At 29.4% G+C, this 144,179-nt stretch overlaps 3 protein-coding genes and 1 long non-coding RNA gene across 5 annotated transcripts; all 4 read left to right on the top strand.

Annotated features, from left to right (window-relative positions):
• Positions 1–21,387: 21,387 nt before the first annotated feature.
• LOC130944862 (naringenin 8-dimethylallyltransferase 2, chloroplastic-like) lies at positions 21,388–29,232 on the top strand. Its single transcript, XM_057873434.1, has 13 exons — positions 21,388–21,549; positions 22,063–22,113; positions 22,594–22,865; positions 22,970–23,053; positions 24,133–24,207; positions 24,374–24,457; positions 25,660–25,749; positions 26,524–26,625; positions 26,815–26,907; positions 27,027–27,098; positions 27,385–27,480; positions 28,563–28,667; positions 28,908–29,232. The coding sequence occupies exons 1-13, from the start codon at positions 21,501–21,503 to the stop codon at positions 28,947–28,949; spliced, it is 1,215 nt and encodes a 404-aa protein (XP_057729417.1). The 5' UTR covers positions 21,388–21,500; the 3' UTR covers positions 28,950–29,232.
• Positions 29,233–34,215: 4,983 nt separating this feature from the next.
• On the top strand, positions 34,216–46,700 carry LOC130944863 (naringenin 8-dimethylallyltransferase 2, chloroplastic-like). Its single transcript, XM_057873435.1, has 12 exons — positions 34,216–34,264; positions 37,124–37,383; positions 37,497–37,580; positions 38,234–38,308; positions 38,546–38,629; positions 40,651–40,740; positions 44,757–44,858; positions 45,045–45,137; positions 45,253–45,324; positions 45,903–45,998; positions 46,167–46,271; positions 46,659–46,700. The coding sequence occupies exons 1-12, from the start codon at positions 34,216–34,218 to the stop codon at positions 46,698–46,700; spliced, it is 1,152 nt and encodes a 383-aa protein (XP_057729418.1).
• A 28,020-nt stretch (positions 46,701–74,720) lies between these two features.
• Positions 74,721–112,007, top strand: LOC130944398 (uncharacterized). Its single transcript, XR_009072039.1, has 4 exons — positions 74,721–74,875; positions 86,464–86,531; positions 93,356–93,474; positions 111,573–112,007. It is a non-coding gene; the product is annotated as an uncharacterized LOC130944398 (long non-coding RNA).
• A 12,116-nt stretch (positions 112,008–124,123) lies between these two features.
• LOC130944605 (naringenin 8-dimethylallyltransferase 2, chloroplastic-like) lies at positions 124,124–135,885 on the top strand. 2 transcript variants are annotated; one of them, XM_057872994.1, is made up of 13 exons: positions 124,124–124,275; positions 128,560–128,604; positions 130,607–130,893; positions 131,270–131,356; positions 132,855–132,929; positions 133,167–133,250; positions 133,429–133,518; positions 134,419–134,520; positions 134,705–134,800; positions 134,905–134,976; positions 135,062–135,157; positions 135,385–135,492; positions 135,651–135,885. In XM_057872994.1, exons 1-13 carry the CDS (start codon positions 124,215–124,217, stop codon positions 135,690–135,692), a joined length of 1,245 nt encoding a protein of 414 aa, XP_057728977.1. In that variant the 5' UTR covers positions 124,124–124,214; the 3' UTR covers positions 135,693–135,885. The 2 variants fall into 2 exon arrangements, with proteins under 2 accessions (XP_057728977.1, XP_057728978.1); XM_057872995.1 differs by lacking the exon at positions 128,560–128,604.
• The last annotated feature ends 8,294 nt before the right edge of the window (positions 135,886–144,179 follow it).

Genomic DNA, 144,179 nt, shown 5'->3' with positions numbered 1-144,179 from the left:
TTATTTGACATTCATAATTTTATATTTATAATTATTTATTTATTATATTTTTTTAGATTATTCATTACAACTTGATTCAACAAAATAAAGATATACTCGATGACACTATTAATCCATTTTCTTTGAAATTGCTATCAAAATAGATTCATAATCATGAACTATAATAAGATTAAAACACAAAACTCATGATTAACAACCACAACTCTTTTTATATGTTTAACTCATAATACATGCCACTAACATGCTACTAAAATATAAAGCACTACACAATTTTTCTTAGTAATCTAATTGCTCTATATGCCTATTGTATTCGTTTGCTCACCTTGATTAATATACTACAACAAAAAAAAGTATTTTAGCGACGGTTAAAAAAAGCACCACAAATTTGAGCGTCATCAACTACATAGTGACAGTTTTGGACCACTGTTGATAAAGAGTGTCTCTAAATTGTTTGTGACGATTTTTTAAGTATAAAACCATCACCAATTTGTAACACTTGTCAATGTATTTTTTGTGCTATATTTCCCAATGTTTTCAAACTGTCATTAAATTACTAAATCCTAGTAATAATTTCTTTTTATATTTCGTGACTATTTTAAACCGTTACGAATTTTTTAGCAACGATTTGAAACCGTAACTAAGTTACTAATTTTTATGACAATTTCAAATATATTTAATGACTGTTTAAACTATTACAATATTTTTAGTAACAATTTTTCAATTTGAAACCGTCACCAAATTATTAATTTCTGTAACAGTTTTTCTACTGTATTTAGTGACTTTTTAAACTATCATAATCTCTCCAACGTCAAAACGTTCTTTTATTATAAATAATAATGTATGTGTCTACGAATAAAATAATAATTTATTTCTATTATCAAAAGTTGAATTTTCCAGAAATAGCATTGTATTTCAACAAATCCAAATTCAATTCCACAAGTTTTACAAAAATAGCAACAATGTATTCCAAAAGTTGAAATCTACAAGTTTTACATAATCATAATCCATAACATGTAAATTCAAAAAATCTCAACTTAATCCAAACATGTAAAGCTAACAATGCAATCGTAAAACTCCTTTAAATGTTAGATGATCTATATTGTTAAGGTTCATGACTCGTAGAAGATGGTCTTATCTTACCTCATTAAGAAAATCGGATGGCAATTAACCTCTTAATGATTCACAAGAAAATTTACTTAACTCCTCATATCTGCAAGTTTTATAATGAAATAAAAAAGAATTCTATGAAAAAACACAGGAAGACTTCTGGATTTTAAGATGACAAGTGAATTATTATTATTAACATTAAAAAAAAATAATACCAACCATGAAACTGTTACATTCTTCCTTGTGTAACTTCTCTTTGTTTTTGTCCATACTATGTCTTTAACTCTAGGCATGAATTCTTGTATCAATCCAACCTCTTCCCAATAGCTTTCTTGATTTCATCTTTCCGTGAAATTCTAGCCTCCCCTCTCAATGTTTTTAATAATTCTATCATAATCTAAAGAATGATTCAAAATGCGTAAATTAGGAATAACATATATTAATCAGAAACAAATTTCAAAGTACAAGTATAAACCAACTAAGAAATAACGGACAAAAGAATGTTTAATTATCACAATACCATTTGAGTACGAAGAGACTATGTCATTTAAGTTATAACTCGTTGGCTAATAAATACTATACTATGGAAAGTACAATGCAACAAAAATATAGAAAAACTACATAGTAAAAATAAATATGAAGGAAAAAACTAATTTAATGTGGGGATGTATTGTTTGAATCTTCTCCTGCTTTCACAAAAGATATTACAAAAAACACAAATTACTTCTCATATTATATATTATATGTACATATTACTAATCTGCAGCTTTGGGGTGTTCAGCAAGGTTGAAATTAAAGATATTATATATCTCTTGATGAGTAAGCTTCTTGAATATGATTCTTTTAAGAATTATAATTACCAAAGCCAATTAATCATATCAGATTTTAATTCTAGATGTGGCTTCATTTTGCAGGGTATTAGGAAGAGTTAATTATCTTAAAATAGGCTCACTCTATTGTAATGAATCGCTGAACCATTTGAAGCATAAACAGTGTTTGAAAAGTTAATGATAAATGAATACCCTGTGATCAAATCCAACTCCACAAGACATGCATATTTGAAAAGATAAAGTCATAGTGCTCTAACATTCCAACATAAGAAAGACTCTACATGGACTAACATAAAATTTTTGTTCAGCTTGTAAAAGGGGAAAACTTCACATTGACAATGTCCCATGAATTTCAGTCTAACCTAAAAATTACACTCCTAAGTGGTGGAACCTTTCAATTTTTCACACAAATTACACTTACAATGCCAATGAACTCTATGCCACAAGGCAGCAACATCCTTCTTGGGCCAAGGTAAACCCTTTCTCACACAAAAAAACTAGGATAAATGAATTTTTCTACAACTCAACCTAACATTGCAGACTATAAAATCAGGAACAAGGTATTAAGACATGTCTGCTAAAAACAAGACACACCAATAATGCATAAAATGTACTATGGAGCGAGTATACTAGTAAGAAATTGGGTAATATGCATAAAATGTTAGCATGATTATGTAACCAATACCACAATATGATTATGCATAAAATTGTTAAAGGAAGAAGAAAGAGAAAAGGGAGAATCAGAGAACCCAGTAGTAACCCCATCCCTCCCCTGCCTTAGTGCCTTTAATCAAAGCTGCAAGAAATGGTGGTAATGCCATTCATTTCATTGCATATGTAAGATTTGATTTGATATCATTTTTACCACGTCTTTTTCTTTCTCATAAATATGTATTTATATGCCATATATACCAAATTAAAGAGTTTTACTACTTACATACATATTACTGTATGAATGAATCTTATCTAAAATCTCGTCTATTAAAAGAGTAGCCAAAAGAAAAACAAAAAGAATAATGTACTATTCAACTTTTTTCACCCTTCCTTTGTAAAATGTACTAACCCCTCTGCTCCATATTCATCACTATTTTTTATTTTTTTTTATTTTATGTTTTTCTTTTCACTCCAACCAGAGGCTTCAACACACTCCCTTAATATATACATAACTATGAACTAACACAACACAGGACCTTTATTGGAAATAAATACACATATTATATTATATTCTCATACAAAAACAAGTTAAGATGATCTTTCAGTGTTCAAGGGCTAAAGTTAAAGCATTCAACAAACATGGAAAAAGAAGCCTCAGAAAACATGAACCTAGGCTCGTTAACATGATGGAAACTACTACTACTTCACCTACTACTACTATAATTGAAAGACCAGTAAAATAATTAGTAAAAGTGAAAATAGTTAATCATTCGGATAAATAATTGACTCATAGATGACAACTGATCTCGTAACTCTACAAAAAAAGGGCTTAATGATAAAGGATTAATCATAAAAGTCAGTGAAGCATTTGGTTGAAGCATTTCATCGAACATGTTGAGCGCTTGTGAAATTAAACTTTAATTCAGTCTCTCAAAAAAAAAAAAAATCCAAACCACTAACAAATCAGATAGCTACTTATTCAGAAGTTGCAGAGTTTGAAGCAGAGCATTATGTGGTGGCGGTTCTGAGAAACTCACATCGGCAACGAAGAGGGCAGTTCCGCCGCAGAGTTTGAAGCAGAGCAAAGTGGCTTCTACACGAACGCGAATGGGAACGCGAACGCAAACGGCGAAGGAAGGTGAACGGCGAAGAACGCGAATGGCGAAGGAAGGTGAACGCTGTTGTTACCTTCTCATCTTTTCTCTTCTCATCTAAATGGCATAATGGGTTATCAGATATGAATGACGGACACTTCTCTTAGGTATTATACATATTTTAGACACAATACTTATCGAATATTTATATTTGCTGTGTCTGCATAAAAAATAAAAAAATTATTTTTGGGCATATTTAGACACACCTAAAATATTATTATGTATTAACGTGTTTAATTTTATTCTTAACATATATTCTTAAAATAAAGTTAGATATAATATATATTATTATTATTTATTAAAACAAAAATATATTTTAAATACTTGATATATTTAAAATAAGATATTAAAAATAATTAAAAAATAAATTTATATTTTAATATCAATAAAATATTAAAATATCATTACTTATCTAATAATATATTTAATATTTTATATGTATGCATGTCTTCGTGTCTTATAAAATTTTAAAATTTATGTGTCGGAGTGTCCCGTATCATGTCGTATCGTGTTCCATGTCCGTGTGTGTCCGTGCATCATAAATTTTGAGAAATTGAAATTAAGAAAAACATCGATAAGAATAGATTTGAGTGTATATTATTACTTAAAAATTTAAATATTTAGTGACTATCAAAAAATTATATAAATAAGTGTCATTATTTTATTTAATAATGACTCTTTAAATAAAAATCATAAAATAAATATAGTTATTCATTAAATTTGATATAGTGATACTTTTTGTTTTCATTATCTTTTTAATTAGACTCATTTTTAACTCTACTAATACAGTGTTCTGTGCCTTGTACGAACAAAATATGTCAGTATTCAACGTGTCAGTAGTTGAATAGATTACACCTTACTTATTGAATTCATAATTCATGGATGAAAAATTGTAAAATACATTATCATTATTTCAGCCTAAGTTACGAAAGACTTCCTTGTATATAACATTAATCGTTGTATTGGATAGTACAAATGAATGGTTTTGAATCAAAATTCTCTGGTGATAAAGCTATCCATGGGTGAAAACTGACTTAGGTAGGTACAATCTAACTGTGCCTAACGTTTGTCTTTGTGTAGCGACCGAAACGATAATTGAAAACAGTTTCCGTTGAAATCTGAACGGTAGAGTCTGGTTGTTAAGTATCATGTTCATGTGCGGAATTAGTACCACCTGCCCAGTTTTATCCCCGGTCAACGTCATATATTCAATTACATGAGTGCCTAGCTTTCTTACCTTTAGCTTTGTTTCGTTACATAACTCACTTGATTGATTAATGTTATGCAAAAGCATAATAGCCACGCCTTCTTTCAATGTTAGTTGGTGTGGAGGCAGTCCAGTAGCATTTAGGACATCTAAGGTTAGCGTTTTTAACTCAGATTCCATGTTTCCTTCCTCAATGCACAACGTATCAGAGCTAAGATAAGTTTTTTCTTCACCACTTAATTGTTGCATTATATATGCATTGACCTCGTTGACCACTTCCAACATGGGAGCAAGAATTGATCTTTCCTTGAAGTATCCCATGTCATTAACGTTGCTCAACAATTTTGAATAGACAAATGTCACTAAGTTTCATTCAAGTACCGTGTGGTGTGATGAGAATTCCTAGGTTAGATGTCCTTAGGATTAGGTTTGGAATGTGTATTTGGATAGATTTGATATGTGTAGATGATATGTTGTAGTAATTAATGATTAGAATGTGGATTGTGTGATTTTGTATAGTTGGTGTATTGTGAAAAGTGATGATTTGGATGATGTTTAAATGTTTAGGAATTATATATTGAATTGGTGAATTTGGGCCGGAGGCTAGAAAAATGTAAGAAAGGTAAGTGATGGTTGAATTGAGTGATAATGCTTGAGATTGAATGCAATTTGATAATGATTGTGTGGAAAGTTGGAATGAATGATAGGATATTAGCGAATTGAGGTTTGAGATGTGAAACGGATAAAATTTAAGTTGAAATAAGTAAATGAAGTAGGTTTGAATTAGTTGAATGTGAGTATGTGATTTGAGTTAGTTTGAGGTCATTTTGATGTGTTAAAACTGAGTTGGCTTAGGAATAATTGGAAGATTTGGTAAATGTGTATTTTTGCTAAAATTGATTTTTGACCAACTTCGGCGGGGTGTAACTCGATCCTCGGAGTTGGAAACTTTCAAAATTGGAGTTTTATGAAAATTCATTTATTAATCATTCCAACGGTCCAAGAATGGTTAAAAAACAAATTTTGTGAAAAAAGATATGAAAGTTTGAAAATTGGATTAAAAACTTATTTCTGCACATATCAGCTTTTTACAATTCTGGTGTGTCATGCGTATGCAGAGGTGCCACGCGACGCGGAAGTTGGGCTGGAGGGAGGCATGCATACGCGGATATGGCACAATTGCAAAGCTCGCGTACGTGGACATGCTACGCGACGCGAGCATAAGCTGTTGTTTTCAACTCTCGCGTACCCGGATGGGGTGCTGCATACGCGACATGCCAAATTTTCACTTCATGCATACGTAGACCATGCATGCGTACGCACAACCCCCATAATTTAAAAAAGTGTGTTTTTAAGTCTTTAACCATTCTTTTAACTTTTTAAACCTTTATAAACCCCGATAAGAGTATAGAGCCGGTGTATTTAAAGATGGAAGAGTTAGAGACCAAATTTAAAGGGATGAGTTAGTGAAATTGAGGAAATTGGATAAAATGTGAAGTGATGCGTGATGAGGATGAATGTGATGAATAATAATGATTTATTATGATGATGATGAATGAGTTTAATTAAAGTTGAATATGAATTGAGATGAGATTGTACTGAGATTGGTGATGGTAAATGATGATGACTTGATAATGAAATTAATGTTGGATATGATTATAATTGAGATGGGATGAGAATGGGTGTGGTATTGAGATATATTGAGGAGGATTATGATATAGAGACATAGTGATAATTGATTGAGATTGAAATGTACCTGCTCGGATAGATGCAGTGGAGTGATTCCACTTGCTCCGGGATGTGGTGAGATGTACCTGCTTGTGTAGATGCAGTGAAGTGATTTCGCTTGCTCCGGGTTATGGTTTGAGATTCTAGGGTAGATATAGTGGAGTGATTCCACTTGCTCCCAGTTATTTTTTTATCTTCTGGGGTAGATGCAGAGCACGGATAGCGGGTACCCAATTATCTGTCCGAACCCGAACCGAACCAATTAAATTGGTTCTAGAACTAACGGGTAATCGGGTCCAACCCCAACCAAATCGATAGCCTTTGTTAGTGATTGGTTCGGGTATCGGTTCTGGATGCAGAACCTGAACCAACCCGTGAACCCAATCATATATTACTTAAATAAAAAGTTAAAAAATATATATGACTTTCAGTGAGTTTTCCAACTCGTAACCTTAACACTGTGTCACTAGCGGCGCACTCTTAGACTCTCAGTCTCTCACCCCACGGAGTAAACAAACCCAGAAACCATAGCAGAGGTAGAGCTTCCTCCCACATCACCGTTACTCACGCAACCAGCTTCTCCATCGTCTTCTTCATCACGCGTCAGGCGCATCATCTTCTCCACCTTATCCGCTGACCTGTCAGGCGCATTGTCTTCCTGGTAGCGGCAACGACGCAGCAACAACTTCCTTTCTATCATCGGCATCTCCATCAGCGTCGTCGTCTGCGGTTCTCTCTTCAGCAGCCAGCTTCCTCCAAGCTCCAGCGTCGTCTTCTCTGGTCACTCAGTCAAGTTAGTCTATAATTTTTGGAAAATGTTATATGTTAAAGTGTTAGTTATTTTATTTTCTGTTCAATTTTTGAAATTATACATTCTTAGTTCTTGTTGAATAAACCTCTTGATCACTCTGAAGCAATCCTCTTTGAGACATAAATTGGAGTTAAATATACATTCTTAGTCCTCTGTTGTTCAATCCTCTTGTTCACTCTGAAGCAATCCTCTTGTTCAATTTTTGAAATTATACATTCTTAGTCCTCTATTGTTCAATATAGTTGGAATTAAACATTCAAATTGGTTAGGCTATCACCACTTCCATTTTAGGGACATATTGCTTGCAATGTTTGTAAATAATCTAGGTTTAATGTTGGATCAGGATTGCCTGTGTTGTTGTAATTGTATAATCGATTAAGTGATTAACAAATACTCTGCAGTAAGGTCTTCCAATTGTACTAATTGGTTAGTAACTTATTATAATACTCGTACTAATTAATGAATGTCAAGATCTGATAAAATACATGACTTCTCTTATTTAATGAAATAATTATTTTAATGAGTTTAGTTTTAAATGTATTTGGTGTTCAACATGTTTAGATTATTTATATTGATGTTACATGTTTATTGTACAAGTTAAATTTTTAAGATAAAAATTTAGTTTTTTTTATGAATTTCAAAATCATCGGGTACATGCACAAAAAAAACGCAAATCCGTACCAAACCAAACCAATTACATTTTGATCGGTTCGATTCTAATTTGATTATTCAGGTTGTTATGTAACAAGAGCTTCATTGCCTAATAAGAATCTCAAATTCTCAAAAAGAATATAATTGGAAGCACAATTCCAGAAGCATATTTGAAAGAGGATCTACAATTACAACATGTGATGAAAAGAAGTACCTTATGAATGTGACACAATCAAATGATGAAGCTGAACCACATTCAAAAACCATCTTGAAGTCCATCATTGATGCTTTAGATGCTTTCCGCAAGTTTAGCAGACTTTACTCATTCATTGCCATGGTTAATTTCATTCTTTTCTTCACTGAAGAAATTAACTTTTTGAACAAAATAATAATCAATTACTATATATTCTACATCTTCTAAAATATTTTGTTTATTTATTTATTTATTGACAGGTAGTGGGTTCACTTTCCACATCGCTTCTTGCAGTGGACAATTTAACGGAATTGTATCCAGCATTTTTCAATGGCTTTTTGCAAGTGAGTTAACACTAATAATATAATCTATATTAGAAAGACAAAATAAGTTTAAAACCTAAAAATAATTTGTCTAGAATTACTCAGACACATAAACATAACATTTATTCACGAGAAACTATATATATGTTCCAATAGGAGGTAGTACACGACTTTTATATAGACATAAATTGCAATTAGATTATTATTTTGTTAATGACCAAATATTGGAATTAGCGGTGCACCAAATGAAGTTCGTAGAAGCAGTAACTTAATAAAAAATATTAGAATTAATAAAATATTTTGTTAAATTATAGAGAATATTCAACCAAATATAAAATATATTTACTTTCTTTAGTTGTGTTTTATTTGTGTATAGGCAGAGACATATATAAACACAAAATATTAGTATCTATGTATACATTTAGCAAACCAGTTTACAAAACCAAGGTAGATATGTAGTAAAAGTTGAAGTTTTAGGGCAATTTAGAACCATATAATGCAAAAAAAAAAAAAAAAAAAAAGAGAAAATGTATAGTGAATTATAAGATTCTACTAAAATATATAATTATATTAATTCAAATTATATACATGACATAACATATATAACTAAGCAATTTAACCAAAAATATCAATTTAAATTTGCCAAAATTTTCATCAAACATAGTTATCAAATAAAGTAAAAAGTAACATTCTAATAGTAATATATTGATTGATAATAGAATCTAATTGAACAAGTTAACTACAATGAAAAGACGTATCATTAACATTAAGAAATAATAAGATCTATATTACTTCCACAGCATAAAATACAAGGTAAAAGAAAAAACAAAAGAAAGCCATAAGCACAACTCATAGAAGAAAGAAAGAAAAGCTTTCTACCTCAAAAAGCTTGAAACAGAGATTAGAGGAGTAAGAAACAGAGCAAGAAGCTATCAACCATATAAATCCCTTTCTCTTGTATATATATTACAGGAAGCAACATTCCCTTTGTAACAAAATTAGAAAAGCATCAATATTTAATAAGAGTAATAATATAAAATCAATTCTAACAAATTTTTTAGTCGAAAAAGCCTCAACAATATTCCCATTCATCAAAGATCTCTTTATTATTATTATGACACTTCTAACATATCTTTATGTGAATGGGCAGATAGATGATTTAGTTAAATATATTAAATTATTTAATTATTTAATTTTTTATAATATTATTTTTATATAATAATATAATTATATATATTACAAATTATAATATTAATCAATTATTTTAATAATAATTAAAAATATAAAATAAAATAACTTTGTCCTGTTTTAAATTTTTATATCGTCTCCTAAACACTTTTGATTACTTATATAGAATTAGAGAGTACACCCACCTCCCTTAAACCATTTTAGTGGCTTACTGTTTATGAGAGCAAACTATTTATTTATTTATTTCATGAAAGTCATGAAACGTAAGGGTATCAATTTTAGAAAATCATAATACTTTTACAAGTAAATAAAATCCAAACAAAATTGACCAACTATAAAGAAAGGTTATTGTTGATGGTTTATTTTAGAAAAGTTACTTTCATCAATTTGTTTTAACATGATATATACTCAAAAACATACATGAATTAGTTTTATGCTTTACTTAAGGTTTGTCTTTTTTTTTAATTGCAGATTAACAAGCCATATCTTCCTTTGGCATCAGGAAACTATTCCTTCAGAACTGCAGTTATAACTGTGACGTCATTTTTACTTACGGTACTATAGTTGTGTGTGTGCGTTTTCAAGTGTTTATTTTCATAGAGGAGTACTACACATACAAGTCTTTTAGACTTACAAGTCTTACAAGTTACTAGGCCTTTTAATGCGTTATTCAACGTTTCCTATTTTCAAAGCGCTACACTCAGAACGGTTCTTCCTCTTCGTCTTCCTTTTCCTCTTCTTCCTCTTCCTCTTCCTCTTCCTCTTCTTCTTCTTCTTCTTCTTCTTCTTCCTCTTCCTCTTCTTCCTCTTCCTCATCCTCTTCCTCTTTCTCTTTCTCTTCTTCTTCTTCTTCTTTGTTTTTTTTTTCGATTTTCATGGTTTCTGAAATCAAGCTTTGAAATCGTTTTGAAGAAGAAGAAGCAACAGAAGATGAGAAGATGAGGAGAAAGAGAAAGAGTTCTGAATTATGCAACGAATTTTGGGTGTATTTATTAAATATTTTGGGTGTATTTTTCGTAATTCTTTGGGTGTATTTCTGTAATCCTTTTAATTTGAAGATAATGGAATTTCAGAAATACACCAAAACGATTACAGAAGTACACCCAAAATAATTACAGAAATACACCCAAAGGATTACAGAAATACACCAAAACGGTTACAGAAATTCACCCAAACGATTATAGAAAATACACCCAAAGGATTACAGAAAATACACCCAAAGGATTTAAAGAAATACACCCAAAATTCGTTAAAATACATCTTATGCATAATTCAGAACTCTTTCTCTTTCTCCTCCTCATCTTCTACTGCTTCTTCTTCTTCAAAAATGATTTTACCAAATCGAAAAAAAAAAGATAAAACAGAGAGAAAAGAACGTAAATGAAGAAGAAGAGGAAGACGATGAAGAAGAACGTGCAGAAACGAAAGAAAAGGAGAAGAAGAAGAGTAAGAGGAAGAAGAACGTGCAGCAAGAAGAAGAAGAAAGAGAAAGAGAAGACAAGAAACGAAAGAAAAGAAGAAGAGGAAGAAGAATGGTTGGAAGCGTGTTTTGAGCGTTAGTTTTAATTGAACTTGTAAGGCTTACAAGCCTTAATCACTTGTATGCGAAGAATTACTCATTTTCATATTGTGTTTTTGAAGATCAATATTAATATATAATAACGAGGTTAGAAGCTCTTTTTTTTTTAACTCTTTTTTTTTTGGGACGGATAAATCAGAGGTTGAAACCAGATATTCAAGTTTTTGAGAATTAGTTTGGATTCATATTAGGTAGATCCATAAAAAAAAGCTAAGCTAATTTGTTTGGGAAACTTGGGCCTTTGGGTTAATAATTATGATTGGAGGGAATGGGCTCCAATGATGTTTCCTTTTTCCTCAAGAATACTTAGATAAGTCTTAGCATAGAAGATTATAATTCTATTGGCAAAACTATTTACGATCTAGAAATCAAAGAGGCCATTTTTAATATGGGGGTTATAAAGGCCCGGGTAGAAATGGGCTTTATATAAAATATTTGTATATTTATTGGATGATTTTATGTTTTTATTACTTTGATTTTTCTAATATCTATAATTTTATAACTTTTTGCAACATATTTAATAATACACAAATTTTTTCTTTAGTTTAGTCTCTTATTTCTATTAAACCTCAAGCTATTTTCTTCTAGAGCCCGTGAAAAAATATGGTGGCCCATTTATGTTTCCTAATGCATCAAATTTTTCATCCCTTAAAAAGTTTGAAGAAATTAATAAAATTCTCATCATTCTCGTTATCTCATTCCAAAGACTGATTGAATTGTTAGACTTAAGCAAATACACTTTATAAATTTTTGTAATGTATCTTATAAGATTGTTATTAAAATTTTTGTCAACTGTTTAAGGAAGCTTGTGGAGAAGATTATTGATCTTACTCAATATAACTTTGTTACTAAAAAACACAACATAGATAGTAATATTATTATTGTCTAAAAAATTATTTATTTTATGAAAAATAAAAAAAAATATCAGGGGATGGATAATTATTAAAATTGGCCTTGAAAAAGATTTTGACAAGTTAAAATAGAGCTTTATCAAGAATAAATTTTTGGACATTGATTTTTTTTTTCTCATATTATCAACCTTATCATTTTATGCATCTCCATATTTAAGATAGAGGGAGTCTTGTGAAATAGAAAAGAGTTTAAAAAATTTATTCCTACTAGAAGTATTCATCAAGGGAATCTCATCTCTCCTTATATCTTTACTTTTTGCATTGAGCGTCATTCTTAACTTATCAATGCGGCTATTGAGCATGAATGTTGGAAGCCTATCTGTCTCAAAAGAAATAGTTCAGAGATTTTTTATTTTTATTTTGAGAAGAAGTCATAAGCAAACTACTAGACACACTGTTTGTAATTTCATAAAAAATTTTCAAGAATTCCATAAAATGTTTTGTATTGTCCCAATCAAGATTCTTTATAATACCACATTGTATTAGAGCATATTCTGTATCTCTCTCCTCTAACCTTTTGAACGCCTTTTGAAATTTCAAACCACTTTCAAGCATGATGTATGTAGAGTTCTATCTAGTGGGAACATCGAATTGAATAGTACACTTGTCTTACATCCTAGCATCTTTAATACAATTTTTGAACCTATTCATGCGACTAAGGGAAGCACGCACATATCTAATAGCATTTCTTATCTTGCTAATAGATTCATGCATCTCTTTCAATCCATCATTAACAACAAGATTAAGAATATGTGCACAACACCTAACATGCAAATGCTCTCCTTTCAAAGAATGTAAATTCCAATCCTTCATTCTAGTTCTTAGATAAGATATTGCAGTATTATTAGAACTAGCATTATCAACAGTAATTGTGAACACTCTAGATATCCTCCACCCCAAAAAATATCTCTCAAATTTTCTACTAATTGTTTCTTCTTTGTGATTTTTAATAAGACAAAAATTGATAATCCTCTTTTGCAATTTTCAATCATGATCAATGCAAGGAGCAGTGAGACACATATAATTCAGAATTTGCACAGAAGTCTAACAATCAATAGTTAAACAAACAGATTGATTTAGTTGTTTGAACACAGTTTTTAACCTATTCTTCTCACTAATATTAAGATTCCAACAATCCTTAACAACAGTAATCCTTTCCGGAAGTGGAAATTTAGGTTGCACAATACTCATATAGAATCTGAATTTCTCTCCCTCAACAAACTTGAACGGTAGCTCATCAACAATTATCATCCTAGTAAAGGCTTTTCTACACATTTCAGCATCAAAAGTAACTGCAGTAAATACTCCTTCATCCTCTTTTTTTTGTTGGAAGGTAAGGATTGTTTGACTAGGGTCACTCGAGTTCCTAGAAAGTTTTTTACATTGATTCAACAAATGATAACACATATTAGTTGTACCATTTCTATGAGAGTCACATGCATATGATGCACCACACCAATTACATTTAATCCTATGATGTGATGGCTTGGACTTAGGATCCTTTGTAAAGTGTTCCCAAGTCCAAGATCTAGGTCTAGAAGGTTTTCTGTTACTTGCATTGGGATCATTCTTGCCAACCTCTTCATTAGTTTCCACAGTGCTTGGAGCTGGATTTGTAGGAGTTGCTCACGGCGTTGCACCCACATTAATTGAATCAACCTTCCTCTTCTTTGATCTAAGATGGGGCGGAGGTTTGATAAACACGCCGCTGTCCGTTGAAAAACGTACCACAGACTCAACATTTTCACCCCCAATTTCAGGTGTCGGTTCATTGAGCTGTTCATTACTTGTTGGCTGCATATATATAAACATAACAATAAAAAAATTAGCATTTTAACTTATCGACAGCACTAAAAGCATTGTTTCCAGCAACAAATTTAACATTTAAACTTGTGAGAAAATGTTGGAAAGCTACAACAACAAATTGTGAAACATATTAATTATTAAATAACAAATTATGAAACAAGATAACAAATTAAAAGCACACATATATATGCACAAAAAATACAAGAAAAGCACACATATATAAGTCACGTGAAAAAAAAAAAAGCAGACATATATATGCAGCTATATAAAATCATATAAAATAAAGGCACACATATAAAATCGCATGATCCTTGTGAAAACAAAGAAAATGCACTCATATTTACTGTATCTTCATAATGGATATAATTTCAAAGAAAAATACAATTACTTCTTGAGTTTAAGTTAGCATAATCTGAAAAAAATTTATTTTCTGTATTTTACTAGAAGCAAATAGATATTTTCTTTTGATTCAGATTTTATGGTTTGTCTTGGATATATTTTTTCTTTTCTTTTTAAAGTTTCAAAAGTTTATTCTAACACTATAAATAAACCACACACTCCAATCTTACAACATAAATATAAAGCATGAGGTAAGATCAATTCTAAAATCATGTCTCATAATATAGTTTTATATGAAGAATAGTAGCAACAAATATGAACTCCTATAACCACTTAGACACCATGTCAGCAAACAAATTAACCAAATAATTAAAGATGTTTAGTAGAAACTAATAAAAATTGTTAACTTTTTATTGGATAAAATAGAGACCAGAGTTTGGTAAACAAGATAAAAAGAATAGATAATAATCCACTTTTTATCATCACTCACTGAGTACAGATTTCAGTAAAAGCAACAACAATAAAAATTCTGTAGAAAAATTTCAATCAAACTCATCTTTTTAATTAGGCACAAATTAGCAACAACAATCAGAGACAATAATTTTAATCAAACTTATCTTTCTAATTAAGCACAAACCAATAACAACCTTCAGAGACTAAAATTAGAAATCAAACTAATCTTCTTAATTAAGAAGAGACCAACAACAACAATCAGGACAAATTAAATTTGATATACTATGGTAATATAATGATTTGTGAATTTAACTAATTTAACTAATCAATTAAAAAAATTAAAAATCAAATTCTAACCTCCGAAGAAGACATTGTTCAGGTGCTTTTTGCAGGAGAGGGCTCGACGACCAGAGTGTTACTCGACGACTGAGTGCTGCTCCGCTTAGGGTTTCTTGCCACAACTTAGGATTTGTTGCGACGACTTATGACTAGATGACGGCGTGGACTAAGGACTGTATGAGGACGCAAATTGGACGATGCTGCTGGCTACACGACGGCGCTGCTCTTTGCTACGCCTGCGAGCCTGCGACGGAGATGAAAGGATGACTTGCAACGGTTTCGAGCGACGATGGAGGAGTTCCTTAATAGTGGACGACGCTTTCTGGTTCTCTGGCTCTCTTAGGCTCTCATTCTTTCAGGCATGGCCGCATGGAAGAGGAAGAATGGAAGATGAAAGTGAGCTATGGCCTATTGATGAATGGGTGTCTGTGTGAGGAGTGAGGACTGAGGGTGAGTGGGTGACTGCGCGAGTGAAAGGAAAAGAGAGTGAGGATATTCAGATTTAGGGTTTTATACCTAGGTTAAATCAGTAAGGGTAAATCAGTAAAAGGAACCACTATGCAACATCTTTTTCGGTTCGGTTTCTACCAAATCAACCAAAAACTGAACCAAACCGATTGGTTTAATTAAAAAAAAAAACAAAAAATCGATTTTTTTCGATTTTTCATTCAATTATTGTAATTTTCGGTTCGGTTTTGCGGTATTTTTTGGTCTAGTTCGGTAACTTACACCCCTAAATAAGACTGGACGCGCTGAGACGTGATGATATTTAGGTGTGTCAAAATGTGTCCGGTGAATAATTTTTTATGTTTTATTAAGACACGGTTTGGACATAACAGACACGCGTATCAGATGAGTGTCAGTGAGTGTCGTATGCAAAATGTATCCGACACACGAACCCGACAACTCAACAAAGTATCCGTACTTCATAGATGATAAGTATGGTCAAAACCCATATCAAAATACTACCCTATAACCCCCTAATACCAGACTTGGTCACTTCATAGCTACAAATACTTCAGTACGTACACCACCGCCCAATCACCACACATTTTTTAGTCAAAATATATTATCACGGTCCCTGTCTCACTTAACACTCTTGTTTCCAATTTCCAAATTTATACTTTTCAGAGTAAAATTGTGGTAGTTTGACAATAAGCCACTCAATATATACTAGTCGTCGAATTCATTGAGGAAAACTCGATCTCGAATCTCATCTTCAAACTCAGATACAAGACTATTATTTGATGCTTTTATGGACTAATACGTAAAATGAAAAATTCGTCAATAACTAGTTAGATCCACCTGTATAATTTATTTGCCTAAAGCATTAAAGTTACATTAAAGACACTATAAGTATGTTCATTCAATTCTTAAACTACAACATCATAATCATCATTTGTACCAAATCTCGTACATAATTAAACATTAATAACTTTTGTTCCGATTAAAACCATTAATAACCTACAATAAACGATAGCTCTTAGTCATATACGTTTAATTTGAAAATTTTACATCACGTTATCGTGTGTTTTTAACTACAACTAAAATTTTATACCCATAATTTCAATGTAATCCCTCCTTTTTTTAATTAATAGTTCATTTTTTAATAAATATTGTATTTTTTCCACAAATAATTGTTTAGTTAATAACTTCATGTATTATTAATCACCATTTTTAAATTTATGCATCTTATTAACATACTCTAAGTGAAAGAGAGAATAAGTGGATAACTAATTATTTTTCTTTTAAAATAACAAATGTACACATAAAAAATTATGTAGAGGACAAAATTAGCCACCAATGATTTATTGAGTCAAATACATACTTAAAATATATCTTCTACTTTTTATTAAGAGAAATTAACACGTGTTACATTTTCTTTCGTCTTGACACCATACAATGAAAGATGTGGCTATTTAGAAAACTAGGTGAAAATTAAATGAATATATTTAGTGTCAATTTAAATTAGTTTTTGAAAAAAATATTTTTTTTATTTTAAAAAAAATACTTTTTTAATAGACAAAAATTATTTTATATTTAAATATATTTTTTAAAGAGCTTTTAAGTATTAAAACGGTCTTTTGCTTATGTTTTTTTTAAAAGACATATCCAAATAAATTTTAAAATGAATAAAAATACTTTTTTATTCCAAAAAAATCAATTCAAACTAGTACTTAATTTAAAATTAAAATGAAAAAAAAATATTTGTCCTTCGTCTTCTTTTGCAAAACCTGAAATTGGAAACTTAACAAACTCTAATAGAAAAAATAATTACAGTTCAACGAAAAAATTACAATAATGACAAATGTTTGCATAACTTTAATGCAGTGGTGATCGAGTCTGACATGGATCGAAATAGAATCTAATTTTTGAAGATTGATTCTTCAATGTCCTTTATGAAAGGTACACTATTGTTCTGCTTTGCTTTGTCATTCTAATATGAGTTTTGTATTGTGACTTTTTTTTTTTTGGCTACTTCTCTAAATTGCTTAGAAGATTTACTTTAGGTGTGAGTATCTTATATAGGCGGATGAAATTGGAGATGGTGAAAAGAATCAGAGGGTTCAAGAAAGAAGTGAAAAAAGTCCATAAAAAGATTCATGTCAAAACGAGGTAGATAATTTAATAAAAAAAAAAAGAACTACTTGCTAAGTGTTCATAACACACAATGAAAATACTAAAAATTTTTATAATAATATATTTTTGGTTATAAATTTTAGTGATATTCTAGTTATCAGCATAATTTTTTTTCCAATCGTGGAAATTAAGGGCACACAACGTGTATTTATATTGAGACTAAGTCTTATTGACAATTATTTGACAACAAAATTTTAAAAGGAGAAAATTTTTTGCAATTCCTTGGACCAAAAATTTTTATATAAAAGTCACGTTCTTTACAATTATTCTCTACATACAAGTCATTTATATATACAAGTCCATACAAGTTATTTACATTCACGTATTTTGCATATTTTTTTCGTTATTTTTCTTTTTTATTATTATTGTCTCCAACACTACCACCACTTCCCCTCCTCTCCTCCTTGTTAGACTTCTTTTTTCTTTTTTCTTTTCTTCCTTCTCTTCTATTATCATCATGATCATCATCATTATAGCATCGTCGTCTTCTTATACGTATCGTCGTTATCGTTATTGTTATTATTTATTGTAGAAATTTTGCTATATTAATGACGTTGCCTGATCTAAAATTTTTGTCATAGAATTTTCTCAATTTGTGTAGTTGCAGCAAATTTTGAAATAAAACTAAAACATTTATGTGTATTTTTTAAGAATTTTCAATAAATTTGTATTGATAAATTCTGTATATATAGTTCAAAACTTTTTCTTTTTTTTTCCCTCATTTTTTGCTGCTTCTTTTTCTTTTTTTATCATCATCACCATCTTCTTCTTCTTTTTCCTTATTCATCTTTTCTTTCTTATTTTATCTTCTCAAATTTCTTCTTTTTTACTCTTTCTTAACAAAAATAAAAACAAAAAAATCAAACAAAAAAGAAGAAGAAACACATAATACTGCAAAATTACTTGGAAGATGATGAACTTACATTCATTCAACTAAAAGAAAGAAAGAAATAAGAAAAGAAGAAGAAGAAGAAAAATGTAGCATTAGAAAAAATATTTTTGTGTAGTTGCAGCAAATTTTGGAATAAAACTAAGATATTTAGGTGTATTGTTTAAAAATTTTCGGTGGATTTGTACTGATAATTTTCATGCATAATTATTAGATTGGTTTTAAATTTTTTGAAAATTTAGCCATCAATGGTATATTTGATATAAATCGAAAACTTTTGGAATAAAATTCAAACAAAATAAAACTTAGATGTATTTTTTAAACTTTTACCAAATTTTAGTGACAAAAAGTTTACTTTACCTAAAATATAAAATAGTCAAAAGTCTAAAATTAAATTTAAAATAGATACCTTAATTAATATTTTAAAAACAATTAAATTTCAACAAATTATAATCTACAAGATATAATTCAGTTATTATTAAATAAATATATAAAATTTTAGCATTTTTTCACATAAATATTCTCTAGTTTTGTTTTCATACTAAAATAACTATTTTTTATTTCTTATTATATTATTTTTAAAAAATAATATTTAACAAAAATCATATAATCATAAAAAGAATAATAATATTATAATTAATAAAAATATTTGATATTTTTATTTATACCTGTGTAATAATATTTATATTAATAATTATGAATAATAAAAAATATAATTAATTTTAATATAAATAAATATAAAATTAAAATAATATTAATAAAATTATTGTATATTTTTACTATATAATTAATAATTAATATATAAAATAATAAAAAATAATATAATTTAATAGTAAAAAGAACGTGTAATAATAAAAAATATCAAATTTTAAGTCACATATTCAACAGTTTTAGATTTTTTTCTAAAACGGTTCAATCAATTTTTTTTTTTATCAATTTTCATTAATTTTAATCGATTTTTATCGATTTTAAATAATTCTCATGGATTCTAATCTTTAAACAATCATATTACTAGATTAAATTAATTAAAAATTAAATTTATCACTTTTATTTTTATCGAACCAATCAATTTAATCCGATTTTTATCATATTAGTTATTTGTCACATGATGGAGGTAAAATTTTTTTTTATTTTTGGTGGGCCAAAAAATCGACCAATTATTTAGGTTGTTTAAATTTTTCTTTTCACACTTAGTGGAGCCGTTTTCTAAGTCAACTTGTTTGACGATATATAACGTGTTTTATTCTAGGCGTGGAATAATTTATCGACGAAAACTCAATCTCTAATATCATCTCATCTTCAAAGTCAAACACAGCACGTTTATGCGACGCTCTTACGAAACTAATTAATACATTAAAAAAAGAAAGATGAGATAATACGGTATCGTTGCAACTTGCATCCACCAGCATATATATCATATATTATTTTAAAGCGAAGTTACGTAGTCAATGCCGCTATAAGCATGTTCATTCATTTATATTAAATTACACTGTCACAATCATCATTTATACCAAATCTTGTACAAAATTGACCATGTACATTTATTTTGAAATATTTATATCAGATAAATACTAGATAATTAATAAAATTTATTATTTTTTATTGGTATTTAATTATTAGTGTTTGAAAATATGTTATTAAATTAAAAACAATAAATTATGATATGTCAGGTGTTTATAAAACAGTGGAAATACTAAAATAATTCTAATGAATAATTCTAATGATATGTTTTGTGTTGTACATTTTATTTAAATAATATAGTACTTGTACTGCTGGTGTCTTTCGGACAGAATAATATTATTATAAAATTAAAGTGAACTAATTTTCTAAACTTTGAATAATCATACCTTGATATATTATTGTTACTTTTACATGTTAACACGACTTGTGCGCAATAGCCGTAATCATTGTTATGACTACATACTACTATTAAATATCTTGGCTCCATTAGGATCATATAAATTTTTTCTTTATATAAAGTATATAGAAGTTAAATATATTGCCTTCATTATATTACTTATTATTATATTTGAAATTTCGAAGCCATATAAAAGTGACCTTCATCAATTTGTTTTAGCATGAGATATACGCAGAAATATATGACTTGTTCTATAAGGGAAAAATAAAATATTCTACTTCTTTTTATTTACAGATGTTTGAAACTTTGAGTTGTCAGTAAAATTAAATAATTAAATTTTATAATTAATATTATCAGTGTCCAAATCGTCGATATAATTATTCTAATTTCAAATTTTACAGTTTAACAATGATTAGGTATTTAGAATCAAAGCATAATAAACACTTGTTCATTAAGATGCTAATCACTAGTACAAAAAATTTTCTTCTAATATTAATTATGTTCATGTAAGAATAATCTATGAACAAATATACAATAATAATAACTATTAGAAATTCTCTGACTCAATTCAACATATATTCTTATATGTATCATTTATACATTCATTTAATGAAAGATCACTTTATGTAATTCATACAGTAATTTCAGATGTTTGACTATCTCAATTTTCTTTTTTATTTATAATTTTCTTTTTGATTTGTAAGTGCCGTTGTGCTCTTTAAATAGTGTGAGCATGTCTGGCTTAGGCTCAGATTACACAAAGAGATTTATTCTTCTTTTTTCCTTTTGTCTTGCATTGTGAGAATTTTCCTTTTGTCTTCTTTTTTCATTTTAGGCTCAATGGCTTTTAGGCTTCTAGGATCATCGTTTCCTTCTCACATCACCACCGGTATCTTTTCTTTTATCATCATCATCATTACTTATTTATAGTTTCACTATATTTATAATTAATTAAGTTTTTATATTTTTATTTAACTGAATTTGTACACTACTTTTAATTTTATAATTAAATTATTTTCATATCAAAAATATTAAAATTAATAAATATAAAAAAATGTGGGCATTTAATAGCAAAACCTGGTGAACACCGTTATAAGTACACCTCTTTAAACCTAATAATTATATCTTCGAACCCACAATATCATAATATATATATATATATATATATATATATAGGCTTTGTCATCTTTTTTTTATATCTTGAATTCTTGATTTTGTGAATAACTTTTTTCTTTTGGTTAAGTCTAATTAAGTTTATCTAATAATTTATTGGTATGAAAAAACCACCCACATAAAATAATACAACACACTGTTATATTTTAAAATTTTCTTTTCTTCTAGTTTTATTTTATTATTCTTTTAGTTGTGTTTGTTTCCTGATAACAATTTGTGGCAATACTAGGTAGAAGCTGCTGGGAGAGTAAAAAATACACCCACAATTACTATAGCTCTGGTAAATTTATATTGATATATTCTATGGTAGCTATGATATATTGATATATTAGTATTTATAAATTTATAAGTGTATTTGAATTTGATATTCAAAAGACTAAAATAATACTCTTTTGGAATTAATGTTAGAAAGATTAAATATACGATGGAAAAGTCTAGGGGCCAGCAATTTGATTGAATTTTGGCCAGCATGTAACCAGCAGAGAAATGTGAGTCTTTGGATGAAATCTCACACCAATCTCACACCATCAGATTATCATTGATGGCTATTTGATGGCTACTAATAACAGAAGTTGCTGGCCCCTAGTATTACTCATATACGATTATCCATATAACATAAGATGGTTGAATAAATAAGTTTTTCTTAAAAAATTGCCACGCAGCAACGTACATCCTAAACTAAAATCTCAATAAATAAATAATGATGATATTTGAATTTTTAATGTATGCCCCTTACTAAGATATTAATTTGATTATTCAGGTTCATTGGTAACAAAAGCTTTGTTGAATAAGAATGAGAAATTGTCAAAAGAATATAATTTGAAGACATCACTGAAGCATAAATCCAGAGACATATTTGAAAGAGGATCTACAATTACAACATGTGAAAAACATGATGAAAAGAAGTACCTCATGAATGTGACACAATCATCACATGAAGCTGAACCACATTCAAAAACCATCTTCAACTCCATCATTCATGCTTTAGATGCTTTCCGCAAATTTAGCAGATTCTACTCATTCATGGCCCTGGTTAATTTCATTCTTTTCTTCACTAAAGAAATTTCTTTGAACAAAATAACAATTACTATATGCTGTTGCATCTTTTAAAATTATTGTTTATTTTTTCTTTTCAGATAGTGGGTTCATTTTCATCATCGCTTCTTGCTGTGAACAATTTATCAGAATTATCTCCAACATTTTTCAATGGCTATTTGCAGGTGACTAGACACTGATAATTTGTATACAAATAGAAAAGCAATTTAGTAATGAGAAAGTACAGGGAGCCAATGACTTAAGCATACAATGTGTACAATGAAAGTTTAGAAAGTATTAGAAATATGATTATTAGTGTTACATTGTCCTATCAGGTTATGTTTTTGGGATGAGTGGTTTCAGGACATAGTATTAGAGTTCTAAATCCGGAAGGTCAAGAGTTCGAACCTTGGTGAACCCAAAATTAGCTTTTTATAACATGAGATGTTTATTATCCCATAATATTTTTTTGGTCATTGGCTTTCATTTATTAATTACTCCATAATATTTTTTGGTTAAATCATTCTTAACCCATCAATTATTTTGTGTACCAAAAAAAGATCGCGATCTTCCTAATATCATTATTGTATATACTGAAATTGACTAGCTAAAAGCCACTTTTGAGATTTTTTTTTTCTTATCTTTTGAATTTATACATAGCGTATACATTTTTATTTTCTCATAAATAGTCTATATCCATATAGAAGGAAATGGATCATCTCCAGTTTTTTTAACACTTGACAAAATACAGTGCAATTTCTCACCTTTGATTTTAATAGTGGGACCAGAAATAAATAAGAGAGAGAGTGTGGTGAATGGTTAGATTAAACACTGCACACCATCCAGTTTTTTATTCACTGGAGAGGATCCACTCCCCATATAGAACAGATGTCCTGGCCTATTTGTAATTTTTAATGTTTCTAAATATTTATCCACTCTATATATTTTTTATTTGGTATATATATAATATTCAAATTTTTATTTTCATAAATATTATTTATTTTATATTAAAATGTTTATAATAATATCAATTAATAAAAGCAGCTGTTCAATTAATTGAAGAAATTAAAGAATCATTGCTATTAGCTTATTATTTATTTATTTTCAATTTTTTCAGTATTGTATAATGGTATTCAGTTTGTAACAACAGTTCCTAATACTTTATTTGTTTCCTTGCCCATGTTTCTTTAAAATGTGTAGTTATATCTTTTAAAGTGTTTTACTAATATTGTGATTTTTTATTCTTCTTTTTTTTTTTTTAAAGTATATAGTAGCTCACTTCTTCATGCATATGTACATTGTTGGAGTAAATCAATTAGCGGATCTTGAAATAGACAAGGTATGAGCTTCTAATTACCAGTATTAAATATCTTGGCCCCATTACGATCATATAAATTTTTTTTATAAAAAGTATATAAATTGAAGTATACATTGGCTTCATTGTATTATGTATTATATTTGTGATATTTTTTAATTACTTATACTACATTTCTTTTTTATTGTAGATTAACAAGCCATATCTTCCTTTAGCATCAGGGGATTTTTCCTTCAGAAATGGAGTTATAATTGTGACGTCATTTTTACTTACAGTACGGTATCATTTGCTCATATATATATATTCAGGTCTTTATTTTCAAAAATAGTATCTGTTTTATATTAAAAAGTTTATGCTATTAATTAATTTTTAAAACTATCTGTCACGAAATCAATTTTTTTAAATTTAAATTAATAAAAAATATATAAATAATTATTTCACTAATAGTATCTGTTTTAGTTTTTTTTTTAAAAGAAAAAATTATGTAAATTTCCGTATTAGGGAGCGGAAATTTCCATCAGTTTTTAATCTATTATCATTTTCCATGATCCATAATTTATTTATTGGTTATATTTCAAGGTTAATTTGAAGAAATATATTTATAAGAAATGTTAATTAAAAAAAAATATAGTTGGATTACATAAGCTTTTTGAATATTAAATGTAACCCGATCTGTGTGATAGATGCTTTCTTATGATATAATATTTTTTAATTTTATTTTAATAAAAAATAGATCATTTAAAACTTGAGAAGAAATTTTCAGTTGATCACTTTTTAACAAGTCGGACATACTTTGAATTGAGAGCTTTTTATTTTTAATATGGAGGAAGGGTTGGGGTGTAACAGCATTATGGAGAATAGGGGTGTTTTTCCTGCATGTGGTGTCAGGAGGCTGAAATCGGACCGAGCGATTTAGAGTAAGGAACTCAGACGGTCCGATTAGAGGAGATCCACAGAAAAATAATTTTTTTATAAAACTCGGACGGTCCGTTTTGATTTTAAAAAAAAAAAAAAAAAAAAACCTGAAAACGGAGGGTCCGTTTTGTTTTAAAGGAAAAATGAAAAAAAATACAAATGGAAAACGGAGGGTTCGTTTTCAGTTTTAAAAAAAAAAAAAACTGTAAACGGAGGGTCCGATTTCATGTTAAATAAATAAATAAAAAACAAAAACTAATCGGACGGTCCGATTTGTGATTAACGAATTTTTTAACAAAGAACTCGGACGGTCCGATTTCTCCTTGTCCCACACTTGTGTCTAACACCTGTATACACCATAACCAAGCATAACTCACACACTCTTCCAATATAAAAAAAAATTAGCCAATTGAATTGAAAGGAATAGTTTTTTATATCTTAATTAAAATATGATTTTATGACATAATAAATAAAAGAAGAAAAGAATAGTTGTCAAAAAGAGTTGTTGATGGTTGATTTGTTAGGTATACTTTCTTCAACGATAATATATTTTTTGTGCAGAGCTTTGGAGTTGGATGGATGATGGGATCAAAGCCATTGCTTTGGGCTCTTTTCGGCAGTTTCTTTTTTATGTCGGCTTATTCAGTTGATGTGAGTTCTATTCAATTAACTTTTAGATTTATTTATATATATTTTTAAAGAAATAATGCAACTTAGTACCTTTTTTGCAGTTTTTTCCCCTAATTACTGCTTATTCTGTGGATGTGACCTACTTTACATTTTCCTTTTAAATTTATTTTTTTAGAAATACATGCATTTTGATTTAAAAAAAAAACAGTTTAGATAAAAAAAAAATTGATTGGTAAAGAATCGATCAAAGTACGTAAAAATTTAGTCAAAGACTCAGTTAACATGTCAAATCGATTCTTTTTAGTGGTTAATTAATTTAAAATAATAAAATATAAAAAATTATTTTTTTAAAAAAATTATATTTTATGTATGAATATATTATTTTGTTATATTTGGTTTAATTTCAGTTAAATCTTTAAAATTTTAATTTTACCGCTTCAATGATGAACTTGTTTTTTAGAACATTGCTTAAAATATTATCTTGAAAGATTTTTAATTTAAATAATTTTTTTTTTAAAGTATTGACGTTATATCAATTCTTCTACAAATTATTCAACTTTTTTTTAAAGAAACAAAGTATTCAACTTGAAATAGCTAGGTTTTTTTTTTTTGGGTTATAAGTAGGTGTGTAACAATTATTTTTTTTTGGTTTAATAATTTTTTTTTTTTTTTTACTTTCAGAATTTTGTAAGAGAAAAAAGTAAATAGACATTAACTCTTTTTATATTCTTGTTATATAGTATAGATATATATTAACTCTTTTTCTATAATTAATTATTTTTTTTCACTTCGCAGTTGCCTTTATTGAGATGGAAGAAATCTACAATACTTTCAGTCATGGCTAATATATTTTCTATGCTGATATCATTTAATTTTGGTCCCTTTTTTCACATGAAGGTATTATCATACTAAACATTTATTATTTAGAAATATATAATATTGTAGATGTTTATGCTTTAAATTTTATGTAAATAATAGCAACTTTTGTAAATTTTACTCGAATACATATATAAATGATAAACTGTTTTGATTCTTACTAAACTTTCATGGAAGTCTAATGTATACCAAGCTCCATGCATGATATAGACTGTGCTCAACAAGGCAGCTATCTTTCCAAGATCACTAGTTTTTGCCACTGCAGTCATGGGCATTTTCTATGGAATTATAATGTTGGCAAAGGTAAAATTTTTTAGGTTCTCAAAATAAACATTTAATTTATACACAAGCATTTGATATTGCAAGGTATTTAATTTAGTCACCTTATGTAATAACATTATTTTGTGGAATTAATTAAATAGGATATACCTGACATCGAAGGAGATAAAAAGGCAGGCCTCCAAACTTTGCCAGTACGTTTGGGTCCTAAGAAGGTATTTTATACTCTCATGTCATATATTATTATTAAGTGCCAAAATGACATATAACTCAAATATCAGTCTTTTTTTCGAACGAGGAGTTTAATTTTAAATTTAAGTTTCTCCTAATGTAAACTAAAAAAAAAAATTATATCATTATTAAGTACTAATAAGTTATAGTTTAAATGATATTGTCTCTCTATTCGAATAAAAAGTCTAAAGTTCAAACCTTTCCTAATATAATTTGACTAAAAAGATTTTGTTATCTTATGAATGCTTACATTCTTTATTCGTTTGTTAGGTATTCTGGTTGTGTGTTTGCCTTCTAGAAATGGCTTATGGAGTTGCTATTATGATTGGAGCATCCTCTCCTTTTCTTTGGAGCAAAATTTTTGTGGTAATATTATGCTTAATTTTGTTCTCTTTAATTTAAAATTCGAAAAGGATTATTTTAATTTTTGGTTGAATTAGTAGATCAATAAATTTATATATATATATATATATATATATATATATATTATTTTAATTTTTGGTTGAATTAGTAGATCAATAAATTTATATATATATATATATATATATATATATATATATATATATAGCTGAAAACGATGATATGTGTTATTGATTATTGAATACTTCAATATATATAGAGTAGCTTAGTCTAGATTCCATTAACAGAATCAGTTGGACAGTTATAACAGAAAATAAGTAAAAGTTTTCATTAATGAGGTAAAGTACCTGGCAAATTCTTATTTATTAACAACTTTATCTATTTTTTCTACATTAGGGTTCTTACTCTCTTTAAGACTAACAAAATTTGAAGTGAAAATGTGAAGTGACTCACAAAATTAGCTAGCATATTTTTCCAATAATTGAATAAAAGATATATGATCTACCATAATTTATTGAAATTGTTAGTGAAGTGTTGAAGAAAATTACATTATCTTTTACTGATTTCTACTAATTGCATATTAAACTTTGTAATTTTTTTAGGTAAGGGCCTTTTAATGCCTCAATTACTAGATACTACATACTAGGAAAATTATAGTAGTTGTTGTACATTAAATATCATGAAATTACTCTTTCAAAAAATTTAAGCTCAAGCAATAATTTTTTTTGGGTTTACTTTATTATTTGTATAAGCTTTCTCTTATCTTTTTATTTATCCTTATGCTATTTTTTTATTTTTGAGTTCACCAAAAATTAAATTTTAGACTTTTTAGATATAAATTTCTAATACCATTTTATGAAACAATTCTTCTAAAAAATTTAAGTTAATAATAGAAAACAACATTAATGATTATATCTCTAATATTAAACACATATTTTATAATATTTATCTTCAATTATTAACCTTCAGAAGCCAAGTCTACGTACTATTGATCATAATAATACTTCTAATTTATGCTCCATGATATTAACATAGTTTATTATATATCAATAACAAACTTACTCAAGTAATAATTGAATTCGTTATAGGTTCTTTCTCATGCTATCATGGGTTTGTTCGTCTGGTATCGCGCTTCTCTTGTAGATTTATCAAGCACAGATTCATTGCAAGCCTTTTATATGGTTATCTTTAAGGTAATAAACCACTCTACACAAATGAAATTATATCAGGAATTGGTTTTCAAGGTGAATAAATTTGTTTTGCCATGAATTTTATACAGATAGTTCATATTTAAATAAATAAAATAGAAAATTCGTGTGACTTTAATAATTTCTTCTAAGCATACTTATAGTTTTTGTTAATTGAGTTATGTGGGTACAAGTTATTAATTAGTGGTTTATCTTGTTGCTAATTGATATTTTTTGTTTATGCAGCTTGTTTATGCGGAAAATATTCTGATGCTTTTTGTTAGATGAAGATGTAATAAGGAATTGTTGCTTAATAGATGGTGCAACCTTTTTGTGGGAATTTTCGATGGTTGATGATATTGTTGCACTATATTTTGGTAGTGATGTATAACTTGTCATAATTTGACGGGTTGTTTTAAAATTTACTTGTAATTTATTTTGTTTTATTTTTCACATCTTTATTTGCGGTAACATTTTGTATTTAGACTTTCTCCCACTTTTGTGATCGAGAGTGTTAAACTATTTATCGAAAAAAATTCTACTAATAAATTCAATTACCCTTTTTCTCATATATCCATATTATATGTCAAATTCATAAGAAAGTTAGTTAGTCTATTAGAATAAGAATAGAATCCATTTTCTCCCCTCTCTTGTTTTTCTTCTTTTTATTTATTTGTTAATATTAATTTTTAAAAACGATCATATGGTATCACGAGCCACGCAGATCCATGGAAGATATATAATTTTGGCTCAATGGAAAATAGCGATCCTCAAAAAACCGTCGTTAATGCTGCTCTTGCAATGAATGCTGCTTCTTTCACCAAACTGTTCAATGTATTTCTCTAACTGAAATATTTGCAGCAATATAATTTACAATTTTAAATGTTCTAACATAATATGAGTATTTTATTCACTTTCTATCACTCTCCTTTAGACTTTTAAAGTTGCCGTTTCTATCATTTTTGTTTCAAATGATATCCTCAACAATAACAATAAACTCAAACTTGTTTCGAATAAAAAAGACAATAGTTAACAAAGTCCTTCCCTTTCAACTCATAGACCAATCTCCATCCAGATCTTAACAATGTTGTTCACGCCAATCTTAATCTATTTTGCCATAAGCTTAAACTATATATTCTGTTCATGACAAACTTAAATCACTACAAAAAACAATATCCATTCAGCCATACTTTTTTTAAATTACATTTAAAAAGCGTAGCTTATTCGTAGAATAGATTACACTTTTCTCTGTGTTACCATTTTATAGGAGAATAAGAAACACAATTGTGGCTTAAATATTATAAAGATCACTTATAAAACGTAGTCTTATCTTAATATCTATGGGTACATTTTTTTCACCCAAAAAAGTGTTTTTAAAGAATAACATATTTATTATGTTTGGAGTGCGCTTTAAAAGTGTTGCCTAATGTATCTAGGGTTAATACACTAACACTTTGTAAATTTTTTTTCCTTTTCACGAAATACACTAACGTAACCTTCACTAAATCACCCTCACGCCGTAACCTTCACCAAATCCCTTATCTAGTCTGTTCGCACCACTCACCCTCACCAATTCACGCCATCACGTTCACCAAAACACCTTCACGCTGTCACCATTACATCGCCGTCACCATTTCTTTCTCTTTCTGTCGTACGAGCTTCTTCCACTACTGTCGTCGTCACTCGCGTCGCGTCTCCTCATTGCTAAATACTGATGAAAAATCGCACACACTCTCTTTCTTTCTTTAGTTTCTTTCTTCACATTGTTTCATTAAAAAATTGGAAGAAAAAAGAAAAGAAAAACCTAATTTACCAACACTCGACACTCTACCTAGCCTTCCTAGTTCCTACACAATAAACCGAGAGATCAGACAAGAGAGAACCAGATCGTCACTAGTGCTTCACCTGTTGCGTCTGCATCTCTTCTGTTTCTGCCGCAGCTGGCTGTTTGGTGTGGTATTTTATAACCCACAAACTAACCGGCAAGTGCACTGGGTCGTACCAAGTAATACCTTACGTGAGTAAGGGTCGATCCCACAAGAATTGATGGATCAAGCAACAATAATTGATTGATTGGCTTAGTTAGGCAAGCAGAAAAGGGTTTTGAGATATTCAAAAAGTTTAAGTTCAAACTCAGATTATCAAAAGGATAGACAAATAAATAAGTTGGGAATAAATTATGGAGAAAGCATTTAAGGCTTCAGAGTTATCTATTTTTCCGGATTAACTTTTCTTACTAACTATTTTAATCATGTAGGATTTAATTTATGGCAAACTATATGTGACTAGATCCTAATTCCTTAGACCTTTCTAGCCTCCTCTAAAATTCATTAACTGTCAATTCCTTGGTCAATTAATTCTAATTTGAAGGTGAAGTTCAAATTCCAGTTTATATGCCATAAAAGTTCTAATTACCCAAAAATAAGAGGATTATATGTCACATATCCTGTTAAATCCAAATAATTAAAATTTAGGAGAAATTGTTTTCAAGCTTTTATTCAAGTAAAGAGCTTTTTCAAGTTTTACAAGAACTCAAATAGAAAAGAGTGTCATACTTCCCTTCCACCCAGACTGATAAAATAAAGAGCAAAAATAATTCTTAAATTATAAATCCATATATGAATTAAAATAGAAAAAGCAATAAAATCAATCCATACAAATAGACAGAGCTCCTAACCTTAACAATGGAGGATTAGTTGCTCATGGAATGCGGAATGTAAATTTGTATAGAATTCCCTAATGGAATCCACCTTTTGGAACCTCCTACCTCCTCAATAGAAGAGAAGTCTCCCCTTTTTATAACTAATCCTAATTAATTTAAAATCTAATATCTAAAATTAAGATAATATCTTTTCCTATTTTAAAATCAAATTTGAATTTAAATCAGAATTAACTAACTACTCCGCGTTTTGTAACGTCGGCACCACTTGGCTTCATTGGATCCACGCCTAACTTGGGTGCTAAAATGGAGCCCAGAAATCACCCCCAGTGTTTTCTGCGTGTTCTGCATGTGGCGCATGTCACGCGTACGCGTCAGTCACGCGTACGCGTCGATGGTCTTTTTCTCACGTCACGCGGACGCGTCGGTCACGCGCACGCGTCGCTGTGCAATTCTTCAAGTCACGCCTATGCGTCAGTCACGCGCACTCGTCGCCATGGAAAGCTCCAAATCACACGTACGCGTCGCTCATTGCTGCCATCTCCTTTGATTCTTGTGCTGCAGAAACTCCACCAAATCCAGCCGAATGTTACCTAAAATAAACAAAATTGCAAAAGACTCAAAGTAGCATCCATATTGGCTAAAAGATAATTAATTCTTTATTAAACTCAACAAATTAGATGCAAATTCACTAGGAAAAGATAAAAAAGATGCTCACGCATCATTGTTCTTCTCGCACATTTGAGTCCTGCTTTCAGCGTCGGTGGTTCGCCGCATCTGTTCGCGCTTTGGCCTCTCCTTGCCTTTGGTTGTAGCTTTTCTCCTTTTCTCGCCACTTCTGTTTCTCTTGCTTCACTTTAGCGCCTCTGTTTAGATCTGGTGTGTTCTTTTTCTATTTTGTCTACTTAAGTTAGTTAATTAGTCAATTTAGACATTTAGCTAAAGTAATTTGTTAGTTAATTGGTTCATTTAGTTCTTCGTTTAGCTAATTAGGTTGATTTAGTTCTTATTTTAGCTAATTAGTTTATTGGTTGATTGAGCTGCTAGTTTGTTAATTTGTTCATTTAGTTCTATTTCACTTTTAAAGATTTCTTCATCACAAACACCAGCTCAAGAACAAACATCATTTCCTAAGGCTTTTAAATTTTTATTTATTTTTTTTTATAGTTTTATGTTTATTTAATTGTGACCTGGTAAAAAAGGTGACCCTGTCAGTGTCGTTTCGATTCTGTTAACCATGTTTGTTGGTGTATACTTAGATTTAGTTTAGTAAAAATTTCACTTATACACTATTTACTGCTAGTATACTTAGATTTAGTTTAGTAAAGCCAACTTAAGTCAAAATTTCACTTATACACTCTTTACTGCTAGTATACTTAGATTTAGTTTAATTTAGTAAAGTTTTTTATTTTTCAAAAGTAATTTGTAAAAGGTAAGTTTTAAAAAATAACTTTTTAAGAAGTGTAGCATTTATATTTGATAAATTAAATTAAAAATAAATGATTTTCAATAAACACAGGCAACAACAATTATATTTGGTAAAATAGTTTTTAAAATTTAAAAATACTCTAAGAAACATAAATTTAAGCGTTAAATTTAAAAATTAGTTAATATATGAGATTATATTAGACTTTTAAATTTTAAAAAGTACAAACTAATTTTAAAAAATTTTATCTTAGGTGCTTTTAAAAATACTCCAATCTTTTAAAAACTACGTACAAGTACAAATATATGATTTTTTTATTTATCAAATACAAAATAAAAAAATTGTGCTTTTAAAAAACACAAATCTTTTTAAAAAACTTTACCAAACTAATCCTTAACACACTTCCGTTTTATAGTCAGCAATGCTGGTAAATACACACCACTGTCCATGAGCATAAGGTTGATGTTAATGATGACAGAGTTCTTTAGCAAGGACTCTTTGTGGACATTATTTTATAATTAAATAATAAAGAATATTAAAGACCAGTAAATTTTGTAATTTGTAGTCATCAATTAGTTATTATTAATATTTTTAATAGTGTGAAATTATCATTAGATATAAGATTACTCACTCTTCTTTTACTGGTTAAGTACCGAACAAATTTTAATAAAAGTGCTAATTCATTTCTAGACTTTCTTTTGAATAATAATTACATTTTATAATTAATATTATTAACGTTTAAACTATCGATATAAATATTTTAATTTTTAATTTTACATTTTTATAATGATTAAGTATCTAGAATTAAATTATAACAATCACTTAGCTTTTTTATTAAAATGCATATCACAAATTAAAAGGAAAATGTCTAAATTATGTTTTTTTTTTTTGAAATATTCTATTAACAAATATAGAATAATAATAACTATTAAAAATTCTCATTATTATGAGTCAATTCAATGACATATCTTTGGTATATATCATCTATATATTAATTTAATAAATAAAATTTATTACACTTTCATCTAATAAAGGTAATTTTATAAAAAAATATTTAGATCAAATTATAAATTTTTATTTATCAATATTATAAATTTTATCTATAGTAACAAATCGTTAAATTTAATGAAATAAATAATCATAATAATCTTTTATTTAAATAATTCGTATAATAAAAACAGATTATTTAATAAATTATAAATTGAATATTAGTGATGCTATAATATTAGACATATACTTTTTTGGTACAATTTAATAATTCAGGTGTTTGACTATCTAATTAATTAATGGATTTATAATTCTGTGTGCAACAGCGAAGTCACTAGATAGTAGATAGTGTCTTTATCAGTGTCGTTACGTTCTTTAAATAGTTTGGCATTTCTCGCTAAGATTGTACAAAGAGAATTATTCTTCCTTTTCGCTTTTGTCTTGTTTGCTGAGAATTTTGCTTCTATTGGATACTTAGATCAATGGCTTTGAGGCTTCTAGGGTCATCATTTCCTTCTTCCATCACCACCGGTATTTTTTCTTTCATCTTTCTCATTATTTTTCTTTTATTATTTTATACATATATATTTTGGTCACTATATATATATATATATATATATATATATAACCCATGTTTTATATAGATATAAAAAAGGTTTGGTTTTTCTTTGGATCAGAATGATTACTACACATAAAAGAGATAATGCTCCCAATGTAATAACTTCAATAAGCCAATTGAATATTGCAAAAGATTAATAAAAATAATGTGGGTATATATAATAGCAAAACCTGGTAAAGTAAACTACACCGTACACCTCTTTTTCTTTTTGTATCCGATATTGTAATTTTTTTGTAACTTTTAAGATTGTGAAAAGTATATAAATCAGATAGTCCGATTTCTGTGCCTCAAATTTTTTAAACTTCTTAACATAAATCGGACGGTTCGATTTCTGTACCTCTATAAATCGGATGATCCGATTTTTGTACATCTACAAATCGACCAGTCTAATTTCTATACCTCTAATAAATCGAACAATCCAATCTTTACTTCTCTAATTAAATAATTCCACGTTTGAGAATAACATCCCAATAATCCACATTTCAAAAAAACGTCATTACCGCTCCAATATCAAAAACAAATAATTCTCCAATATCCAACCTAATAACTATATTTTCGGAACCCACAATATCAAAATAACACTCTTGCTAAAGGTACCTTCTTCTTCTTCTTTTTTTTTTTTAATGTTGCTTTTGTAGAAATTTTTTGGCGATAAAGTCCAATTAAATTAAGTTGATTCAATAAGTTATATAGGTAAAAAAATCCACCCACATAAAATAATACAACACAGTGTTTGTTATATTTTAAAATTTTTATTTTATTTTCTTTTCTTCTAATTTTATTTTATTTTATTATTCTTTTAATTCTCTTCGTTTTCCTGATAACAAATTGTGTTATTACTAGGTAGAAGCTGCTGGGAGAGTAAAAAACACGCCCACAATTACTATTCCTCTGGTAAATTTTATATTGGTATATTCTATAGTAGCTATGATTACGGTAGTTATAGAATTTTAATGATGCTTAAAAGATGTAACTAAAATTAATATTACATTTTTTTCATTAAACAATACTTTTTAATTTGAAAAAAAAAAGAAGCAAAAAGTGCAATTAAATTAAACATGGTTGCAAAATAATAAAAAATATAACCTTAATTTTAGCTATATTTTTAAATGTTGCCAAAGTTTCATAACCATTATAATTATCACAATCATAGCCACCACAAAATTTACTTTTTATATTAGTTTCTTTGTTTTTTACTTTAATTTATCATATTCTTTTTTTATTCTTTGGTGAATTTTTATAGAGTTAATACTCAAATTAATTCATAAAAACTCATATTATATATATAAATAAATTTTGTCTTTAAATGATTCGATGCCTTATTTTAGATTTTAAAAATATTAACCTGAGTCCTGAGCCAAATTGTTGATTCTGTTAATTTTTTATTAGCATATTATGGTTAAGTGTCACGCGAACTACGTTAGTAACAATTAATAGTAATGTAAGTGAGTAAGAAATGAACGAAATGAAAAACTTATCTCATTTTAGTATTTTAAAGAGGTGGTTTCTCTATAATCCTATATTTGAGAGGTAACACAGACTCTTCTTAGATGTTGTTAACTTCTGCGGAGTCATTTTAAAATTGGAAAAATTCTAATTATAAACCTCAAAAATTATTTTTCTTTTAATTTGGCCCCACATATGTCTTATTTAAAGTTAAAATTATATAATTTGATATACTAAAATAGCCTTCTAATTCATTCTTGAAAAACTAAAATATTCTTTTGATCACTAAAGTAACTTTCTAAATATTTTGACAAACATATATTTTTAGAATTACTTTTAAAAACACTAAAATACTTTTATAGGATTATTTAAGATTGTTTGATAGTATTAAATTGCAAAATTAATGTAAAAATTCAAAAATAGTTTTCTTTCAATTTGTCCTCATCAAATATTAGATTTAATATTTTTTAAAATTTCAATTTAAACCCTGAAATATTTAAATTATATATTTTAGGATTTAAATTGAAATCTTAATTAATTGAAATATTAATAAGAAAGATTGCAAGGAAATATTAATATAAATATTTAAACCCTAAACTATAATTTAAATATTTTTCTTTTTACCTTAGACAATAAATTGCAAGAAAATATTAATAGAAATATTAGATTTGATATTAAAATAAAAAATATAAACAATGAATAAAAATATGAAATTTAAAATCAAATATCTAAGATTAAAAAAAACGAAGAAATATTTTTGGTAAACAACGACTCAAATATTAATTAATGTGATAATAAATTGAATCAAATAATATATATTGGAACTAATTAAATTAAATAATTACTATAATATATTAATTATAATTATTTGACTCATTAAAGCAAGTTAAATAAATAAATATTATAAATATGTCATATAAAAATTATAATACTTTTAAAAATCATTAATCAATATTCATAAGGCAAAAAAATTAAAGAAATTAAAACAAATTAATTTATTTATTGCGGTCAAATTAAATAATTAATGTATTTGATTAATTATAGTTAATACGATCAAACAAAATATGAAATAATTTGATATTTATCTCAATTAAATTAAATAAATAATTAATTATGCAATATTTTAATTAAATTTTTCATAAATACTGAATATATATTTTTATAATTTTTTTCCGTATAACACAAGATAGTTGAATAAATAAGTTTTTCTTAAAAGATTTCCACGCAGCAACATGCATCCTAAATTAAAAACTCAATAAATAAATAATGCTGATATTTGAATTTTTAATGTCTGCCCCTACTAAGATATTAATTTGATTATTCAGGTTGTTATGTAACAAGAGCTTCATTGCCTAGTAAGAGTCTCGAATTCTCAAAAGAATATAATTGGAAGCACAATTCCAGAAGCATATTTGAAAGAGGATCTACAATTACAACATGTGAAAAACATGATGAAAAGAAGTACCTCATGAATGTGACACAATCACATGAAGCTGAACCACATTCACAAACCATCTTCAACTCCATCATTCATGCTTTAGATGCTTTCCGCAAGTTTAGCAGATTCTACGCATTCATTGCCATGGTTAATTTCGTTCTTTTCTTCACTAAATTAAGAAATTAAGCCTTTGAACAAAATAATAATTACTATATGCTGTTGCATCTTTTAAAAATATTGTTTATTTTTTCTCCTTTCAGATAGTGGGTTCATTTTCATCATCACTTCTTGCCGTCGATAATTTATCAGAATTATCTCCAACATTTTTCAATGGCTTTTTGCAGGTGATTAAACACCAATAATATGTATACAAATGGAAAAGCAATTTACTAATTTATTAATTACTCCATCATTTTTTTTGGTTAAATCATTCTTAACACATCAATATTTCTTTTTGACTAGATAGAAGCCACTTTTGATTTCTTTTTCCCCTTATTTTTTGAATTTGTACTTAGCATATACTTTTTTATTTTCTCTTAAATAGTCTATATCCATAGAATAGATGTCCTATTTGTAATTTTAAAGGTTTCTAAATATTTATTCATCAATATTTTTAATTTGGTATATATATAATATTCAAATCTTTATTTACATAAATACTATTTATTTTATATCAAAATATTTTTAATAATATTAACTAATTTTTAAAATCATCTGTTCTAGTTTTCTTTTCCTAAAAGAATAATTTATGCAAATATTAACCGAGTGATTTTGGAGGTAGTTATTCCAACAGTTCTTTAAAATTGTTGTTGCTGCTGTGCCGACGGTTGACTTGGCCGCGTTTTACTCACTGCCAAAAGCTGATTCTAGTGGCGGTTATAACCACCGCAATCCCCCAAAATAACCACTGTCGATGCGCTGTTTTATTATAGTGATAGTTATACCTTTTAAAGTGTTTTACTAATATTGTGGTTTTTATTCTTCTTTTTGTTTTAAGTATGTAGCAGCTTTCTTCTTCATGCATATGTACATTGTTGGAGTAAATCAATTAGCGGATCTTGAAATAGACAAGGTATGAACTTATAATTACTAGTATTAAATATCTTGGCTCCATTAGGATCATATAATTTTTCTTTATAAAAAGTATATAAAAGTTAAATATGTTGCCTTCATTATTTATTATATTTGTAGCCATGTAAAAAAGTTACCTTCATCAATTTGTTTTAGCATGAGATAATATACCCAGAAATATACTTAAGATTTGTCATATTTTTTAATTACCTATACTACATTCCCTTTTTTATTGTAGATTAACAAGCCATACCTTCCTTTGGCATCAGGAGTTTATTCCTTCAGAAATGGAGTTATACTTGTGACATCATTTTTACTTACGGTATTATCTCCAATACGTACGCACCGTTTAAATCGTCTTATTTAAATTTTTAATATTTTAATATTTTAAAATTATTTTAATATTGTTTTATCATTAGTGATTTATTATCAGAGTTGATAATAAGATAACATTAGAACAATTTTAAAATATTAAAGATTTAAATAAGACAAAAATATTAAAAATAAAAATAATATATTACTCTTAAAAGAATTACCATATCAAAAAAAATAAAAATAAATTTTAATAAAATGAATTGTATTAAAAATTTAAAATTTTTATAAATCATAGAATGCTTGTAGAATAATTAGTAGATAATTTTCTGAAAAGGAAAAAAAGAGCATGAGTCATATATAATGAAATATAAATTATACCTTTTTATCGCTAACGTACCAAATTTTTTTAATATTTAATTTAAATAAACTTTATTTTTAATTTTAAAATAAATTTTAGTTTTATCTTTTAATAATATTAATTTTTTTATGATTATTTTTTAATCACATCTAAGTGAAGTATTCTTAATCACATTAATTTCATTCGAAGTAAATTTATTTTTTTTTAATTTTATTCTTAAAGAGTTTTACTTATTATGTAATGCTTGTGGAATGGTTAATAGATAAATTTAAAAAAAAAACAAAAAATAAAAATAAAGCATGGTACATATATAATATATAATAAAGTATAAATTATACCATTTTTATCTCTATTATAACAAATTTTTTTTAATGTTTAATTTGATTAAATTTTATTTTTTAATTTTGAAATAAATTTTAATTTTATCTTTTAATAATATCAATTTTTTATGGTAGATAATTATTTAATTATATTTAAATAAATTATTTTTAATCACATTATTTTTATTTTAAATTAATTTAATTTTTTATTTTACTCTTGATTACATTACTTTCATTTTAAATAAATTTATTTTCTATTAACAGTAAAATTAAAGAAATAAATTTAATAACTACCTATCGTAAAAAAATTAATATTAGTGAAGGATAACATTAAAATTTATTTTAAACTTAAAAATAAAATTAACTAAATTAAATATTAAAGAAGTTTGATATATTAGGCTGTGTTTAGTTCTAAGAATAAGACAAGACACTAAAAATAAGATACAAAAGACAGAGACACAAAAATTAATATTCTTATATTTTATTTAGTAATAAATTAGAACAAATTATGAAAGTCTAATTTATTCTCATTTTTTTATTTAAAAATTTAGGAAGAAAAATATAATAAAAAATATAATTATAAAAAATTAATAAGAATATAAAAAAATAAAAAATAAATTATGTCTATTGTTAGTGTCTCTGTATCTTTCTTGTTAGAATAGATACAAAATTAAATACATTAATGCAATGTCTCTGAATACAATGTCTCTGTCAATATCTCATTTGTCAAACATGATTTTATATCTCTATATCCCTGTCTTAGTGTCCTGGACTGTAAACAAATGCAGCGTTAGAGACAAAAACGTATAATTTATAGTTTATTGTATCATTATCATGCTCTTTTTTTTTTCCGAAAGTTTGTCTACCAATCATTTTTGAAACATGAGTAAGAATATTGAATTTATAATGCAAGTTATTCCATTAAGATTCATTTTCATTTTACTTTATTTGGTAATTTTTCTAAAATTAATATATCATTTTATTTTCATCGTTTTCCACCTATTTAAGTTCTTAATATTTTAAAATTGTCTCAATGTTATTCTACCATCAATTCTATTAACAGATCACTAACGACACAATAACATAGATAATTTTAAAATGATAAAGACTTAAATAGAACGATTTAAGCATTAGAAACAATTTTAAAACTTATCCAACATTAAGAATAAAAACAATACTTTACTTGTATATACACACGCATGTTCAAGTCTTATTACACGAATATCACAAGACTTATGTTCTCATCCATAAAAAAACAGTAGTTGCCAAATAGAGTTGGTTGTAGTCGTTTATTTTTCATTTCTTAGGTGTCCTTTAATTTCTTCAACGTTAATATGTGTTTTTGTACAGAGCTTTGGAGTTGGATGGATCATAGGATCAAAGCCATTGCTTTGGGCTCTTTTTGGAAGCTTTTTTTTAATGTCGGCTTATTCAGTTGATGTGAGTTATTTTTTAATATTATTTTCTGTAGAAATAAATGCATATTAGTATCTCTTTTACAGTTTTTTTTCTCTAATTACTGCTTATTCTGTGGATGTCAGCTCTTTTTACATGCATTTTGATCTCTTAAAATATTATGTTGCCTGATGAATATATATTGAAAGATTTTTTAATTTAAATAAAAAATCTTTAAAGTATATATACTACAGTAAAAATTATTTTTAGTGATAAATTTTTAGTAACAAATAATGTAATAATCATTATATATCTTGCTTAACTTTTGTTTTTATAGCAATTATATATTTATTGTTATTATTATATGTTATAATAACAATTATATGTTTTTGTGGTCGTTAAAAAAGTCTTTATTAATAATTATATGATTGCAGTTAAAATTTTTTAATAATAAAATATAAGATGACTAATATCTAATTATCAATAAATATATTAATAGCTATTTTTATTGTACTAACAAATTAAATAACCGTTAAAGTGATTAGTGGTATGAAACTTGACATCATATAATTCTTCTACAAATTATTCAACTTGAAATAGGTTTCTTTGGTTATAAATAGGTGTCTACCAATTCAAGATTCGTTTGACATTTCTTTTTTAATTAGTCACTAGTTAAAAAATGTCACATCATTTTCCCCAACTTCTTGTTTCAATTATTTTTATTTTTATTTATTTGAAGATAATAAGAAAAATAGATTAAGCATGGGATGGTAAGATATAGTTCAGAGGTTGTAAAAATTCGTCTAAAAGTAGGAGTGATAGGAGTGATAAAAAAAGGAGAATCGAGTTAGTAAAATCATTAAATCATAACTCATATAAAAGTAGGGGTCAAATCATAACTCATAAAAGAAGGTCAATTTAATTCAGTTTGTAAACGGGTTTGTAATGAGTGGGTACGAGTTGACTTATCTGATTCCTGTTTTTTAGTGTATAAAGTCTCTTTTAGGACACAAAATCTTTTTTCTTGTTAACCAATTTTTTAGATTTTAGATAATTTATTCTAAAAATATATTAATGTATGATTTTTTTTTTTACGGTAATATTAGAAAGACAAAAAAAAAATAGATATAATTTATTTTATTTAATATTTATTAATTATCATAATAATTAATAAATATTAAATAAGATAAATTATTACTATTTTTAATTAATTTTTTTAATTATTAAATATTTTTGTTTTTTTTTATTTTTATAGATATCAAATAAAAAAAATTACTAAAAATATGAAGTATTTTTTTTAAAAAAAAATGAGTCAACGAATAAACTCATCTAACTCATTCATATTTGAACAAACCAAGTTGGATTAACATTTTTTTTACTAGTTTAAAATTTGAGCTAACTCATTTTTCTAATTTTGGCTGGCAAATTTTAACGAGTTAGCTCAAACTCGTCTACTCGCTCATTTAATTGCCTTATAAATGGATATGTCTAAAATGAACACAATAATTATATACTTATTAGATGTGCCACATTTATATAGATCATTAAATTTTATTAAATAAAAATCAAAGATTAATATAAAAGAAGAGTATTGATGGACTCTAATAAATACAGAATATCCTAGTATATAAATAAATATTTTAAATGATAATACTTTAATACATAATACTTTAAATGGCAACAGAATTTTTTATTTTTAAATATAAAAATATTCTGTTTTATATTTTCTGTTTTATATTAAAAGATTCTATTATAGAAAGTAAAAAATTAACGATATTAATCATCTAGTAAAAATTTTTGAGTCCATTTGATTTAAGAAATTATTTTCTTGAATAAACTACCATTTGTATTCATAAATTTTGTGAACGCTGACAAAAGTACCCATCAAACAAGAAAATTAACGTTGTACCCATGAAAGATGGATTCCGTGCGATAATAATACCCAAACCCTGATTTTTTGTTGACTTTTTAATGAAATTCCTAAATTATCCCTTTCTATCTTCTTCCCAAAATTCCAAATTTCACAACCCTCATCCTTCGTCTTCCTTTGCCACCGTCAGTCATCATTCCGTCAAGACCCTAGCACCTGATATCTTCCTCCAACCTTTATCCTCAACCTCAATCTCTCTTTATTTCAATCCTAGTTTGTTCTCCAAATCTAAATCCAAATCAACTTTAACATCATTACCCTTGTTGTTTCTTTCTTCTTCGGATGCAACAGCAACACTCAGAAAGTACACTTTTTTCAACCTCTTCAACCTGAATATTGTTGTTCCTCTTATTCCAAAGCAATAAGTAGCAGAATTCAGCAACCAGAGCCAACAAGAAGCCGGTGGCCACGGTCTCTTCCCAACGGTGACTCCAAACACTGCTCAGCACCGTCGATCTGTAGAAAAAAGGGGTGCTGTTAGAGTATCTTCATGCCATTTGGTGGAATTTGCACCGCAGCCGCCGCCGCTGCTCAGGCTAGGCTTCCGAGGCCACCGCAGAACCCTCTAAAAGGTTGTGGTGATAGTAACGTTATTGTTGAATGATCTTGTTTCACTTTGAGTATTGGAGAACAAGGAGAGATGATGGTGGCGGAGTACATTGATGAGGATGAGCTTTTGAACATGTCGAGTATGATCGAAGACATGGCCAGGAGAATGCAGGGTGAAGAAGGATCACACTCCCAAGCCCACCTTCGACGACGACATCATCGGCAAGTGCTGCTCCTTCGGTGAGTTTCCAGCAAAGTTTCTTCTCTGCAACAAATACGACCGAGACTATCACATCTTCTGTCTCCAACCTATCCTTCCTTTCGTTTTCAAAGGCTCTTGGTTTTGCCCTTCTTGTTCCTACAATGACACTAAAAAACCAAAATGTATGGTTTTTTTTGTTAATTTTAAACTTCTTTTTCTTTTTCTGCACTAGATCTACAAATTCATAATATTTGAATAATAACCTCAGATAATTAATAATCTACAGTTTTTAATCTTTTTAATTTTTTGGTGGTTGACAATAGCAGAGGAAGACAAAGGGTGAGGGTGGTGAATGTTTGAAATTTGAAAAAGCTAAAAAGATAATTTAAAATTTTTATTAAAAAGTCAACAAAAAATCAGGGTTTAGATATTATTGTCATACGGAACCCATCTTTCATGGGTATAACATTAATTTTCTTGTTTGATGGGTACTTTTGTCAGCATTCGCAAAATTCATGGATACAAATGGTAGTTTATTCTTATTTTCTTTTACTTTTAGAATTTTGTTATAAAAAAAAGTAAAAGTTAAAAAAATACTTTCTATTTTTATTTCTGCGTTTATATTTTTCTTCATAAAATTATAAAAATAAAGAATGGTGAAAACAAAAGTAGAAAATTCAAAGATAAACCACAATGAGTCGGGGAGACAAAATTTATTATGCAATATTTTAGAGAGAGGTTGGTTAAACTTGAATAATTATTTATGCATATTTAGAACTCATGTCATCATAATATTAATGTTTACTTTATTCAAATTTCTTCTTTGAAGAAAAGACTTATATCTAAGTGGGATTAAGAGAGAGAATTATGCAACAGAAATTAAAGTATATACTTGTTATTTAATTTGCGTTGGCATGCAACAAATTTAAATAAAAGAATGTCACAAGTTTATGTTATAATAACTTTCTTAATGTTTTTGTATTAGGATGAGACTTTGGTCAAACAAATATGTTATAAAGTTTGAAGACAATGACTCACTCTTTATATATATTGGTGTATCAATTGGCAATGTAGCTATTGATCCACTTTTTTATATATTAAAATGTGCTAAAATAATAAAAATAGAATTAATTGAGATTATGAGTTATTTATAATTTAATTAAGAGATCTTGGGTTTTAAGTTATGGAAATAACAAATTTTTTTTCATAAATTATATATAATAAATAAAGATATTTTTAAAAAGAAAATTAGACATTAACTCTTCTTATATTCTTATTATATATATATAGTATAGATGTATATTATATAGGTATACAATTACATTGTTTATACTTTCTATAATTAATATCGTTTATTTTTTTTTTTTTTTTACTTCGCAGTTACCTTTATTGAGATGGAAGAAATCTACAATACTTTCAGTGATGGCTAATGTATTTTCTATGCTGATATCATTTAATTTTGGTCCCTTTTTTCACATGAAGGTATTATCGTACTAAAACATTACTCCTTAGAAACATATAATATTGTAGATGTTTATGCTTTAAATTTTATGTAAATAATAGCAACTTTAATTTAGATTGTACTATACTCGAATACATGATAAACTATTTTGATTCTTACTAAGCTTTAATTTCATGGAAGTCTAATGTATAGCATGCATAATTTAGACTATGCTCAAGAAGAAAGCTATCTTTCCAAGATCACTAGTTTTTGCTACTGCAGTCATGGGCATTTTCTATGGCATTATAATGTTGGCAAAGGTAAAATTTTTTAGGATCTCAAAATAAACATTTTATTTATACACTAGCTATTGGATAATGCAAGGTATTTAGTCACTTTACGTAATAACATTATTTTATGAAATTAATTAAATAGGATATACCTGATATCGAAGGAGACAAAATGGCAGGTCTCCAAACTTTGGCAGTACGTTTAGGTCCTAAGAAGGTATTTTATTCTCTTATGTTAATATGATAATTACTAGGTGCCCATAAATTATAGCTCAAACTGTATATGTTTTTTTTTTTAAGTTTAAGTAGTCTTTTCCAATATAACTTAACCAAAAAATAAATATCATTAGTAATTGCTAATAAGTTAAAATTTAAATATTGTCTCCCTCTCTAAATGAAAAGTCTAAAATTCGAGCTTCTCTTAACGTAACTTGATATATATATTATTAGGTGAATGCTATAATATCTTTGAAATTGTGTCTAATTTACCAAAAAAGATAAATAAATAATATTTAATAAATTTTAAGTATTTTATTTTTTGCTTTAAACATTTTTTTTTACTTTTAAAAGTAAGTTAGACAATTTAAACACCATAAAACTCACCATATTATTAATTGCCATTAAACTGAAACTTAAATGATACTGTCTCCCTCTTTGAATGAAATGAGAGTCTAGAGTTCAACCTCTCTTAGTATATATATATATATATATATATATATATATATATATATATATATATATTACTAAGTTGTGCTATTATCTTATGCTTACGTTTATTCTTTAATTTTTTGTTAGGTATTCTGGTTTTGTGTTTTTCTTCTGGAAATGGCTTATGGAGTTGCTATTATGATTGGAGCATCTTCTCCTTTTTCTTGGAGCAAAATTTTTGTGGTAATATATAATAGTTTTAATTTTATTCTATTGAATTTCAAATTCTAAACAGATTATTTTAATTTCTAGTTGAATTAGTAGTCCAAAAAAAAAGTTACTGAAGTTAATTATTATTTGACTATTTTACTAATTAATGATTTTACTTTAATATATCGTTCAATTTGTTAGGTTTTTTCTCATGCTATCATGGCTTTATTCGTCTGGTATCGCGCTACTCTAGTAGATTTATCAAGCAAAGATTCATTGCAAGCCTTTTATATGGTTATCTTTAAGGTAATAAACAATGCTACACAATGAAATTATATGAGGAATTGGTTTTCAAGGTGAACAAATTTATTTCGTCATGAGTTTTGTACAAATAGTTGATATTTAAATCAAATAGGTCTTATTTCTTTTGCGTTAAGAAATCAAAAACAAAAATGGGAAATTCGTGAGTTTAATTTCTACAACAACTACCTAGGATTGAATCCATTTGACAAATGAATTTTTACAAAGAAAAGCAAACCTATAATTTAATTAATTGTTGGAGGATGCTATTTATCTTCTAAGCATACTTTAACATTGGAAAATATTAGTGAATGTTGTGAATGTATATGCATACAACAAGTTATTAGTGATTTATGTTGTTGCTAATTAATTTGATAATTTTTCTTTTTGCAGCTTATTTATACGGAAAATATTCTTATGATTTTTGTGAGATGAAGATGTTATAAGGAATTGTTGCATAATAGATGGTGCAATAACCTTTGTCTTGAGAGATCTATATTTAAAGTCTACTAATAAGGGTTTTTTTTTTTTTTTTTATGGGAGTTTTTGATGATATTGCTGCTCTATTTTTTGGTGGCGTATAGATTGTCATAAATTGAGTTGTTACTTTAGAGTCTAAAATTTATTTTTGATTTATTTTACGTCGTTTTTTCACATATTTATATACAACAATATAATGAAAGGATTTCTCAAAAACAAGATGTTGGTTGCGAGTTTGTTTATCAAGTTTGGGAAAAATTTCAAAATCATTTCTCAGAAACCTCCAAGATCTACATTCAACAGCTTAAAGCTATGCTCACGAACATAATGAAAGGATGTTTATCCGCCTCTGAATATCTTAAAAATATTCAAAAAGTTGTAGTCTCTTGCTTCTATTGGTTATACCCTTTTTTACTAATGATCACATTAACCTATATCTCAAAACTTAAGTGAAGAATAACTAAAACTGATTGGTTATATTGGTTAAGTGAAGAATAACTTGAGCTATATCTCAAGGCTTAAGTGAAGAATAACTTCAGCTATATATAATCACATTGTAGATTCTCTTGCTTCTATTTGTTATATTCTCCGTCATGATTAAAGCTGATTTCATACGACTTATTGAGGTTGAATCTCTTTTTCTTGGCCATGATTGCGCTACAATAGAAGTGTCAAATAGTAGTGGTTTATTTTGCGGTTTGCAATGGTTTATTTTTGCTGCAAAACCAATCTCCAACGGTTTTTCAACCGACGTCCTTTAGTGCACCGTGATTAATTTTTGCAGCAATTTTTAGAAATCGCTAGTATAACTACCGCTGATCAAATATTTTATGTTGCATTGTTTGACAACGGTTTTAAATCGTCGTGATATTTCAAGCAGGAGTTCTTTGTTGTTTTGCGATAGACACAAATCGCCGCTATTTAGTGCTGTTAATTTTTTTTGAATTTTTTTCGGCAATTATGAACAATCACTATCTTTCTATTCGCCTGACTAAGATTTGCAGGATAACCACTGCTTGCTCAATCCAACAATCTTTATGGGATCGACCCTCACTCACCTGAGGTATTACTTAGAGCGACCCGGTGTACTTGCCGGTGAAGTTGTGCGAGTTCAATTTCGTGTACCAAGTTTTTGGCGCCGTTGTCGGGGATTGTTCGAGATTGACAAACTACCGGTTGTCTTACTATTTAGATCAAGTACTTTTTAATAAGTTTTCTTTTAATTGTATTTCTTCAAATTTTCGAATCTTCTTTGTTTATTTTCTTAATTTTTTTTTTAAAAAATTCATCTTAGTCATACCAAAGTGGATTTTAGCACTCCTTAACTTATGCAATCTTATTTTTGTACTTTTTAATTCAAAATTAACATCTTTTAGGGTGAGCATTTCCTATTTAATGAGGAGATCACTTAGGTTTATAAAAAAATTTTACTATCAGACATCTAAGTTTTCTCTGTAAATTATGAGTAACTAAACCTCCTAGGTTAAGGTTAGGAGCTCTGCTTGTCCTATGGATTAATATTATTACTTTTCTCCTTTAATATATGTTTGATTCCATTCTATGATGTAATATCATTCTTTATCTAACGAATCTGGGGTGGAACAAGAGTATGACCCCTTATTCTACATGAGCTCTTGCGAGTCCTGACCCGGATAGTATTGAGCTGCACCTTGAGAATACATCACCTGAACCAATAACTTATCTGGGCTAATTGGGATAAGTAACATAAAATCTCGTTAGTCATGGTGACCAATAACTTATCTGAAAGATCTGACCTTGTCTGTGACACTTTAAGTAGGATCAAGTGAGAGTGAATTGTGTGAGCTTCATCCTCGTTCATATTAAAACACCATTGATGATGGTGTTTGATATGGATTAGAGGAGATTAATTAACCATGACCAATGACGTTAATCACTTAAAGCTTTGCCATAGAATGACTCATTCATTGTTAAAGTGGTTGGTAAGAAGTATTAATTTGGAAAGATAAAGCATCTCCAAAGCCTTAACTGATTTTTCATTATTGTTTCTACGTGAATTATTTACTGTTTTCTTTACTGTTTTGTTTTATGCACTTACAACAACAACCACTATCTTTCTATTCGCTTGACTAAGATCTGCAGGATAACCACTGCTTGCTCAATCCAACAATTCTCGTGGAATTGACCCTCACTCACATGAGGTATTACTTGGATAACCCGGTGCACTTGCCAGTGAAGTTGTGCGAGTTCAATTTCGTGCACCATGTATCTCTGCTTCGAGCTTTATTTCTTCATCGGGTTTCTAGTATTATTATTTCTTTATATATATATATATATATATATATATATATATATATATATATATATATATATATATATATATATATATATATTAATTATTGTATGAGCTTTAGAACTATTTTGGCAATTTGTTATCCTTTACTTTACGGCATGAGGTAAGACTTAGGGTGATAGGGTGTTACATACAACATGCAATTTAAAACAGACAATAGATAAAGGCATATAAACGAAGAATTGGCGTGCATATACATCAAAGATGCAAAATCAATGCAACTAAGTAACAGTTGACAATTCAAATTCAAGTCAATTCTATTCAACCAAATTTCAGCAATTGTTTAACAAAACAAAGTCTTTTAGCATCAATTCACACAAATTCAGCATATTCAACATAAAATCAGCAGCATTATCTCTTAATTCAGTCAATTTTCCACACTTTCAGCAATATAACACAAACTAATAATTCTAAAACTAACCTATTTTAACTACCTAAAATCCACTAAAATAAAAAAATTAACTCTAACTAAATTAACTAACTAAAATTAGACTAATGAAACAACCTAACCAAAACAAAATATGAAGAAAAAAGAAAAATTGATTTTAAAGAAACCTCAAATACAAAACAAGGAGATAACAGAGAAGAGGTGTAGATGCAGTAAGACTATAATGTTGCTAGAGCTATAGGTAACGGAAGGGTGGTTGCCGAAGGCTGGAGAAATCGTTGAAGGCTGGGCAGCAGCGGTGCGATGATGGTGGGGGAGACGATGGTTTGACGGCGCGAGGAGAAAGAAGAATTGAAGAGGGGAAGAAGGAATAGAAGGGAGGGGTCGGCGGTGGGTTGACGGCGACGGATAGGGGCTGCGATGGTGGTGGTATCGGCGATAGCATAGATGGTAATGATGGGGAGAGTGGAAGAAGTAAGAGAGAGAGAGAATTCAAATGAGGGAAAGAGGGTTCGCGTTTTTAATTTACGTTCCAGTTACCGTTGGAAAAATCTGACAGTAAACCATTGCGAGTCACCAAAACACATCGTTTCAGTAAGTTGGTTTATTGTTGGATTTTTCTAGCGGTAAATCCAACTCTAAAAGATGCACCAATATATTTTTGTTTTCCTCCAAATATTACTGACAAAGTTGCCGTCGAAAACATAATCATCCGGTAATTATATAACCTTGCGAATTCGACGTCGTTACATATTGACGGTAAATCCGTTGCTGCTCTACGACGCTATATATTCGACAGTAAATCTAATGGTACTCAACGTTTTTCTTGTAGTGATATATTTAAGTGTTAGAATGTTCAATTTAATTTCATGTATTTTTATTTGATTTATTATATTAGCGGATTTAGTTTTTTTTTTTAACCTAATATAGGTGTATAAATACCTCATAAACTATTGTAGCTGAAAGACAAAAATGAAAGAAGTGAAAAAATCACTTTTTGGTTCGTGAACTTTGAGTGAATCCTCTCTTTTTGCATTGAGAAATTAAATAAAAAATAGAGTTAATTTTCTTTCATTCAATTTCAATTTATCCCAAATTATGATATGTACATATTAGGTTGAGTGAATCTATTTCTTATTGCATCAACAAATCGAACAAAAAAAATAAAATAATTCTCTTTATATTTAATTTTAATTTATCCCTTTTATTTTTAATTTTTAATTTTAATTTTAATTTATCTTTTTCACTTCATCTTTATCTTTCTTATTTATCTTTTTTTTTTATCACTAGCGCTACTCATTAATACTTTTGGCTTGTATCCTCTTTCATTTTAATTTTGTTTAATGTGGTAAACTCTTGATACTCTTATCGCTATTTTATACCATTAATGTCACTTAATTCTAAAACACTCAAAGAAAATACATACAGCATGATCGGAATAAAAATAAAATTAATTTGTCAACTTAAAGACTTGAAAAATATGTTTTTACACATTAATTTTAATGAGAAAAAAATTCACAAAAGCACTAATAATTACGCAAAAATTGTGCAAGTAAATTGATAATTTCCATCACGTTTAATCTAATTTTGTAAAATGAACTTTATCACACATCCAAATTGATCATCCTTTTCATCTATTAATTATTGATAGGCAAGCCCAAACAAGAATAAGAAGGAATAGATGAACCATGTTGGAAGAAGAACTCAATATCGGAGCAAAAGAATGGAGATTAGGTGAACTTTCTTTAGACGAGAAAAACATAACAAGTAAGAACATATCTTTGAAGGATCATAATAACTCACTAATAAGAGAGTAAGAGTTTCACTATGAGATATATTTAAAGTTGATTTATAATCATCAAAACTAAAAAAAATCTATTATTTACTTTTATATTTATGTTTATTTTGATTTTTTAAATTTTAAAAATTATTTTATCAAATATAATTATTGCTTATACTTATTGAAAATATTTTTTAATTTAATTTATCAAATATAAATACTATAACTTATAAAAAATTATCTTTTAAAAATCGACTTTAATACGTTTTTGTCGAAAAATAAATCTTTACTTCCACTAATTCAAATATGGATACCGAACACTTTATTTGACTCGAACCTCAATGAAATAAATTATTGTTTTATACTTCTCACTCAAGCTATTATTATTATTATTATTATTATTATTATTATTATTATTATTATTATTATTATTATTATTTTAAATTAATAATCGATCACAAAGATACCTCAATAATCAAATTCAATCTTAGTTAGTTGAATTTAATTGAAACTTCTTGGTTATTAGAAATAATTCTAAATTATTTAGAATTTAATTTCTATTAGTTTATGGGATGATTTCTGAGTTTTTTTTTGTGGGTCCCAATCTAATTTTTGAGGTGTATTCTTGCACTCTTGTATCTCTATCTTAATAAGATTTTTGCGATCTTTTGAGAGTGTGAGAGAGTAGTTATTAGCTACAAAGTGAGAGAGAAAAAGAAAAACAGAATTTTCGTTTTGATGTAAAATAATAAATTTCAAATGGCAGTTTCTTGTTTGGTCACCGTTGGTTTGGCTTGAAATTCGAAAGGTGTGTTCCCCTCATCTTTTTCTTTAGTCTGGACGGTGGAGATGTTGATTGAAAGTTTGCAGTGGAAAAAATTGGCTTCGGAAGAGAGAAAATAGATTTTTCGTTTTTATGCAGAGCAGTAAATTTTGAATAGCAGTTTTTCATTCATTCACCGCCGGATCAACGTGAAGTTTGGATTGTAGATTTTTCTCATCTTGTTCTTCATTTTGAATGGTAGAGATTTTGATAGGAAGTCTGCAGAGGGAGAAATAGGCTTTGAACAGCAGTTCTGTTTTTGGGAATTTTTCATCTTCTTGTTTTTCATTTGTAAGTTTTAGTGCTTTGATGTTTTGGCTGGTTATATATATATGCACATTTTTGTACTTTGTTGAAAACTCTCTTTTTTACTTCATTTGATTATAGTGGAATTATTTCATTAGTTTGAACGACTCGTGATTTTTACCTCTCACATTGAGAGAATTTTCTGCATTAAAATCTTAGTGTATTTTTGTTATTGCTTTACTTACTATATTTGTTTATTTATACCCTATTGTGTTATGAGTGCCATTATTTTTGTGTTGAATATTTTTGTTATTTTTGTTATTGGACTCTTTTAATAATAAATTTTTGACCAAGTCAAAATCGACTATTTACTCACGTTCTTGATTTTTTATTACCCTATATTATGGTCTTCCATTGTTTTGGGGTTGGTTTCAACTTCACGGGTAGAGAGAAAAGAGTGACTAATATATGCATATAATAATGATACAACATTTCATCACTGAAGTGACACAATACAGGTATTATTTTTCCTTTTTTTTCTATAATTTTAATTTCTTGTGAGCTATCCAATAATAATGAGTCAACCTTTAAACTGGTCCCTAATAAAATTTTGTAGAATAAATTAGTCTTTAACCAAAACAAAATTGATAAATTGGTTCTTAATTTTTTAAAATATTAAATAAATTAATCTTTAACAAAATAAAGGGACAAATTAATTCTATTTTAAAAACAATTTAGACTATTTAATCAATCAATCATACTTATTTTTAGAATAATTAATGACTAATTTATCATTTTTTAAAATATCAAGAACTACTTTGCAATTTTATTTTATTAAAAATTAATTGATCTAATATTTTAAAAGATTAAAGACTATTTTATCAATATTTTTTATTAAATGTTGATTTATTTATTATAAAAATTATTAGAAATCAAATTAAAGTATCACATCATCACTCCACAATAATTTAGTTGTTTTTCTGTGGTTCAAATGCAATGATAATGATATGAGATGTAATTGTTGTATCTTAGAAGTTAGAAGAATATTAGTCGTGAAGACTATCTTATCTTTTATATTTTTATTACAACAAATTGAAACTGGACACATTCCACACCAAAAAGCTGACCAATAATTCACAAATAATTAATCAAAGGTCAAACGATATTAAAATTGAAATATATTTACCGATTTGCTATATACACCTTGAAATTAAAGATGAACACCATCACCGGCGATTTATTTGACTGCTTCCGTATTGTTTGGAGACTGGAATGGTTGTTAACTTGTTAGGGTTTATACGTAATACTGTATTTTCTTAATTTATTTTATTATGTATATTTTATATTTATTTATTTTGGTTATTGGTCATCGTTGGAGTTTTGCACTAGCTAATAATTACAAAAAGAAAAGTATAGAAAAATAATGTATATAATAAATAATGTGAACAACGATTTAAAAAGGAAGATAAATTAAAAATTAAAAATTAAATTTTTAATTAATTAAATAATTATTATCAGATTTTAAAATTTAAAAAGATTAGGATTAACACCTAAAATATTACATACGGTTACACATTTACATATTATACGTTTTGCATCCTACCAATTTCTTTAACGGCATCAGTCTCTCCTACAACTGTTATTATTGTCACCTCAAAGGTCTTGACACTGCCGCCTCCTTTACTGTCGCAGCAGATTCTCTTCCAACTCGGGTAGTGACGCAGTTTTTCACCCCTCACCGACATCGATCTCTTCCATCTCCGCTGACTATTTTTCACCAGATGGCGCCATATTGCAATGGAAATTCACGATGTCGCGGCTATACCAACATTTCCTAGACAAGACCACGCTGCACATGCTCCGTCGCTGAATTGGTTCCTTGATCATCACTTGTATCTACGTTTTTGCGCGTATACTTGATCCAAGGTTTCTACATCGTTTTCTACGGCCTCGGAATCTACATGTTCAACCTCCTCATCGGCTTCCTTTCCTCTTGAGTTGATCCTGAAATTTAGGAACTCTATGACAGTGCCACTCTCCCCACCAGGGGATCCGATGAGTTCCGTTCTTTCGTTTGCCGCTTTCCTGAGTTCAAGTTTTGGTATTCAATCATGGCTAGTTCAGGATGGTCATTTTAGTAGGTATGCGGATGGTTATTTTAATTCTTATGTGGATGGTTATTTGATTGGATTGAATTTAGTTATATACAATTAAAATATGCTAGATGTTCAATTCATTAGATATGTGGATGATTATTTTTATTCTTAAGTGGATAGTTATTTTCACTCAGAGTGAGCAACGCCAGTAACAGTGTGTGGCAAGTCAAGCAGCGACGGCGAGGAGGAACCCGGCAGCGCCGTTCGTTTCCGGTCTGGATGAGAGCAACGCTAATGAGGGTCTTTGTTGACGAACCAGCGGTGGTCAGGAAGATCCCTATGTGACGATAGGGCCTGGTTAGAAACCAAGCGACAGCAGCGATGGCAGAGGGTTCGGGAAAAAAGCTAGTGTTTTGGTAAATTAAGATATATTAAATGGTTAAAATTTTTGAATTATTGAATGCGTTTTTTTGTTGGATAATTTGGGTGTGTTTTTTTTTAACTTCATTATTGGATCAAATTTTTAGTCCATTCTTCACGCTATTCATATTTTTCATTGTCTATCTAACAAAATCGATTAAAAAATCAGTGATGTTTTCCTCCTTTCTTAGGTCATAAAGATCAAAGTACTTTCACTTTGATAGAAAATAAAGCAAGAACCGAGAAAAATGCTAATAAGGTATCTAAAATGAATCAATAATTCAACATCCCCTTAACTCCAATGAGTGGAGGAAAACACCTATTTACTAATTGATCTTTTAAGACATCAAAAGGTTGATCATTTACCGCTTTTGTTCCAACATGTAGTATGCGCATTTTATTCAACCAACTTGAATTAATCAAGTAGTCTTTGTTTAAATAAGTGTCAAGATATTTAAATTTATCTTGTGCATGCAATAATTTATTAGCCAACGATCAATAAACTGTTAAATAAAACTCAACATAGACAACCAAAAAGTATGGACATCTTATCCTCTTTCAATCGCTCTAATTTAAACTTTTATGACCTTCATGTTGTTGTCTCCACCATTTCTGTTTGAACTAATATCCTCGACAACAACAATAAACTCAAGATTGTTTCAAGTATGAAAGACAATAGTGAACAAAGTAACATCACAGACAAAGTCATTTCCACTCAACTCAGTTTGATCTTCATTCCAAATGCATTCAACCATATGTTTTAACTATATATCTTCCAAGTTAAAAACTTGAATATGCTAACTGTCCTATAAACTTCAATTGTCTAAACCAATGACTTAATATATATATATATATATATATATATATATATATATATATATTAAGAACATAATTGTGGAGTTGGAGACAAGTTCCCTTATGAAAATCTACACACTTAGGTGCAGAAAATTCTAAAATCCAGGAGGAAAAAAAGAGAGAGAGAAAAACCCTAATTTAATTTTCTAAAATCCAAATTCCTATTGAAAAAGCTCTATTAAGTGTCTTGGTTCTTGGCTTAGAGTAAGTAAAATACGAGCCTGAATTGTCAAAATAACTCACGAAATCAAATCCTTCAATAGTGTGATCGACTCAATAAACTTACTGTTTGAGAGATGCTTGGTTAAAACTTAAAAGTGTGCACAAGTAAATTTTACATAAATGAATTTCATGCATGTACAAATTTACACATTAAACTTACTGAAGTGAAATTTACTTAACTTTTTATCTCTACCCAAACAAACAGCAATGAAAAAAGTCCTACTCAAATTTTGAGATAGCAACAAAAAGTAATTTTCCACGTCTAAATAATTTTACATTTAAGTTCATTCAAGTGATTTGAGTTATGCATTTCTTTTTCCCGTTTTCTCCTCCCTCCCTCCTTCTTCTTCTTCTTCGTCTTCTTCTTCCAAATTTATGCATGTGTTCTTCCTCTTCTTTACTCAGGATGTTACGTTTTCTTCTTCTCTTCCTTTTTTATTGTTTTTCAATTTCATTACCGTTGACACCTCTTCCTTTTCTTCCTTCTCTTCCTCCTATTGGAATTTCGTTTCCTCCTTCCTTTTTATCCTTCTCCTCCATCATCATCATCATCATCGTTATCGTTATTATCTTTTTCTAATACGTATCGTCGTTATCGTTATCATCGAATTCGAATTTATATAATGGACAATTTTCGTTTCATTTAGTATTATACAATGGTTTCATTTTGAGCTAATTTTTGATTCATTCGAGACGCAAGTGTTTTTGAATTTGAATTTGAATTTATATAATGGACAATTTTCGGTTTATTTGGTATTATACAATGATTTTGTTTTCATAATATTTTCGGTTCATTCGAGACGCATGTGTTTTTGAATTCGAATTTATATAATGGACCTTTTTCGGTTCATTTGATATTATACAATGGTTTCGTTCTAAAGGTAGTAAACGGGCCTAAACCCGTCGGGCTGGCCCACATAACCCGCAAAAAAAGGCGGGTTGGGCTGAAAAATTGGGACCGCCAAATAGACAAAGCTCGCCTAACTCGCACCGCTTAAACCGCGGACTTTGGCCCGGGGGGGGACGAGCTTTCCCACCGGGCTTAGTTTTTTTTAGTAAGGGGGTATTTTTGTAATTTTTTTGCCATAACCTAACTTCCCCCAACCTAACTTACAATAGTATGATGATAAAAATTGAGTATTTTGGATTATGTTTATGTTACTTTGAAAACAATATTTATAATTATGTTTTGGATTATATTTATTTTGCTTTGGAGAGAATATCTATACTTATGTTTTGGATGAAAACTTGGTTTATAATTATGTTTATTAGATATTTTATAATTACAAAGACTTTAATATTTGTGAATAAAAAATATAATTTTTATGCCTTTAGAAATTATAAATTTATTAATATGGTTGTGAAATTATATATATTATTTAGTAGTTAATAGTAAAAAAAAAGAGAAGTTTTGGCGGGTTTAGCCCGCCAACCTGCAGTTAGGCGAGGCGGGGTGGGATTCTAGGACCGCCTCACTAGGCGGGGCGGGACGGAGGCGGGGCGGGGCGGGCTTTCCCGCTTGCCACCCCTATTTCGTTCATTCGATCACCACAGAAAATCAGAATCAATAAAGATGTTAGCAAAATATTGGTGTTGTTGGTTGTTAGAATATAATTAGGATGAATTAGGATCAATTAATATTATTTAGTATATCTAAATATTATTATAGGAGATTACGTCTTTATTATTACGATTCTCTTAGTACCTATAAATACCCTTTTATATTGTATTATTCAAGATAATTTGAATAGACAACTTGAATACTCACAAACCTTTTTTCAATTGCTCTCTCTCCCCTTTCTAACATTGGTGATGACGATAATGATGATGGAGGAGAAAGAAAAAAAAGAATGAGAAAATAAAAAAAATTCAAATAAAAAAGAATCAGGAGGAGGAGAAAGAGATTGAAGAAAGAGGAGGAGATGGATGTGGTGGTATGGTGGTGATGACCATAACGATAATGAAAGAAAGATGAAGTAAAAGGAGAAGGAGAAAGTAGAGGAGAAGGAAGAGGAGGAAAAAGACGAAATCCCATAGCATAAACTAAATGACTTGGATATAAAATTGTTTTTTATGTGTAGCGAGACTCCAAAACAAATGACAATCAATTTTGTATTAGTTAACAATAAGTTAAATTTTTTTTATAAATGACTCTTTATATCTGCATAATAATAATAATAATAATACAACAACAATAACAAAGCATTGTCCCACTAAGTGGGGTCGGCTACATGAATCAAACGACGCCATTGTGCTCTGTCATGTATCATGTCTACAGAGAGACCATTTACATGTAGATCTTGTTTGACCACCTCACGGATGGTCTTCTTAGGTCTTCCTCTGCCTTTCGCTCTTTGTCCATCTTCCATCTCATCCACCCTCCTGACTGGATGTTCTATCAGTCTTCTTCCCACATGTCCAAACCACCTGAGACGCGATTCAACCATCTTTTCCACAATGGGTGCTACTCCAACTCTCTCCCTTATATCTTCATTCCTTATTTTATCCAATCGCGTATGACCACTCATCCATCTCAACATCTTCATCTCTGCCACACTCAGCTTATAATAATAATAATAATAATAATAATAATAATAATAACTCAAACTCGTAATTTTTACTATCTGTTATTCTGTTATTTTATTAGTTGATTATTGATTTAAAAAAAATTAATTCTCTGTTAAAAGTCAAAACCCATATCAAAATACTATCACTCATAAAATCGCACAACACCCAATCACCATCGTTAGTTGTCCTATCCCTAATTTGTGTAAATTAAATCCCCTCATGTATCCCACCAATATGACAAATTTAAAGCAGTTTGACAATAAAGCCACTTTATACAAGTCGTCGAAGTTATGAAGGAAAATATCTCGAATCTCATATTCAAATTCACATAGAAGACTATTATGCGCCGCTATTATGGAATAATAATATGTATGTAAAATGAAAAATTAGTCCATATCTACTGCTATTTGCATCCAGCAGTATAACATATAAGTATGTTGGCTAAATAATATAAATTAATACAGATATCTCATGATTCTCTAATAATTATCAGTAACAACCTTTCATTTTTTCACCTTCGATTTTGTGTATTTATGATTTTATGTTGAGACCATTTTTTATTGTCAACTATTTGACTGATGAAATTCAAAAAAAAAATTTTCTGCAACTCTAATCAAACTGAAAATTCTTATCTAAAAATTAAACTGACATTTTTATGTGTAGATATTAACTAAAAAGGGATATAATTATCTGTATCCATTATTATATACATAAAAGTACGATGTCATTTTTAATTTTTCTTATCTTACGCATCTTATTTTAAATTAAATCAATTTATATAACAATTTAAAACAGATCGAATTTAGTTAGGATCTTATCTATACATATACTTTAAATTTGAATTAATAACACATTATTCGTTATGGACATTTAACATTTTTAATTATCATATAATTATTATATTCTTCATGCTAAGAAAAATATAATAATTAATATTCAATCTAGATTAAAATAATTATACTTTTATCAAATTAAAATAATAATCAAATAAGTTTTTAGGAAAGATTGAAATAATACTTATTAGTGTGCGATTTCATAAATTCAACACAAAACAAATAATGAATTACTCATATAAATTTTACTGACCAAAATTAACATCTAACAATACTTTTAGAATATCAAATAATATAAAGTAATATATTTACTAATAAAGAACCCAAGAGAACTAAAGTATGTTAGTGTTAATTAAGTGAATATCCTTAAAATCAGCAAGTTATTAGTTAGTTTGTTACTCTCTTTTTAATTAACTATGGCCACACTTCTTACGCCTCTCTTTGCTGTATAAATTGTAACTCTGCAAAACTCTAAACTACTTCCATTATTCATTTGAATTAATAACAAAAATCATTCTTAACTTTTAACATTGCTTTCAGTTTCAGTTCTCTCACATGGTATCAGAGCTTTGATTCTGATCCACGAAAAGTTTCACATCTTTCTCTGACCAACACTCCACTGTTCAAACTTCACAGCTTCAGTTAATAACAACAACAATGGTTTTAATTGTCAATTTTTCAGTAACAATAAAACTAGATGAAGACAACTTCAGGGCATAGAAACACCAAGCACTAGCGTTCATCAAAAGAAAGACAGCATCCGGAAGCTTCAGGCGAGAAAGAAAGTATGCCAATGCATCTTTACGAGTCGATCTAGCCTTTCTTTTGCAACTTGCATTGGAATTTTATCTCGAATATCATCTTGAAAAATGAATTGATTATCTTTCCAATTCTATTCCTTAATTGCATGAATCTTGTCTCTTTCGAGATGAGCCTGAGCTTATCTTGGTATAATCGTGTAATCCTTGAATCTTAGGAACTTGCTGTGAATGAAGTTGCTCTCCTTCGTAAACTGTATTCTTCTAAAATCCACTGAGACTTACCTGATTCGCTATGCCTTGTTCTCTCTATCAAGGTCTTGATTTAAATTTCTTTTTCAGATGTACCTTAGTTCCTCTTCTTATGTATTTCGTTATTTCTGTACAACTCTATTTGACCTCATACAAGACCTTTTTCTGATCTCTTGTGAACACCATTCATATTGCTAGTTCGTCTCTTGAAACTTAGCATCTTTTCAAAAATCAACTCGAGCTGGAATTTACGTCGCATACAACTTCTACATGCAACATTACGACGTTAGTTCCGTAGAGCAAGATTTGTGAACGTGAAAGATGGGACTTATAATAATGCGACATCAAGAGGAGTTTTGGAGCTTTAATTCTTATCAATCATATTGCCTGTGATTAAGTTGACTCACAAGGATGCACCATTCGTATGGATGCCCGACTGTGAAGAGAGTTTTCGAACTTAAAAGGAGAGATTGATTACAGCGCCAACATTAGTGTTCCTGAACCTAATGAACTTTTCGGAATTACTGTAATGCATTACTGAATGTCTTAGGACGTGCACAGAGGCAATATTGTAATATCGAGATGGAAGCCCTAAGCAGGAAGTCTTTGAACATTGTTTGGATGATGATTAAGAAAGAAAAATTATTAAGTAAGTTTGGAGTCTTAAGTGGGATGTTGAGAAAGTGGATGGAGATGTCAAACTGAACCTATTGCAAAATTGCAAGATATTGTAAGGTCGAGAATTTGGAGAGTGCATCCAGATGATAAGAAGCTACGAAGGATGTTGAAGTCTGTTGAACAAGAAAATTAAGAAAAAGATTGAAGGAGACAAAGAAGGAGTAGTTGGAGGTACACCGGAATGATTTGCATGCCGAATGTTGTAAGTAGAGGCGTAAACCGTGACTTGAAGGTCTCAAAACATATTTCGAATTCATCCTGAAGTTACTAAGATGCACCACGGATTAAAGTAGATGTTTTGGTGGGCTGGGGTCGAAGGTGGCGCAGCATCACTTGCAACCAAGTGTTTGATGTCTTAGAAGGTAAAGACAGAGCATTGGAAACTGTACGTTAAGAAGATAGTCAGGTTGTACAAAGTGTTAATCACTTCAGTGTTAGTGTGAACCCGGAGAATCAAGCATCTTAGGTCCCAAAACGATAGTCGAGGAGACAGAAAAGAGATCAAGCAAATTCGAGTTAAGATTCTCATCACAAAAAGCCGACAGAAGAGTTATGTGGACCTGAAGAAGAAACCTTTCAAACTTTAAGAAGGAAGTCATGTATTCGTAAAGGTTACTTCAGCATACTGGAACTAATGAATAATCAAGACTGAAGCCGAAGTGTAATGGGACCTAAGTGAAAAAAAAAGGACCGTTTCAGATTCTGAAGAGGATTGTGCCGGTGGCGTATTGGGTAACTCTACCCCTACATCTTTCAAACCGATTCGATGTATTTCACATCTCGCAGTTTCAAAAGTACGCTTCTGATGCCAATCACGTTTTAGAACTTGAACTAGTGCAACTGAGAGAGGATTTAACGCGTCAAGTAACTCCGGTTAAAATTGACAATAATAGTGTTAAGTGGCTACACGAAAAAGGAGTTTTGTTAGTAAAGATTGCTTGGAGTTGAGCTGGAACTGAGGAAGACACCTAGGAACTTAAGTCTGAAATAAGAGAAGACTACTCTTACTTATTTTCAAGTACCTGAATCTGAATTTTGGGAACAAAATTCTTAATTAGGCAGGTAGGATGTAAACTCCGAGAAATTAATAAATAATTAGTCAATAAATTAATTATTATTCAAAGAAATTAGGAAATTAAATTTTATAGTTTAGAAAAGTAGAAATATTAAAAAATACAAATTTTGACACTAATTTTAAAGATTTTGGCCCAAAACTGGGCCAACGGGCCGAACCGATTGGACCGGGTCCAAATTGGCCCAAGGCCCAACCTATATAAACTTCCCAACGCAGTGACTTTCAATTCGGAGCTCCGATTGACGAGATGTCAGTGACCACGTATTTGTCTCAGAATTCTCTTCAATTCTATTTGAACAAAGTGGTAAGAAATTTACATTTCTCACCTAGTTCTTCCTCTCCTCAATTTTGTGGGTTTTGAGTTTGGTATTGAGGAATTAAATGATTTTGATGATTTAGGTGAACTCTAGCAGTGGATAATCATTGGGTTTTGTCCAATTGATCCATGGGTAAGGTAAGAAACTATTAAACCTTTGTGAATCATTGAATTAGTGAACCCTATAATGATTATAGTGATATTGTGTGAATTAGATTGTGTTCTTGTTGATTTGGAGTTCAATTGGACGGTTTGGAATGAAATTTGAGTGATTAAACTTGAGGAATTAACGTTTGGAAGCTTGGAGCTTGTGAAAGAAGAGGTTTTTGAGGTGTTCCGAGCTTAGGGAGGAATTAGCCAAGGTATGATTTTGGCTTTTTGTAGTTAATGTTTAATCTCACGTGAAAACTTAGGCTAGAAGACCTTAAGATAGGAATGAACTGAACGAATTATTGATGGATTGTGTATATGGTATATGTTGAGTTTGGAAATTTTCAAATTATTATGATGATCAAACATTGTTAAAAATATTAATTAGAAATTATTAATTGATTTGAAGCTTTAGATTATTTGATTAATAACTTCTATTTTGTGTGCATTATTTTGATCAATGGGCATATATAACAAACAGCCCAATAAGTTGGGAAAATATTCAGCATGTGGTACAAAAATATTCAAGCATTATGGCTGAATTAATTTTGTGTTGATTGGGCTATGAAAACTGATACAAAGTCCAAAATAAAATTGTCCTGTCCCGATATTATCATAGATCCGAAATTGGAAGAAGAGAGAAAGCGAAGGTTGCATGCTTTCCACAGATACGTGCTCCCACTAAAGAATGGAACTCAAATTCAATTAACTTGGTTTAATTGATTGGTAATAGGAGAGAGAAATTTCAAAATTGATTTGATGGCTTTTATTACTCTCACACGTTATTAAGCATGGGATTTTGGAAAGTGGAAATTTAACTCATTTTAATTTCTTCCTTTACTTCCATTGAGAGCTTTTCTCTCTTCTCTCTCTTCTTTCTATGTTTCAGTCACTTCATCTGTCAGGAAGGAAGAAGATGCAAGCTATCAGAGGAAGAAGAACAGAAGCTAGAAACAAGCAAGAGGGCAAGGTGATGATGGTCCTTGCAAAAGAAAGATCTACAGTATGGCGTGGTTGAGATCTTTTTCACTAAAGGTAAGAAGTGGATAAGAAGTCTCAAGATCTCCATGCCCAAAAATGGTAGCAATCCAATTCGGTCAGAGAAGAAGATCCCTGTGGTATGGCTCGTTTTTATTTTTTGTTCATCCATCACAGAAGGTAGCTACTGTAGCTACATGGAGGAGAAAGCAAAAGTGGAGCAGATGGAGCTGTCAAGGATCAAGTGTTCATCAAGGGTCCGAAATCCTTCTTGGGAACCAAGTCAAGATGGAAGGCTCAGATTGATGAAGCTTGATGAGAAGGGATGAGAGAGAGGTAATTGCATGTTGGTTTCTGCTTTCGGTTCCCTCTCTCCTCTCTCTATCCGAACTGGTTTTGGTATTGAAGAAGAAGAAGTTAGCTCGGTTGAACCATTTCAACCTTGGAAGCTTCCCCTTCTATAATAAGGGTAAACGGCCAAGGATTGAGACAAGGAGAGTAAGCACAAAGTTCTCATAGCTACCTAAGCTAACAGAAGTTCTTCTCCTTCAATGTGTTCTATTTTGTATTTTCTTTAAGTTTTGTCTGTTTGAGTCACATGGTAAAAAAAAGGCAAATAGTGAGGTTTGTAAGAAAAAGCCAGTGAGTGAAAAAAGGTAGAGTGTACAAAATTAAAGAAAAAGCCATAGGTGTCTTAGAGGTCCTTTGTACATCTATGTGTTGTGTATCATGATTCTATGGGAATTCCCTTGCAAGTTAGGTTAGTACTTAGCAGTTGAAAACTTGGTAGGTAACCAAGTCAAGTTCAAGATTGGGGATAGATTCTGGACTTGTCCCGGATAGGAAGGGTAGTTCCTAGGGAGAATTTGTGTATATAATTGAGATGATTTTAGTGAAATTACATCATTGTTGTGATGGAGACTGGATGTAGGCTGCATTGCACTTAGCAGCTGAACCATGATACTTCTTGGTGTTATTTTCTCTCTCTCTTCTACTCCATTTCTGATTCTGTTGCATAGGAGACAAAATTAAAAAATATCTCCTGACTGGTTACGAGACAAAAAGAAAATGTCTCTTGACTAGTTACAAGACAAAAAGAAGAAAAATCTCCTGAAGCTATTTCAAAGGGCAGAAAGTAACTCTCAGCAAAAAGGGGCTAAGATTCAACCCCCTTCTCATAGCCACTGATAACCATCAGTATAAGATGTGTGGTTTAATTATTGTTAATGATTTCCTATTGGAGTTGGTTGGTTTTAGGAAAAGATTTAATATTGGTATTTGTTTGCTTTTGAAAATTTGATACTGAAAATTATTTGAATGACTGAGAGGTGTTTGGTTTTGTGGTTGGGACCCTTGAAGGATGGCAGAAGTTTAAGTTTTAGAGGAGATACTGTCAAAATTTCTATAAGAATTGGAGTTTTGATTGAAGTGTTATTTTTAAAAAGAAAAAGATTATTATGTGGCATATATGATATTTTGAGTGTTGACCGTGATTATGATCCGTTTATGTTACGATAAATTTATTAATCAAACTGGATAAAGTTTATGCTTTTGCTAAATATTGGCAAAGAAAAAAAAACAATATACTAATGAAACATTAATTTGAATAAAATTAAAATTTGAGAAAATTTCACTCTTCTCATGTGATATGTTAAAATGACACTCTCCTTCTCTCTATTTTATAAATGTACATTCTCATCTCTTCTAATTTTTAAAAAATCTCCTCTTTAATCTATTTTAAATTTTGAGAAAATTCCATTTTCTTTCCATGCGAGATGCTAAAATGACATTTTTCTCCCCTCTATTTTATAAATGTACATTGTCCCTTCTAACTTTTAAAAAACATCCTCTTTAGTCCATTTTAAACTTTTTGTGTTAACTAATGTTAATTTTATAAATTTTTTAAGAAAAAAAATTATTTTTTAAAAATATACCCATTAACAAAAATTTTATTTTTTATCATTAAATTTTGCTTACCAAAATATTCTTTAATAAATTATTTTTTTATTGATTAAATTATATCTTAAAAAATTTAATAATTATATTATTTTTTCTAAAATAACCTTCAATAATTTTTTAATTATTAAATTATAATTTTAACAAAATTTTCTTTAACAAAATTTTTTATGTTTTACTATTAATTTTTTGATATCTATATATATTATTTAAACATTAAATAAAAAATTTTAGTAAGATTATTTTTGAATATCAATATATGTTAATTGTTATACATATTAGCAGTAGTAAGATTTTTTATTTAATGTTAAAATAATATATATTGATATCAAAAAATTAATAGTAAATATAAAAATAATTGTTAACAAAAATTTTAGTAAAATCACAATTTAATAATTAAAAAAATTATTGAAGGGTAGGTATTTTAGAAAAAAATAATTTAATTATTATTTTTTTTAAAAAATATTTTTGTAAAAATATAATTTAATTAATAAAAAATAATTTATTAAAGCATATTTTAGTAAGTAAAATTTAATAATAAAAAATAAAATTTTTGTTAATGGTTCTTTTTAAAAAATAATTTTTTCTACAAAAATGAATAAAATTAATATTAATTAACAAAAAAAGTTTAAAATGGACAAAAGAGAGTTTTTTAAAAGTTAGAAGAAAAGGGAATATACATTTATAAAATAGAGGGGAGAGAAATGTCATTTTAGCATCTCGCAAAAAAAAAGTGAATTTTTTTCTTAAATTTTTTGTATTAACTAATATTAACTTTATTATTTAAAAAAAAAATAAATTTCTTTCCTCATTGTTCATTGTTCGTTGTGTTGCTGGAATTTGGGAACGAAACCTTTATATTAGACGATCTGATTATATCCTATATATCATCTATGATAACCACAACACTAAGCAACACCACGTGTCATCTCTTCATTGATTGGTCAATTTCTAGCCACCAATAGGTACAAGAAACATAGGTACGAGAGACGTGGCCATATATATATATATATATATATATATATATATATGGATTTTGAATATTATATTTGAGCTTAGAGTTTGACTCCATGGAATGTTATATTATTTAGCTTGGAGTTTGACTTTATTTATTTTGAGCTTGGGGAGTGCGCATAGAGGGATTGTCTAATGGTTAACTACCAGGACATGTTGGGTTGGCTATATTATCGATAGATGAAACTCATCAGTCATAGGACAGGCATACATCATATGCATTTGTTTGTTTTATTTGAGTGTGCATTGTTTTGGTTTGCTTAACAGTTTAACTCTGCTTATCTGCTACTTGTTCTACTTGCTGTAATTACTCCTCTATCTGTATTTTTCTTGCTTGAATTGTATGTGTATATTTTCTGAAGACCCCTCTTGGCAAAAGTGTGGAGGAGAGTTGTTCCACCGGTGATTTGGGACCTTTTATATATTAACTATATGGACACCTTTACCCTACTAAGAACCCCCGATTCTCATTCCATATATATTCTATTGTTTTTCAGATGCAGGTCGAGAGGCACCTCGCTGAGCGTCTGGAGTTTTCTGTGCAAGCAAAGTTTGGTTATTTTAGGATGTGGTATTTTGTATTTATGCTATGTATATATGTAAACAAATTCTCCTCTGTATATATTTTATGTTTTTCCCTCCTAGAGGTGACTTGGAGAAACAGGTGTTATTATGTAGTTTGAGTTTTATTTTTGGTTGTATATATATATATATATATATATATATATATATATATATATATATATATATATATATATATATATATATATATATATATATAATTGTATACTCTGACCGGCCTAAGCTTCACAGGTCGAGTTTGGAGCTTGATATCTATGTTTTTGAGATCTGCAATGCTCTAGAAGATTACTTTGCAGCAAGACTCAAGTCAAGGATAAGATCACTAAAAGTCCAGCTGAATACAATCAAGAAGCATGAATTAGCAGTTTCTAAATGCATTGGCAAGATGAATAAGGTAATTAACTCACTTTCAGCTCTTGGAGCTCCTCTCTCAAAAGAAGAATACTTCGAATGTGCTTTAGGAAAATTAGATGAAGAGTTTAGTGCATTTATCACCATGATTAATGGAAGAATGCATCACATGACAGTTAGCGAATTTGAGTCACAGCTCTTAGCACAAGAGGAAGTGAATGATAGGTGTAGAAAAGTAAATCTAACCATGGCTCATGCGAACCTAGTGCACAAAGAATTAGATGCAAGAAAAGAAGGTGGTGAATACACAACACCATGTTCCTATGAAAACTACACAAGAGACTCATACAGAGGATGATGTGGATTTTGAATACCACAAACTAACCGGCAAGTGCACTGGGTCGTACCAAGTAATAACTCAGGTGAGTGAGTGTCGATCCCACGAGATTTAATGGACTAAACAACAATAGTTAAATGATTAGGCTAGTTAGACAAATTGAAATGAGTGTTTTGAATTCCAAGTAGCATAAAACAGTAAGTCAGTGAGTTCAAGAAATCAAATAATGAATAATTGGTGAAAATAATATGAGAAAATAGTTAAGACTTTGAAGATGTTTAAATTTTTGGATTAACAATTTTTATCAACTACTTTAAATTATAACTCTGCAAAATCTTAAAATACTTTTCATTCATTTAAATCAATAACAAAATTCATTTATTCTTAACTTTCTCGCAATTCTTTCTTTCAACTCTGTTTTCAGTTTCAGTTCTCTCACAAAGTATATATCGTACCTAAAAAAAGAAAAGAGAAAAAGAAAGTAGGTATATATATAAAGAAAAAAAATGAAATTAAATAACGTTAAAGAAATAATGTGTGGCTAACTTAATTTATAACTAAGTCTATTCAAAAACCTTTAATCGGGTTTTTTCCTTTTTTTAGTGATGTGATCAACTTCCAAATTTTTACTCCTTTTCCTTTTTATTCTATATTTTCTTCTTAGTATTTTCTTTCTTCTCTTCTCTTATTCTTCTTATATAATTTTTTTATTTCTCTTTTTTTCTTTTTTTTTTAAATTGGATCAAACATCAATCTAAAAATTTTGGATATTTTTTCCTAATTCTTACGACAAGAAATTATCAGAATAATGACCGACTTAGCGATCGATTTGGGTGGTCGCTAAAACCATGGTCGCTAATAAGAAAATAGCGACCAACTTCGGTCGCTAAACTTTAGGGACCGATTTTAGCGACCGATTTGTTAACAAGGCCACCAAACCTCACCAAAAAGTATTGATCACTAAATTGTGACCAAATTTTTCGTGGCTAAATGGTCGCTGAGTAAATCGGTCGCTAATTTGCGACCAGTGTTTCGGTCTTCAATTCGTGACCGTTATTTTGGTCTCTAAATCAGTCGCTAATTTGTGACCAACATTTTAGTCTCTAATTTGATCGCTAAGTGTGGACCTATATTTTAGTAACCAAGCATTTTAGTCTATCATAATTTTTTAATTATTATTTTTACTAAATTTTTACATTTATGCCATCAAATATTGAAAAACCATCAATATAAAACCTACACTTTAACACATAAAAATAAATAATACTTAAACAATAACCAAAATATCATAAATCGAAACAATAACCAAAAGAAGAGACATAAATCGAAACAAGGGAATGAAGCATGAATATTATTATTTGAATTTGGACTATAGTTATAGGAACACCCCCTGTCCCCCATGGGGCAAGAAATAACAAGAGGGACTAACTGTCCAAACCTGCTTCTACATCAAACTTCGAACACTGCATTCCCACTCACTCATACAATACATCAACATGCATGTTCATGTTCATCCTCTCTTAACTTGTTACAGTGGGAAATGACCAGTCAAATGAATATAATCCAAGGTACAACGCAAACCATACTTATTAACTGCTTCAATTGCAGACCTAAACCCACCTCCATATGCTGGTGACGAATCATTGGCTATCTGGTTCATGAAAAACTCTCCTAACTTGTTCTCAACTTGAGACCTTGCTCCTTTCTTTGATGATGATGATGTGGAGTAGGAAGAAGATGAAGATGCTGATGATGTTGATGGCATGTATCTAACTAGCATCATTTAAAGTCTATTAACATATTTATATACTAATACTAATTGAGGCCAGACATTTGTATTTAAAAAAAATATAATAATAAAATCAGCTATAGTATTAGTAGATAAGTATCCATTATTGTAATAACTAATAAGCATCTAAGCATATGTATACATATAAAATTTTAAATAAATAAGAGTTGTAAAAAACAGAGAATCAAATGCACTCAAAAAACAGAGTTGCAACAATTTCAACTTTCAATTTACTTTCAAATTCTGATTAGCACCTTCATAGCTTATAAATTTCACTCTTTTTAACAAAAAGAGGAAATTGGTATTTAATTTTTAATAAAAGTTGAGTGACCAGAAATTTTTATAACATCAACTTATAAAAATAGTATAAATTTAAGGCAATTTAATTAACTTTGCGTGTAGAAGATATCAAGCAATTATCACAAGAAGCTTATAAATAACACATGCAATGTACTAACAGTTTTATATTTAATGTATGTTATATATTTAATGTCCAGACTCCAGAGGCAAGATCATTTACGTTAATAGCAGCAAAATATTAAAGAGAAGGCGGAAAAATAAAGAAGGTAAAAAACCTCATTATTATCCAAATCAAAGGAACAAAATAAACTATTCTTCCCGCTAGGGAGACAATGGACTATTTGTACAATATATACAATGGCTATTGAGTTATGAAATGAACATCCCCTATACTATTTAGAATAACCATCCGAGTACAAAGGAATTAGTTTAATTTTTGGGTTCACCAAGGATCGAACTCTTGACCTTTCGGATCTAGCACTTTAATACCATATCATGATACCACTCATCCCAAAAGCTTCAGCTGATGGAAAAAATGTAACACTAATAATTATATCTCTAATACTCCATAAACCTCCCTTGTACATATTGTATAAATATTTCATTGGCTCCTCATACTTTCCCATTATTCTCAGACTGACCACAAATGTACACTATTCTACGGAAAAAAATGGTTATCCAAAACATTAAATTAATGAAAGTTTCTGGCAGTTCTACTACAGAGCTCAGACAACAAATCATACATACACAATTTGCCAACAACAATTCACTCTTTGATTAAAAGAATTGCAGAAACAGAATGATAAATAAAGTGGCTTATTCCAACAAATATGAAGCCTTTTTTCTGCTACAATTATAATTGGGAAGTTCCTTCTTTTACAGACTACCGTTATCGTAATAAATAATGATGCCAATAAAAACTTTACCACTAATAATCAGCAGCTAGCTCACATGACCAAATTGTTACTATATGCATGGTATGTGCATTTTTTTTGCAACATTAAAATTAATATTTGGTTATTGAAGGCTTTTATTTAAATTATTATCGGTAAAAGAGAACTGCAATTTGAAATAAATTATCTATTCCCGTTCCCATGGCTGTGGAATACGCCATATCAAGAACCCTGTAAGCTTATCTTCTCCTAATTTTTTTTAGGATTTAACTAACTTGTTAATTGTATATATACGGGTGTCTTTAATTTAATTAGTACTACTGTATACCCCATCTAATGAATTGGATTCTTATTAGCCATGAATCCACATGAAGATATGAAGCAGCAATTTATTAAAACTTCTCAATATCAAAAATTCAAAATCAAATAAAAAAGGAAAATTTCAAGAATATACTATCACAGTATAAAGCCATGATTGACATAGTTCTGATGATTGCAATGCAGAAACAATTAAATATATTTTTAAGAAAACCATGCAGTAGGAGAAAGCCTAACCCGAGACAGAGAGATTGGCCAGCCCTGCATAAGAACATGAATAAGTAAATAGTTATTTGTGTTAATAATCATAACATAGTCACAGGGGAAGAAATGAGACATTCATAAAAATATGTAAAACTGACGGTTACTTCAATAAATAAACCCTCCGATCTTTATTGTATAAGCACCAAGAAATTACATTGTAAACCGTAATTAAAAGGAAACAACAAAAGTCATTTCCAGTTTTGATACCAATGATATTTATATTCAAAATTAAACAACGATTATTTCTAAAGGAAAATAAAGCAGCAAGATCAGGCAAAACCATGGCCAGATTTTACAGGGTCTAAAACTCCTTCATTTAAATCTTGCTTTATCCCAAAACCTTTCAACCTCTCCTTGAGCAATATTGTATTGTTAATTCTTCCGCGGTATAGGTTCTGTAATCAAGAAACAACCAATATATAATAATGAATTGTAGTAGCAACGCATTGTAAGTTGTAACAATTCAACATATTGAACTTCTAAAAACCCAATTGCAATCATAGAAAAATATTATTGCATTTCTGTCTCCACCTTTTGGTAGAGACTCAAACAAAAATATATATTTCATTAACCTTAATCTGACATAGTAAACTCATATAGTAGTTAATATTCTTAGAAATTGTCTAAGCTGTGTGAAAGTGAACAAGGAAGGGGAAACATCATCTTTATGTTTTGCCATATCCCTTTCCCAATTCAAGCGGCTACTAAAAATAGTTTTACTTCTTACTATAAAAAAACGGCAGAAAGAAAGCAGTTTCAATAAAGTGAAATTTTAGCTCAATTCACCTGGAAGGAAACTTGCATTTATCATTACCTGAAAAATCAAAATCCATGAACGCATAAGTCTTCACTCATATTTTTTTCCCTTAAATTTCGGCATTAATTTAATTTAATCTTATCTTACTCTAAGCAAATTAAAAACAAAATAAGCTGAATTCACACGAACGAATCTATAACGAATAGAACCAAATCTACCTTGCATGAAGTTCTGACCCAAAAGAGTAAGATAAAAATAGGATAAAAAAAAATAAATGAGGGGTTTTATTTACTGACTAGGGTTCAAAGAAGTAATAGCAGCAGTGTTACTGAAACTGCAGCTATCATCAGTCAAGCCATGTTTCAGGAAGTAATCGTTGAAAGCCATTAAAATGAAGAAATCAGATCATAGAACAAAAAAAATAAAAAACAGAGAACAAAAAAAAACCTGAAAACATATCTGATTTGAGAGAAAGAGCATTTTTATTTACCTCTTTGAAAGAGCCTGAGCCTCTTCCTCTATGAGCTAACTTCAATGCAAATGACGAAAAGCGATAATTAGAAAAATAATTCGAAAAGTCAGAGAGAGAGAGAGAGAATGTGTGAACCTGGCCGGAGCGGGTGGAGGAGGCGGGAGGTGAGACAGCGGTTTCCGTGGGAGGAAGTAGACGGTGAGGAGACCTCAGGAGATGGCGCTGAGACCGGAGAAGACGATGCCGACAGGACCTCAGGAGACGGCGGCGAGACGCGCGCAGAAGACAGTGGTGAAAAAGACGACGACGCGCGCAAAAGATTGGAGGAGATGAGAATGGTGTGGGTGAGTTAGGGTTGGTGAGGGTAATTTAGATAACATCTTTTTTTTTTATATTTAGCGACTATTTTTGTGACTGATTAATTTATAACATCGGTTGCTAATTTAAAAATTAGCAATTGATTTAGTGACTATAATTTTAGCGATTGAATTAGTAACCAACCACGTTATTTTATTTATCTATAAATTCGTTGCAAAATCGGTCGCTAAATAAAAAAAGAGCACCCATTTTGTGACCAAGAGTTCCAATAACATTCTTTTTTTTGTTTTGGTTGCTGATTCGGTCGCTAAATTAAAAAATAGCGACTGTTTATATCCTAGTTATATAAAATTAGTCGGTCACTAATTTGGTTGCTATTAGTGACCAATTATTTTAGTTACTAAAATCAATCGCTAAATTATCAATTAGTAACTGATTCAGCGACCATTAATTTAGCGACTGAATTAGCAACCAAACAGTTGTCCATCTTATTTCACTATTAGATGCAAAATCGGTCGCTAAAATAAAAATAGCGATTGCTTTTGTGACCAACAATTTCAAAGGCATTATTTCTGTTTTGGTTGCTAAATCGGTCGCTAAATAAAAAAATAGTGTCCGATTTTAGTGACCGATTTTATTTTGGTTGTATTTAAAACTTATCGGTCGTTAATTCAGTTGCAATTAGTGACCGAATTTATTAGTCGCTAAAATCGGTCGCTGAATTTAATTTAGCGACCGATTTAGTGAGCAATATTGATTTGGTTCTAAAAATTCTATATCAGTCGCTAAATCGGTCGCTATTTCGATACTTTCTTGTAGTGTCTTCTCAAAACTAAAAATTATTACTGAATTAATTATCATAAATTTTGAAAGAATGAGTATAAAAATCTTTTATAACTTCTGAAGTCTCATTCAAAAATGTTATCTAATGTGTATGAACCATCTCAAATATGTAAGAACATAATATAAACTAAAATATGAATTAAAAATCTTATATGAAAACTCTTTACAACTTCTTGTCTTTTAGAGATTTATTAAGGTCTTGTATTTATATGCATAGAAACATTAAAGATCTTTTTAAAACTCATCCTATTTCATTGTGTGACTAGTTTCCTGGTTTGGGTATTACTTATGCTTCCTTTTTGTTGAAAGTGTTAAACTTCGTCCAGAGCACAGTGGAGAAAAGCTTTTCAAACAGTTAGCTTGTTAATTTCTTTATTCCTTCAATCTCTTTGATCAAAGCTTTACTACAATCACGATAATTGTATAGCTCGGATTTATTATTGAGAGCTAATAAATATATTATCAACTAATCATTAATTTCACAAATATTTAAATGATACATCACATTCATTCAACTAGCACGCATAAGACATTAAGTCCAAAATAAAAAAATAATAAACACTTAGTTCATTAGAATGCTGATAAAAAGTAAAAGAAAATCTCTAATATTATATTATCTATATATATATATATATTTATTTATTTATTTATTTGTGCGTGAATTATTAATATTGTTAATAATTTTATAGTCAAAATAATTATTTAGACTAAATTATAAAAAAAACTTGTTAATATTATAATTTTTATTTATAATATATAATAAATTTATAAATTTAATAAAAAAGCTTATTTTATTAATCTATTATTTAAATAATATATATAATAATAAAAACAAATTATTTAATACATACATTATAATTGAATTTTAGTCATGCTACTGTTTTCAACATATCTACTCATCAACCTTTACGCTTTTGACAAAATTTAATAATTCAGCTGTTGACTATTCAATTTATGCCATCACAAGGTACAGTTCTTTAAATAGTTTGAGGTCTATATTAGATTGCAACACGAGATTTTTTCTTTGTCCCTTTCGTCTTGCTTTCCGAGAATATCGCTTCTGTTGCATTCTTTTTTCTTTCAGTTCCAACTGATTATGCTGATTTAACCAAGAACACTGGCTTTTGGGCTTCTAGGGTCATCATTTCCTTCTCCCATCACCACCGGTATCTCTTCTTTCATCTTTCTTATTATTGTTTTTATCATTATTTTGTTTTCATTTAATTTCTTGAATTGTTGTGTTTAATTATTTCTTCGTCTATATATCCAGATTTATTCTTACTCTTGTAATTTTACCAACCATTATTGTTATATCTTATACTTATTACTGCAAGCCTCTTTCATTTTGTTTAATTTTATCAAACAAAACTGTTATAATTTTTGAAAAGTACAAATTTTATCAAATTATAATTAAGTAACTTTAAAAATAAATTAATTAATTAATTTAGGAAACTAAGAATAAAAGTTAGAAAAATTAGATTATAGAGAGTAATTTATTTGCCAATAGAGTTGCTGCCTTAGAAGCCAGATCATTGGTGTATGTAACTAATAGTCAAACTATAGAGCAATTAGGCTTAAATTGAAGTTAGAATTAAACATTATATATAAAGCTAAAAGTTTAACTTGTGAGGATGAGATTTCGAGGCTTTGTATAATTACGTAAGGATATAATAATTTCACGGAAAGGATTGGCTTCTGTCAAATGATGATAAGACAATGATGATTCGCTAGAATTAATTAGAAAACTAGAAAAGAGTGAAAAATTAATATTTTGAATTGATAGAGTGGTTAATTCATTCGTCTACTTAAATAAGTGTTGGAAAATACGAATTTCTTTTTATATATCTAATAATTTATTGATTAGTAACTGATGGTTTCAGTGGCTAAGAGAAGGGGGGTTGAATCTTAGCCCCCTTTTTTGTTTGCTAACACTTGCTGGATTTATAGGAGACTTTTCTGTTTTTAGCTCGTCCCTAGCCACGAGACTTTTTCATTTTGTCTCGTCACTTGGCACGAGACATTTTTGGATTTTGCTCCTGTGCAGTAGAAACGGAAATGGAGTAGGAGAGAAGGAAGATTACACCCAGATATATCCTGGTTCAGCTGCTAAGTGCAATGCAGCCTACATCCAGTCTCCATCACAACAATGATGGAATTTCACTATAATCAACTTTGATTACATACACCAATTCTCCCTAAGAACTACCCTTCCTATCTGGGACAAGTCCAGAATTCTAAACCCAATCCTGAACTTGACTTGGTCACTGCTAAGCTTTCAACTGTAAAGTGCTAACCCAACTTACAAGGGGATTCCCACAGAATCATGAAACACAACACAGATGTACAAAGGAACTCTAAGACATCTATGGCTTTTTCTTTTAATTTTGCACTCTCTGCATTTTTCCGCTCTATGGCTTTTTTCATACAAACCTCACTATTTGCCTTTTTCCATGAGACTCAAGACATGACAAAATTAAACAGAAAAATACAAAACAGAATACTTTGAAGGAGAAGAACATATGTTAGCTCAGGTAGCTCTGAGAACCCTGTGCCTTGCACTCTCACACTGTCTCCTTGCTCCAAACAGTGGCTGTTTTCTCTTTTTAAAGAAGAGGGAAGCCTCCACACTTGAAGCCAATACCCAAACCAACTTCTTCCTCCTTCAAGAAACAGAACCGGTTCAGCCACATAGAGAGAGAAGAGATAACCATGCAAAATCCAACATGCAATTACCTTTAGTCCTTTCTTGATCATCACTCTTCATCAATCCGAGTGCTCCATCCTTGGCTTCCTCTCCAAGATGAATTTCTGGCCCTTGATGCTTCATGATGATGATGACTTCATCTGCTTCAATCTCTGCCTCAACCATCACTTCGCCACTCTAGCTACTTCCTGTTGTGGTTGAGCAGAATCAAAGACAAGCCATGCTTCAAGAATCTCCCTTGCTGGCCGAATCTTCTTCCTTCTTTTTGAGTATGAAGGATCCGAGATTACCTCACCAAATCTTACCACATTAGGTGATAATCTCAGCCACAGCATACTTTTTTTTTTCTTTTTCGTGCCATCAACTCGATTGTTTTTAGGCTTGCTTTCCCTTCCTTTCGATAGCTCCAAGTAGCTTCCATGGCTTCCTGGTTAATGACCGAAGAGAAGAGAGAAAGGGATGAGAGAGAAGAGAGAGGATGAAGAAAAGCAATAAAGTGTGGTTGAATAAATTAATTAAAATGGGTTGCTTTTACTTTCCTTTGATTGAGTAACGTGTAGCATTGATGATCACCATCATGTCAATCACACTTTCTCTCTCATAGTTCCCATGCATTTATTAACTCCACTTCATAGAGATTTGAATTCCTTCACATGGTATGAGTGGAGTCTGTTGGGAGTGTGCAGCATAATTAAAGAAATGGGTTTTATTTGTTAAAAGGATAAAGCAATATTGTGTGCCCCATCTCCTTTTGATTTCGGTCCAAGCAAGTTGGTCATTTACCAACAATAAATTTGGGCTTGCACATTTAAATTTGGCCCAACATTATAATGATCAATTCAGCCATACATCATTGAATATTTTTGAATCAATGCTGAATTGATTTAACCAATTGGGCTTAAGTAACAATTTCTAGCCCAAATATGATTTCAGCCAACATTATCACAAAGTCTTAATACCAAGGTTGAATATTTTTGATACAATTGAGTTTGATATATTTTTCTTTTCTTTTCGGCCCAGTAACAATCCTGCATCACAAAATTATTAATTAACGTATGTTAAATAAAAATCAAATTAATAATTTTGTAATTAATTATTTCAATAATGTTTGTTCATCATCAAAAATTAAATTAGAGTTTTCCAAAATCATCAATCTCCCCCTTGATGACAAACATTATTAAAATTGAAATGAAAAGAAATTTAAAAATTGTGTAAAGAATACTCCCTTTGAATTTTGAATTTCTCCCCCTTTCTAATTGTCACATGGCTCCCCCTTGATGTATGCTTATTTTACCAAGGGAAGCATTAACATGTAACAATTTTGAAATCAAACTTGAAGTAACAATGTTATTCAACATATTAATTTTGAAATGTTGAATGCTTTATTTATGAGCAGATTTGAATGATATCCAAAACTCATTTGTTATCAGTAATCTGATTTTCTGCTCAATCTCACAAAATAGTCAACCAAAATATCTTTGAAAAATAAGTTGCTATTCAATCTGTTTTAAAAACATTTTCCAATCAACAAATCAGAGCAACACAGTTATGGTAGAAAAACATGGCACGATCATTTTAATCACATCAACTTTCAAAAATTTTATTTCCATATTAATGCTTAAAAGAACTGCCAAAAAAATAATGTATTCAGTAAGCATGTTTACCAAGATGAATCAGAAGTATGTTCCTAATCAAAAACTTATTCATCAATATAAATCAATTGCTTCCAAACATGCATATTAACAACCAGCAGCCATATTGGAAAAATAAATGTATCACAAGCATTATATCAATAAAATCAGCAATCAGCAAATCATAATTTATAACATGGATAATCATAAATCCACATAGATTTTATTTTTTGTTCCCTGTTTTCATGATTTCAATTTTCAGCACTATTTCTCAATTTCAATTTTCAGCACCATTTCTCCCCCTTTTGGCATCAAGGGGCACTGCAAAATAAATGAAAACAACATACAAGAAGCAGAATATTTGTTTTTCACCAAAACACAATGGTCCAGTAAGCACACATGCATTTGAGCAAATGACAATCGAAGTTCAACTCGAAATTAATCCACTAACACAAAGTGCTCAAAACAGAGCCAGATCAGAGCATAAAATAGAGCAAAACAGGTCTGCAAAACAGTGCAACATAATAGTTTCAATTCAGCCTCCTTCTTTTTTTTTTTCATCAAGGAGCGACCCTGCAAAAAAAATGAGGAAAAAATAATGCAGTCCATACTAATTCAAGACAAGTGAAAATAGTTCCTAAGGGATGAGAAAAGGATAAAGATTTGATTTGACAACTTCCAAAAAAAATGAGGAACGGGTCAGAGTGATGTCAAAGAGATTTGGTGGGGCCCAAAATAATTAACTTCAGTTCAGTCTCCCCCTGTATCATGGCCCGTTCAACACATCCTGAAATTTGTCTCCTGCTTTCCTACGAGACAAAACCAAACAGAATCAAAAAGTTCACAAATTTTCAACAGAACTTAATTCTATCATTCCCAAACTGTTTCTTAAGGTGCAGAATCTGTCTTTACATAAGGGCTTAGTGAAAATATCCACAAGTTGATCTTCAGATTTTACAAATTGAATATCAATAGTTCTCTTTTGCACATGTTCTCTAATGAAATGATATTTAATTTCAATGTGCTTTGTTCTTGAGTGCAAAACAGGATTTTTTGAACTATTTATTGCACTCATGTTATCACAAAATAAGGGTATACTATTGATCTTTAATTTGTAATCTTCCAATTGAGTTTTTAACCAAATTAATTGCAAACAACAAGCAGATGTGGATATATATTCAGCTTCAGCTGTGGATAGAGCCACTGTGGCTTGTTTCTTGCTTGACCACATGTTGAGTGAACTTCCAAGGAAGCAACACATGCCGGAGGTGCTCCTTCTATCCACTCTATCTCCCGCATAATCTGCATCACAAAACCCTACTGCACAAAAATCATCAGATTTTGGATACCATAAGCCATAATCACATGTTCCCTTAATATATCTAATGATGCGTTTAACGGCCGATAAATGGGATTCTTTTGGGTGAGATTAAAATCTTGAACATGCACCCACACTTTGAACAATATCCGGTCTAGAGGATGTAAGATACATTAATGAACCAATCATTCCCCTATAACGTGTCTCATCCACATTTTGGCCATCATCATCCTTTTCAAGTTTAGTGTTAGGATGCATTGGTGTTCCCATTGGTTTGGAATTCTCTAAGCCAAATTTCTTTATCAATTCTTTTGCATACTTGCCTTGGTGAATAAAAATACCACTAGGAGTTTGCTTAATTTTGGAGGCCAAGAAAGAAAGTTAGCTCTCCCATTAAACTCATTTCAAACTCACTAGTCATGAGTTTTCCAAACTCTTCACACAAGGACTCATTGGCTGATCCAAACACAATATCATCCACATAAACTTGAACAAGAAGGATGTCATCATTAGAAACTTTAATGAACAAAGTAGTGTCGATGGTTCCCCTTTGAAAATGATTTTCTAATAGGAAGGCACTAAGCCTTTCACACCAAGCTCTTGGAGCTTGCCTAAGGCTATAAAGAGCCTTTGAAAGTTTGAAAACATGATTTGGAAAATCTTTATGTTCAAAACCGGGGGGTTGGGCCACATACACTTCTCTATCAATAAAGCCATTAAGGAAAGCACATTTAACATCCATTTGAAACATTTTGAAACCCTTATGGGCAGCATAGGCAAGAAGCAACCTAATTGCTTCCATTCTAGCTACCGGAGCAAAAGACTCATCAAAATATATTCCCTCTTCTTGATCGTAACCTTGGGCCACTAATCTAGCCTTGTTACGAACAACTTGTCCATCCTCACCAAGTTTATTTTTGAATACCCACTTAGTACCCGTTACCTTCTTACCATCCGGATGAGGTACTAATGTCCAAACCTCATTCTTGTCAAATTGAGCAAGCTCCTCTTGCATGGCCTTGACCCATGATGGATCTTCAAGATATTGTTTGATATTGTTGGGCTCCATTTGTGACAAGAGAGCAAAGTTGCTAGGTTCGGTTTGCCTTTTGGTGGAGGATCTTGTTGTTATTCCTTGAGAGGGATCACCAATGATGAAGTCATGAGGATAACCCCTCATAGACTTCCATTCCCTAGGCTTTCGGACAGGTGTAGAGCTTTGATGAACTTCTGGTGGTCTCACTGTTTCAGTTGCTCGTGCCTGCTCAGGAGACAAAATGGAAATGTCTCCTCCAATCTGACGAGACAAAACTGGGCTGACAGATTCTTCATTTTGCACAGATTTGGGAATTTCTTTACTTGTTCCATGTTCTTCACAATCTGAATCATTATCCTTTACAGTACTGGGAATTAAGTTAGAATCACAAAAAGCAACATGTATGGATTCCTCTATGGTTCTATATTCTTTGAGATAAACTCTATAGGCCTTGCTTGTGGTGGAATATCCAACAAACATTCCTTCATAGGATTTTTGGATCAAATTTTCCAAGGTTTTCCTTATTATTAAGAACAAAGCATTTGCATCCAAAAACATGAAAGTACTTAACATTTGGAGAGGTTCCTTTCCATAGCTCATAAGGAGTTTTCTTTAACCCTTTTCTAATGATTGTTCTATTCAAAATATAACATGCTGTGTTCACAGCTTCAGCCCATAAAAATTTAGGAATTTCATTCTCACATAGCATGGCCCTAGTCATTTCTTGAAGGCTTCGATTCCTTCTTTCAACCACCCCATTTTGTTGGGGGGTTCTAGGGCATGAAAAATTATGAGAAATTCCTAAGTCATCACAGAATTTTTCAAAGTCTTGATTTTCAAATTCTCTTCTGTGATCACTTCTCAAATGGGCAATTTTCAAATCCTTTTTCATTTTGAATTTTCTTGCAAATGGTGGAGAAAGCATAAAATGCATCATTCTTATGAGCAAGGAAAAGTACCCAACCAAATCTTGAGTAATCATCTACCACCACAAGACCATAGTGTTTACCTCCTAAACTTTGAGTTCTAGTAGGACCAAAAAGATCAATATGTAACATCTCCAATGGCCTTTTGGTTGAGATTCCATCTTTTGATTTAAAAGAGGATTTTACTTGTTTGCACAATTGGCAAGCATCATAAGTAAGATCCTTATCAAACTTGATGTTTGGAATTCCTCTAACCAAATTCTTTTTAACTAGCTTAGAAATTTGGTACATGCTAGCATGACCCAACTTTCTATGCCAAAGCCATTTTTCAAATTCAAGAAAGGTAAAGCATGTTACATTTTGTTTCTTTAAATCCTCAAGAGTTAATCCATACACATTGTTGCATCTTTTAGCTTCAAAAAGAACATCCCCAGTTTTCTCACAAACAACTAAGCAAACAAACTTCTTAAAAATAACTTCAAAACTCAAATCACATAATTGACTAACACTAAGTAAATTATGTTTCAAGCCATGTACAAGAAGGACATCATTTATACAAGATGAGAGATTTTTACCCACTTTCCCAACAGCCACTATTTTTTCTTTTGCATCATCACCGAAAGTGACAAGTCCTCCATCATATTCATCAAGCTTTATGAAGAAGGTTGTCTTTCCGGTCATATGCCTAGAGCATCCGCTATCCATGTACCACTTATTTTCTTTCTTCTTGGATGCTAGGCATACCTACAAAATAAACTCAAGTGACCTTAGGTATCCAAATTTCCTTGGATCCTTTCACGTTAAACCATCTCCTATATCCCAAATCATTGTAATAAAAAACAACTTTGTAAACTTTATCACCTATCATTCTTTCACCAAAGAAACATTGAATTGAAAAATGACCACTTCGGTTACACAATCTACAAAACCTTGGAGTTGCTATTTTGTTAAAGTAGGTGGGATCTTGAAACCTTGTGTCATTGGATGAAGAAGGTTTATCTTTAAAAGAGAGTTTCTTATCAGATTTATAAAATCCCAATCCAGCTTTATCAAAAAGTGGTTTTTGACTAGCCAAGATTTGATTTAGATTTTCAGAACTGAGAGTAAATTTGGCTAAGTCATTTTCAAGATTTTTAACCTTCTCCAGCAACTCTTCATTTTCCTTAAAACAGTTTACATACGCAACTATCGAGTGATCACTTTCACAGCTTCTAAGTTGAGCTTTCAACTGCTTATTTTCTTCCACAAGATCACAAGCAGTTTCAGCCTCTCTTAGTTTTTCTTTGAGAAAATCATTTTCACCTTTAAGTATGAAATTTTGTTGTTCAAGATCTTTATTATCAGTCAAAAAACATCTTATTTTTTCAGAGAGGTGATCTATCATAAGATGAAGATCTTCAGTGTCAAGATTTTGAAAGAATACCTGATCTACATCATTTGCCATGAGACAAGGCTGTGACTTAGTCTCAGATTCTTCATCATCATCATCTGAGTCATTTTCCAAATCTTTCAATGAAGCCATCAGTCCCTTCTTCTTTCCCTTTTTTGGCTTTTCCTCCTTCTTTAACTTGGGACAATCAGATTTAAAATGCCCCATTTCCTTGCAATTGTAACAGATTAGTTTGCTAAGGTCCTTCTTCATCCTCCTTGAGCTGCTGCCTTTGCCTTTGAGTTTCATCATTTTCCTGAATTTTTTTGCAAACAACACAAACTCATTTTCCGAAGAATTATCACTGGATTCATCATCCAGAGGGTTAGTCACAGAAGAAAAAGCAATTCCTTTCTTTTTTGAATCTTTTTTCAAATAGGAGTTTTCAAAAGTAAGAAGATTTCCTCTCAAATCATCAAGTGTCATGGATTCTAAGCTACTACTCTCAGAAATAATTAAAACTTTTGTTTCCCACTCTTTTGTAAGACATCTCAACACTCTTCTCACTAGCACGAATTCTGAATGTGTAATTCCAAGAGCATCCAAGCCAACAATGATGGAGTTGAACCGTTCAAACAGTTCATCAATGGACTCTCCTTCCTTCATTGCGAACATTTCATATTCTCTGTTCAACATGTCTGTCCAAGTTTTCTTTACAATGGTGGTTCCTTCATGAGTGATTTGTAGCTTGTCCCAGATTTCCTTTGCTGTTGTGCATCGTGATACTCGTCGGTATTCCTCAAAGCTGATAGCACAGTTGAGCAGGTTTACTGCCTTGGCATTTAACTCTACCTTCTTCCTATCTTCCTCGGTCAATCTTGCTTCTGGTTTGAGAGAGACTACTCCTTCAGCACTTGTGGTAGTTGAAAATTGAGGCCCTTCAAGGATAATCTTCCAAAGTTTGTAATCCACTGCTTGTACAAATATCTTCATCCTCTCCTTCCAATAGGTATAATTTTTCCCATTGAAAAGAGGAGGTCTGTTGCTTGATTGACCTTCAGTCAGATTGTAAGACACCACATTTGCGCCACTGTTTTCCGCCATGAGGATCTTTACTCCAAGCTGCAAAGCTTGATCTCTTTGAGACCAAGCTCTGATACCAATTGATGGTTTCAGTGGCTAAGAGAAGGGGGGGTTGAATCTTAGCCCCCTTTTTTGCTTGCTAACACTTGCTGGACTTATAGGAGACTTTTCTGTTTTTAGCTCGTCCCTAGCCACGAGACTTTTTCATTTTGTCTCGTCACTTGGCACGAGACATTTTTGGATTTTGCTCCTGTGCAGTAGAAACAGAAATGGAGTAGGAGAGAAGGAAGATTACACCCAGATATATCCTGGTTCAGCTGCTAAGTGCAATGCAGCCTACATCCAGTCTCCATCACAACAATGATGGAATTTCACTATAATCAACTTTGATTACATACACCAATTCTCCCTAGGAACTACCCTTCCTATCTGGGACAAGTCCAGAATTCTAAACCCAATCCTGAACTTGACTTGGTCACTGCCAAGCTTTCAACTGTAAAGTGCTAACCCAACTTACAAGGGGATTCCCACAGAATCATGAAACACAACACAGATGTACAAAGGAACTCTAAGACATCTATGGCTTTTTCTTTTAATTTTGTACTCTCTGCCTTTTTTCGCTCTATGGCTTTTTTCATACAAACCTCATTGTTTGCCTTTTTCCATGAGACTCAAGACATGACAAAATTAAACAGAAAAATACAAAACAGAATACTTTGAAGGAGAAGAACATATGTTAGCTCAGGTAGCTCTGAGAATCCTGTGCCTTGCACTCTCACACTGTCTCCTTGCTCCAAACAGTGGCTGTTCTCTCTTTTTAAAGAAGAGGGAAGCCTCCACACTTGAAGCCAACACCCAAACCAACTTCTTCCTCCTTCAAGAAACAGAACTGGTTCGGCCACATAGAGAGAGAAGAGATAACCATGCAAAATCTAACATGCAATTACCTCTAGTCCTTTCTTGATCATCACTCTTCATCAATCCGAGCGCTCCATCCTTGGCTTCCTTTCCAAGATGAATTTCTGGCCCTTGATGCTTCATGATGATGATGACTTCATCTGCTTCAATCTCTGCCTCAACCATCACTTCGCCACTCTAGCTACTTCCTGTGGTGGTTGAGCAGAATCAAAGACAAGCCATGCTTCAAGAATCTCCCTTGCTGGCCGAATCTTCTTCCTTCTTTTTGAGTATGAAGGATCCGAGATTACCTCACCAAATCTTACCACATTAGGTGATAATCTCAGCCACAGCATACTTTTCTTTTTCTTTTTCGTGCCATCAACTCGATGGTTTTTAGGCTTGCTTTCCCTTCCTTTCGGTAGCTCCAAGTAGCTTCCATGGCTTCCTGGTTAATGACCGAAGAGAAGAGAGAAAGGGATGAGAGAGAAGAGAGAGGATGAAGAAAAGCAATAAAGTGTGTTTGAATAAATTAATTAAAATGGGTTGCTTTTACTTCCCTTTGATTGAGTAGCGTGTAGCATTGATGATCACCATCATATCAATCACACTTTCTCTCTCATAGTTCCCATGCATTTATTAACTCCACTTCAAAGAGATGATTTGAATTCCATCACATGGTATGAGTGGAGTCCGTTGGGAGTGTGCAGCATAATTAAAGAAATGGGTTTTATTTGTTAAAAGGATAAAGCAATATTGTGTGCCCCATCTCCTTTTGATTTCGGTCCAAGCAAGTTGGTCATTTACCAACAATAAATTTGGGCTTGCACATTTAAATTTGGCCCAACATTATAATGATCAATTCAGCCATACATCATTGAATATTTTTGAATCAATGCTGAATTGATTTAACCAATTGGGCTTAAGTAACAATTTCTAGCCCAAATATGATTTCAGCCAACATTATCACAAAGTCTTAATACCAAGGCTGAATATTTTTGATACAATTGAGCTTGATATATTTTTCTTTTCTTTTCGGCCCAGTAACAATCCTGCATCACAAAATTATTAATTAACGTATGTTAAATAAAAATCAAATTAATAATTTTGTAATTAATTATTTCAATAATGTTTGTTCATCATCAAAAATTAAATTAGAGTTTTCCAAACTCATCAGTAACAAATTATTAAATAAAAAATACTACAAAAAAAAAGTAACAAATATAATTTGATGAGAAAGATTAGATTTCTATATAAGACATCATAATTCTTATACTTCAAGACAGTTATTAGGGGTGGCATTTTCACCAGATCTTATATAACATGCGATTATAAATGTGTTTATTTAGAGCGTTTAAAATAAATTATTTTTGGAATTGATTCGATTTGAATGAATTGAAAATAAATTATTGGGTTTGAAATTATGTAAAATATAAATTTAGATTTGAATATTAATATAATGATTTGATTTTATAATTAAAAAAGAATATTGTAACTCCTATTTTAATGAATTATTCTTAGAGTGGTGTAATTATAATGTAAAATTCATGAATTTACAAATCAATTTAAAGACTTATTTTTTATCTCCATTCGAAAAAAAAATTAAAGTTTATTTTAAAATTAAATCAATTTCAACTTCATTATATTCCAAATAATACACCATAACATAAATTATACCAGAGCATTAATCTCTTATATCTTTTGGTGACTTAGTTGGAAGTGCTTAGAGCATTAACATGAGTTGCTACCAAATTGTGATATAAATTTAGGGTTTGTCTGTTTTCTTTTAGTTCGATTGGAGATTTGTTCGTGGACGACTTAAAGTGTGTAGCTGTCTCCCATATTGTTTGGAGTTCAGGTTGGTTTTCTATAATTATATTTAAATTTTATAAGTATTGTTACTTTATGATATACTTAATTTCTCTAGGTATATTTGTAGGAAAGAAGTAGGAGGTCGAAGGATGTCTAGTGTCTCCTTGTTGTCCTTTGAGTAAAGTATTATTTTTGTCTCCAACGTTTGGGGTAAATATCAAAATTGTCCCTAACGTTTTAATCGTCCTATTTACGTCCCTAACGTTTTTAAATTGACTCAATGTTGTCCTGCCGTTAGGGATCCGTTAATAAAATTAACGGCAGGACAAAATTGAGACGATTTTTAAACGTTAGGGACGTAAATAGGACTAAAACGTTGAGGACAAAAAACGATACATAGAAATAATTTTAATTTTCTCTTCAATAATATCAAATTTTACTGTACATAGTATTATTATTTTTAATCATATTTACAATTAATCACCTTATTTTCATTCTAAATAAATTAATTTTTTTATAATTTTACGCTTAAAGTAATATAATTTTTTTATAAATAAATAAATTTTATACTTTCATTCTAAATAAATAATGTAATTTTACTTTCATTACTTAATCACATTACTATATTTTTTTTATAATTTTACACTTTCATTCTAATCACATTACATTATTTATTTAGATAAAGTGTAAAATTTATTTATTTATAAAAAAATACATTACTTTAAGTGTAAAATTAAAAAAATAAATTTTTTAGAATAAAATAAGGTGATTAAGTGTAAATATGATTAAAAATAATTGAATATATGTACAGTAAAAATTGATATTATTGAAGAATAAAATTAAAATTTATTTCTATGTATCGTTTTGTCCCCAACGTTTTAGTCCTATTACGTCTCTAACGTTTTAAATCGTCTCAATTTGTCCCGTCGTTAATTTTTAGTCCTATTTACGTCTCTAACGTTTTAAAATCGTCTCAATTTTGTCCCGTCGTTAATTTTATTAACGGATCCCTAACGGTAGGACAACATTGAGTCAATTTTAAAACGTTAGGGACGTAAATAGGACGATTGAAACGTTAGGGACAATTTTGAGATTTACCCCAAACGTTGGGGACAAAAACAATACTTTACTCTTGTCCTTTTGCTTATTAAAAATTGTGGATAGTAATAAAGGAGTATATATAGACTAGAGTGGTTATGATTATATGTATGTTTAATTATGGATGGATTTAAAAATTTAAGAGTGGAGAGGTCGAAAATTAAAATTTTGTATAATCAAATATAATGTTATATGTTTGATAATAGATATAATTATAATTAGTTTTTTAATTAAAAAATTAATAAATATTTGTCAAATAAAAGAATTATTTCAGTTTTTATAATTTTTTTATGGTTTTATATCTAATAAAATATAAAATTATCCATTATTTTATTAAATATTTATGTGACAGTGAGTTATATTTTTATGTTTTATATCATTAAAAGATATGACATAAAATAATATAAATTAATTAAACTAACAATTTTGTTATATGAATTTAAAATATATTAAAGTATTTTTATATAATAATAAGAGTAAAAATTAATAGAAAAATAATAAAAAAGAAACAACTAAATAAAATTAGAAAAAGAATAATATTATTATAAATAATATTAAAGTATTTTTTATATGATTATATATATTAAAATTAATATTTAAAAAATGTTAAAAAAACTCTAAATCAAATAAAAAATACAAATAATATAAATATATGTAGAGAAATTTAAATTTTAATGCATAAAAATATTAATTTTTTTTTACTATCACTATACTATTAAGTTTTACTCTATACAATGCATCTATTAAAATAGTATATGAGTTTAAATTTTGTTTGGAAGGTCTCCCCTTAAGTCTGTCCCCGTATTTAGTTAAATGCTTGTTTGATATTATTTACTTTGTGAAAATTGAAAATGTTGTTTGGTTGAGACCTCTAATTGAAGAAAATATTCTGCCATCATTTTTCTAAAAAGTTTTGAATTTCTGATGTCACTGATGTTTATGTTGCTTTAATTCTAAAAGAAATTAGGATATTATTTGGTGGATGCTTCTAATTTAAGAAAAATACTGTCAAAATTTTTTTAAAAAATTAATAAGTTGTAATTTTGTTAATACTTAAGTTGTTTGAATTTTGTGGCACGATAATTTTAAGTTATCGTTTGTGAATAATGTACTATAAAAGTAACACTTAACGGTAGAATAAAGTCTAAGTACTTTTATGGTGTCAATACTTTTGTGGCGTATGTGTTCAACACCAAATCTTTTTTTTTGTGGAAAGCGGTATCTAGATGTCCATCTAATAAGTATCGACTCACAAAGTATTTACGAAAACTGAATTCTCTCAATTTTTTTGAATAAAATATAATTTTTTATTATTAATTTTATAAATAGGACAAAAAATAAATATGAGAGAATAATAAAAAATTAAAAATTATACTTTATACTTTTAATTTTTTTTAATTAAGAGAATCCATTCCTATATTTAAGCGCTGGCGATATAACCAACCACTTTTACTGCCATGGGTTCAAGCCTTGGTCTTGCATATGGACTAAATATGGGGAAGTTAATGTAGACGAGATTAATTGTTTTGCATTAATAGCCAATAGGTTTAAAGGTCGGTTAAGAAAGGCTAATGTAAGAGAAGTTATCTTGAAAGAAATTAATTGGGAGATAACTGTAGGAAATATAATGAGATAATATTTAATGCAATTCGTGTTAGTAATATGGAAAATGTTGAATAAGAGATTTATCCAAAAGCAGCTAGCTAGGTTTGATGATCTTTTAATTTATAATACGCCGTATACAACCGTTGATTGATGGTTGTGTTCATTCTAAATTGTTTGTCACGGTTAGAATGATGGTATTAAGACTGAGGCAAATCAAACCCAATATTCATTTGACTAGTGGGGCACTTTTGTTAATGAACAAGTTTTCGAAACAAACAACATTCCTAAGAATTACTATGATGCGAAGGAATTAGCTTCCTTACAGAATCATTTCGCCTCTCTCATCCTACAACTTTATCCTAAAAACTTAAATTTCTATTCTAAACATACAATAATTTGTAAAAAAAATATTTTTCAATGCATAAATTTGTTTCACTTGTATTAATCCATAATTCTCGATTTCAATTAATGTTTAATACCAATAGAAACTAACTTATTGGGAAAATTAACCTACTAAATTCGTCAATAATAGCAAAAACAACAGCACACAACTCTTGCAAATGACCCTGAAATCTACAAAAAATTAGAATTCACTTAGACCCAAAGTCAAAGTGTCAGAAAAAATAAGGACACTAAAAACGGTAGAAAAAATATGATTAATAAAAAATTGTAAACCAACAAAATTGAAGAGAAAATCACCATGAATACAATGGCAATAATAGAATTTTGATTGGGACTCTGAAGAGAGAGAAAACCTAGAAAGAAGGGGCACATACAGTGAGAAGAAGGAAGGTTCATTGCAAGAAAAATGCTGACTACTGTCAGATTTACTGTCGAATTTCATATGCGAAATCGATGGTTATAGTTATTACCGTTGGATTAATCCGACAAAAATGATGTGCAAAATGACAAATTTGAGTAGTCGTTACCAACAAAAAAATACGATGGTAATGTTAACGAAAACAACTCAAAAAAATTCAAATATCAATTACCGTCAGATATATTCGACGCAATATTCAACAATAACGAAAAACAAAAAAACACTTAAAATAAATTTAAGATTATTATGAGATATGATCAATACAAAATTCGACGATAATTAATATTAATATTTGAAAAAGAAATCTAAATAATCAATTACATTATAATTTGACGTTTGTGTGATCTAAATGTAATTGTAAATCCAATTTAAAAAGGAAACTCAAAAACAAAGGTAGAAAGAGAGAGAGACGTTGGCGTTTTAATTAAAGCCTCCATTTTTTTCCATGGATAAGTTGTTTGTAAATATAGTCTGTTATTAAACGTGTTTCACGGATAAATTGTCTGTAAATATAGTCTGACGTTATTAAACATTGTGTTTCATTAGATAAGCATTATCGACAACCTCATAGGCGGTAATACTACCATCACGCGAAATTCAAATTTTTTAATTTTTATTTTACCAACCACCAAGTCTTTGGTAATTAATTTTTCAAATTTAGAACGTTGAAATTAAATTTTCATAATTAAAAATAAATTTAAAAATATTAACTTATAGACAAAAAGGTCGTCAGTAATATATTAACGTAAATTTTATTTTTTTTAAAAAAACTTTAAAGCTTACCAACATTTAAGTCATTGACAAGTTAGTATAAATTATTTTTAAATAAGAAAAGTTTAGCTTATGTTAACGACGGCTAGGCCGGTAAATTATTTACCTAATTAAAATTAATTTTTAATTAAAAATACCTACCGACGGCTTGTTTGTCAACAATTTTACGTTGATAATATAAGCCTCAAACAACTACCGATTGGCACCAAGATGATGCCAAAGTTTCCAAACAACTACCGATTATAAATATAAGCCTCGAACAAAATCAAAACTAGCATAATTTAGCGATGTACTCTTGTTTTTCCAACGGCTATGCATCGGAATGGTTGTCAATAATCAATGCCCTTCTAGTAGTGTTAAGGGTTGGGGAGGATGGTCGCGCCATAATCGTGCAAAGCTTTTTCTCTAATTAGAAAACAAGTTAGGGAAGTTGAAAAGATTAGGGGTTCAATTAGCTAAGATGTTAACGGGCCACATAAGATGATTACAACATAATGCTCATTTAAGCTTTTAGGCGCCTATGGAACTCCTCACAATACTCCCTATCAGTCACAGGGACACAAGAAAGGACAGTAGTATCTACCCAAGATCGGAGGCTAGAGGAAACTTTTCTCGACATACTCGTAAGGACAGAGCGTGACATAAAGACTACACCTATAGATGCAAAATAAAAAGATTGTTACTAAAAAGAGGTCGGACCTCGCCCAAAAGAAGTCAAGCAAAGTCAACAAAATAAAAAAAAGTCACTTTTTCCACACTCTTTTTAAAGGACAACCAAAAGGTGTCCCTCCCATGCAACATTGTCACATCGCAGCGACACCATTAGAAAAATTACAAATACACACAGGCAACAAAACGGTAATAGTCATTGTTTTACTAAAGAATCAAAAATCCAAAATCCCCAAAAATAAGTAAAGGGTGATACCAATTAACCATAACAAAGAGTCTTTTAAACTCAAAACACCAACTTCAACAACAAGCAATGCAATAACAATTAAAGCAACCCCAAGAATCGACAAACACAACACACTAACATCAACACCATTATTCAAAAGCAATCTTTGGTAAACAGAAATGCAAGATCATCAGGAAGAAGGTAAAAGAAACCAACCTCGAGGAAGATTGCAAAAGAAGGAGGGGCACGTCAAACAGCAGTAAAACATGAACGTTCCTCTCCGCACCAGCAAGGCAAGACCTTTAGGAGAATCCAAGAAAGAGAAGTCTTGAAAGCAAGAAGTAATTGAAAAGCAAGAAAGGAAGGACTTTTCATGAAGAAATGAGGGAATGGAAAGGTTTTAGAAATGTGAAAAAGGAAAAGAAGAAGAATGGAAAGACCTTTTATAAGAAACAAAGAACGAACGGCTCCTTCACTTCTCTTTAAAACGAGTGCAGATCCCAAGGAGAAATGTCGCGCAACGTTCACTCTTCATTTAAAGGGGAGGGGGAACGTTCAAAAATTCAAATTTTGAAACACGTCGAGTTCTCGACCTCTGAAAAGGTGGAGCACCCGACATCTAAGCAGAAGCCTCAAAATGTTTGAGCCCGACCTATAAAAGGCCCAGGACTCAAGCAGGGGCACTATTCATACCCTGACCCAAAACATAAAATTAGGCCTAATAAAGATAAAAGGCCCAACTCCGGAGGGTCGGCCTGCATCATCTACCCGACCTCTTTAAGGAGATCAGATGTTATATAGGGAGCCCAGCTCTACTTGTCCAAACAAGTAACAGATAAACGGAATGGTCATGCATCAATAAAGGTGAAACTACTCCAACAAAAGTGGTTATCAACTCTACTATAAATACATTGACATTCCTCAGGTATAAGGTACATTCTAATCTACTAAAAATCTGTCTAAAACTCTTGCTAACTTAAGCATCACCGCAGGGACGGATCCAGAAATGTTATTATGGGGGGGGGGGCAATAACACATATAATATTAAAAATTATGTAAAAAATTTATATAATATAAGATGTATTACAAAAATATACTGATAAAAAATATATTTTAAAGTACAAAAAATATGTGTGTACTTTTTACTAACGAAGTGGTCGATTTTTCGTATCCTAAAATTTATCGATAATAGAATTTGTGTCAAATTTTTCATCAATTTTTTTTTCAATATAATTAAAAGACAATTAGTAAAATTTCATTTTTTATTTTGTTTTTGAGTTATTTTTCACAATATTTATAGTTGAAAAAGATCTCTTAGTTGTAGCAGTTGAAACAGAAAAAATTAATATCAAATAAATAAAAAAAAAACAGTCACAAGAAGAAAAGGAATTCATCACTTCATGAGATTTGAAAATTTTTATTTAATTAAAAAATATTAATAATAATATCTTTTCCAAATTTTTTTAATATTGTTACTTACTTTTTAGATATTAGAAATCATTAATATTTAAATTAGACTAAACTTTTATTTATACTAGACTAAATACTAAATAACTTTTTTTTAAAAAAAATTAAATTATGCATAATAACTTATTACTATAAATTTTTTAAAAAAAAGTTGGGGCCAAGGCCTCCACTCGCCCCCCTTGTGTCTGTCCCTGAGCATCGGAGTATTTTGCAGGTATCACCCCCCACTTCCTCACGAGGAACTCGGACAGGCGACACTTTGGCATCAACAAGTCAGACACTGCCATATAAAGGGATCTGGACCCTACATTCAAGCCCAAATCAACGTTTTAGGTAACTTTCGGAACCACAATAATTAAAAATTAATAAATAATTCATATTTAAAAATCCCTTAAAAGTTGATTTTTGCTATGCCAACACCCTCTGCGACTTGCTTTTTTATGTTTTGAATATTAAAAAAGTCCTCAATTTTACATTTTACTCACTTCCTATTCAGAAGAATTGTATATTCACTGCCTTGACCACTTATTCCATGATTGTGAATAAAAATTTAGGATTTAGTTCTTTTATCTTTAAAGGATATATTTCAATAATATAATAATATTTTTAATAACTTTTAATAAAATATTTTTATAACACTCTTAAAATACCTATAACAGTTCGGATTTTCTAAGTTATAGATTCAAAAAGTATCCATATTTGTAGAATTATAAGTGTTGCGGCTTTTTTAATTACACATGCGTGTGATCAATTTAATGTTGGTCACTTTGTATACTGTTGTACATTCGGTTTTGTCAAATACACTGTGGAAAAGCAAAATTTTGTCCGTGCAAAGAACTAGAGAATAGTTATTGATGATGTGATAATTATTTTGTTGTGTTTGGGCCAGAAAAAACATATATTTTTTGGTAATTAATAAAACATAAGATGATTCCGGTCCAAAAAAAAAAAGATGATATCACTAGTCTTATTATTAAGTATGTGTTGGAGATTTCGAATCCCATTTTTTACATGGAGTCCTTAATCTGACAGACTAGAAAATACTTTGAGAAATAAAAAAAAATATATAAGATTATAGATAGAGGATGTTAAGAGAAATTCGATTTTTTGGTGATATGGGCTCTTGCTGGACACATGAATGGACCAAGAAAGACAATCTTTGGTTTTCTTTTGAGCGTACTAGGAGCCAGGAGGGTATTTTTTGAGATGTTCACGGCTTCACGCTTTGTATTTACTAAATGATATTAATTTGATATGTCTTTATCAAAACTAAAAAAATTTAATATAATTTTATATATTAATTAATTTTTATATTTAACTCTTATGTTTATGTCTTATATTATTTTTAAATTTTAAAAATTATTTTATTAAATATAATTATTATTGTTCACTTTTATTAAAAAATATTTTTAATTTAATTTATCAAATATAAATACTATAACTTTTAAAAAAATTATTTTTATAAACTGCTTTTAAAAAATATTATCTAAATATGAAATATCTTTTGTATCTTGAAATGATCCATTTAAAAAAGTGGTATTTGTTTCAAATGAAAATCCAAACCCACTTTAAGTGTTGTTTTGTTATTCACTTTAAATTTAAATTTAAATTGAAAAATGTGAAAAGGCCTTGGTTATAAAAAATTTGAATATAAATCCAATTTCGGATATAATTTTGGGAAAACGCTATATTTTTTACGGATATTAAATTTTGATTGGAATCACAAATCATGGTACATATAAATTTGTTGTTACACAAAATGGAAGCATTTTCGTTACCTATGATTTGGGGTCATTTTTCCTTTTTTAAGTAGAAAGTGGTTTTTATATTTTGTGAAAGATTTGGTATTTCACGTTATATTTTGGAGATGTTGTATAATGATGAATACCTGTGTATTATTGTGTTTTTTTTTTTTTTTGAATTAAAACTGTGTATTTTTTAGTGGTTGTCTTACCTTAGGAATCAAGACCACTGTGTATTTTTTAGTGATACCTCTATATGAAGTTCGAAGCCCATCCATTGGCCTACCTTCACATGTTTTTTCCACAACTTATTTAGCCCAATTCTCACCAAAACCTAATTAAGTTAATTGACATTCTAATCAGATGACTAATCACAATTACACCAGCACAAACCCTTGTTGCGTTCAGATTCATCTGAAAAAGCTGCTGCAAGGTCTTTTCACCAACTCCCAGTTCAGCCGCACCAGTGCAGCTGTCATCACAAATCACTTCTACATATATGTTTTTGAGGTCCATACGATAACAAGGGCCGTGCATGTTTATTTTTTTTTTGAAACAAAAAGCAAAGGATGGAAAGTGCAGCGCGTCTCGCACAATGAGGATTGTTGTGGGAGGTTTGAGATTCTGTTTGGACATGGGCTTTTTGTTGGTCCAGGTCTTAGTCCAAAAAAAATCAACACAATAAGGTAGAGTATCAACGAAAAAATACTAATAAAAAAATAAATTAATTTTTAATTATTTTTGACAAAAGTTATCAACAACCCAAAAGATCAAATATCATTTCACTTAGGGATGGTAAAACTCCCTGAGACGCAGGGATCCCTGCGTGGACTGTCCCAAATAGGGATCCGACTGTGGGAAATTTTTTCCGTGAGGATGGGAACGGGGGACAAAATTTCTCCGAGACAGGCGCGGGGATCCGAGCGGGGATCCCCGCCCCATCCCCGTTAATCCCCGAAGTTCATAAATTTACTAAATTGTCCTTAATAGTTTATTTCTCATATATGTTTTTTAGTCATTCACACACACATACACACTATATATATATATATATATATATATATATATATATATATATATATATATATATATATAAACGCTATCCATACTCCATCCAACCTTTCCCTCTCGCCGCTCTCCCTTCTTACCGCATTTTCACACCTCACCGTGCCGTGATCCTCACCGCGTTGTACTCTCTATTTGCGACGTTCTTTTTCGTAACTTTGTCGTCGTGTCTATTCCCTTCTCTGTTGCCGCATCTCCCACCTTGTCCACTTCGCTATCCTCTGACTCCCCGTTGCATTCCCCCACTGCGTCATTTTGAAAGAAGTCACCATCTTATCGTTTAGATTTTTTGTATAAAATCTTGTTATTTTTGTATAGAATGAATACTTACACTTCTATTCATATGAAAATTAATAATTAGTTAGAACTATCAGGTAGATGGGGAATAGGGTCCCCGCAGGAAATGGGGCCCTGTGAGAAATAGGAATGGGGAGCAATATTCTCCCACGGGGGGAAACAGGGACGGAGGCGAGGAGTAAATCTGGAGGCGGGGATGGGGAGTAGGGAGGCATCCCCGCCCTGCCCTGCCCCATTGACATCCCTAATTCCACTCTTTGTAATTCCTAATCGACCTGTTGACTACTCCTGCAATACTCGTTTCTTAATTCCTGAAAATTCTATCATTCTTTTTTATCCAAGTGCTCCAAAAGATAACAATAAAACTAAATTCACCAACATTCGATCAAATCGACTGCATGATTGACTCTTGAACCACGTAAACTTACGGTCATTCAACTCCGTATCCACCAGTTCCATCTCTTAACACATTAGCGTCTTTCCTTTCTTCCAACTGCACGACCTCATTAAAGACACTCATGTAGAAAAGAGAAACTTGACATATTTTCGATAAAAAAGAACTCAAGTCTTTCCATATAGCAAGCTTCTCTTCCCTTGTATACGCACCATACACCAAGCAAACTGCATAAATGAAAATTATTATTTGTCAATTTTTCTTTTATACACAACTATCTCTCCTCTTTATAACACTTACTCAACCTAAACATCATATCATTCCCTATTATTAATAAACCTCCAGAAGTACCTTCTGATCCCACAAATTCCAAACCCACCCCACAAATTCCAAACCCACCGCATTATTACCCTAAAATTGCACTACATGAAATTTAGTAATCACCTCCTTCTTTATCTTTATCAATTCTAACATATTCATATTATTTTTACACTTAAATTTTTTACCATTTTTTACTTTTCAAAATTTTTTTAAAAAAATCCAAAAATTTAAAGAGAATATTCACATGTTAATAGTGAACAGTTAAATAATTTAATATGTGAAATAAATAATTAAATTTATTTCTAAAAAAATTATTTTGTTTTTAAATTAGTTTTTAAAATTTTTTTAATTAAATTTATTTTTTAAAAATTTTAAGTTAATCATGTTAGTTTTTTTGTTAGTTTTTTAATTAATATTGTCAAAATCTGTTAATGTAACACGTTAAGTCGTTAAGTAACACTATAACATACACTTAAGAGTTTTAATTAATTATTAATATAATAAATTTATGAAATTAGATCAAATTAAAACTTAATTGAAAAAAGAACTTGAAGCTTTAAAATTTTGTAATTTAAGATTGATTTTATTTAATTTCATAAACTAATCATGTTAATAATTAAATAAGATTATTAGATGTGTACTATGATATTATTTAACGTATTATATCAATAAATTCTATGTTATTAGTAAAAAAAGTGATAGAAGGAAGGATTATATGATTAATTTAAAACCTTTAACATGAATTTAATTTTAAAAAATTTAAAAATTAATTTAAAAAAAGAGTGATCTTTCAAAAATTAAATGGATGATTTAAGTTCTGTTTGAATAAATAACTTAATGAAGTTTTTAAAAAAAATAATTTAAACAATAAATATATATTAAAAATAATTTATAAAAAATATTTTTTAAATTTTTTTATAAATATTTAAATAATTTTTTAAAAATTATAATTTAATTTTAAAAAATATACTAAATATTAATATTATTTTTTTTCATAAATTAAAAATTAAAAAAAAAATAATTTTTAAAACCTTCTAAACAACAGTTGCTCTTAATATGTGTAAGCCGATAAGCACGTCAAAGCTCTCAACTGAATTTGATTTCTTGTTTTGAATCCAAGAATTGACTACGGTTGTGCATTCCAATAAGTATAGCACACCATCAGTGGCATCCGGCACGTATATTTTTAAACGCCGCCTCCTCTGACCATATATTAAAATCACTAAAATAAAAAACATCTTTGAACTTTGAAGAATTCAATGGGTTTAGCCGAATATTTTTCTTCAATAATTTTGGAGTTAATATTTAATTTGATTTCTAAATTTATACATAAATTTTAATTTAATTTTTAAAATTTTAATTATTTTTATTTAATTTTTAAAATTTATAAATATATTTTATATTAATCTTTGAAATGATTTTTAGTATAAAAATATTAATAGAACGCTATTATAAATTATTAGATGTACCTTAAAATTTGTAAAATAATGTAGTTTTGATTTTGGCATTTAAATAGCTAAAAAATAGTATTATATCACTTATTTTATTAAGTAAAATTTTAATAAATATTATTTACGAGATTTTTTTGGATTATTTAAATGCCAAAACTAAAACGATATCATTTTATAATGTTTAGTGTGTCATCCGAATGTTCACGACAGTGTTCCATTAACGTTATACGTTGAAAATTATTTCAAAAACTAACATGAGTTATGTTCACAAAATTTGAAAACTAAATAAAAATAATTAAAACTTTATGGACTAAATGTTGACTTGCATGAAAATCAAATTGAGTATTATCTCATAATTTTAAATAAAATAATTTTATTATTAATTTATCGAACATGTATCCTAAATTCACATATTAATATTATTAATTAAAAAACTTATACAAAAATACAAAATTTAAATTTTTAATATATTATTTATTTATTTATTAAAATAAAAAATTTAAAAACATTTACAATAATAATTTTAATATATATTTTTATAGCACATGATAGTTAATTAAATTATTTTATTATAAAAGTCTTTATTTCAACACTTCAATTATTAAAATACTAGATGCGTAGACTTGAATTCTTAAAGAATTGTTACTCGGTTAACATTTTAATTTTTAAAAAGAAAATTAAATACCTATTCTTTAAACTACAAAAAATCTCAACTCTCAAGTCAGCACATTTGTCGTACAAAAGTTTAACTGTATTTACAAATTTTATTATTTGAAGATAAACGGTTTGGAAATTTTTATAAACTGCTCAATACCTTGTTTTCTAATAATTTCCAGAATTGGAAGATTTTATTTATGCTTTAATTTAATTTACTAATTAAAAATTTATCCATAATAATTTTTAAAAAATATTTACGCATATTTAAGGATAAACTATCATTTCTATTTATGAAAGTTCTAAACATTGATAAATTTACCTATAAAAACTAAAATTAAAATTATACCTAATGGTTATCGATGACTAAGAGAAGAAGAGTTGAATCTTGGTCTCCTTTTGGCTTTGCTTTTAAACTTTGAATTATGTTAAGAAACTTTGAATAGAAAATAGGAGATACTTTAATTTTGTCTCTTGACGTATTAGGGAAATGATACACTGATGTATCCTAATTCAACTACTCAGTGTAATGTAGCCTACATCCAGTCTCCATCACAACAATAATAGAATTTCACTATCTTTCAACAAAATTACAATCACCAATTCTTCCTAGGATTCTAACTAATCCTATCTGAGACAAATCTAGTTTCTAACCCAAACAAGACTTGACTAGGAACTTATCCTAACTTTCAACAGCAAAGTACTAACCCAACTTACAAGAAAATTCTCTCAGGATCATAACAATAAAACAAGAAAACTAACAAAGAATTTCTGAGATAAACTTAGACTTTTTCTCCAAGTCTAACTCTCTGTCTTTTTTCACTAAATGGCTTTTACATGCAAACTTCACCATTTTGCCTTTTACCATTGAAACACAGAAAGAACTAGACTAAAGTAATGAGATACTCAATGAAAACCATGAAGGAAAATAATAAACAGCTCAGTGAGCTATGGAAACCCAAACGTTGTGCTTTCACTCCTTACTTCAATCCTTGGCCGTTCATCCCTTTAATTGAGGAATGAAGCTCCCTAGGCTTGAAACTTGCTTTAACACCTTGTTTGACTTCTTCTCCCAAAATCAAATGTAGCAACGGCGTGACAGAGAAGAGATGAGGTAGAAGCAGTGACCAAATCAAACATACAACCATACCTTACATCTTCTCTTTCAACCTTTTTCATCTTGCTTATTGAATCTGGACCGCATCTTCTTACTTTGGCTCCAAGTTTGATTTTTGAGTGTTGATTCACAACGGAGCTTCATCATCTTTGATTTCTTCATTTTTCCAAATCAGTGCTTATAACACAGAGGATTTCTTCAGCAATCTTCAACGAACCAAAAATGTAGAAACGCTCTTTTTGTGATTTTCCCTTGGATGTGATATTGCCTTTGGCCCTAGCCTCTTTGACCTTCTCTTCTTTTGCTTGGAATTGAAAACTTTCTTTTTGTTCTTCAATTGTGCCCTAGCACATTGCTTTCTTCCTCTTTCCTTTTTGATTTAAAGTCTTCACGTGGGTGATGTGAAAGAAAAGAGAAGAGAGAGAAGAGAGAGTTTGATTTTGGTAGAGTGTTTTGGTTCGGTGGTGATGTAAATTGGTTCAAAAGAAATGAAAACTGAATCACTTAGTTAGAAACTAAATGAGAAGATTGGATTTGGATATGGACCACCGGTTGGGCTTGTGATGAACTTGGGTTAATTTTTTTCTTTTCTTCATTTTGCTAGAGGCTTGTTTTTGTTGCTGATAGGAAGGATTTGTGATAGTAGCAAATATATTCTTAGGCCATTGTGTGTGTTTGTGTGTGCCAGATGCTATTTTGGCTTGTATGATTGCTTCTTCGGTCAGTTTCAATTCAATTTATTTTTTGCACACTAAACAAAACAAATCAAACATACAATTGGATTTTAACCTAATAATATTTAATCATTGTCTTAATCATAGTTTAGTACTTTAAACTCAACAATCTTTCCCTTGATGATAAATATTATAAAATGAATTGAGAAGAAGTGAAAAGAGTTTAAGATACTTCCCTTTGATGTTTCCTTTGATTTGAAGCTCCTCCTTTCTTTTGATCAACAAGCTCCCGCTGAATATTTACTTTTATCAACCTATTATTAATATAAAGTAGAAACAATTTCAAACATCCAAGAGTTTTGCAATCCGTTTTGATGTATTGGTGAACCTGCTTGATTTTCTAAAAAATTACAAGGCTTTTATCAAAAGATATCATCAACCAACCTTGAATCAGAGCTAATAAAAAATCTAATAAAAAACTATATGTCAATTCAGTGCTAAAACAATAATTAAAGTCATTCATTTAAAAGCTCAAATATCGATCAAAATATCAGAAAACATGTGTAACCCGATTTCAATGTCATAGCAATATGCTTAATCAAAATTTCAAATACCAAACAAAGACTATACACAATCAGAACAGTATATATAGGCTGCAACAGTTAACATTAATAACAAATTTAATGACTATTTCAATTCATTTTCACTCTTTCTCCCCTTTTTGTTATCAAGGAGGGAAAGTTGCATAGAAAATAGTCCAACATGCATTCCAAAAGCGCAAAAGCAGGTAAAAATGTTAGTGTTAAAGTTCTTATGACTATTATAGTAATCCAACAGTAAATAATACCCAAAGATCAATAAAATTCAAAGACCAAAAGAAATAAAACAGTGTTTCAAAAATATTTTTTTAATAGCATCAATATTGAGCAGAGACTAGACACTAGATCCCTCATCCTCAGTTCCAAGAAGATCTTCTTCTTGTTCGGACATTGCTTTTTCGTCATCCAAGGAGTCTATATACTTAAGAAACACCTCAACTCTGCTTTGAGATTTCCGAAATAAGTTCTCATTTTGGATAGCTATTAGTTTCTTAGCTTGTTAGCTCGAGTTGATCATTTGTTTAGTGAGGTTTATAAACTCCTGTAATAGATCCTTAATAATGTCATTCACTAGGTACTTATGAGAAGAAGATATCCCTGCAGTAGATAGAGGAGGAAGACTTTCGTCCTCTTCTTCTTCCAAAACAGTCTCCCTGGCTGCCTTTGTACCCTTTTTCTTAGATTGCTTTACTGCACCACCACACTTGAGATATAAAATTTTGTCTTTTAGGATCTCATTGCTCAAATCAACAACAAAGTACTCAAAGATGTAAATTAAAAACATTTCATATGAAAGCAAGACATTTTTATCACTTTTGATATAGTCAAACATATGGCATATCATCAAGTAACCAAAAGAAATTTTTATTTTGTTGAGTATAGCAAAGAGGACCAAAGTATCAGAGAAGGTGACCCTTTGATATGAACCACTTTAGGACAGTAAATTGTGAGTGATAAAGCGGTGAAGCTGTTCTTTGGCAGAACCTAAGTCTCTATGATTTGGTATAACACCATCCAAGAGGGATATGTTCTCACATATATTGGCCAAAATATCTATGTGTGAAATTCGAAGATTATTGTCCCACTTTTTAGAAATGTAGGAATCTACTCTTACATCAGAATAAGCAAGGGATTCACCAATGTTTTCTTGGTTCAAATAGATTTGGCAGCCCTTAACGTATGAGTGAAGAGAAGCCTCACTATAGTGTATGTTAGCATAGAATTTTTTGACCAAATCAGAGTATACAGGCTTACAAATTTTAAAAAGTATTTTCCAATCCAAGTATTTAAAATTTTAAAGAAAATCAATTTTTTTTTAGCCAAAGATTTTAGGCCAGCAACATAAGTGGAGCACAGGAGTCGTTTGGAAACAATGTTTGTAAAACTCAAAATTCATGCTAGAAAAAAATTGTAAAGAATCATAATTAAAGTGGGGGCATTTACCAAAATAGGATTTGAAGGCAACTGGATCAGTTTATAGAGGTTCCTTTACAGAGTTAATAAAAGGTATTTTGTTACCTTTTGAAGGGTGAGAAGAGGGGGCCGAGCGTCCTTGAGGACAAGAGGTTGATCGAGGAGGAGGAAAGGTTGGTGGTTCCTCATCAGTCTTAGGTTTCTTTCCTTTCGCCACTTTTGCCTTTCAAGTGCCTTCCTATTGAGGTGCCAAAGATGGCTTTAGATTGGTGGCCTTTGTTCTAGCCATTGGTTCGGGTGGTTGAGAGGAATAAGATGAAGAATGCGAGTGCGTGCAAATGTGAGTGTGGGCTTGTAATTTTTATGGAGGGTTGTGAGGTGGATATATGGTACTGGTGCCTCTGTGGGTAGCGACCTTCTTTCTCATTGTAAAAGGGATATGAAAGAAGAGAAAGTGGAAGTAGTGGAGTAATGTGGAAGATGAGAAATTATCAATCAATAACTACTTTAAATGCTCAGAAATCCTTTGAAAGACGCAAAGAGAATAAAGAAAACTTGATTTAAAAATTTTTGAATTTTAAAATTAATACATGCAATTTTGAAAAGACAAATCAAATAAAGATTTTGAAAAGAAACAGACTGATTTGACTTAAATGAAATAACATAAAATTCAAATACTCTTTTTGATGTTAGTGATCAAAACAAGCAAGAGGCCCACTTCATAAAATAGAATATCTTTCTCTTGGGTCCAGTGGTGGTTTTAAGGTAGCACATTGGACCACCAAGGATTCGGTTCAGTTTCAGATTCATTAAAATTATCAACATATTATCTGAACTTCATGGAACCTAGAGGGAGTCATCATCTACCGAGTTTGTCTCCTGTCGACAATTTATAATCTGCAAGTTGTGTTTTAAGACAAATTAATTGAGAACAACAAGAGAAAGCTACTATATATTATGCCTCAGCAGTGGATAGAGCAACAGTAGCTTGCTTCTTTCTTGACCACACATTCAATGACTGTCCAAGAAAGCAATAAATTCCTGAAGTGCTTCATCTATCAACACGGTCTCCAGCAAAATCTGCATCACAATACCCAACTATACAAAACTCATCAGTTTTAGGATACCAAAGATCAAAATCAGTCGTGCCTTTGATGTATCTAATGATCCTTTTCATAGCAGAAAGATGTTATTCTTTTGGATGATATTGAAATCTAGAACACACCCACACTATGAATAATATCCGGTCTAGAGGATGTTAGATACATGAGAGATCCTATCATAGCTCTATACCTTATTTTATCCACATCTTTCCCTTTTTCATCCTTATCATGTTTGAAATTTGGATGCATAGGTGTACTCATTGGTTTGAAATTTTCTAAACCAAATTTGTTTACTAACTCCTTGGCATATTTACCTTGGTGTACAAAAATTTCACTAGTAGTTTGTTTGATTTGAAGTCCTAGGAAGAATGTGAGTTCTCCTATCATACTCATATCAAACTCACTAGTCATTAGTTTTTAAATTCAACACACAAGGCTTCATTAGCCGATCCAAACACAATGTCATTCACATAAACTTGAACAAGTATGAAATGATGATTAGATTTTTTAATAAAAAGAGTTGTATCTGTAGTTCTCCTTTGAAAATCATTTTTTAACAAGAAAGAGCTAAGTCTTTCATTCCAAGCTCTTGGAGCTTGTCTCAAACCATAAAGTACTTTAGAGACTTTAAAAATATGATTTGAAAAATCTTTATTTTCAAAATCGGAAGGTTAAACTACGTATACCTCTCTATCAATAAAACCATTTAAAAATGCACATTTAACATCCATTTGAAAAGCTTAAACTCTTTGTGGGCTGCATATGCAAGCAATAATCTTATTGCTTCTATTCTTGCAATCGGAGCAAATGACTCATCAAAGTCAATGCTCTCCTTTTGGTCATACCCTTGAGCTACTAATCTAGCTTTGTTTCTAACAACACTACCATCCTTATCCAATTTATTTCTAAAGATCCATTTAGTACTCGTTACCTTCTTACTATTCGGACAAGGCACTAGTGACCAAACCTCATTCTTCTCAAATTGGACTAATTCTTCCTCCATTGTCTTTTTCCAAGAAGGATCATCAGATGCTTTCTTGACATCTTGGGATTTCACTTGTGATATGAGAGCAAGATTATTGTGTTTGGATCTTTTTCTATATGAGGATCTTATGGTAACTCCATGAGATGGATCTCCAATAATAAACTCATGTGGATAGTTCTTCAAGAATTTTCATTCTCTGGGCTTTGGTGAAGTGATCTCAGGTTGGGCATGATTTAGTTCTGCATTGTTGAGATTCCCAAAAATCCCTGCATCAGTAGGAGACAAAATAGAATTGTTCTCCTGCATTTTGTTTTGCAGAAACAGGGACAGCTTTTTACCAAAGTAAGTTTTGATTTGTCTTAATCATGGATCTTTTCAAGACTTAATTCAGTTTTAATTCCTGCATCATTTTTCTCAATAACACTTGAAATGGTGTTAAAATCACAAAAGGTGACATGTATGGACTCCTCTATTATTCTATGTTCCTTGAGGTAAACTCTATATGCTTTACTAGTGGTTGAATAACCAATAAAGATACATTCATAAGATTTTGGATCAAAATTTTCAAGATTATCTTTAGTATTTAAAACAAAGCATTTGCATCCAAAAATATGAAATTACTTAAGATTGGGTGGCACTCCTTTCCAAAGCTCATATGGTGTTGTTTTCTTTAAAACTTTTAGAACGATGGTTCGGTTCAAAATGTAACAAGCTGGGTTCACTGCTTCAACCCAAACGAATTTCGGAACTTTATTTTTACAAAGCATTGCCCTAGCCATTTTTTGAAGGCTTCTATTTCTCCTCTCAACAACCCTATTTTGTTGAGATGTTCTAGGACATGAAAAATTATGTAAAATACCAAATTCATCACAAAATAATTCAAAATCTTGATTTTCAAACTCCTTTCCATGATCACTTCTTATGGAAACTATTTTCAAATATTTTTCATTTTGAATCTTTTTGCATAGAGTTGAAAAAGCAAGAAAAGTGTCATTTTTATGAGTCAAGAAAAGAACTCATCCAAATCTTGTAAAATCATCAACCACTACCAAATCATAATGTTTACCACCTAGGCTTTGAGGCCTAGCAGGACCAAAAAGATCAATATATAGCATTTTCAATGGTCTTTTGGTTAAGATATCATTCTTGGGCTTAAAAGAACTTTTGGTTTGTTTGCCCAATTGACAAGCATCACAAGTGATATCTTTGTCAAATTTAATCTTAGGATGACCTCTAACCAAATTCCTTTTCTCAAGTTTAAAAATTTGAAATATGCTAGCATGTCCCAATTTCTTATGCCATAACCATTTTTCATATTCAAAGGAAGTAAAGCAAGCCAGATTTTATTTTTTTTTAGTTCTTTCAAGGTGAGTCCATATACATTATTGCATCTTTTAGCCACAAACAATGTTTCACCAGAATTTTCACAAACAACCACGCATTCCAATTTTTTGAAAATAACCAAATAACCTAAATCACACAATTGGTTAATGCTTAGAAGATTATATTTCAATCCATCAACTAAAAATACATCATTAATAAAAGTGGAGAAACACTTACCCAGACCTACGACCACTATCTTTCTTTTTCCATTGTCACCAAAAGTCACAATGCTTCTATAGTAATTATCAAGCTTGATGAAGAATGTGGACTTTCTGGTCATGTGCCTAGAGCATCCACTATCCAAGTACCACATGTCATTCTTCTTCTTGGATTCTAGGCAAAACTGCACAAAATCTTTAAGTGACCTTAGGTATCTAAATCATTTTGGATCATTTAATGTTAAACCTTCTCGGTTACCCAAGAGTATTATATTTGCCAATTACTTTGTAAACTTTATCACCAATTTTTTTTTAAAAAATAAAACATTGAATAGGCAAATGACCAACCCAATTGTATATATGACAGAATTTGTTACTTGTTGATTTTTTTAAAGTGATTTGGGATTTGAAATCTTTTGTCTTTGGAAGTTGAGGCTTCATTTTCAAAGCATGATTTTTCAAAAACAAGTTTAGATTTTTCATGATACCCCAACCCAGCCTTTTCAAAAAGAGATCTTTGACTAGCCAGCAATTTGTCTAAATTTTCATAACTTTGAGAAAACTTAGCTAAGTCTTAATTTAGACCCTTAATTACTTTATGCAACCTTTCATTCTCTTTAAAGCAATTCAAATAGGCAACAACATGATTCTTTTCATCAAGACTTTTGATTTCATATTTAAGCCGCTTGTTTTCTTCAACAAAGATCAATAGTGGTTTCGTCTTCTCTTAATTTATCTTTGAGAAAAGTATTTTCAGCCTTTAGGATGTCATTTTCAGATTCAAATTCATGAAATTGATTCAAAAAATTTCTTATTTTCTCAGTGAGATCATCAATCATAAGATTGATTTCTTCATTAGAAGGTTCAAGAAAGATTACCTCATTATGGTGGCTATGGTTGGCCATTAAGCATGCTTGAGAGTTGTGGTCAGATTCATCATCATCATCAGTATCATTTTAAAGATCTTCCCAAGAAGCCATAAGTCTCTTCTTCTTGTTCTTTTGAGACTTATCTTCTTTCTTCAGCTTCGGAAGTCATATTTGTAGTGTCCAGCCTCTGTACAGTTGTGGCGAATAACCTTGCTTAGGTCATTGTTTGGTTCCTTTGAGCTACCTCCTCTACTTCTTCTTTTGAGTCTCATCATTCTTCTAAGTTTTTTAGCAAAAAATACAAACTCATCATCTGATAAACAGTCACTGGATTCATCATCCAATGATTCAGTACAAGATTTAAGAGCCATTCTTTTCTTTTTTGTATCATTCTTTATGTGAGTGATTCCATATGCTACTAACTTTTCTCTCAGTTCATCATAGGTCATTTGACTTAGGTTACTGTTTTCAGAGATCACAGTAGCCTTAGTTTCTCACTCTTTAGTCAGGCTTCTCAAGACTTTCCTTACCAGCACTTATTCAGAGTGAGTAATTCCCAAAGCATCTAAGCTATTAATAATGATAGAGAATCTCTCAAACATGTCATCAATTGATTCTCCTTCAGCATGTCAATCATTGGTTCCTTTACTTGTGTGGTGCCCTCATGTGTAACTTGGAGCTTATCCCATATTTCCTTTGCTGTTTTGCATCTTGAAACCTTCTAGTATTTCTCGAAGCTGATTGCACAATTCAACATGTTGACAGCCTTGGCATTGAGTTTCATCTTTTTCTTGTCATCTTCATTCCACTCTACTTCGGTTTTAGGAGTAACAACACCATCAGTGCCAGTTTTTGTAGGGATTTAAGGACCATTCATGATTATCTTCCAAAGGTTGTAATCTACTGATTGAACAAAGATCTTCATCCTTTCTTTTTAGTAATTGTAATTTTTTCTATTGAATAATGGAGGTCTATTGTTGGATTGTCCTTCTATTAGAGTGTAAGCCACTATGTTGGAACCCATGTTGTTTGCCATCAGGATCTTTCCTCCAATCTATGAAGCTTGATCTCTTTGAGACCAAGCTCTTATACAAATTAATGGTTATTAGTGGCTAATAGAAAGGGGGTTGAATCTTGGTCTCCCTTTAACTTTGCTTTCAAACCTTGAATTCTGTTGAGAAATTTTGAGTAGAAAATAGGAGATACTTTGATTTTGTCTCATGACGCATTGAGAGTCAAACAGATTTATGTGCAAGGTGTATTATAGTGAAGTATTACTGGATAGTAGAATCAGGAGATACTTTTGTTTTGTCTCTTATAGTGCAGAACTAAAAACAGAAAAGAGAAAAGAAAATGACACACAGATGTATCCTAGTTCAGTTACTCACTCCAATGTAGCCTACATCCAGTCTCCATTACAACAATGATAGAATTTTACTATCTTTTAATAGAATTACAATCACCAATTCTCCCTAGGATTCTAACAAATTCTATTTGTGACAAATCTAGTTTCTAACCCAAACTAGACTTGACTAGGAACTCACCCTAACTTTCAACAGCAAAATGCTAACCCAACTTGAAAGAAAATCCTCTCAGGATCATGACAACAAAACAGAAAAACTAACAAAGGATTTCTGAGATAAACTTAGGCTTTTTCTTCAAGTCTATCCGGTTGGACTTGTGATGAACTTGAGCCAATTTCTTTCTTTCTTTCATTTTGTTAGAGGCTTGTTTTGTTGCTAATAGGAAGGATTTGTGATGGTAGAAAATATATTCTTGGGCTATTATGTGTGTTTGTGTGTGCTAGATGCTATTTGGCTGGTATCATTGTTTTTTAGGCCAGTTTTAATTCAATTTATTTTCTGCATACTAAACAAAACAAATCACACATACAATTGGCTTTTAATCCAATAATGTTTAGCCATCATCTTAATCATAGTTTAGTTCTTTAAACTCAACATTACCCATAAAAGATGGGTTTCGTACGATAAAACTATCCAAACCCTAAAATATTACCCAAAAATTATAAATTACGCTTTTTAGCCTAACTTAACCCATCCTAATCCCTAACCCCTTTATAGCTTTATCACCACTAAACTCTTCCTCTTCAATTCTCATCCACATCTACCACAACTGTCAGTACTACCGTCACCCCAACCACCACTCCCGTCGCCTCTTTCATTTTACCACCATCATTTTCTACCAATAAACAACCAAATTCATAGGTCAAAAATTAGATAGAACCACAACAACCCCATGAAAACATAACCAAATACCAATCACTTCCACCATCCCCAAAACCACGGTCCTTGTCACTGCCATAACTGTCACTTTCATCACCACCATTTCTTTTGTATCCACATTTACAACAGCCACCATGGCGGTGAAATTCACCACCACCACCATATCCACAGCCTCTTCCATTTCTGAAGCCACTACCATCACCTCCGCTATCAACACTAATTAAGGCTCGTTGACAGTGATGTTGCGGCCTTTAAAGTTGGAGCCGTTAGCAAGGATAATGCCTCCAACGACGAGTTTCATCGACGGTGACAGCAAGTGCGGTGGTGACAGAACGATTCCTGGCCTCCATTGCCACCCTCCCCTTTCTGCACCTCTAGCTACGACGACAACGACAAAATCCTCCTCTGGCGGAAGTTCTGAGAGCCGCGACTTCGAAGGAGGCTTCAGTTGCGACAACACATCACTTCTTTCTTCTCCTCGCATTTTGTCATTCTCTCTCACTCTCTCTCTGTTTCAGCCTTCTCTCTCACTCTTCCTCCTTTGCTCGATGGCAATGGCGATGGCCGCTCCCAGTTCCACCAGCACCTCCTTCTTTCCTCTCCTAATTTTGACAACTTTAGAAAATTAATTTTGTTGTTTACAGTCTTTGCAGTGGGGATAGATAAGGGATAAGGAATAAAGAATGAGAAAAATTAGGAATAGAAGAAGGGTATTTTGGAATTTTTTGGTTGTTTTTTTAAGTTTGAATAGTTTTGTCGTACAGAACTTATTTTTATGGGTACAACTTTAATTTCGTTGTTTTATGAGTAGATTTGTCCGTATTTAAAATTTTTGTGGGTAAAAATGATAGTTTACTCTATATTTAAATTAATTAGAATAATTTATTTTAATAAAGAATAATTTACTTATTTAAATTATTACGATATCAAAATGATCTGATTGTCTTAGAAATAAAATAACTATAATTTTAATAAAATTTATTTTAATCAATTTTAGTAATTGTTTTTAGTTTTAGTGATTTAGTCCGAGCAGCTGCTTTATAAAACCTCAAAGATAGAGACTACGCACCATCAAGTCTCAGATATTTAACCATTTAATTTTGGTTAAAACAATGTTTAGATCTTCTATGAATTTTGCATTTTTTTGGCATAAAAATATCAAAATATTATAATGTAAGTCTGTAACCATAGTGAATATATATTTAACATATTGTCAGAGGAGGCGGCATTAAAAAAATATACGTGCCACTAGTGGGTGCTTTATTTATTGGAATGAACAACACTGGTCAATGCATGGATTCAAAACAAGAAATCAAATTCAGTTGAGACCTTTGGCGTGCTTATCGGCTTACGCATATGACATATTAAGTTTTTGGATCTTGCTAACATGTATTTTTATTATACATATTTTAACAGTATTATAAAAAATATTTTATTAAAAGTTATTTAAAAATATTATTATATTATTGAAATATATCCCTAAAAGATAAAACAACTACATCCTAAATTTTTTATTCACAACTATGGAATAAGTCGTCAAAACACTGAATATACAATTCTTCTGAATAGGGAGTGAATAAAATGTAAAATTAAGGACCTTTTAATATTCAAAACATAAAAAAGCAAGTTGCAGAGTGTTGGCATAGCAAAAATTAACTTTTAAGGGATTTTTAAATATGGATTATTTATTAATTTTTAATTGTTGACCAAATTGTTGCATACACTTAAATTTATTGTACCTTTGATTTTTAATTAACTATTTGATATTTATTTTCAAGTTTTTAAAGTTTTTTAAAAAATAAAGAGTAATTACTTAAATTAATTTTTAAAAATTTTAAAAGTGAATATTTTAGTCTCTAAAAAAATTAATACTTTCAGAACTTTTCAACAATATAAAATAGTCTATACTTCTTTTTCATAAATATTGCCCACAACTGATGATGTTGAATGTTTACATCTGTAGTTCAACGGTTAAGAAGGACCAACCTCCTAAGTTGAACGCCCAAAATTGACATTCAACGCCAGCCAGGGAGCAGAAGACAGAGAGATCACCCCTTTTATGGGCTCTAAGTTTAATGCCAGGCTTGACCAAAGCACATGACTAAAGTGGGTCCAAAGTAGATTTTAGCACTCCTTAGCTTATTTAGTCTTATCTTTGTAACTTTTAAATTTAAAATTAACATCTTGTAGGTTTAATCTTAGAGGTTTTTACTATAAATAAGGGACTTCCTTCCTCCAAAGGATCACGCCTCCCGGGAGGGGAGATTCAGACACACACGGAATATTATGTTCAGATCTTTTTTGTTTTCTCTGTAAAGTATGAGTAACTAAACCTCCTAGTTAAGGTTAGGAGCTTTGCTTGTTCCCATGGATTAATACTATTACTTTTTTATTTTCATATATGTTTGACTCCATTCTATGATGTATTGTCATTCTTCATCTAAATGATTCTAGGGTGGAACGGAAGTATGACCCCTTTTTCTACATGAGTTCTTACAAGTCCTTGACCGGATAGTATTGAACTACAGCTTAAGAATACATCTCCTAAACTGTAAATTGCCTGGGCTAATTAGATAAGTGACATAAAATCCGGTTAGCTTTGGGTGATTGAGGTTTTTGTGGCGCTAAGGCTAGAATATTGAGCTTCATTCTCCGATCTGAAAGATCTGACCTTGTCTGTGACATTTTAAGTAGGATCAAGAGATTGAATTGCGTTGAACTTCACCCTCGTTTGATTCGAATGACTACTGACCCTGGCTTTTGATGAGAATTAGAGGAGATTAAAAGGGTCCAAGGAATTGGGGTTTAATCACTTACAGCATTGCCATAGAATGAATGATTCGTTGTTACAATAATCAGTAAGAGGTATTAATCCAGAAAGATAAGCATTTCCAAGGCCTTAACTATTTCTCACCATTGTTTCTATACCAATTTTTTGCTGCTTTCTTTATTTCCTTGTTTTATGCGCCTACAACAACCACTCTTTTTCTATTTCGTCTGACTAAATCCAGCAAGATAACTATTGCTTGCTCAATCCAATGATTCTCATGGGATCGACTCTCACTCACCTGAGATATTACTTAGATGACCCGGTACACTTGCTGGTGAAGTTGTGCAAGTTCTAATTTTGCACACCATAATCTCTATACTCTTTATTTCAGAAACAATCATCGAGTGAGAGCTCCTCTGATGAAAGTCATCAACCTTCCACCAAACAAATTACCTCCTCTTCTTCCAAGAATTCTGATTCAAATGAATCATCAGAGACTTCTTCTCCATTTTCACATCTCAAACCTAGAAGACCTGCCTAGGTATAATTATTCACTAATTTTAGCTTTAGTCTCATCAACTTCCATTTTATTTTACTCATGACTATCTTTATCATGACAAAGGCTGGGAGGACTTCTCAATCCACTCCTTTTGTGCCGATAATATAGATTGATCCAAAAAGGCAAGAAGGCCATCACTCGAACTTGTCATCTTCCAGTGACAAAACAACCTCTCATCACACACATGAAGCCCAAAAACCTTCATCACCTGTTTAACCGATAACCACCATTGTCATTCCTACCCAAGTTATCGATTCGTTGGTTATTGAAGAACAAAATCCAATAGATTTGAATAAAGAAAAATCTCCTTCACGTCAAACTGTGAATAACTTTACCCTTTCTTCTCCGATTGATGTTAATCTTATCATCAATCCCCTTCTTTCACAAACCATTGACTCACCTGTTCGAGATACTAGGGCAACAATGCCTTCTCCTCAAGCTACTCCAAAATCCCATAATCCTTCAAGTCCAATGGACCAATCTGGACCATCTTCCCAACAAAGTCCCAAACTTGTCAAGGAACCTTTAGCCACTGTCTCTAGCCCACTTCATGCTGACTTGGCTGAACTTTTGACTATTTTGAACAAGATTACCGACGAGGAGGAAGTACCCACCTCGACTCTGATCATGGAGGAATTACCAAAACCAAATCTTCCTGAAGATTTCACCCCAGGGACTCTCAACCAAATGACCTTTCTTCTTAGGCTATAAACCCATACTGCTGATGAATGGGTTACACAAAGTGATTTGAATGATATATTATCTAATACTTTGAGTTTTTTCCTTGAATTCCAGGTTTCGCCTCGATTTTTTGTAGTGGTGAAAAATTCGAGAGGGTTTCTAAAAACCTCTTCTACTTGTCTATTTTTGCTTTTCTTAAGAGTCCATGGGTGATAAAAAAAGGAAGAAAAAAATATAAAGATGAAGAAGACGGTTCTTACAAATGGGTAAATGAGGACGTGAGGAGTCGAGGTTCACTGTTTGTTAATGAGGGTAGTGTGGGTGAGATTGATGCATCGAAGATAGTTAGAAAAGGTTTTGGAGTGAGGGTTGAGTTGCTGCCATGCACCAAGGCTGATCGTGTTTTTCATAGAAAAATAGATTTCGAATATTTTTTATATGCATAGCTGTGTTCTTGAAGAACTTCGTGTGAAATTGCCTTTTACCATTTTCGAGTGTGATGTTTTGAAACAACTAAATTGTGCCCCGTCTCAACTCCATCCAAATGGTTGGGCTTTTCTAAGATATTTTGAAATTTTAATGGAGTTTCTGGAAATAAAACCTTCTCTTGAGTTGTTTTTCTCTTTATTTCAAGCTAAAGGAATTTGAAAGGAGATTCAGGTTAACCTAAATAGTGCTCCTTGTTTTTCAGTTTTCAAACTCTATAAGTCATCTTTCAAAGATTTCAAGAAAATATTTCTGAAAGTAAAGTCGGTGGATGAGGATTTTCTATTCTATTTAGACGAGTATTTAGGTGAGAAGTTTTCTCTATTTTGGTGTTCACAACCACAACATATATTAGGTCCAGAGGAGATAAGTCCTCGGAATGAGTGTATAATAGGGTACTTGGTTGAGGTTGTTGATAGAGAAAAATTGATATCTGTCGTGAATTTGCTTCCATGGGAAAAAGAAAAAATGTCTGTGGTGAACTACCTTGGTGAGGGTTGATAAGCTATTTTTTGAAAATGTTGATAATTTTGCTGTATTTTTTACACTGTTTATTTGTTTTATAAGAGGAAAGTATCCGGGTGTATCAGCAACGAGCTTGAGAACTCATCTGAAGACGAAGAATTTTGACAAAGAGGGTTCATCTTCGAATCCTAAAAAATTAATGGAGAAGGAGAGGTGAATCAACCAGCCCCTAAGAAAAAGAGCATTGTTTTCAAGAAAAGGAAGGCCAATATTATAAATTTGAGTGATGATGTTACGAAGAAGGAAGGAAATTTCTTTGAAAGAGCTATTGGCATTTGTAAATAAGCAAGAGAAGCTCCATAAGTTTGCCGAGGATGGGGATAGTTCCTCGGTATGGGATAAGAGATTCCTTTTATGGTTTATGGTTGACAAGGTATTGCAGGCGTCTTCTGACGTTGCCTTGATTGATGAGGTCAGAGATATTGCTGTTGACCAATATCTTCAGGTATTAAAACTGAACTTCATTTGTAAACTTTTGAATGATGAGCTATATGTTGTATAACTATTGGGTTTTTTATGTTTTGGGTTTTCGCATGGCCAGTATTTGTCGAGGTCAGGAGAGGAGGCATAAGAAACTGTTAGAAAAAAATGATGAATAAGTGAATTTGAAGGAAGAGCTTGATTTGAAAGAAATGGTAATTGATGATCTGAGAAAGAAGCTAGCTGCGAAAGAAGAAAAGTTGAAATCGAAGAGGAATAATTATGATAAAAATAGAATTATTAAGAATGAGGGATAGTGATCTTTCCAGCATGAAGGATCAAGTGATTGAGGTTACAGTGAAATTGAACGAGATGGAGAAGAGTAGGGTGTCTGAGATTCTTGATGCTTTTGTGGAGGGATTGGAGCGTGTAGTGACGCAGGCAAAGTTTGTCGCCCCTGACATTGATTTCTCACAAATGGATACGGGCAAAGTGGTTCGTGATGGGGTCTTAGTAGATGATGATGAGGCTGCCGAGGAAGAAGATGATAATTTAAAGTAATTTGTACTTTCTATTTTGATTTTGAACTTATGGTATTTGATTTTATTACTTTTAGACATCAAATTGTTCGATGAGTTTGGATTTGAGTTTTACCAGTTTGGTTTGGCTATTTGTAATAGTTAGTTGTTTGAGACGTATCTCTTCTGGATAATATCTGAATAAGTATTTGATATTTAATGAATTTGTAGGTAGATTTATGAGTGAATTATTGGGTAATGGCTATTTTAGATTGCCACTAAATTATTGGTCCCTATTTTTGATTGGGGTTTTGATAGAAGTACACTTTATTGTTTGGACGAGAATACCTCGTTAGTTAAATTTTTAGTTTGGTAATTGATTGATGATTGAGTTTGATTGCGCATGTTTAAATGATGCAAATTTGAATTGAAGAGTTATCACTAGTGGATAAATCATTTTGATATTTTGTGACTGATTTGATAGTATATAGTCATAGGTTGGTTTGAAAGAGATCGGAGAAAAGAGGATGATTGATATATAACTCGGTGTTTCTTCAGTCGTGATGTATTGATGTTTGACCTTTGTTTACAAAGGTGCAAGTAGGCTTGCCTCGTTAATACCTCTCTAACCAAAACCCTTTTTGGAAAAAATATTGTGAGTAGGAAAATAAGTACAAGCCTGTCCTTGTCATTTTAACTATAATATTACTTTAAAGAGGAAATATTCCAAGTGTTAGGTAATATTGTACCATCTAGAGATTTAGCTTATAAGCCCCATTTTCGAGAGCTTCAAGAATTCTGAGTGGACCTTCCCATTTGGCTGCAAGTTTCCCATGAAATGGCGGTCGTCTGGCTTACCCAGTCTTTCTGAGTTCTAAGTCGTCAACATGAAAAGAGAGAAAATTGACCTTCTGATTGTACTGCCGAGCTATGTTTTGCTGTATTGCTCGGTGGTGGACAGAGGCTATGTCTCAGATTTCTTCAAGTAAATCTAGTTCAATTCTTCGAGCTTCATTGTGATTGTTTGCTTGTGTTTAGTGAGGATTGAGAGATCTCCAAAGGAATCATTGTATCAGACCTATAGACTAAACAAAATAGGGTTTCCTTAGTAGTAGAATGTGTAGTGGTGTTATAACTCCAAAGAATTTCTGAAATTGGCTTGGCCCAAAGTCCTTTTGCATCATCCAATTTCTTTCTTAAAGCATGTAAGACAACTTTTTTTGCGGCTTTTGCTAATTCGTTAGTCTGCGGATGTTCAACTGAAGAGAAGTGTTGTTGGATTTTTAAGTTCTGTAAAAAAGATGTGAAATTATGGTCGACAAACTGACGACCATTGTCAGTAATAATATGATGAGGTATATCAAATATGCATATAATGTGCTTCCAAACAAAGGAAATCATTTGCTATGATGTGATTTTGGCCAGTGGTTATGCCTCAATGCACCTGGAGAAATAGTCAATAGCTACAACTAAAAATTTTACCTGTCCGGGTGCAATAGAAAATGGACCGAGGATGTCAATCCCCCACTGATAGAATGGCCAACTTACCTCGGAGTGATGCAATTGCTTGACTGGTACATGTATCATTGGAGCGTGTTTTTGACAATTTTTACAGGTTTTCACCTTTTGATGACAATCTTTTTGTAAACTCGGCCAGAAAAAATCAGCTCAGAGAATTTTGAATGATAAGCTATGTGCTCCTATATGCGTGCCGCATATTCCTTCATGGGCCTCGGCCAAGGCAAGATCGGCTTCTGACCTATTTAAACACTTTAATCTGGGATGGGTATATCCTCATCTATACAGAGTATCATTTAACAATGTAAAATATGAAGCTTGTCTTCGGAATTTTTTCAAATGATCGATTTTAGGTGGAATGTTTCTAGTTTTCAGATATATTGGATATAAGACCATTGCCAATCGTCTGCTTAGCTGATGTTGCAAATATTAATGAAATGGATGCTTGGTGTAATTAGTGTGGATTTTAAAAGGGTGGCAGTGTGTCATTGTGTACTTGCGGGTTTTGACAGAATGTTAGCTTGGTGATTTTGTTCTCTTGAAATATGATAAATTTTAAATTTTGAAAAGAAGGCATGAGTGATTTGACAATATCTAGGTATTTTGTTAAGAGATTATCTTTGACTTGCAAAGACTTATTTACCAGTTGTTCTACTAATAAAGAGTCACAGTGTACCTCTATTTTAGAAATGCTTAACTCAATGGCTAACCTTAGGCCTGCAATTAGTGCTTCATATTCGACTTTATTGTTGCTAGCCTTAAAAGAGAAGCGTAAGGAGTGTTCTAAAACAATTCCATTACCATCTTCGAGAAGAATTCCAGCTCCTGACCCTTGAGAATTAGAGGTGCCGTCGACATAGAGTGTCCATGTGCTGGCATATCGTTGGAGTTGGGAGCAGTAAACTCGGCAACAAAGTCGACAAGATATTGTGATTTGATGGAGCCTCATGATTGATATCTGATATCGAACTCGGATAATTCGATAGACCACTTTATTAATCTCCTAGCAAATTCTGGTTTTGTGAGTACTTGCCATAACGGTTGCTCAGTTTGAACATTAATGGTATGACTCTGGAAATAAGGTCGGAGACGCCTAGTTGAGAATACTAAGGTGGGGCAAGTTTTTCTATCTTTCGGTAGTGAAGCTAGGAAATTTATAGTGATTTGCTAATGAAGTAAACAGGCCTTTGCATCTTGTCCCTTCCTATAACAAGAACAGAACTAATTGCCAAGTCAGTAATTGATAGATAAAGGTAAAGTTCTTCGCCAAGTTCGGGTATTTGCAAAATGGGAGGTTTCAAAAGCAGAGTTTGTAGGTTTGAAAAAGCAGTTTCACATTCATCATCCCATTTGAAATTATTTTTCTTTTTGAGTGATTGATAAAAGCAAGAAGATTTATAAGCTAAACAAGGTAAAAATCTTGATAAAGCAGCAAGTCTTCCTGTTAATCGTTGGACCTCCTTTATAGTTCGAGGACTTTACATTTCCAAAACAGCTCAGCCTTTTTTAGGATTTGCTTCTATGCCTCGGCTTGTAAGCAAAAAGCCAAGGAATTTACCTCTTTGGACGCCAAAGACATATTTCTCAGGATTTAACCTCACATTGTATTTTTTGACTTGTGCAAAAATTTCCACAAGGTCGTTGACATGAGACTCACTGATTTTGGATTTTGCCACCATGTCATCAATATAGACCTCCCTGTTCCCCCCTATTTTCCTATCGAACACTTTATTCATAAGTAGTTGGTAAGTAGTCTCCGCATTCTTAAGGCCAAAAGGCATAACTTTATGGTAAAAATTACGATACTTAGTTTTGAAAGCAGTTTTATCTTGATCGGGTGGATGCATCATGATCTGGTTATAACCAGAATATGCATCCATGAAATTTAAAGTGCCAAAGCCAGATGAATTATCAACTAAAGCATCAATAGATGGTAAGGGGTATGCATCTTTAGGACATGCTTTGTTTAAATCAGTGAAGTCGATGCACATGAGCCATTTACCATTATGTTTCTTTACCATGACAACATTAGCTAACCATGTTGTGAATCTGAGTTCTCGAATGAAGATGGCATCAATGAGCTTTTTGGTCTCCTCTAAAGATGCTTGTTTCTTTTCCATTCCGAGGTTTTGCTTTTTCTGTGCTATAGGTCGGATTGACGAGTTTATTGCCAGCTTATGAGATATTACAGAGAGATCGATGCCTGGCATGTTTGCGGGAGTTCAAGCAAAGAGATTGGCATTTTGTTGGAGAAATTGGATGAGCTTCTCCTTTGTCGTCACCCTGCATAGTTGAACCTATAAAAGTGAACTTATTTGGATCATTAGTTAAAGAAACTTTTTGTAATTCTTTATTTGGAGGTAGGGTGGTCTTGAGACTCGGTGCGCGGATCTAACTCGGCTAATGATGGTAGCTCGAGCGAGTTGTGGACGGTATTATCTGTGCACCTATAGCTCGGTTAGATATAGGCATTTTGAGACTGATGTTATAGTAATGCGGAGCTTCACGGTGGTCACTGTGAATTAGTACAAGGTTTTCCTGTACATGAAACTTAACACATAGATGAATTGTATAGACAATTGCACCGAACTTATTCAAAAAAGGTCGACCAAGTATTAAGTTGTAAGGACTAAAACAATCAACCACAAGGTATTAACCATCTAGAGTTTTGGTTAGAGGACTCTCACCAAGTATGGTCTATAACCACATTGATCCCAGCACAGGTACTCGTTCACCTGAAAATCCTGCCAAATCTTTCATGGATGGTTGTAGTATGTTGTCACTTAATTTCATTTTCTGAAATGTGGAGTAAAATAAAACATCGGCACTACTTCTAGGGTCCAACAAGACTTTGTGAAATATTAAGTCTCCTAGTTGAATAGAGATAACAATCGGGTCGTCTTAGTTGAGCTTGGTTGAATTGAAGTCAAATTGTTGGAAAGTCATTTCAGGGAAAGTGGGCAAAGATTGAGAATTGTTGTTTCGACAGCAAGCATAGCTCGGTTGGTGCGTTTACGGGCCGAGCTTGAAGCTCACAACCCGCAATGGCCCCAGATATGCAATTGATCACACCGTGGGGTTGATTAGGTTGATGATTGTTTGTTTTGTCCTTGTCCCGTGAAGATTGTCCTGCAGAAGATGAGTCAGATGGATGTGTGGCACGCTTTAGGATATGGCCGCCAATGTATTTTTCTAAATGTCCTTGCCGGGCTAAAAGTTCAAGCAAGTCTTTGGCTACAATACACTCATAAGTAGTGTGCCCGTGTTTCTGATGAAAAGCACAATACTTTTTTTTTGTCCACATTCTTTATATCTTGGTAATTCCATCCTTCCAAGGAGGTTTGATTAGTTTCGAATTCAGTATTTCCTTGATGATTTCCTCCTTTTTGGTGTTGAATTGGGTATAAGAATCATAACATGGTATCAATCGAAAAGTTTCTTGTTGTCCCAAGCTTTATTGTCTTCCTTATTGGTTTGATTCTTCTCGTATTTTCAAGTTTGGCGTGGCTCTTCAATCTCCATTTGACCCTTGGCTTTCTCTTGAAACTCAGCCAAGATTTTGGGTTTGACCACTGTGATGGCCTCTTGGAACGTTCCAGGTTGGAGTCCACTCTTTATAGCATGCAGGTGTACCTCAGGGTGAAGGTTTGAGATGCTCACTGCTACTTTGGTGAAGTGGGTGACATACTCCCTGAAGGTTTCATGTTGCCCTTGATTGATAGTGTTTAGATAGTCGGAATCATGTAAATAGATGGAAGATGAAGTGAACTAATTTTCGAATTGCTTAGCGAGCTCTTGAAAGCGTGAAATTGAACATGCAGTCAAAGATGAAAACCAATCAAGTGTAGGATCATCTAAAAAAATAGGAAAACAACGACATAAAATAGGATTAGAAGCACCGTTCACTATCATCACACATCGAAATTTCTTGACATATTTTTTCGAATCTCCTATGTCATCGTAGGGAGTCAAAGTGATCAGTAATGCGAATTTCCAAGGCAGTTTGAAATTCATAACGTCTGCCGTGAATGGTCCAACAACGTTGTCCTCCAATTCGTCATCATCATCATTTTGTTGATCTCTCTCTAGTTGTTGAGTTTCAGAGACGTGTGTTGGATCAAAAATTTCTTCATCACCCTCTGGTTGCTCATTGTGATTATCATTATTTTCAATCCGAGCATTAGTTAACTTGGCTATCTGATTTTGCATTCGTTGGTTTTCTTTCATCATACGCTGATTAGCTTGTTGTAACTCTGTTACCATCCAAAGAAGCTCGGATGGATGGTGTGGGAGGATGCTGGTCAACCATGAACAAGTATAAGAGTTTTGGGACCTAAAGAAAGAAGGGTTTTTGTTTCTAGACCCCACGGTGGACGCCAATTGTTCTTGTGGAGATTGGTTGCTGTATAACTCGTCCGCTGATGAATAACTGCAAGCTCTCTGTCGGGATAAGTTATACTTCGGCAATGAAAGAACAAGGGTGTCGGTATTTGGAAAAGGCACTCCGACGCTCAAGTTAGTGAGTGGATAATAAGTTTTGCAATATGCAATAATCTGAACAACATTCTTACCCTTTCTTTTATATCTGAAATAGAAGGTGATAGTTGAGTTTCCGAGTAATTTTGTCATTAAACGGAGAGTAATAGCTCGTCTGAGCGTTTTGATGTTTTATTATTGGTAACCGATCTATAACGTATGTAGACGAGTTATAACGTGTAACCGAGTTATAACGGCCACATCATTTAGTTTTAATCTATGATGCATGGACATTTACACTGGACATGACACGTCAGGAGACATGCCGACACACGAATTTTAAAATTTTATAAAACACGAAGACACACATATATATAAAATATAAAGTATTTTTTAGATAAATTATAATGATATTTTGATATTATAACAAAAAAATGATATTTTGATATTTTTTATATTAAAATATAAATTTATTTTTTTAATTTTTTAATATTTTACTTTAATTATATAAAATATTTAAAATATTTTTTATTTTAATAAATAATAAAACTAGACATGTTAAGAATAAAATTGAACATACTGATATGTAATGATATTTAAGTATGACAAAAAAAATTATTTTTATTAAGACAAAATTAAATACAACAACCACACATATCGAATGAATATTGAACAACTTAGTAAAATTTTCGAACTTCATAGGCCTTAATAGTTTATAGTTTTATAAAGACAATACATACTACTCAGTGAAGTCTACAAACCTCTCTTTTAAATCCAGATGAGGTATACATAACACACACTCATAAACCCAACAACAATAATAAAAAGAGAAAATTTCACTCTTCTCTTGTGAGAGATACTAAAATGACACTCTTTTTTTTTTATTTGTAAAATATATATTTTCATCTCATATAACTCTTTAAAAATTTTCTCTTTAATTCATTTTAATTTTTTTTGTGTGTTAACTAATGTTAACTTTATCCATTTTTTAAGAAAAAGATTTTTTACAAAAATACCCTTTAACAAAATTTTTATTTTTGTCATTAAATTTTACTTACAAAAATATCCTTTAATAAATTATTTTTTTATTGATTAATTTGTATTTTTACCAAAATATATTTTAAAAAATTAATAATTAAATTATTTTTTTCTAAGATACCTTTCAATAATTTTTTAATTATTAAATTATAATTTTACCAAAATCTTCGTGAACAATTATTTTTATATTTTACTATTAATTTTTTTTATATCAATATATATTATTTTAATATTAAATAAAAAAAATCTTACTACTGTTAATATGTATAACAAGTAATATATATTGATATCAAAAAATTAATAGTAAAATATAACTATAATTGTTAACAAAAATTTTGGTAAAATTAAAATTTAATAATTAAAAAATTATTAAAGGATATTTTAGAAAAAAATTTAATTATTAATTTTTATAAAAAATATTTTGATAAAAATATAATTTAATCAATAAAAAATAATTTAATTATTAATTTTAAAAAAAATATTTTGATAAAAATACAATTTAATTAATAAAAAAATAATTTATTAAAAGATATTTTTGTAAGCAAAATTTATTGATAAAAAAATAAAATTTTTATTAAAAGATATTTTTGTAAAAAATAATTTTTTTTTGAAAAATAGATAAAATTAATATTAGTTAACACAAAAAATTTAAAATAAATTAAAAAAAAATTTTTTAAACATTATAAAGCAGAAAAATATATATTTCACAAATAAAAAAGAAAAAAATATTATTTTAATATCTTTTAAAAAAGGCAGGTAAAATTTTCTCTAATAAAAAATTTGTTATTTTTAAATAAAAAGTTCTTAGAAGTTAGAACTCATGATGGCTAGACAAGAACAATATAAAATAATGTTTAGTTTCGTTGAATGTTCAATTTGGAAAAAGGGAAAAAATCATGTTTAGTTTCATTGAACGGTGAATTTGGAAAAGAGAAAATATCACTCTTTTCTTCTATAAAATGCTAAAATATTTTTTTTATTTATAAAATATATATATTTTTTATAATTTTTAAAAATTTTTATTTTTAATTTATTTTAAATTTTTTTTATGTATTAACTAATGTTAATTTTATCTATATTTAAGAAAAACAAAAGTATCTTTTAACAAAAAATTTATTTTTTTGTCATTAAATTTTGCTTAATAAAATACTCTTTAATAAAAAAATTTTCTAAGATAATCTTTAATAATTTTTTAATTATTAAATTATAATTTTACCAAAATTTTTGTTAACAATTATTTTTATATTTTACTATTAATTTTTTTGATATCAATATATATTATTTTAACATTAAATAAAAAAATCTTACTATTAAAATATATATTTATTTCGCACGAAAAGGAAATGATATTTTCTCATTGGAAGAAGGCAAAAAAAATTAGTATACTAAGTTGCTAACTGGGCATGCATGTGTTGCATGAATAAAAAAATAATAACCGTAGAAGCCGCCAATAGTGGCTCATCGATTTTCCTTTCTAGTTCCTTCTATATATTTATATATATATGCAACTATGGATCGCAACACATAGAGAACGCTCTCTGATCGATGCTCTAATTGCAACACATCTTCAGTTTGATGCACATTACATTAACATTAATTATTTGCTGATTTCTAATGGCTTTTGGGCATTTGGTGTCAATTCCCAGATCAACTTCTTCCATTGCCACTACTGCTGGTATACATCCTTCTTCTTCTTCTTCTTCTTCTTCTTCTTCTTCTTCTTCTTCTTCTCACACAGCAAAAGTCGAAGAATGTTAGGAAGATGATAAATATTAAAAATAAGATAGTATCATTTTTCTCTAGGCTGATATATTTTAACCTTAATCAATCAGTGTTCTTTTCTTCAAAAAAGCTAAGAAACAGAGAAGAAGACACAGTGTTTTGTTTGATATATTCTGATCTATTTGTTTTAATAACGTATTAACAATCATAAGTTTGATTAGAAATGAGCAATTCCGTTTTTGCCTTCTTTGGTTTTTATATATATGAGTTTAATTTTTTTAAAAAAAATATATTATTATATCAAATTAAAATTTTTATGATTAAAATATCTATGATTAATCTCTATTAATTTTTTTAAAAAAATTTAACATTAGACAAATAAAAATGAAAAGAAAATTTGTGTGAATTTTATATAATTCTAAAAAAACTCTTATATAAAAGAATATAATTATTTATATACTATTTTTATTAATTTAAATTTTTTAACACAAATGATATAATAATAATTTCAAAATATTATTAAGCATGTATTTGTTTGTTGAATTTACAATCGTATATACATAAATAAAGAGGATTAGATCACCGCTAAATTATAATATTTTATACAGCTGTATATATATAAATAAAGAGGATTAGATGACCGCTAAACTATAATATCTTTTTGAGTTATGTTAGATAATTAATAAATTTTTTGAACAATATAAACAATTGTCAATTAAATCAAAATACACGATACTTCTAAATTATTTATCTAAATTTTAATATTAAAATAACTATTCGCATACTTAATAAAATAAATATCCGGATTTTTTACTTAAATAAAATAAACTAATACCAAAATTACTGGATTCTCCTAAATCAAATTTTAAAACGTAAATATCCTCTTTCTACTATTATATAAATCGTTCCAGGGGCATGAGGATTATATAATATATTAACCATGCCATCCAGGAACGATTTATGCATGGATGGCCTAGGAGAATAGGGAGTAAATCGTTTCAGTGCATACATGATTATAGATAATGTATAAATCGTTCCACCCTGTAAGAATTCACGTGGTTTTGAGCTAAAACACAAAGGCTTAACACGATTAACGTGTTAAAGCAAACCCTCTCAAGCCTGGCACGATTTATGAATAATAGGATACTTTTATTTATAATATTTTATTTTAAATTATATGTATTAAAATTTTAACTTAAAAAATAAAAATATATTTTTTATAATTTCAATTATTAATTTTATTAATAAGATTAAATTAAATTAAAAAAAGAATACTAACAAATTATAATAAAAAGAGTACTAAATTTTAATACATCAATTTAAGTTTTTTCTTAAAAAAAATGACAAAAGGGGTTAAAAAATATTAATTTTGCATAATATAAATTTATGCTGTTTTAAGTAACATAAATTTAAGTTTTTACGAAATTTTTAATATCTGTTCTTCATATAATTTTTTTAAATTATTTTTATTGATGCATATTTTTTATAGAATTCTTTTTTGTCTTTTTTTATTTGGATTTGTATAAATTTTAATTATTTATTTATAATTTTAATTATTAATTCTATTAAAAAAATTAAATAAAATAAAAAATACTAACAAATTATAATAAAAAGAACACTAAATTTTAATATATAAATTTAAGTTTTTTTAAATTGTCAAAGAGTGTTAAAAAATATAATCTTACATAATATAAATTTATGTAGTTTTGAGTAGCATAAATTTAAGTTTTTATAAAATTTTTAGTATTCGTTATTCATGTAATTTTTTTTAATAATTTTTATCGATGCATATTTTTTATAGAATTTTTCTTTGTCATTTTTTAATATATAAATTATAAAAAAATATGAATCGATAAAAATTATTAAAAAAATTACATGAACAAGAAATACTACAAATTTTATAAAAACTTAAATTTATGTTACTTAAAATCACATAAATTTATATTATGTAAAATTATATTTTTTAACACCTCTTGACTTTTTAAGAAAAAAACTTAAATTTATGTAATTAAATTTAGTATCCTTCTTATTATAATTTGTCAGTATTTTTTTATATAATTTGTTTTTTTAATGAAATTAATAATTAAAATTATAAAAAAATAATTAAAACTTATACAAAATCAAACAAAAAAATGACAAAATAAATTCTATAAAAAATATGCATCTATAAAAATGATTAAAAAAATCATATGAACAACGAATACTAATAATTTCATAAAAACTTAAATTTATGTTATTCAAAACAATATGAATTTATATTATTTAAAATTATATTTTTTACCACCTTTTGATATTTAAAGAAAAAAACTTAAATTTAAATATTAAAATTTAGTACTCTTTCTATTATAATATGTTAGTATTCTTTTTTTAATTTAATTTAATCTTATTAATAAAATTAATAATTGAAATTATAAAAAATATATTTTTATTTTTTTAGTTAAAATTTTAATACATATAATTTAAAATAAAATATTATAAATAAAAGCACCCTATTATACATAAATCGTGTCAGACTTGAGAGGGTTTGCTTTAACACGTTAATCGTATTAAGCCTTTGTGTTTTAGTTCAAAACCACGTGAATCCTTATAGGGTGGAACGATTTATACGTTATCTATAATCCTGTGTGCCCTGAAACCATTTACTCCCTATTCCCCTAGCCTATCTATGCATAAATCGTTTCTGGGTGGCATGGTTAACATATTATATAATTCTCATGCCCCTGGAACGATTTATATAATAGTAGAAAGAGGATATTTACGTTTCAAAATTTGATTTAGGGGAATCCAATAATTTTGGTATTAGTTTATTTTATTTAAATAAAGAACCCTAAATATTCGATAAATCTATTATTTATATTATTTAGTATTTTTATTGTGTATCTATATTTTTTATATTTTTTTTTGTAATACTCTAAATAGATTTTTAAAAATTTGGCCGGCTGATGAATTTGTTTTCCAAAAAAAATTTGATTAGGTTTTCGTCGTTTTTAGGATATTTTAAATTCTTTGTACAAACGGCTAAAACGTGGCGTTTTATAATAAATCTAAATTATATTATTTTAAATAGACATATCTATCTCCAATTTTAGTGTCTAGATGTTCATATGCGAAGATGTTTTAAAAAGGGCCTTTTATAAAAAATTCATCCCTCTCTTTCTGTGTAAAAAACTAAAAATACTCAATATCCCAAATCTTCTCTTAAATTTTACGACCTAATTTTTTATATTCTTTTTTTCTATTAACACTGACTCAAGTTTGTAACGATGTATTTTTGACGATTGTTTGGTGGTGGTTTAAGATTTAAGAAAGAGTATGGTATTACTCATTTTTTTTTAATTTAGTGTTATAAAATATATATTTACACTTACGTAATTTTATTATTTTAATTTAATAAATTATGTTATTATCTAAAAATATAGAAAGTGGGCCGACAAATTACAAATACCTTACACTAGTACGCACTAAACACGGTAAAAGATATACATGCCCTTATTTTACTAAAAAAAAAATACATGTACGTAACTTATAAAAAATATTATATTGTCATGATTTATGATTATAAAAATTTATAATGGATCTCTCTCAGTGTTCTGCAGGGTAATTAACTATTGAGTAATGCTACACCTCAACACAATTCATTGTTTCTAGTCCAATAGTTAGATAATAATATTTAAAAATATTAATTAAAAATATATTATTAAATTATAACATTAAAAAATATTAGGCTATTGAGTACTGAACAATATTAAATAAAATTGTTGCATTAAGCATTTTTCTAAACGCTTTAGTTTCCTAGTCAGCCATATAAATATGCACATCAACCTATGTGAAATAAGATATAGAGGGATAATTAATTATATACGAAATACAACTACAAATTAAAGTTATCTCAAATTATTAATGGAGAAACGAAAAGCTTTCTGGTAAATATATTCACAAATCATGACTGTATAATTTTTTTTTCTTACTAATGAAATCTTGAAATTATAGCTGTTAGTAAAATTTTTCTCTTGATATTTGCTTGTTAACAAGGGTGAATTTTTTATTTTTGTATTAGATAATTAATGACTTTTTTAAATAACATAAATAACAAATCTTAAAATTAGTCTAATTTAACTAAAATATACTATGTTACTAATTAAATTAAAAATTAATTTATTTTTTTTAATTTTATTATTCACGTTATTCAATAATATTATTATCTACTTATATTTTTTGTCTTTTTCATTTCTTATAGCAAGCTGCTGGAAGAATAAAAAATTCGCCGACAATTACTATGCAAGTATGCTCTCTTTCTCTTTCCGCTAAAAAGAATTAGATTTAATAATAAAAAATAAAATATATGCTTTGCTAGGACAAGTGGCCAAACTTTTACTAGTTTCTAACAAAATTGGTCTTGGACTCCAACTTTAGGAATAGTAAAATATTGTATATTTATACATGAAAGTGATGAAACAAATATTTTAGTAAACTTAAATTTAGACTCTAGAAAAGGAAAGGAGATCGCGCAAGATCATCACGGATTTATATAGAGATGAGTTTTATGATAGTTTTTATTACGGTGCTTAAATCGTTTAATTTATTTTTATAAATAAATAATAAAATATATAAAATAAAAATAAAATATTTAAAATTTATTAAATATTATTTATTTATCTTTTTTTAATAAATTAGACACAATATTATATACACCATAGACCATAGTATTCACCTTATATAGATCCAAACATGCGTGTCTGTATATTAATTCACCCTTGTTTTTTTATTCAATAATAATAATAATAATAATAATAATAATAATAATAATATTGATAAATGTAAAATTTTCCAAATAAATAAGTATTCCGGTTTTTCATCAACTTGTAGTCTTGTATATGATATCAGAAATAAAAAATAAAATTAATTATTAAAAATAATTATTATATATTTATGTATAAATATATATAATATATAATTTTTTAATATATATTTTATATAAATAATTATATTGATAATTAATTTTTTATATACATATAACATAATTTTAAGAGAAAATATTGGACACCATTATATCTTATAGTAAATTTTTATCACTCAAATTCATTTATATATTTACAAATTATTATTATTATTATTATTATTATTATTATTATTATTATTATTATTATTATTATTATTATTTTGAAATTAAAAGATGATGCCTCGTCCTTTTTTTGTTGTTGTTGTATTCAAATTCTTGTTCTCCGTAATTGAAAGTGACATTTAAGTTTTTGGCATTAAAGATTTTTTCTATTAATGTAAACTCCAAATATTCTTAGGGTTTGTTTCGATGCATTTTTATAAAAGATTTTTTTAATAATTTTTTTAAAAAATATTTTATAAAAATAAAAATAATTTTATTTTTGGATATTTTATATAATTTTTTTATCTTTAATTATATTTTTTTTTAAATTATAAATTATAACTTTTTAAAAAAGATGTTTTTATTTTTTTAATATTTTTATTTTTACTATTAAAAATTTGTTAAATATACCAAAAAAATAAAAAAATAATTTTTTATTAAATTTTTTTTTATTAATTTAATAGAACCCAAATAAACACTTAGTCAAATATATTAATAGCTAAAATACTAAAATTCTCAACAGAAGATAACATAAAATTGGAATATTAAACAGCTAAAGTAGTCATGATCTAAGCGGAAAGTTTAGCTGAATGTGGAAAATAGTATTAATAAGCTACAGCTCAAGTGGTAATATAAAATTTAATTTAATATACATAAACAGTTAGAATATATTTGATTTACATTTTTATTTTTTTATTTTTAATATTTATCATTTTAAAAATTTATAAAAAAGTTAAAATAATAAAATTTTGAAAGAAAATAATAAATAAATTTCTGATCTTTTATTATTAAAATAAATAATTTTTTTACCAAATTAAAATACAAATAGGTGTTTAACCTTTATAAATTAAAAACACATAGGTTCCTCTAACAATAGTTTGAATTCAGTGCAAAAAGACCTATGTGTCTTTTTTTTATAAAGATAAAAAAACTTCTTTAAAATTAAATTTAAGAAAAAATTTATTTGGCTTTGGAATAAAAAACAGAGAATTATTTATTATGTTTCTAAATTATGAGTTTTTATTTCTACTTTTTATTTTTTCATAAAATTTTAAAAACAAAAAAAAAACTAAAATTTAATATACAATCTAAACACTGAAAATAAAAAATACAAACGAAATACACTTTTAGTATCTTAATTCCTAATACCAGTGCTAATATGAAATTTGATTTGGGTCTCCAGATTCTTATGGAAGAAGAGCTTTATGGCAGAGTGATAGGAATCTCACAAAAGATCACAGCATCAAGACATCTTTGCAGCACAACATTTCAAAGCTTCATTACAATCCCATTGAAAGAGGATCTAGAAGCAATAAAATTGAGAAAACATACTTAACAAATGCATCATCTTCTGCACAATCACATGAATCTGAACCACAAGTTCATGAATCACCAAAAGCTTTAGAGTCTATTAAAAAGGGACTCGTTATGTTTCTCCAGTTTTGCAGACTTTATGCATTTCTTGGCATGGTTAGTTCCATTCTTAATTCCATATACTAATACTTAATGAGATACGAATAATTTGATTATCTGATTAAATCCAATCTGACTCGATTATATTATATTAGATACTATATTCGCTAGCTAATCGAGTCAAAATGAGTAAAATCTAATTATACTTAAATTTTAATTGATTTGGATATCGAATTTAGGGTCGGAGAATCGAATTTATCTATTATATTAAAAAAATAAAAAATATATAATATTTATCATCTTCATCCTTTTTATTACGTCCTATTTAATGGTGTGTTGAATTAGCTTTTAACTTTATTTTTTATTTTTAATTAAACATGCCCTAAATAAAAATTAGTCATTATCATTTGCTCATTTTATTTATTTTGAACAGATACCAGCAGGACTTTCTTCATCACTTCTTGCCGTAGATAATTTTTCAGAAATATCTCCATTATTATTTTTAAAAGGAGTCTTGCAGGTGAGCTCTAAAAATTTAGATAATTTGTTTAATATAAATTCTAAAATCACGGTTGTATTTTAACTAATTTCATAATAGATATTATTATAAATCAGTAGAAAAAGAAAAAAATTAACGGTACATTACATGCATCTTTTTATTATAATAAAAAAGTGCTAATTTACACATTTTAATATAAAAATAGTAGTTTTATAAAAATTTCAAAACTTATTTTAAGAGATGAATATTATTCTACACAATAAATAACATAAAATTGAATTTGTATGGTAATTACACATTTCAAGAACGTTTGTACTTCTTGATTTTAGGTTTATTAGATATTTCAAACTAATTATTTATATTTACTTATTGTCATGGACGAACAAGGGGCGAGTGGCAGTTTCGGCCCCAATTTTTTTTAATTGTAATAAGTTATTATGAATAATTTAATTTTTTTTAAAAAAATTATTTAACATTTAGTCTAATATAAATAAAAGTCTAATCTAATTTAAATATTAATAATTTTTAATATCTAAAAAATAAGTAATAATATTAAAAAAATTTGAAAAAGATATAATTATTAATATTTTTTAATTAAATAAAAATTTTCAAATTTCATAAAGTGAATTCTTTTTCTTCTTGTGGCTGTCTTTTTTTATTCATTTGATATTAATTTTCTCTGTTTCAACTGCTACAATTAAGAAATCTTTTTCAACTATGAATATTGTGAAAAATAACTTAGAAATAAAATAAAAGATGAATTTCTTGTTAATTGTCTTTTAATTATATTGAAAAAATTACTGAAAAATTTGATACAAATTTTATTATCGGTGAATTTTATGATACGAAAAATTGACCACTTCGTTAGTAAAAAGTATATACATATTTTTTTTACTTTAAAATATATTTTCTGTCGATATATTTTTATAATACATCTTATATTATATAATTTTTTTACATAATTTTTAATATTATATGCCTTATTGACCTCCCATAATATTATTTTTGGATCCGTCCCTACCTACTTATTGTATGAATTGATTTAGAAAATGTATTTATTAAGGTATAATTATTCTTTGATGTGACATTTGGTCTTGTTCGAAGTGTTCAAAGTTTTCAAAGTTTCATATTTAATTAACTTTGTGTAACGACAACATCTCTATTCATCAACGCAAGTTGCCTAAAAAGGTTATCCTCTGTTTTTCATGTTCTGCCTAGAAAAGAATTTTTTTTTTCTATTTTAAAAGGTATAGTTTTACTATTTTGAAAGAGTTTAACAAGAAAGTCAAGTTTTTTTCATCTAATTTTTTGAAATTATTTTTTTATTTTAAATTTTACATCTTAAATCTTAAATATTAAATATTAAATAATCACAAAAAGTTAAATCCTAAATTCTAATCCTTAATCCTTTAAAAATAAAAGTTGAAAAATAATTTTATAATAAAAAAATTAACTAATATATATTCAATTCTTTTTGAAATAGTTTAATAATCTACTCAATTTTTTTCCCATGTTTCAGTATATAGTAACTTTCTTCTTCACGTCTCAATTTGTTATGGGAGTGAATCAATTATCCGATGTGGAAATAGACAAGGTATGCACTTCTTACTAAAAGTCAACACTTGGATTTTCATTGCTTCAATAGACTAGGTCTTCATTAATTGTTTGGTTAACGTATTGTTAATAAAAATAGATCATTTAACCTTTAGGGTTTAATTAACATATGCCTAAGACATAAGATAAATTTACCAATTAACGTATCATTGCATTTGCATATTTTGTTTTAATTTGTTATTAATTCTTTTTACCTTTGCTATAAATTTTGTTGTAGATTAATAAGCCAGATCTTCCTTTGGCATCCGGAGAATATTCCTTCACTTCCGGAGTTATACTTGTGACATCGTTTTTACTTGCGGTATTGCATATAGAATTATTTTTTTTAATTTTCATAAAGATATTTTTATATAAAGATTATATTATTAATTGTTAAATAATTTTATATTTTTTATTATATATATTATTTAATTGAATTATCTAACAGTTTATTGAAAAACATTACCTAGAAAAGCTTATTCTTTGTGCTTTTTGTGCAGGGTTTTGGAGTTGCATGGATGTTAGGATCACAACCATTAATTTGGAGTGTTGTTGTTACTGCTGCGCTAATGGGAGCATATTCAGTTAATGTGAGTTGCTTTAAAATAAAATTAAAAAAAATATTTATTTAAAAAATTTTGTTAACTTGTGCTCTAAAGACGTAAATTAAGTATATTATAAAATTTTTTATTATGATATTTTTAAAATATATTTTAACACATAAGTTAGTTAAATCTTTATTTAAAGGAGACCACTTTGATAAAGACATTAAAAATGTCTTCTTTTAAAGACGTTTACATATGTCATGATATTATTGGATATTTTTATTAAACTGGTTAATAATTTATTTTTTAATAAACCAGAACAAAATCGGTTTATTATAGTAACAATAATAAACCCAATTATCCGCATTATAATTATTAGACCCTATTTGATCCGATCGATTTACACGATTTGAACCGAATCATGTTTAAATTTTTTGATAAAAAGACAAATATATCCCTGATTTTTGTTTAAAATAAAACCATGATCCAGTGGGTTTTGTAAATTAGTCGGTTCGACCGAATCTGATAACAATTGGGTTTATTGTTATTGTTATAAAAATCAATTTTATTCTAGTTTGTTAAGAAATTTAAAAATAACCGGTTCATTAATACGTCAAATAATAATACGACACATAAGTGTCTTTACAAAAAGACATTTTATACATGTTTATGGAACATCCTCCTTATTTAAATTATTTTTAAATTTTGTGTTCTGTTTATAATTAAAATAAGTAATCTTCTTAATTTAGAAGTAGTGTCAAATTCAAGATGGATTAAAATCGATTAAAACAAAAATAAAAAATAAAGATAATAAAGCCATGATTATTTTGTATGTTAATTTAAGGGCATTGGCTTGTGATTTTAATATTTTCAAGTCTAACATATTTATTTAATAGAAACTAGATTATTGACATGTTTGTAACTCTTTATTTCTATACTTTTCAGTTCCCTTTATTAAGATGGAAGAGATCTATAATCCTCACATCACTATCTAATGCAATTGCTATGTTGGCATCATTTCATATAGGACCTTTTCTTCACATGAAGGTATTGCTTTACTAAACTATAATATTTAATCGTTAAATTATTTTGTTAGTCTTTATAATTTCATTAATTTTTAGATATTTTTAAAAAATTATATTATTTAGTTTCCTATCATGCAATTTTCATGAAGTCTAATGCTTTTTTGTTTGTTTTTTTTTTCTCTTCAAATTCGTGCGATGATGTTTAGACCTTTGTGCTAAAAAAGGCAGCTACCTTTCCAAGATCTATGATTCTTGGTTGTGTGGTCATAGGTTTGTTCTACACAATAATAACATTAACAAAGGTAAAATTTTCAACTTTTTTAAAAGAAAGATTAATTTTTAATACCATTTTTTTATTGGATGTGTTTAATCACAACTAGATCTAATATTATTTGGTGATAAATAGGATTTAGGGGATGTTGAAGGAGACAAAGCAGCAGGTTTGAAAACTTTGCCAATACGCTTGGGTGTTAAGCCGGTAATTTATTTTTCTTTAGTTTCTTATATTATCTAATTAAAAATGAAGTTTTGATGATGATATATACTCACATCTTTTTTTTTAGGTATTTTGGTTATGTGTATCACTTATTCAAATGGCTTATGGAATTGCTATTACAATGGGAGCATTATCTCCTGTTCTATGGAGCAAAATTGTTACGGTAATATGATGCATGCATATATAGATTATAGTCTTTTATTATGATAATATTAGAAAAATTCATATAATGATATTAGAAAAATTTTTATAGAAAGTTATAAGGCATTTTTAGTCTTTTATTCTAATTCATTTATTCAAATTTTCTTTAAACTATATATATTTATGTTGTTTAAGAATAAAATTAAAGTGAAATTGTTGATCATTTTATCAATATTTTAAATTTGTTAGGTTGTGGCACATGCCTTCATGGTTTTCTACGTGTGGAACCATGCTCTTAATTCAGTAGACTTATCAAGCAAAGATTCGTTACATTCCTTTCATTTGTTTATGTTTAAGGTAACCAATAACTTATTATGCTTGGGTATTTGTTCCTTCGCTTCTTAATTATTTCGATTCTTTCTCAATTAAAGTGATATTCTACTATGAATAAAAATGTTATGATTGTGAAGATTAGAGTTATGAGATTTATCGTTTTTATACTTTTTTGGTTGCAGCTTGTAACTGTGGAAGGCATCCTTATACAATTTGTTCGTTGAAGAAGTAGGGAGATTGTTGATTTAATAAATGGTGCAATATTTTCTGTACATTTCAACTAGGTTGATGAATAATATTCATGCAAGATTATTTATGTCTTTATATTTTTGTATCAAGTAAATTATTTTGTGATAAGATAGATAATATTATTTTTTAACTTTAGTCAAATTCTAATAAATTCAAATACTTCAAGTATACTTCGTTATACAACTGTATTATTTTAACATTAGAAATTAAAGCTATCATCCTATGATCGATTATCGTGTGTCTTTCTGTTTTGAGGCTATAATTTGTACCATGTTAAACAGTGCATAATTGAGGAATCATTTTCAAGTTAATGTATGACTTTTATATAGTTATTTATTTATGTTGCGATGTCTTGTTTTAAAAGCTTATCATTCTGATAAGGAGAGTTTGATTTTGTGAGTGAATATAAGTAAATTATTTTTATTGGTTTTGATTGTTGTTAAATTATAGGTAATTTTATTATATATATGGTATTATTCTACTATCTAGGACTGGTACTATAATTACAATGTATGAGTTTCAGTTTTATTTTTGTGTTTAATTCTATTTTTTGTATCAATGAATGAGAATAAATCAATAGATTATTAACTTCTGTATTAGAAAATAAATCATTTTTTAAAATTTTATTTGAAAAATTATTAAATTATAAATACTTTAAAATATTTGGATGTGCTTGTTTTCTTTATTTAAGATCTTTTAACAAAATAAAGTTTGCATTCAAATAAAAAAAAATTGCTTATTTCTTGACTATGATAATAACTACAAGGGTTATAAGTGCATGATTAAAGATGAAAAAATTCAATATTCGAGACATGTGATATTTGATGAAAGTGAATTTTCTTACAATTCTCTATTTCACAATAAAAATATAATAGTGAACTAGGATACAGATAAAGATCTTCTAGTTTTTACATTTAATATTTCACACAAGACTTCTAACCCTCTCCAGACTCTACCTCTTCTAAATATCTCAGATTCTCCCTCATCAACTACTTGCCTTGACATTCAAATTATTGAGCATACCTCTTCTAGTACTAGCCTCAATCAAGCTAGTTTGAATCAAGCTAGTTTGAATAAACCAATTACATTCTGTACCATACCCCTTGTATTTTGCGTAGAATGTCTGCGACTCCGACTTATACACAGTGTAATCACAACAAAAATTTACTAACTTTTTTCGAAAACTGGGAATGTAACATTATAAAGACTCAATATTAAATAGATAATAAAGGAAAAAGGGTCAGTAACACCTTAATTTTAGTACGATCATAACGTACTAGAGGTTGGATCGTTATCGAGTTCATCTATATTCATCTCCTCGCCAATCGCATCCAGTCCCATATGCTGTTTAAACTCAATGTACAACTCTATCATCAACACGTAAAATTGGATTTGTTGATAAATATAAAAAAATCCACTGCATACTGCATCGTCAATGATAGACATTATTTGAAAATGTATTAACCCACCAAATACTTGTACAGGATTTCTGTATAAAATGTTACTCACACTACAAGAAAAATATGTTTTAGTGACAAACTTTTAGTGGCAATAACATAATAGCCACTAATTTCTTAATTCAAGTTATCTTTTTGCGGCAATTATATATCTGTCATTATTATTATATGTTATAATAGCAATTGTTATTATTTTCATTAATAAATACAAAAAAAATATTTTTTAATAAAAAACCTTTTTGTGGTCATAAAATTATGGTCCGTATTATTCTTATTAAAATTATATTATAATGACAATTATTATTATTACTATCACTCTTTTTAAATAAAAAATTTTTAGTGATCATAAAATTATGGCTAGTATTATTTTTATTAAAATAATTTTTTATCTACTAAAGAAATAATAGATTTAGAAAAACCAAAGAAAGAGGTCTCAGAAAAGAGAGAGCCTAAGCTCACCGCCGAAGCTCGCCGTAGCCATCGCTGCCGCCCTCGTCACCACAGTTCAGATCAAGTAAAGGCTCATACCTATCGCTTTCTATCTTTCTCTCTGGTTTTCTATTTAGGGCTCACAAACTCGCTCTTTGACTCAGATCCTTCTTGCAGTTTCGATATGCTTTTTCAGGTATTGCCGAGTCGACTCGTTCGCAGTTTCGATTTATTATGCTCTCTCTTACAACTCGTTCATTTCATTCTCTTACAAGTTAGATCTGTTCGTTTGCATTACTCATTATTTTCACTGTTTTAGATCTCGCGGTTCCAGTTCTTAAGTTTCGAATTTAGTTTTCTGCTATTAATGTGAATTATTGTTCATGCAACTGAAGTTATGTGTCACCAATTGAACTGTCGTTTAATTTATTTTTATTTTCAATTTAAGACGTGAGATGATAAAGGAATATGCAATTTGAATGATGCATGATTAATGTGTCTTTGGATGTGTGTTTTTAGTTTACGAACTTGGTTTGAGTGTTTTAAGTTAGGAATCTAGTAGAATTTTCTTAGTTTTAATGTGTGTTCATTCAACACTGTCATTTCTTTAATGTATTGTTATTTTTTCAGTGTTGCCAAGTGTTTGGTTAGATCATTGTTCTTAATTCTTTATTTTTAAGTATGAATATTGTGGATTTTGGCAATGTGTAGATAATTGGTGATGTTATTGAAGCTTGGATAAAACACAGCAACTTAACATGAATGTATAAGATGTAAAATGTACCGCTAGCATGTGTGTTTGATTGAGCAAGATTCCAATTTTGTAGTTGCAGTTTTTGAACATTGCTTCTTAATATCTGCATCTCAGTTTTATTCTTTCTTCAATTAAAAGACATGATCATAATTTTCTAAGTGATATATAATATTTCATCTCATATTAGACTAATAAATTCCATTAATTTACACCATAAATTAGGTCACTTTACTATTCATTACCTCAACTAAATATTTGATTTAACTCTGTCAAATCACCAATTCATCCAAGCAGCTTGTGCATTAGTTGTAATGTAAATAGACTATTAGGTAATGTATTTAATAGGAGTCTTGTTGATTTCATGTTATTTGGATATTCTTTACTTATTTAATCTTCAATGAGTAGGACAATTCCATGAATCTGCAGTAGTGGATGAACGTGGATGAACTCCAGAGACATAATGCCATACTTACTACTTAGGGACTACATTGAGCAACTAACATCTATAGAATCATTTAGAGCTAGCTTTATGTCTCATCTAAAAGAGGCTTTACGAATAGATAATTTTTATTGTTGCTTTTCTTTTTAGAAGTGTTGTAACCTGTAATATGTCATTCTAATTTGGTTTGGTTACCAGAAATTCAAGCTGGGTCAACTCCAAAATCAGATTCAAGTTTAAAACTTATCCCGTTATCGAGTAGTTACTATTGTCTATATTTTGATACAGTGACTCGCCTAAATTTTGTACAATCATTAATAATCTATTAATAAGTCTACTAAGTGGCGATTAATGTATTGATTCAAGAGAAAATAACAAAAAAAAAATCTATAATTCTATATTATGTAACTTTTTAGGGTGACCAAAACCAAATAAAGTTTTCTGTTTTTTTTTTTGTGTATCTTGCTTCTGTCTTTATTTTCCTTTTTTACTCATTTTTATTAATGTTGATTCTTGTGACGGAGGGATTTTTATAATCATAACCTAGTAAATTTATATCATTTTACAATTTTCAAAACGAAAAAAAGTACAAATTGTAAATTGCACGTTTAAAAATATTAAAAATCTAATTGTAAGCTGTATTTTGTAGGATTAAAATTAAAAAATAAAAAGAAATCAAATTGTAAACTTTGTTTTACATTGACATCTTAATAGTGTAAATACTTTATATACATTAATTTAATTATGTAACACCAATATTTTTTCTATATGTAAAAAAATTACCCCAATTTTACATTTAACTCGCTCCTATATTCAAAAAAAAATATATATTATAGTATTTAACTAACTTATACTCTAAGGCCAGGAACGATAACAATGAGGGGACATTGGTCCCACTGTGTTTTTAATTTTTTTTAAAAAAATTATTATATATAATATACTCCCACTTTAAATTTTAAATAATTTTACTATAAATAAATTAAATTTAATTAGTCAAGGTTTTAATTTTTTTTATTTTTCTATCATTTTGATTATTATTTAACCTAATCAAATTTAGTTCTTGTGTCGTCACTCATTTATTTCCTTAAACTATCTTCTTATTTTTATATTTTCAACCTTTTTTTCTATTTTCTTGTCTAGTAGTCATATTCTTTTCATCAAAAGATAAATTTTAAATTCTCCATATTTTTTTATATAGCTCTCTATAACTCTATGTATCTTCCAATTTCATTATTTTTTTATATTTTCAATTACAAATTTTAATTCAAACAATTATAATTTAGATATTAATCTAATTTTTTATTCTTTTCATGACTTTATATATTTTATTTTATTCTCAATTTATTCATCTTTATTACTTATTTTTTTTATCTTTTGTTCTATTATATGTACATATGTTACATATAAAATTTTAAAATAAATTGATTAATTTACTAATTTAGAATATATTTTTTATTTTTAGAAATAGTAATAAAAAATATTTTAATTACAATACATAATTAAACAAATACGTAAAATATTTCATCTAACATTATATCAAAATTAAATTAAAAATATATAAAAAATTTAATTATTTTAGAAAGAAAAAAATATATAAATTAAGTTTTTATTATACAGATTTATTTTTTTAGTATTTATATATAATTTTAGTTTTAAATTATAAATACTAGTATATCGTTAAGCACTAATAATATGCCAATTGATTCAATTTTTTATTATTAAATGTGTATTAAAAATTAGTTAGAGTAACAAGTTATCTATAATTGCCAATGAGTAATAGCTCAAATGGCATAATCTCCCTATACTCGATTAAGAGGTTGCCGGTTCGAGTCTCCTATCTTTGGTAAAAAAAATAAGTTATCTATAATTTAATTAAAATATTTTAAGTTTAAGTTTTAGAAATAAAAAAATATTTTTTTATAAATTATATATAATAAATAGTATTTTAAAAATGAAAAATGTTCACCAACTCTTTTTAATTTTTATATTTCTATATAATTAATAATATTGAACAAAATTTTTTTAGTATACATATTTTTGTCCTCACTTTTAAAATTTTTAAGTCCATTATTATCTAAAATTATATTTTAAAATATAATAATAAAACTTTTTTAATATTTTTGATGTATTTAATATATTAAAAATAAAAAAAAAAATAATTTTTATAATAATTTTTATAAAATAAATTTTTTATAATATGTTTAACCTATATTCTCAAAGCATAAGTTAGCAAAATCCTATATTATATTCTTTCTTTTTATTCCTCTATCGGTTTGCAGTGCCTTGACGACTTATTTCCGGTTATGAAAAAAATTTACATTTAATTATGTGTTTTAAGAATATATTTTAATAATATAATCAATTTTTTATATTTAATGTATTAAAAATATAAAATTTATTTTAATATTTTTTATAATATTCCTAATATGTGTATCATAGTACATGATGACTACATGTTAACAAGATCCAATATTTAATAAGATATATGCAACCCGACAATAAGCACACCAAAGGTCTTAATTAATCGAATTTATTTTGAATTCAAACCATGATCAGTGGACTCCAATAAGTATATCACACTATTACATATTATTTATTTCCGTCCCCTATGTTAAGTGCTTGTTTCACCGTCATTATTTTGATAAAATAATATTTTTTTAATAAAATAAAATTTTTTTTATTTTTTAATGTGTTTAGTAAATTTCTAGTAGTAAAAATAAAAATGCTAAAAAAAATTAAAAAAACATCTTTTTTGAGAAGTTATAATTTATATCTTTTTTTAAAAGATTTTTTTTCTTAAAAAAAATATTTTCCATGTAATAGATAAATAAAAAAATATTTTTATATTGTTATACCTAAACATAATTGATAAATAAAAAGATCTTTTTACATAAGATACTCAAATATAAAATTACTTTTATTTTTTTATAAAATTTAAAAAAAAATAACTAAAAACAATATTTTCTTAAAAACTTACTCTAACAAATCCTAAATATCAGGACCTACAATAATCTTTAAAAGAATACAAGATCTAACATTATTTTCTTCACAAAAATGGTAAAATATTAGACGGGATGGACTGATGGTACGTAACCTCTATCTTTGAGGTTTTATAAATTCAACGTCTCGGACTATACCCTAAAGCAAGTTTGAACTTTGATGAATTCAACGGATTTAGCTGAACATTTTTCATTGATAATTACGGTTTAGAATAATACATATTTTTATTATAATAGTCTTTAGTTCAACACTAATTTATTAAAATAAAAGATGCTTAGACTTGAATTCTTAAATAATTGTTACTATGTATTAAACATTTTAATTCATAAAAAGAAAATTAATAAATACGCATTCTTTAATCTTTGAAAAATTTCATGTCAGCACATTTGTCTATTTAATAGATAAATAATATATACACATTAGCTAGTCATTGTTTACCACAACTATTAATTTAATTGAAATTTCATCAATTCAATGCCGGGCACACAGACTATCATGCATATCCATGACATAAACAAACCTTTCAAAATTTCTACATTATTATTATTATTATTATTATCCCGAGCTCATAATTTAATGGTTTCCATTTGAATTCAACTCACATACCCATTTTTCAAGTATCAAATACTTTAAGAAAATTTTATTTTCTTAGTCTGTATTGTGGTCATGTATAATAAAAGTTATGTTATAGTTTGATTTATATAATCCGTATTAATTTAAATAATAAAAAATAAATTAAAATTACTTATTAGTTTAGATCTATCTCACTAAAAATAAAGCTTGTAACACTCTCTACTAGACCATAGTGCGCAAGTCAAATGAGACATATGTGGAAATAAAATATATGTATATACCAATAGGATTTACATTAATATGGACCTGAAAAACTTTTCGGATGAGGAATACATCACACATGTTTCTAATTATCCCAAGTCACAAGAAATCCCATTTGTTAATTACACAAGTCAAGTAAAAAATAAATACATATAAATAGGAAACATCCTAATTCTTAGCCCACAGATCCACATAGACTAGTACACAGGATAGAATATAAAAACATTTAAATTTTGACTATCCAAAACATATTTTGTACACTTATCCTTTGCATCATTCTTACATTGACAGGACATACCATGATCTGCATCTAAAATGAATGTAGTATAGGAAGCATTTCAAGTGCACCGGAGTACCGGTGTATCAGTTGTTTTAACCGTTGATCTGAATTATAAAAAATATATATAATATATATTAATTAAAATCAACGGTTAAAACAATTGGTGCACCGGTGCTCCCTGGTGCACTTGAAATGTTTCCTGTAGTATATATAATAGGAAGGTTTTCACATGTACCACAGTATTTTTTGGTACACTGCTATTCCATTTTTTTTTAGCATTAAGATATATAATAAAATAATTAGAAGGATAAGATTGAATAGAAATACATTGAGTGGTTTTGCTTTTTTAGGTAGCGTTTGTTTGCAGAGACTGGAACTGAGACTGAGAGACAGGAACTCAGTATTATGTTTGTTGAGGTAGAGACTGGAACTTAAATTTCTGTCTCCGTCTTTAAATTTTCAGTATTTCAGTACCTCCAAAAAGTAGGGACACTGGAGACAGAAAAATTTAAAGACGGGGACAGAAATTTTAATTATAATTTGTACCTAAATTACCCCATCCAAATTTTATAATTTCAAAATTACCCTTAATGTAAATCTAGGGCTTCTTGATCAACCATTGTGAGTCATCTTCTCATTCTTCTTCACTACAGCCACTACACGCTCAAACATTCTTCTTCAAGACTCGCCACCGCGTCGCCGCTGGACTCGCCACCGCTAGGTAAGTAATTTGCCGCTTGCGAGTTCATCTTCGTATCCCCCATCTTCTCATCTCCTCTTTTTCTCCTTCACAGTAAAATCGAAGAGCGAAGGTGCCGCCTCTCCCCAATAGCTGTCCACCTCAACCATCAACTCCTCCTCCAAACTGCTCTGACCAGGTTAGTTTTATGCAAATGTTATTTAATTTACTGATTCCTTTCATCCTTTCTGTTGTGCCGTAATCTTTAATTTGGATTTGTTCGTGACCTAGCATTGTACTCAGAACCTCTTTGCTTGATTTGTAATTATTTTTGTTAATGGTGTGTAGTAGCAACATTGAAGTTAAAGCAGTTGTTTGCCTAGTGTGAATTTGTTCGTGACCTACATAACACATTTATTCCAGCTTTATGATTGATGAGTTTATGATGTTTACTTCGTTTTAAATGCCACTGATTGGATGATTACTCAATTTATTAGCCTAACAACATCTATTTGTTGATTTCATTCTGGATTATACTATTTTTCCCATTTTTTTGTGTCTGCGACTACTATTGTTCCATGTCTGCACAG

The sequence above is a fragment of the Arachis stenosperma genome, chromosome 8 (genome assembly GCF_014773155.1).
Source record: "Arachis stenosperma cultivar V10309 chromosome 8, arast.V10309.gnm1.PFL2, whole genome shotgun sequence".
Lineage (NCBI taxonomy): Eukaryota > Viridiplantae > Streptophyta > Magnoliopsida > Fabales > Fabaceae > Arachis > Arachis stenosperma.
This window is presented reverse-complemented; position numbering and strand designations above follow the sequence as displayed.

Excerpts from the sequence above, each read along its gene's own strand:
- LOC130944605 (XM_057872994.1), top strand. The coding sequence starts at position 124,215 with ATGGCTTTTGGGCATTTGGTGTCAATTCCCAGATCAACTTCTTCCATT. Across the intron at positions 133,251-133,428 it reads TGACATCGTTTTTACTTGCG|GGTTTTGGAGTTGCATGGAT; the intron begins GTATTGCATATA and ends CTTTTTGTGCAG. Across the intron at positions 134,801-134,904 it reads CAATAATAACATTAACAAAG|GATTTAGGGGATGTTGAAGG; the intron begins GTAAAATTTTCA and ends GGTGATAAATAG.
- LOC130944863 (XM_057873435.1), top strand. The coding sequence starts at position 34,216 with ATGGCTTTGAGGCTTCTAGGGTCATCATTTCCTTCTTCCATCACCACC. Across the intron at positions 38,630-40,650 it reads TGACATCATTTTTACTTACG|AGCTTTGGAGTTGGATGGAT; the intron begins GTATTATCTCCA and ends GTTTTTGTACAG. Across the intron at positions 45,325-45,902 it reads TACGTTTAGGTCCTAAGAAG|GTATTCTGGTTTTGTGTTTT; the intron begins GTATTTTATTCT and ends ATTTTTTGTTAG.
- LOC130944862 (XM_057873434.1), top strand. The coding sequence starts at position 21,501 with ATGGCTTTTAGGCTTCTAGGATCATCGTTTCCTTCTCACATCACCACC. Across the intron at positions 22,114-22,593 it reads CCACAATTACTATAGCTCTG|GTTCATTGGTAACAAAAGCT; the intron begins GTAAATTTATAT and ends TTGATTATTCAG. Across the intron at positions 23,054-24,132 it reads TTTTCAATGGCTATTTGCAG|TATATAGTAGCTCACTTCTT; the intron begins GTGACTAGACAC and ends TTTTTTTTAAAG.